We start from the raw sequence: 115,436 nt of genomic DNA on the forward strand, positions 1-115,436 counted from the left end.
ATTATTATACCTATTATAACTTCTATAATTATAGATATGATATCAATCAAAATAGCGATATACTATTTATACTGTTATATTATACTATGTATTTTTTTAATATTAACTTTAAAAATAAACCGAAGTGTAGCGGGACTATACCTACATTACTTATAGTAAACATTGGGTGTCCCACTACATTTCCACCTGAACCTGAACCTGCTGGGCTGTCATGGTGCCATAGAACAATACTAGGGGTGACTGTGTATTGTAGGCAATGGCACCCCATACTATCACACCAGCTGTAGGAGCAATGTGTCACTGTACAGCAAAGGCAGGATTGAAGCGTTCACCACGGCCTCTCCACCGTTTGTCATCACTGCCGAGATTGAATCTGAATTCATCGCTAAAGATGACCTGGTTCCATTCTGCTTCAGTCCAGTTTCCTCGTGCTCGACACCACTCCAAACGGAGGCGTCGATGGGTGGGCATCAAGGGCAGCACACGTAATGGGCGCTACAGTACCAACTGTCCTTCAGCCAGGCGCCTTCGTATGGTTCGAGAAGACACAGGGGCCTCTAGTGAAAGTGCTACCTGTGCCTGGATGGCGGCTGATGAAGCAGTTGGCTGTATGCGTACATTTTTAATGATGTGGCGGTCTTCTCGATGACTAGTCTGTCAAGGGCGTCCTGAGCCTGGTCTTCGTGTACATGACATCTCTTGGGTCCACTGGTCCCAACACCTCCTCAGAACACAATCAGAGTGGTCTAATTGACGAGCTACTCGCCTAGCTGACTACCCAGCTTCCATCATCCTGACGATTCTCTCCCTCTCAAACTGTGACAACTGCTCATATTGTCTTCAAACACAGCGTAATGGCATGTCTACCTCAGTTCTTCCTTTGTAAATGATTCAGCACACTCAAACAAGCTTTGGTTACCTGTTTTATACTCCACAGAGTACGACATTCTACGCCCTTTACCGGCTATCCGTAATGCGCAATCACGCTGCATTTCTAATCATTTGCATATCTCCCCGACATGTACCTTCATTGCAAGTTTCGTTACAATCCCACAATTATTTCTTGGTGGGCTAATTTTTTGGTCCACGAGTGTATATTCTATAGTCCTAGATTTTTATGGAGGGGGGGGGGTCCCATTGTTTTACTTATTTATTTTTTGATTGGTGGTTCAGATATTGGACTTCCGAATCTCAGATTCTGTACTATATACAGAGTGCAGTCATCGATTTTGGTACAGAAGAAATGAAAAGCTGCATATGATATTTCTTCCTTTTCCCCTAAAGAAAACTTACTGCCTTGTATGACTGTTAAATTAATTCTACAAATTTTTTGATGCATTTCATTTTAAACTTATTTTGCTGAATTATTCTCTAACTTAATTAATGGATACCTCAACGCTGGTTGAAAATGACATCAAAAACTGAAAATTTTGAAAGTAAACATCCCAGTCAATTTTTGTTGTATGGAAGTCAAAATTCTTTCCTCTAATAGCAAGTATAAAATTTTCACAAATGTAAGTGTAGGAATTGGGAGAATGCATTAAAAGTTAGATTTGCTAAAGCATGAATACATTCGTCACATAAAACATATATGTAACTGGAAGTATATAACTGCGACCAACGATTACAAAAATAAAGGGTAAGGACTTTTAAGCTGGGTAATATATATGTTGGGTACTGCCGGCTGCAATAAAAAAAGGGAGATGCACAATAAGATGTTATAGCAGTCCCATGTAAAAAATTTTAATGTTCTGTAGCTAATTGTTTTTGAGTTATGCAACATATATACAGATGTCGTGATAAGAATCCATTTTACAATCGATTTTGAAAAGAAAAAAAAAAGCCCTTTATTCTGTCTGTACATACAGATGTCATGATTTAGAAACAATGAAAATAGATATTTCTGTTGAAATATGATACCCAAAATTTCTTGCAGTTACAATACTTCCTTTACATCTTACAAGGAAGTAAAAATTAGCTATAATTTCTCAGCTTTTACAAACAAATATATGGTTGTTTTATTGCAGTAATCATCCATTTAAACATTTTATTACATATCACAGTATATGAGTAACAAAGTAGTCTGAACTTAAATTATAACCAAGGATTTATGAATAATTACCAAATCAAATAATGGGTGATTTCCCCTTAAATGTTTTTGTTAATATAAGTGATAAACGACTGGCATTTATAACAATAAATTTTATTTACAAAATACAATATGTGGCATTTTCAAGTATTCACATATAATAGTTTACACATATAAGGACCTTCTAATTCATATCCAAGCTTTCTGTAGTAATTCCTTGTTCCGACACCTAAAAAGAAAGCAATTTTTAGCAGAGTGAAATTTTAAAATATTTTTTTTCCCAAAATGTATTAATTATTTGTATATCTATAAATGTTTAAATTAGCAAATTTAAATAAAACCCATGAGGCATGGATTAAAGTCTATTTTGTTAAAATAATAGTTTTATGCATTATAGAATATCAACATCATTTAGAAGGACAACACATTAATGTATGCAATTAATTAACATATTATATTTCCTGTTTAATGAGGCAGATTGTGATTAAATTTGAAATATCTTGTATAAGCAAAGATCTTATAATGGGCAACTTAACAATCGGGCTTCAGCCAAGGTGTTAAACAATTTTGATACTTAATAATAAAATAATTGCTGTAAATATCTGTAAGTATTTAAATCCTTTTTATTGCTTTTCTTTTTGTATTATTGTAACATTGTGTGTTGTTTTTGTTGCTGTTGCTTTAATGAATGAGTGACATTTATGTGGCATTTTAATGAATGAGTGACGCTATTAGATATAGAATCTGGAAGGAGTAAAACTACCAGACATTAAAAGATGAGGACTTAGTTGATTTTGAATGTAAAAATGACTATTCATCAGATTCTCATGAAGGTGAAAACAAGGAAATTTCAAAAGATGCATCAGGTAATATGGAAACTCATTGCTCCTGATGGCACAGAATGGAAAACATATAAAAAAAATTTTAATAAAATCCTGGAAAGTTTCCAAAACAAAATACTATACACCAAAATAGTGGACTAACAAATAATGCTAAAAGGTGCTTGTTTGGTTTCTTGAAAGTGTTGAATGCTTGGTTTTTATCTATAAATAGCACAATTTTGAACAACATAAAGAAATGCACCAAAGTACAGGCAAGGCACATCCTTGAGAATGACACTCGGTCTCTTTACTTTCCTTTATTGGAATACTACATGCTCATGATGTGAATGATGGGAAAGGAATAGAGCTTCATTCCTTGTGGTTTTAAACCTGGAACCTGAATTTTTGGCACAGGAACTATGAAAAGAAACATGTTTTTGTGAAATTCTGCAATTTTTATGATTTGACTTGAAATCTACATATTTGCAAACAGATAAATTTGGAATGATATCTGAAATTTGGGATTGCTTCATTGATAATTTTATTTCTTGCTTCAAACCAGAAGAAATATAACTATAGACAAACAACTGTTTCCAAGCAAAAGACGATGGCCTTTAACTCAATTTATACCATCAAAACATAATAACAAAAGTTTTTTGCTTGCTGGTGTAAAATCAAAATACCTTCTCAATGATGTCCCTTATCTAGGAAAAAATCTAGGAAAAAGAACAACCATACAAAAAGAGATTATCTGAATACAACATTATAAGGATGATGAAACCTTTGCTAAACAAAGGTCTAAATGACATAGTTTATATATATATATATATATATATTTCATCATTTCATTTAGCTGAAGATTTACAAAAGAAAGGAACAAGCTTGCTAGGAACTGTCAGCAGAGTGAGAAATTAAGAAATCGCTAATGCCATCAAAGAAATTTCTGCAATGAACAAAAGATTCGGGCAAGAAATGAAATTTCTAATAAACACCTTCATGCTTCAGCAACCCACAATCAGCTCTCATCATATGACAGAAAGTCATCATGGAATGTATATAAAACACAATTTTATATGATTTCAAGTCACTAGAATTTCATTATCCAAGTGCTGCCTCATTAGAAGGCCTCTTATCTTGGAGTTATTACTTACAGATTTCTGAAAACAGAATTTTTCATCACTTGTTTAAAGTTTTAGGCTATATAGTACAATGTGGATGGCTGAACTTAAATGAAATCAGATAAGACCTAATACTCGAGAAGGGACGGATTAGTCTAAGCGTGATTACCACATACAAAACATTTTAAAAATAAATCATGATGTGCTCACTCACAAATTAGACAAATTTAATAGATGTATATATTTAATTTATACCAGGCCCAGCTGCCAATAATTACAGATGCCCAATGTACTTTGAAATTAAGAACTGATTTTCTAAAAGTTATGGATTGCTTATGATAAAACATATACAGTCAAAAGTCTTTAATCTGGACTCGTCGGGATTTCGGCGATTCCGGATTATAGATCATCAGTTTAAATCTGGTAAGATGGCATGCAGAAATTATAAAATTAAAAATATGAAACCGTAATTTATAAAATAATGAGCAATTATGATCTAAAGGGTATCAAAATTTACAAAAAAAGAAGCTTAATATTTATTTGTTTACTTTATTAAACATTTCTTTCAACGCGCACATGAGTAAAGCATACCTTACGCATAGCCAAAATTAGAAAACTGCAACCAGAAAACTATTTGATTTGTATTCGTGATATTTATAATGAAGATTTATATTCAATAAATATAATATAATCATAGACATGATATAATATAATCATAGGCATGATATTTATAATCAAAGATGGAGTACATCCAGATTAAATACTACATTTAGTAAGGAATTATAAGCCGAATAAAATAAAATTATCTGCCCTGAAGATAACGATAATGCTGACAGATCAACTTCCAGTTCATTGCGCGCCGCGACGTCCCCCCCCCGGCAGAGCAGCGTGAAATTGATAAACAGATTTCGGAACGGTTAGATAAACAAAGGATATGCCTTTATCCATTTTTTGTAGCAATTCGTTTTTTGTTTGATGGACATCAAAACATACTTTCATTTTCTAGATCCTTTGGGAGCTCCAGCATCGGAAATTCTATTTGACATAATCAAAAGTTCAAGCTTACTTTTATAAAATTGCTCTTACAGTCTGCAAAAAATAATAAGCCGGATCCAATTCGAAGATTAAGGAACAACGCAACTGAAATAGATAATTAGATAATTTTAGCTTATACCGTCCGTTATACATTAAATGTGCACACGAAAACGTGTTCTGCGCTTGCGCAGACGCATATGCGCAGTCGTAAATGTCTTGCGCGCATGCGTAAAACGGCTATGTGCAAGCGTCAACGCGGCTCATGCGCAGAAAGATTTTAGCTTTGAGGTCCGGATTATGGGTGTCCGAATTAACGACTTTTGACTGTATATTTATTTAGGGAAGTCTAAAATATTTTATTTTAGTTGTATGGAAAGTTACACATTTAATTCCTGAATTATGTAGATTTGAACTATATTCAAATTTTTTGGAACATTTAGAATTTTACAATAAATGAGATATATTATCTTTGTCTAAGTATTAGAAAAATTTATTGCATCATCAGAGCATAAAATGTAGTCTGCTTTGGCATTACAAGAAATAAAAATATGTAATGATTTTAATGAGTCCAGTTAGTGCAATTTCATTTGGTTCAGCAAATAATACAGACAAATGCACTGGTGAGTGAAAGATAAAAATATTTTATCACTAACTTTGTTGCTTAAATTTGGAAAACAAATAGCTTAAGCTTTGCCAAATGACAGTACACTGCCATACTTGACAATCTGTGGCATTCAAAAATTATATTTTTTTTTTAAATCGGGAGAATTTTATCAGCCACGAAAAGGATTTTTTTATGATAAAAATATTGGTACGAATTTTATACATATATAAATAATTTTAGTGTTTTTTTCCCTAATAAAATAAAATGAAAATCTAAAGAAGTGATGCTTTGCCGGGAAAATTATACATGGGCAAGTCTATTTAACATTGAGTAATTGGCTATCTTGCTAAACTGGTGAGAATTCGCCAAAACTTGGAGACCATCAAACTTTGACTCTGGTTCCTGTATAACTGTAATGGATATTCCAATTGAATAACTATAATAGATGCTATATGTAGCATCTGACCCTCATATATATTTTATCAAGCCATCATCGGTGTTATACACATTCAATCTAGTATGAACCCATGCATGTGCAAAAATATGCTCTCTATCTTATGTAGAAAGAAAATATATTTTTTAATAATTAATTGACTTTGATAGTAACTAATTAATATATGAAAGTTCAGTTACTTATTCTTCAATGCAAATAGTACAAAACATGAATATGTAAAAAACAGTTTTATTATTTGTACCATTTAATAGTAAAATATTTTAATCAGTTTTTGTACATATACTAAAACATGTGGCAGATTTTGATTTCATTTTCTAATTTTATTCATAGAAATTTTCACGTAAGCTTGCTATTGCCAATAAAAGTTTTTCTAGTGTGTAATTACTAATACTCAATATAAATTTACTCCTTGTTGTAATTGAGTATTAGTAACACTGGAAAACCTCTCATACTCTATATTGTTATGGGAAATCGACCAGCATTATTCTAAACAGTTCACTTGAAAATTCTTTCAGCACCTTTCAATTTTCCAATTAAACTCCACTAGGTATCAACCTTGCTGGTTCCATGATTTTATCCAAGTTTTTAAATTGTAAACTGCAAAATTATGACTGCAATTTATCAGTTGCAACATCAATATGATCATCTTTCAAAACTAAATGATGTAAAATCACTTCATTGTTGATTGGAAATTTATGTAATATGTAATCATACATATGGCAGAAGTAGCTTCTAAGTAAGTAGTTATATTGTCTTCCTGTTAAGATCTGAAGATAGAAACACAAATATTTCTCTTCACAAGATAAACTTGCAATAATTGGAAAATGTTTCCCTTGTAGGGCATTTTAAAAAATTTTTTTAAATTTAACTGTGTTTACGCTTATATTTTGTAGTATTATTTTGAGAACTGACAATTAAATCGCTCATAGGTGCAGGAATTACTTTATTTTTCCACACATATTTTTAACAGTGGATCTGCATTTACTTTAGGTATTTTATAACTTTTATCTTAACTCTAGAATGGGTTTCACTGGTCAAGGATTCTAGCTAAACATTTCTCTTAAGATAACAAGTGTGTATACCTGTTTCAATTTTTTTTTTTTTTTTTTTTTTTATTTCAGCATAATTCTTTTCAAAATAATAGTGAATATCAATGATGTGTTCATCAATACTCACTGGTAAAGAAGCTGCTCATTTTCAATTGCTAAATTAAAAAAGTGACAGATATATCTCATAATTTGCAAATCTGAATTTTCTTTTTTTAAGATGCCTGCGACATCAGTCTTCAAGCCTATCATTACTGGTGCATTGTCAGTACCCAAATACTAAGCAATTATCCAGAGGAATTTAATTTTTTTTTTTTAAAGTTTCAAGCATTTCAAGCAAATGCTGTATTAAAGCCTGTCAATTCTTCTAAAGTAGAGACAGAAAGTAAACTACACTTAATTTCTGAAGATTCTGGATTAAAAATGAAACAACTGGATAAGGTTTTGCATCAGTCTATACATAGAAAGGCTGTTTTGATGCAATCAATAATTGAAGATTTATTTTTCATATGCATTTCTTTAATAATTGCAGCTGTTTTTGTACTTCAGTATTTTTTAATGATTTCGCTATCCTCTGCATTTATAGTCCCTTGTTTTCATGGAAAAATGTAACATTTCATCCCTCAATACAACTCGTGTTGTTTGTTGTGTATACACATGTTAAGAACATGACCCTTATACCGTGCAAGATAAAAAATGCCATGACATGGTCTGGAAATGATACAAAAAGTCAAGTAATCTCTGTATGAATTTTGAAGGGTACATCAGTATTTTACCTTTCTTGCAGACTAACTGAGACAAAGGTTTGCAGTTTCTTAAATTATTTTGTAACAGCATTCATGTGAAACTTACAGCACTCAGTGGCGAGACGAATGAATGTAGGTCTTGTTTTGTGCTCATTGGTTAATATATATTAGATGACCTGCAGCAGCACGTGAGACTTATTGGAGAAGTGGAACATGATGTTTTTGGACACACATACACACACAAGGCAGAAGCACATCACAATATCTAGAGAACAACCAAGTGCTTGCAGATGCCAAAAATCACTTTTGGGGTTGCAAATAGCAAAGTATTAAGCTAACTTACATAAAAGCCATGAGAAATATAAGAATAAGAGAAAATGGGATAAAATATGTTGTAAATCAACTTAGCAATGCTCTATTGATTTTAAATTCTGAGTTTGTTAATAAAAAATTCATTAAATTGAAACAATGAAAAAAAATCTGAAAGACTTCACATTTCAGATCAGAATCTAAAAGATCTATATTATGGCAAAGGGGCTTTTTTCCCCCATTTACACACACATACATGTTTTGAGAGCATTTGGGCTAAAATATTTAAAAACAGTATATCTTTTGAATTTCCAATAGACAGTCGTACACATTACAGATAAAAATGTCCTCCCCCCCCAAGGATTACGTTTTTCAAAATTTGATGGCTCTAGATACCATATGAACCATGTTCTTTTAAAGCAATACATGCAAGAAACTCAGTGGCGAGGCGAATGAATGTAGGTCTTGTTTTGTGCTCATTGGTTAATATATATCAGATGACCTACATTCGTGTAGATTCATTATTATTTAATTTCTTTAAATATAATACAAGGCATTAATATTTGGTGACAAGAATTTTAAAAGTGATACAACGCTTTTAATGCAAAATGTTGTTTTGAGTCTTAATACCCCTTCTGGACTAGCACCCTTTTGGGCTAAAAATATGAATTAAATGAAAATCAAATTCAAAATTCAGGTTTCAGTCCACACATGTTTGGGTACAAGACTGTGCATTCAAAATTTGGTGGCTCTAGCCACAGTTGTTTTTCTACAATGTGAGGAACATTCACATAAATATACAGGTTTTTTACTCAGAGATTTCACATGTTGCCTCTCATGGTGAGATAAACCAGAGAAATTATGCAGATCCTTTATAATGTTAAATGTAAACAAAATAACAATAAACCAGAGAATTTGTAGTACCTACCATGCTACTGAAACAATTTTGAAGCCATACAGCAGAAGCGTAGCTAGGTTTTTCAACGCCCGGGGACAAGTGAAGATTTTGCACCCCCTCCTGTGTGCCAAGAATGTGAATGTGAAGTTTAGAACGGAAAACATTTCATTCTAAAATTTGGTGCCCTCTCAATGCTGCGCCTGCCCCACCCTAGCTACGCCACTGCCATACACCAATTCATATGAGTTTGCAAATACTATTATTTGTGAAAACAATACTGATTTATTTTCTATCATTTTTTATGAATGAACATAATATAAATTAATTAAGCTTACCAGATATGACGGCTATTTTATATGAACCATGTTCTTCTAAAGCAATTTTTTCAGCTTCTTCCATCAAAAGAGTTCCAAACCCCTTTATAGATATAAAACAACACAATTAGAAATTACACAAAAAGCTGTAGCTTTTTCCTAAGTAATGATAAATGCAGTAACATATAAAATATTTTAATAATACATAACTTAGTTATATAGGGATTAAAATATGAAAAATTCAAATTCTGCTAACATATTTAAAATTGCAAGAAAATATTTAGTTCATAAAAAATACAGCTATGAAAATTTTAATAATCAAAATTTGGTGCTTTCTGATTTATGAAAAAATTTTCTTCATCTTAATCTCAAAGTGCCCCTAGTACTTCATACCTGGATTTATGTACTTTTAATAGATTGTTTTAATTTCTTAGACATATCTTACGATGCATGTATATATTCATTTTTGCAGATATTACAAAAATATTCCATATATATGGCCTTGCCGGTCAGAGGGTTTACTTTAAAAATAAAAACGCAGAACTGCAGAATTCCTGGCATAACAACACAACCTGGCACAGCTCTCCATGTGCACAGTAATCAGTTTTCACTTCAAAAAACTACACAGGATTGCATAAATTTGGCTGAAGCTATTATACTGCTCATCAAAATTTAAGGAAAATAACAGAAATAAAATGTAACTGATATTTAATGAAAAATTATTAATAGAAATTTGTACAAAAGAATTAGTTAACATAAATTACAATGTTTGGCTGTTGAATATTTGCAAAATATTGAAATTAAACCCAACTTTATGGAAACTGGAAGATTATGTCAATCATTCTTATTTAATCTACTATTAAGTCAACTATTCTATTTCTTACTATTTAAAACTAAGTCAACTCTTGTGGAGAAAATTTTTCTTATGGTGCATGGTCATCTCACACATCTTGATTTCATAGACTTTACCAAAGCATTGATCATGTCCAGCGGAACTGCACACCACTCTTCTAAAAGTGCACTTTTTAGCTCCTGGGGGATCAGGGGATGAATTTGGTACACTAAGGCATCCCATATATGCTCAATCTGAATTATGTCGGGCAAGTAAGGTGAACAAACCATTCGAGTGATATCTTCTGTTTGCAAGTATCATGACACCACATATCCTGGATGAGGCCGAGCATTGTCATCCATTAGCAAAAACTCTGAGCCAAAAAAAAAAAAAAAAAAAAAAAACCCCTAAACAATCTAACTTGGGGTTCCAATACCTCATCCACATATCTCTGAGCAGTTAGCATACCTCCTTAAAAGATACTGAAAGATATGATTCTTCCCCAAACCATAAAGCTGTGGTTGTGGAAACTTGATATTTCACGGGCAAAGGAAGGCAAGTTGTGTGTTTCTTCCTACTCTCCAGATCAGAACGTGTCTAGAATCACTATTCAGACTATACTTAGACCCGTCAGTAAATAATCCTCGGGCCCAGTCTTCTTGGCTCCATTGAATGTGATGATGGCACCAGCTTAAATGGCTTTCCCTGGAAACTGGAATGAGTGGAATGCAGACCATTGGTTTTTCTCGCATACAGTCCAACCACATTAAGCAGAAGTAGAAGGGCTACAACTGAATACTGATCACTCTCAGAACACACATTCATTTTAAACAACACCACAGACCAGAATTCCAACATGTGTCTATTGAACACCACATTGTCAGTAACCGAATTTGCATATTTCCAGCCCTAACGTATGTGTGAAAGTGCAATTTTGTGTTCAATTGTATTTAATTAACATAAATAATTACAGTATTGGGCATTGGTTTCAACATTAACTTAATGAGTATGTTTTTTCCCAGTATCCTCTAATTTTGATGACCAGTGTATTATAATTTCCAAAGAACAGTAGATACACTACTTTCAAGCCATGCAGTTACTGTAACCATATAACCTGAAGATAAACAAAAGCTAACCAAATGCACCATATGTCATTTATTTACTTTAACAATAATGATAAAAATAATAATCTATAAAAAAGTACTTCATAATACATATATAAAAAAAATCTTAATAACTGGGAGGGTGATATCCATGCATTGCAAAAATCATTGTTCTCTACTATTTGACAAAATGCTATATTTCTCATGAAATGTGACTCTTTCTTTTTCATTAGCTGACAAACTTCACGCTACCATTACAATTCCTTAAAAGAAAAAAACAAGCATACACTAATTAAAACAACCACAAATATGACCGTCGAATTTCAAAACTGCAATTATGTGCTGTAATATACACATAACCATACCTGGGTTGCCACATAAATACATTTTTCTAGCATTCTAGATTACCTTGTTTGGCAAAGTAACAATGCTTGGTGATGCTTCTCAGGATTCAGCAGATAATCAAAGTACTCAAGTATTAAAAAGCAACAAGAATATTAAGAATGTTAAAATGGTATAATTTTTTTTATTATACAAATTTAAGAAAAAAAGCATTATTATTAAAGCAGGCAAATTTAACTATTGCTTCGCCTATTTAAATAACTATTTATGGAATTTAACTCTACTTCAAAACTGATCAGTTAACAATAAAGAATCCCTTCAAATCTTCAAAGGAAAAAATGTTGGAATAATGATTACATTTTGCCTGAAAGCTCATATGTCACAGATATGAAAGGAAGATATAATTCTTTTCTTTTTAAAACAAATTTGAATATTTCGAATTTAGAACAAGGTTTCAAAATTCTAAATTTGCATTTTAGACACTAGTTAAAAAATTTGAAATTTAGCATATGTTTATTATGCAAATAAATTAATAGAAAACAAGATTAAAATAAAATAAATTAGGATGAACATACCTGATGTTGAAATTTTGTGGGATCTCTTGCACTAACCGGCACAACACTGCCATAGCTAAATGAAGTTAAAGACAAATTGGCTACCAAAATTTAAATGCTATTATAAATAAAAATACAATCCAATTTAAATTTGCACACACACACCAAAAAAAAAAAAAGGAGAGGGAGAAAATTCTGTAGTTGGAAACTATGAATTGAAAGACATATAAAGAGATGGTTTTAAAGTATGTTCTGTTACTATGAGACTAGGCTCAACTCCACTGATTTAATTAGTATAAGTAGACATATGTTTTCTTATCATCAGTCAGAAAATACAGGATGTGTAAAAATAAACAGTGATATAATATTAAGTTTTATGGGACTGAGAAAACCTACCATAAAAACTTCTCAATTGTTGATAGTAACTTAATAAAAATGCAGGATACATGATATCCTTTTTTTTTTTTTTTTTTTTTTAATTGGGGGTGGGAGATGCACATAGAAATCATCTGAAGTTCAAAAGCTTGCTGTTACTTCCTTCAAGATCCACAGTACTTTAATAGCAGAATTAGTTTAGCAACCAAATTATGAAGGAAGAAATTTTGCACTATGTTTTTTTATAACCACCATATTTTACAGATATACTGTTTATAACTTCTATCTCATTTTAAAATAAATTATGTCAATATTCACAAGAAAGGAATATCCTTTTGGACGGTAGAAGATTTGAAAGCACTCAGAGAAATCTTCAAGAACAATACAAAAAATTATCGGTTTTATTTTGAATGTAACACTGCCAGCAGCTAGCTGTCTGTTAGCTTAGAAATGAATTATTTAAACAACATTGTACTTGGTTTTTCTCAATTTATTAAATAAAAAGAAATACAAGTGCAATCTAATTTTTTTTTTTTTTTTTTTTTTTTTTTTTTTTTTTTTTTTTTTTTTTTGTTTGTTTGTTTGTTTGTTTTTTGTCTTATCCTGCATTTTTAATTTCCCTTCACAAAAAAATATAAAGTTAGGTTGCTTGAATATGGCAAAGTGCATAAAAGGCTATCTGCCTAGGGAAGAGATGCATTTGTAGAGCATTCTCTAAGGGATAATGGCTTATATTCACATTACACACCAGGAAAAAAAAATACAGCCAGCCCACTCATTCACCTGGGTTTGAACCCAGATGAATTAGTAGGTTGTCACTCAAACAAGAGAATGAAATTCCCTGACTTTTGCAGGTGTGTTTTAAGAAAATTCCAGTCTATTCACGTAATGCACGTTGGCTGTGCAAAGAGGTAAATTAATTACGGTACCACTTGAAAACACAAAAATTTTTCAATTACACACGACATATATATAATATATAATCCCCAAAGCATTACTATTATAACTATAATAGGACTTGTTTTCTCCATTGAAGATTGAGATTCGAATCTGCCCAATCTGGATTAAAAAAAATATCTTTTTTGGCAGACATTTTGCAGCTAAACAAAAGAAAGATATCTATTTAATGATATTTTTAAATAAATTCAGGTATTTTATATTTATTTAGCAGCATACATGAGCAAAAAATAAGTGCATTTAATTTCGTGATGGTATGTCATCATACTGCTAGAATTACTTTCAGAATTATGCCAAAGAAAATTTCCTAAAATTTAAAAGTATTATTTACTAATAATAAATAAATTTAGAGAGAAGAAGAAACATTAAATGATAGGAATTACATTAAAAATAAAGATAAAAATTGAATTAGGATAATCGACGATATTTTGGCAAATACAGTAATGTTTAGCCTAGGTGACTGATTACATTTTTTTATTTTACTGCAAAATGACAAATAAGGTTTTTATTAAAACGAAAAAATGGTTTAAAAATTTTGCAGTAAAATCCTAGTATATGCTGTGGCCTTGGTACGATTTTGAAAATTGTTGGCAACACCAAAATGACCCATTTACTGCTCATCATCATGTCGTCAAATCCCGTGTGTACCGTATATGGTGGTTAAAAGAGAATACATGGAGGCTATTCTAACCTCCATAGTACCATATACTATGATTAAACTGATTTTGTTTTATACGAGAATACATATTTTTTTTTTTTTAGTTCAACATGTATTGCACGTGCACATGCGAGTCTCTTGATTCTTGAGGATACTGGAAACCAAAGTTGCTGGAAACTTGCTTTGCCTTTCTAAAAGACAATCTAATTAGAGCTGTGAAAATTGGCTCTATGTTAGCTGGCCAAATGGTGCTCATACGATACATAATTTGCCAAGAAAGCGATCGCTTCCAACGTCAGCGTAAAACTCGCTTTGGGGGGGATTGCCATATTAAACTCCCTGACTTTTCCAGATTATAACTAAAACATTTAAATTCCCTGACTTTTACCTGAATTTTTTGGTCACCTTTTTGAATTCCCTGACTTTTTCCAGGCTGAACTACCAGTATTCAGCAGCTAATCACTCTGCTACTGGTGGGGTGAAAATTAAGACTTTTTAAATAAAAACAATTGTATCATTTGATAGAAAATATTAATCTAAGATAATAAAACAAAAATATACAGAAAGTAGAAACTTATATAATCAGCAAATAACACATATCTAAGATATACATATATTTATTTATTAAATAAGTTTCTAAATGTAATTACATAAAAAAGATTCCTCCTTTCACATACAGATTATGTAAGAGATATAATACAGTAATGCAGAATTAATACATTACATTCATCAGAATGAATACGGAAATGAAGTGTAGATTAAATTTTATATTGTCTATCAGAGAATTAGCCACATTACTTAAAACTAAATCTAAAACAAATTTTAGTTTTCCTGATTTCTTTATTTATGGTTAAAAAAAATCATAATGTAGACCCATAACCATGCTGTCCCATAAACCAGAGGTCTGTGGATCATTAAAATGTTGATTCTTAAGCTGTAATCCATGGTCCAACGGTAGTCCATAAATAGTTTTTAAAATTAAAATTTCATTTTGAAAAATATAACAAAATTTACATTGGCATCTGAAATTCAAATAGCTAATCTAGAGGTTAGCAGAGGATATTTGCTTATTTACTTTTTCTAATTTACACAAGTACAATCTGTTTAAAATGCATTTTGATAATGATATAACTCTATGCTAGTTTGAAAATGCAATGAGTGAAGGTTTAACATGATCATAACCTATTAAGCTATATATGCATGTGAAAGAAAGGGAGCAATCTAGTGCTTGATTACAATTTAATATCTTACATTTGATCAAAATTTTATCCAAAAATTGTTGAAAATAAAAATTTAAATCCTGAGTTTGTACTAAATTTTTAAGCAATCAGTTAAAGGTAAAATTATCCAGTAGTTTAACCTCATGAAATATAATATCCATTAATACCATATTAAATATTTTTGGAGCACTGATTTATATTTTTAGTCAAATCTTGTACCTTCTGTTTGAATCTATACCTATTCATCCTATAAAAATGCTAGTTTAGAACTTAAAATATCAATAACTATTGTATTGAACTTAAAATATCAATAACTATAATACTTAATAAATAAAAACAATATGTAAATACAAGTAATTATTGCTTAAAAAAATATTTATGACTGTTACTACAAACAGTAAAAAAGATAGAGAAATATAAGGATACACATGAAGTTCTCTGACTATTGATACACCATCTTTTAACTCTGGACGAAATGTATCCTCAGAACATTTTCGCAATCTTAGCAGCCCCACAAGTATATCTTGTTCGGGATCTTCATACGACAAAAATGTTTCCCAACCACCATTAGCAACATAATCTCTTCGTATCAACTGAACCTGAAAAATGTAATTCATGGCAATAAGCATATTCACATATTTGTTATTTATAACAGGAAATAGATTAGTATTAACTTTGTAATTGAGCTTAAGATAATTGATGTGTGTCTTGTTTCTGGGAAAGAAAATATTTTTGTTTTGTAAATTTAAGTGTTTATATTATTATGTATTAAACAGATTATGTAAATCACAGATTATGCAAAATCATATAATGGCATAGAGGGAAAAAATAAACTTTTATATTAAATCAGGGTTCGTATGGTCCTTAAGTTTTTTGGAATCGAATTTTGGTCCTTAAAAGTCCTTAATTTTGGCCAAAATCGGCAGAAGGTCCTTAATTTTAACCATCAGAAATGTCTATCTGTTTTTATGACTGCCATTTTGAGTGTGAATTATCATTTTGGAGGAATATATTTGGCGATTCACTGACATATATGGTTATCTTTTGAATGGGTTCAGGGGTTATATAATTTGTTCCTATTTCTAATATAAATGGTGGGGTTCTGAAGTTTCTAAGCAAGCATAAGCAACATAAGCATTTTGAAATTCATTTTTACTAATGAAGAGCTCTTATACAACTTTTCACTATTATTAAATGGTTCTGAATTTGGCGACTTATTAACATTTTGGCGATTTTAAGATCAGTTTATATAGAAAGTTTTTAATTCCGAGATCTGGGAATTTTTTTACAGTTGTTTTTAAAACATTGTGATGTTCATAAATTTCATTAAAATAATGGTAATATATTGAAAGTATATTTAAAAAATAACATTAAAATAAAACATTTTTATTAAAATAAAACATTTTTTTTTTCCGCTGTCATATTATAAAGTTTAATTTTGCCATCTTATTATACAATATTTTGAGTCTGAAAACTAAACAAGGTATAATGTACATAAAATATATGTATAAAGCACAATTTATGGAACAGTTCTTAGCAAAAGCAAAATTAGCTCTGTAATTAATTAAAAATGTCTTCTTTTTAATTTTTTCATAGTAAGAGTTTTTCCCTTGTAATTGTATCAGAATTCTCAGAATATGCATCAATTTTCTCTATAAAATTATTTTTACACTTCTTCTCTCCCCTTTTTCCCCCCTCCAAAATATTTCTTACTTTTTGGAGAACGTCTGGAAGAGCAATGCAAAGATAATATTTGAATGCTTTACTTCTGATACTAGAATCTTTTTCTTAACATGTTTATCTTCCCTTTATTTTCCCTTACTTTTCACTAAACACAAGTGTGGAAAAGATCAAAAATGCTTATAATGGGCAGGCGTAATTTAATTTTTTTATTAATAAAAAATTGAAAACTTAGAATTTAAGGGATTCATCTAATATGTCTTAATGCATCAGACACCGAGTTGGCAGTAGGCAATTTCCCTCCTGATGCAATCAATTTCTGTGCATCCTTTCTGCTGCCTAGTGCTTTTCTAAATTCTGCTTCCAATGTCTCCTCTAAATTCTAAAAGTTTTGCCATTTCTATCTAGATTTTGTTACTCGGTGTGTCAATAAATTCTAAAAATTCTGCCACACCAGCTCTGTAACCGGCCCTTACCATATATATTTCATATTTCTACTAAATGTTCATATTATTAAAGAAATAAAATTTACAGGTTTTTCTACACATTCTAAATGCACTTTTTAAAATTTTTATTGTAGAATAACAGAAATCCTTAATTATATCCAAAAATTCTGAAATGAAAAGGAAACCTGTTGAAGAAAGAAACTCAATACTTGAAGAAAATTATTCTTCAAAGAATATGTACAGTTATTATGTAAATTACCCAGTTGTTTATGATTTCAAAGCCTTTACTGTAATTTCCCGTTTCTATTTCCTCGTATGATAGAGTTACAGAGCCAGCTTAAATTAAAATTAAATTGTATAATCATTGACCACTAGTCCACATTTTTAATTTGAATTTGACTATTCTTGTTTAATAACGTCACCATGATCTATAATTGATTTTGTTAGCATCAGAACATGCCTTTATATTCTGAGTTCATTTTAAATAAGAGGTTTATTTAAACCTTTGTTCAATATTATAGCAATAATTTGCTTCATGTCTGTCAGGGGGGTTGGAACTATTTAACTTTTACCAGATCAAGTAAACCCTCATAGGTACATTGTGGAGAGGTTGACAAGTTAGCAGATAACTGTATGCATTAGAAAAGATGTGTAAAGAGAAAGAAATTGATAAAAATTAGCCAAAATGTCTGGGAAGACTTCAAATTAAAACCATGCATAAATAAATATTTTGTGAGTGTTGTTGTTACAAGACATAAATGCTTTGTAGCTTTTAATGTGTAATTATCCTAATATTGCTTAAGGATCAATGTCATAATTTACATATATTTTAAACTGTGAAATTTTATTAGATTTTGATTTTAATATGGCATATTAAATGTCACCCAATGATGGGTGACATTTAATAGCTTCAAAATCAATAATATCTTAACACACTATATCAAACATCATTGATTTTTTGACAAATGACAACATGACAAATATTCACGAAAGCAAGACTGCAATCTGTGGTAATATACAGGGCCAGTAGCAGAGCATGTGTAACAGGTGCAGATGCTCCAGGCAGCAGAATTTGTAAAATTTAGGGAGTTACTGGGTGGCAGATTCCAGGAATTGAAGTGATTGCATCGGGCACTGAAAAGCACTGGTAATACATCATCTTCCCATGCCAGCATCAAAAGATGGAATATTTAAAGAAGGTTATTACTATCACTTGATGTTCACTGAATGTGGACACTGAAGCAGTATGTCAGGGTTGTGACATATGGGTACCAAGAATGCTGACATCAAATATGAAGAAAACATTGGGATGAATGTTTTTGAGAATGACTCACTATGATATATGTAGATGTTACAGGAGTGCCAAAACATGACTTCACTATAATCAAACATCTCCACAAGTTCAGAAATCTGTAAGGAAGATTTAAAGTTTTGACAAATCAACTACAGCAAAAGCTCATACTTCTCAGATTGTTATTCAACAATGTATATTTCAATTTCTTCTCCCATTCATTATATCACTAGACCTAGCTTCAAATAACTTCAGTTTGTTTAAAAAACTGAAGATTGGTTATGTTACAGTAATAATGATGATTTGAAGGATACCATAATGAATATAAAAAGCACTTTTTCTACTGGAAGCCAATGTGCAAAACAGATTGCACTTTAAAGTCAAGATGAACTATGCAAAAAATCTTAGAAAGTATTTCTAGATGTATCTCGTGTATTAAGTTTGTTGCATGCATTTAAAACTTATTGGGTATCTATTGTAACAGTAATTTTTTTTGTAACAATTTCTTGAAAAGCTTTACGAAGTAATAATTTATAGACAGTAAACAATGTTTTAAAAATATAATATCTTTTGTTACCTCATAAGGCCTAACTTTATTATGAATTTCTTGAATTCCAACTTCACGTGTTCTCACATCTCTACACTGAAGTCCAAGATCTTTCATTCTTGCTAATGCAAGTTCTCTTAAATTTCCATGCTCAACACCAGAACTAACAAGAGGCATTGGAATATCTCTAGAAATTAAAAAAATACATAAATAAAAACCATATTCTTAAACAGTACATATAAATATGAATATTTTGGGGCATTCTTTCAAAATGGAAAAACACAGCATATATGTTTATGTTGCAAACACCCGAGATTTTAAGCAATGGCAGGATGCTAAATTTTTATTATATAGTCTGAGAAATCAACCTTTCTAGCCTTGTGGGAAATGGTTCATGAAGCAATATCCTGTAGATCCTTCATACTGTACATCATACCAGTGCACGTATATATAAATGGCAATAACACTTTTGAAGACGTTACTAAGCAGAAACTTTATTTTTAATCTTAACAAGGAATTGCAAGGAATTTCAAAAAAATGTATTATTATGAATTGTTTGTTTAAACAAAATTTAAAACTATTTAAACAAATTCATTTCTTAAATTTCGTACATAATTTATTATTTTTATTTTCTTTTTTTTTTGGGGGGGGGGAGGTGCATTTTTTAAGATAAATTACACAGAATTTTGGATGCTTCAGTTTAATACTTCTTTACTCCTGTCATGCCTATTGAATGTATGAGAAAATCTAACCAGTATATAGTTTAAATATTTTTTTTTAAATATATTAAACACTAATGTAAATTTTCTGGATAGTTTTATCAATAATATAATAATAAAGATATAAAAATGTGAAACCTTTATCTTAATGATGATAAAATGATATTCATGGCGCTATTTTTAAAACATGCATACTCACAAAAAATGAAAATGATAACAAATCAATTAAAATTTTTTCAATTGTAAAATTAACAAGTTTAACATGTTGACTGCCGCAGGGGTTCACTGGTGGCCAGCACTTGAGTTGGCTACAGTACCGTAGGGTCTACCGGTGACTGGTGATGCAACCAATAGTAAAAATACATAATTGGAGTAATTCTAATTACTGCACTGAATAAGACTAAGAAATCAGAGTAGTCGATTAACAGCTGAAGCACTAATCAACTACTCTGAGTTTGAATCACAAAAATGGTATACAATGCCTTGGGGGTCACCAGTGACCCCACAACTAAAAATGCATTAAGCACGAATATATAACTCACCTTATCTTCTGTACATTTCAATATAATATACATTGCATAATAAAAATTTCATGTTGCCCGCCATGGGCAAACCATGTAAAAAATGTGCAGAGCAGTCAACGTGTTAATAGCAAATCTGCCAAAATTGCATGCAAAGTTTTATCAAATAGATAAAGCATATGGCAAAAATGATAATATAAGATAAAGTATATGTAAAATATCTCATAGATCTAACTGCAGTACAAAAAATTCTGTAATGTTTTAAAATGTTGAACTGTCAAAAATACAAAATAAGCAAAAAATGAATTATAATTTTCATTTGTGTCAAATGGCTTTTACTAATTAAATAAATTTTGTTATATTTCAACAAAGAATTAAAAATTGGAATTTAAAAACATTTACAGTGAAACCTGTTTATGAATTTACACAAAATACGAGGGTTGGAACTTTAATAGTGGCAACACAGCTGAAAAAAATGCTACGCAACAAAACCAAAGAATATCGCGCATAGCACACGTGAACTACATACCTACCTTACCTCTCAGCAAAAAGACTCATCCTGCCTATGTCACGAGCATGCGGAGTGACGCGAAGAACGGATCCTTGTATTAGCTCGCAGTCTAAAGTAAGTGTTGTCAGGATGTTTTCAAAACAAGAACAACAATGTTGGATAAAAATTGAATGTGCCAGAGGTCGTACAGCACGATAGTGTCATCAAGGGCTTCAAGACGCTTGCGAGAAATCTGCATTGCCTTACAGAACCGTAGCAAGATGGGTGAAAGCATTCAATGAAGGACGCCAAAACGTGGCAGACATGCTGCGGCCAGGTCATCCGAGTGTCAGCGATGCAGACATGCAAACTGTTGCCGCACTAATGGACAGTGATCACCGCCAAATGATTCGTCAGCTGGCCAGACAAACAGGATTAGCGCATAAGAATGTACTGCACATTCTGAAGGAACGCCTGTCCATGAGAAAAATTGCTTCACAATGAGTTCCACATCAATTGACGGAAATGCAGAAATGGTTATGATACAATGCTTTTCGAACCCACCTGGAGCGCTATGAGCGTGAAGGAGATGCTTTTTTATGCCATATCATTACGCTGGATGAGACTTGGGCCTGATCGTACCAGCCAGAACTGAAACGCCAATCAAACGAATGGCGTCATCACGGGTTACTACAACGTTCGAAATTTAGTCAGAACCCCAGCAATGTTACAGTTATGGTGATTCACGTGTACGACTGTGATGGTGTCATCCTAACGCATACTGTTCCCCCACAGCAGACCATCACTGCGCAGTATTACTGCTCATTTTTGGAGCACAATCTCCGTCCGACCAGCTTTGAGAAAAAAACGGCGACACTTTCTGCAGAATGCTCCTCTCATTTTGCATGACAGTGCTCGGCCGCATGCTGCGCAAGTTGTGACTGATTTGTTCAAGCGATGGGGCTGGGAAGTGCTTTACCATCCACCATACTCCCCAGATCTAAACCCTTGTGACTATGACTTAATTCCTAAGATGAAGGAACCACTTCGTGGCACTCGCTTCCAAACTGTTCCTGAGATTCTTGCGGCAGTAGACTGGTCCATTCAAACTATCAACAAAACAGGTGCTACTACAGGTATTCTGTGACTTCCACATCGTTGGAAACGGGTTGTATGCAATGCTGGCAACTATATTGAAGGACTGTAAAACATGATAACATGAATCACTTTTGTATTCCTTGTAAATAAATAGTGCCACTATTAAAGTTCCAACCCTCGTATTTGGGAACAAAACCTACTTTTCCCATAGGAATTAATGTAAAATAGATTAATCCCTTCTTAGACCACAAATAATTGTTGATTTAATATTTATAATGGTACTTTGTGCACAAGAAAATCAATGGAAATCATTATATTTGAGAAAAGAAAAGAAGGGGAATAAATGTAAGTACAATATTAAACAGACGATGGATCTATTCAAATACTATAATAAATCTAAAATGATGTAAAAAAGAAATTAAACAAATAAAAAAAAGGAACAGTTTTCCACAGATGATTCAGCGCTGCTTACCTAAAGTGCATTCACTACTAATTAATTCAGCTATCACTTCTTGGCAAGGCAAAAATACATAAAAATCCAAAATATTTTCATTAAAAATTGAAAGGTGTAGAAAAACATAAAACACCAAGTACAGTTAAAACCATTAAGGAAACAATTTTTACAATTAAAATTACAGTTCCTACACAAAAACAAGCAATTTGGCCAGTGGGCAAAATGACAGAATGTTCGGTGCACAAAACTGAAATTTTACTTTTGGTCTCACTCGGCAAAAAGACACTGAAAGCGTAGAAACTACCGTAATTTCTTGTGGATGCTATGCTGAGTCAACGTATGGGATAATAATTATAGAATGAACTAAGCATAATTTAATTCGCAATGATAAAAGAAGATGTTACTTTGTTGTTGTGAAGCTTAGTTTCTTTAGATTGACAACAAATCCACTATTCTGCTAAGTTTCAAATGTAAACAAATTAGGCTTAGCCCCACTTAAACAACTTTTAAATTGTTGATAATTCTAGAAATATTGCATGCAGATTTACTAAAGGCATAAAAACCTTAACTGGAAGATAAGAACATCATAATTCAATCATTTTTAAAGCAAAAAAATGCACAATTTACAAACATATAAGAATAAAGAAACAGCTCACCGAACTGAGTAACACAGCGGATATATATACATATATTTATATACCAAAACGGGAGATGCTTATTTACATGTTATAGCAATCCTATATACAAAATTTCAACATTCTGAGGCTACTGGTTTTTGAGTTATGCGAGGTACGTATGTACAAACGCCACAACAAAACCTCTTCAGAATTGATTTTAAAACAGTTTTATAATTTTTGGGCAAAGAAAGAGTTCTTTACTTTGTCCTTACATACAGATGTCACTCAAAAACATTGTTAAATTGCATTCGATAGTGGTCAAAATAGATATTTTTGTTGAAATATGATACCTGAAATTTTTTGCAATTACAATACTACAAGGAAGTAAAAAAAGCTGATGTGTACAGCACATAACTTCCTTATACAGAACATTAAATTATACGCATTTTTTCCTGCATTTCATTTAAATGTATTTCCTCGAATTTCATTAGAGACATATTTCTCATTAAATTAATTCAGTTCTCACTCGTGACAAGACAAAAATACATAAAAACTCAAAATATTTCAATTAAAAATTAAAAGATATAGAAAAATCATAAAACAACAACTACAGTTAAAACAATCTTTTTTTTTTTTTTTTTTTTTTTTAAATTAAAATTAGTCTATGCAAAAACAAGAAATTCGACCAGCAGCGAAGAAGGTAATTTTTCAGCGCACAAAACTAAAAGTTTCCTTTTGGCCCCACTCAGAAAAAAAAAGGCACTGAAGGTGCAGAAAGACTTAATTCACTATTATGCTAAGTTTCAAATGTAAACAAATATGGCTGCTATAGTAAAAAAAATTAGGCTTAGTCGCATGTAAACAATTTTTAAATTGTTGATAATTCTACAGTTGTTGCATGCAGAATAACTAATGGCATAAAAACCTTAACTGGAAGATACGAATAACATAATTCAATCATTTTTAAAGCAAAAAATGCACAATTTACTGACATATCAGAATAAAACAACTGAGCTCACTGAGTCGAGTAACAAAGTGGGTATATATATCACAGCTACATGTTATAGTAGTCCTATAGACAAAATATTCACGTATGTCAAAATACATACATATGTATGTATCTCGCATCGCATACATATATATGCACGTACAGACAGCATAAAAAAACCTCATTTGAATCCATTTTAAATCAGTTTTATAATTCATTTTGGGAAAAGAGTCCTTTATTCTTTCCTTATTACAGATGTCATGCAAAAACATCGTTAAATTGCATTCGATAATGGTCAAAATGGATATTTTCATTGAAATATGGTACCCGGAATTTTTCGTGATTACAATACTTCCTTTACATCATACAAGGAAGTAAAAAAGGAAGAAGACTAGTTCTTAATTTAAATATTAAAGAAAAACTATACACATTAATACTTATTCCACACACTTTATTAAAAGTATAAAAATAAACATGCTCAAAAATATTTGGCACCTCTATTTTAAAAGAAAAAAATCTTACCATTTTAAAAGCATGAATGTCAACAAAAAAATGAACGCTGAGAAAAATCATTCAGATTTCATTTGTAAAAATTACTACTTTAGCATCAAACCTGGCTATGTTTCATTTTTCTTCAATCATCACTTCTTCACTTGCAGTTTTCAGAAGAAAGAAATAATATAATTTGATATTCCATTATACTATGATACTAACAAATGGCTTGCCATTTAAACACTTATCTCTTGAAATGCCCTCGAACATAAAAAAAACTAAATAACTTTTGATTTACTGGTGGTGTTACTGTATGACTTGCCCTATATATTTAGTTAAAAAGGCTGCAACTGGTAACCAAAAAAATAACCTTTCTTGATGACTCTTCCTTCACCATCAAAAGTGATTCTGGACACTAGCTAGTGTGGACAGAGAGAGAAAAACTTGTTACCATCACCAAAATGTTCACAAAATTGGTCACTGTTGAAACTCATGTTCATATCTTTGAAGGAAGTACAGTGAATCACAATGGTATTGCACTGAAATTCTCCTAGGTCAGGTTTTTTGTTTTTTTTTTTTTTTTTTTTTCAATTACCCGGACTTTTATAGATGACAATGCCTGCTCTCTGCTCTTTAGCAATTGTCAAGCAGCAAACTAAGCCATGGCAGTCTATCAAGGTTTTTAAGTTTATTTTTATGAAACTACTTGAAAAATGAAAGACAAATGTATTACATAACATATTTATTTCATTCTGCAATAATGCTCAATTTTATTTATATCATCATATAACAATAAACTAAACTAAAAAAACATAACCTTAATATAAAGAATATTAGGAAATGAAACATAAAATCTTTGTACAAAAAATTAATTAACTGTCGTAAAGCTTAAAAAATGTACATAACATATATATTTTGTAAATATAATGCTGATTTTTGTTGTTTGACTTCTGAATTAGTATTTATTCGGCGTGTTATTGTGTCTTAATATTTATTTCATTCTGCAATAATGCTCAATTTTATTTATATCATCATATAACAATAAGCTAAACTAAAAAAAATAACCTTAATATAAAGAATATTAGGAAATGAAACATAAAATCTTTGTACAAAAATTTAATTAACTGTCGTAAAGCTTAAAAAATGTACATAACATATTTATTTCATTCTGCAATAATGCTCAACTTTATTTATATCATCATATAATAATAAACTAAACTAAAAAAAATATAACCTTAATTATAAAGAATGTTAGGAAATGAAACACAAAATCTTTGTACAAAAATTTAATTGTCATAAAGCTTAATTTTTTTTTTTAAAGAATATCCTTTTAAGTATCAATAATTTTGAATTTTGATATGTTAATTTAGTAAATCCTTATTTTGATAAGTTATCAAATCTTCCCATTGGTTTCTACATAGTAAGAAATAATAATAATTATGGGATGCAGTACACAAAAAAGTTTAAAAATATGTATGGCTTAACTTTTGACTTAGTATACAATGAAAAAAATAAAAATAAGAGCATATATTAAGTATCTATCATATCTTGTACCAATCAAAATAATTAAGGATACAAAAGTGTTATTCCTGTAGACTAGCACAAATTACACAGTTATACTGTACACTGAGCTCTTGATAAGAAAAATAAATACTAAATTTAAATTTTTGCATTAAATGTAATGATTAAAAAATATTATTTACTTATTAACATAAAATATCAGCTAAAAGCAAACTATTTAAAAGTGATAAGTTGCAGTGTCATGTATAGAGCATAATATTAAAGTTTGACGCACGATTTCTAATGCTATTAAAATTAAAAAAAGAAAACTGTACTTTTCTGTTGATATGGTGCCACATGAATTCTAACTTGATGGCGGCAATCCTAATTACATACAAAACTTCAAAATGAAAATGAAAAAATAACAATTTTATATACAGAAGGTGTCCATACATTTTTGTAATGATTTTGATTTTTCTCCATGATATTATATATTAATTTCAAAATACAAACATGACTGGCATCCAATTGGAATAAGGTTTAATTATTGCCTGCAGCATTAAAAATATTTTCTTTGTAATGTTGCTGAAAAATAAACAATGGATCTAAGGCTATATTTTTGTGCTCTCTGAAGAGAAATGCTCTTATTCGATTATTTTTAAAAATGTGAAAAGCATGGTTTTAATATTTCTGCACGTAAAATAAGTGACATAATTAATATAAGAGGAAAGAAATGTCAAAGTTTACATTTGACTGGGAAAAAGGCAAAAAATGCATACCCAAAGTACAGCTCTTATTAAATCTAAAGTCACATCTCATGTTTTAAAGGAAAATCCAGCCCCCCCAAAGAGCTATTGCAAAATCTTTAAATATCTCTGTAAGAACTGTAAACAAAATTTTAAAATCTGATTTAAGTTAATAAAAAAAAAATGATGTTCATAACCTAATGCCAAAACATGTTTCTCAGCGCAAGACTATGTACAGATTGCTGTATGAAAATTATTTGGCACGTGAAAAATGGAAATTATAGTAACAACTGATGAGGCTTGGATATATTTACCTGATTGCAATAGAAAAAGATCGATTTACTACCAAAAAAGAGGAGAAAAAGACTTAATACATTGGTTCAGAAAAAAACACAAGAAAAGTTTTTCTAATGGAACAAGGAAAGTTCTTCTATTACTAGATTCTCTTATATTGGAAAACTAATAAGGAAAGTAGAATGTCAAAATTAATTTGGATTACTATCAGAAATATGTTTTAATGCTTTTTTTAAAGAAGAAATCCGTCTCTTTATCCAAACAATCTTCACTCTGTTAAGTTCCATCAGGATAAGGCTCCAAGCCATTCCTTTATTACTGTATTTTTTGAAAAAATGAGAAATGAAACTGGAATTGAAGCTATTCCCTTTAAATGCATCCCACTGAAGTCCCCTGATGATTACTGTGCATATGGACTTTTAAAACAAGCTCTTTATAAGTAGCATCCCCAAACATTGGATGAACTCTGCAAGATTGTGAAGGAGAGTGGAATAAAATCAAACTTGATATTTTAAGAAAAGGACTTTTATCTTGGAAATCAGGACATAAAATGATAGTTCAACAAAAGGGCTATAAGATGGCCATATTGAAAAATAAAATTCTAAGATTTGTTTATATATAAATCTTTGCAAAGTCGTTACAAAAATGTGTGAACACCATCGCTGTATAATGTATACAGTTCTTAATATGTGCAATGCCAAGGCTGTGCAATGAAGCAGAAGTTGTGGAATTCTCTAAGCAGAATCAGTTTGCTGTGTACATGGGAAGAACAAAACTGTTCTCACCATGTACACAATGATCGATTTTCACTAGAAGTCTCAAATAATTGCATAAATTTGGCATCACCTACTTTAAACATTATGCACAGCTCTTCATGATGTAATATAACAACATTTGGCAACAAGTGGCCTGTTAATAGAAAAGTAGCTAATAACTGTCACAATTGTTTTTCATTCAAGATACATAATATATTTCAACTAAATAAACTAACTAACCTTTGAACTCTGTATACTCTAGTCCATGGAGGTACAAGTGACAATATTTTTGCAATCAAATCAATCAAAACACTGGGAGGATAACTTTTGTAGCGGCCTGTTTTCCACAGTTCATAAAGTCCAGTTCCTCTAATCACTAGTGTGGGGTATATTTTTAAACCATCACTGCGAAATGCAGGATCTTCAAAAAATTGCTAAAATGCAAGAAATATTTTAATAACAAAAACTACTGAATTTTACATTAAAATTTAGCATATTTGAATTATAGTACAAATTTAAAAAAAAAACATCACTCTTGATCATTATTTTAACTGAATAAAGCATTTTGAATTAAAGGATTCTTAGAAAAAGATGCACAAATGAGATTGACTATTACAATTATACAACTGTAACTGCTGACTTTTCAAGTTGGAATGTTCCTCTTGCTCTATTAAAATCCAGATTTATCAATGTAATTTCAGATTACATCATATTTTGGCTATGCTTTGTTAGCATTGTTAAGTTAGTTCCTCAAAACCAGAAACGTCTGTATAAATCCCAGAGTATTATTATAGCACATTTCTTGATAATTATGACAGAAATTTCCATATGGTTAAACTTGTTTTTTCAAAAAAGTAATTTAACTTTCTGAAGCCGGTTGGTACAGCAGTTGTACCAGGAAAATGACCTTCCTTAACAATGGCTCTGGTACAACTGTTATACCACCCATTCCCTCCCTATTTTAGAGAATCGCCTATCTGTAGATCTCAGGGTGGTCCATTGTCGCTGCTCAGAATAGCCGCTGGCTACGCATTATTTTCCTCTTCTTATCAGTTTGGCTACATTTTGGCAAAAACCGCAGGTTACGTCTCACGCCAATATACTTGAAAATCAAACAGAGGCCATCTCTAATTTTTTTACTACTGACTTGATTCTATGATTAAAACATCAGCGATTTTGCACGCTGTTTAAGCTTACCAGATTTAATGCTTTTTAATCATAGCAAATAAGAATATATTAATTTTTTAGATTTAATGCCCTTCTAGAAAATAGCTAAAACTGCTTTTATTGTTAACTTCCTTTTTATACTTATGACTAATAAGATTTTATTTTGACATTTTTTTGGGAGTGTATAAAAACCTTAAGAACTGTTAACTCTTTCAAAGTGCTTCTATTATACAGGCAATTTTGTCTGATTTATCAGGAGATAAATAAGAGACAATTGAATGCATAATAGTTTTTGTGATTTTCATTTCATTCAATGATGAAATCAATCTTATTCAATGATTCATTCAATCTTATTCATTGAATAAGATTGAATGAATGATTGATTTCATTCAATCTTATACAATGATTTCATTCAATGATTGCTTTCAATGATTTCATTGATTGTAAATTAAATAAAATCAATTTATCTTTAAACCCTCTTTTAGGATGAGATCTGCCAAAAAGTGTTTAAATATAAGTAAAGCTCACGTTACTTCTAAATTGAATCAAAACATCAGTTGCATTGTATAAAATTTCGGCCAGTTTTATTTGCTGAAATTCTGATACTCCTCAAGAGATAAAAATTCAGATTTAATTCAGACAAGTTAATAACAAAAAATCTTTAAAAAAGCTTGTTATTTTGTCTGTAATAAGGTGTATGTCAACTTACTATTAAATGTATGAGAATTAGGATTGGATTACAGAAAAGCACGCGAACGCTATCTGGTTAAAGGGATGGATGCTTTCGTGTAAAACTTTTTTAAGAGAAAATTGCTCGCATTTACGTTCCTGGTGGAAAATTCTACATGCAATCAACCCGTTCTTCGGGTTTGATTGGATTAATTTTGTTCGCTTACTGAATTACATCAAAGCACACGACAATTACCTGTATAAGGGAAGGGATGCCTTCGCGGAGGACTTTCTAAGGGAAGCTGGCTTGCATTTATGTTACACAATAACCATGAATCCAACCCTTAAGCCTGGATTCAAACCCGAGCGAGCTACAAGTGTTCAGCCACCTTTACTGCTCTACTGAAGGGCCCGTAAAAAAAACTGATATAAAGAAAAAGTATTGAATAACCGGTTTAATTTACTAACCTATATTTCTCAATCGACAGTACATAAATTATGCATATGAAGGGGTTATTTGTGAATAAATAAACTGTATTGCACTTTTCTCCACTATTTTATATTACGATGGAATTATTACATTTCAAAGTTATTTCTCATGAATTAATTTTGCTCCATTCATGATTTTTTATATTTTCAAAGAGAAAATTTCACACTTTAAATAAAAAAATACACAAGAAGATACTTTATGCAAAATTTGGCGTAAACGGTTTTCTTAATTTTGCTTTGAAAATATTCCAGGGTAATCGTTTTCATTACTGGAAGAAATATGAAAAACAGATTTACTACATTTCAAGTGTCAACACCTAGTATGTCCTTATTCTTTTGAAAACGTGAAGGATTACTCTTTCTAAAATAAATTAGAAAATATATTATGTGCAAATAGAATATTCGTTGAAAATGAAATAGACTTCAACCTTTGGATATAATGATGGTTTTAGACTAAATTTCTACCTATGAAAAGAAATTGACGTATAATTAATCCTTCATGAACATTTAAAACTGTTCTGAAAAATACTTTTGATGATTGCATGTATAGGTCACAGATTTTTTTTCTCTGCTAACATAAATAAAAGCCAATTTTACAAAGAAAAATTCTCGTTAAAGATATACCTCCTTTGCCTGTGTTGTTTGATTTAGGATCGCAGCGAACATTTATTAGACAAGAGTTGAGTTGCAACAGCCTGATAGTCCAATGTAATATTTGTTAAAGTTAAATGATGAAACGCAACCAATGTATCTCTGATTTTCTTTTTTATATTATAATAACAAAATTATCAAAAAAAAAACAGATTGAAATCTCTGTTATTGTTATGTAAAGCTTTATTATTGCTGTAAGTTCATCTCAAAATCTAATTGTATTGAATCTCATTCTAATCATCTAATGGTAATAAATATTATTATTATTATTTCATTAAATTAGTTATTACCATTATTTTGTTAATGAAAATATGTTATTAAAAATCACGTTCCAGCCTGCAGACTTACAAAGCTAGTTCGTATTTATTATATTTTGTAAAATTTTGTTCTCGTTTTCTAATTTCTAATACGAAAATACAAAATATAAATGAAGAGTGAAAACAAAGTTAAAAAATTCACAAATTATTTACGAGATTGATCAGAAATATTGAGTGAAATATAAGCATTGCATACATTTTGTTCTAAATAAATAGTGCACTGGATGTGCATCAGTACTGCATATTTATTTATGCACTATTTATTTAGAACTTCATTTAAATGAAAGCAAAATAATCATTGAAAAAAACCCAAATCTAGCAACCCATCTACTATCGGACAGCGTCCGACAAACATGTAAATTTTACTGCATCTATGGAGGGGACCTAACGACTTTTCTCATTAGGAAATTCTCAAACAGGGGGCAAAACTGTTTTGGATCGTGCTGGTCTGAAGGCTATATTATGAGAATTTTGGTCCAGTTTTAGAAGGTTAAAAGAGTAAATTAAAGCTTTATTGAATTTACATATGCATGACACATGAATCCTACTTTTAATCTGTGTAAAATAATCAGTGATATTTTATCTAGTCAAAATGCTTAATTAAACCATATTTTACTAAAATATGTTTACTAAATGGCACAGGAATTGAGTGAATGAAGCACCTTTTATCTGCAAACCTTACAGTCATTAGACTACATTATATATCTCTATAAGTTATGCTCCCACTCGCCAACTAGATTTGCCCAGCTCAGTACCAATTTCACATATCTCATGTTTTCATACCTCTTCCTTTGTATCTCCACATACAACTTTTGAATGCTACTGCGAAAAAGAAGTTGTTTCTCGAAAAACTATTTGCCTACAAGAGAGAAGCTGATATATGTATGACTCATAAATAATGTTATATAAATAAAATATTTTATTGTATGTTAAAGGACTTATAAAAGACGAATGCATAAATTATGATTTGCTGTACAAAACTGTAATAATTTTGTAAGCTATGTAACAATATGAAACAACAAAAAAGAAACCATAAAGATTTCACATACCTATATCGGGACTTTGTCCTGGGATGAAATTGCAATATTAATCCAACATAATTACAGAAATTACCAATGTGTTCATGAATTAATGAGATACATTACAAGGAGAAATAACTATTAATAATATGTATCTTCTAACTTTAAACAGGAATGATCTGTTTTAAAGATGAATAAGAAAAACTCAAGCATTTCAACAAAACAGAGAAAAGATTGGCATGGAGTTTGATTTAATATTTAAAATGTTTAATAGTTAATTATTCAATTCAATGAGGAAAAAAAACACCAATATGATACTGAGGGCATTAAAAATTACACATGAGTAGCTAAAATTACACATGAAACACAGAAGTGCCCACCAGAGCATGACTCCAGTACTCAATTTTTTAGATATATCTTAACTGTAGCTGGAGCGCATCAGAACCCTTAAATGACAGGACTCCAACACTTCTTTTATGAAGTAAACTACAATTTTAACAAAAAATTCTTTGGATTTTGAAAAATTTATTTTAACAATAACCTTGAAAATCATTTCTAACTACTAAATGCATGCCTGTTTGTTTCTGGGAAAGTTGAGATGACAGAAAAACCCGCACCCACAAGTCCAGGAAGTGCAATGAATTTATGAGGTTGGGCAAATTTTTTGCTCCCTATCAGTATGGTCATGGTCAGAAAATAATGGACTTTTCTCTCAGTTTTCTCACCTACACATATCTGTTAAAATATCCTGTAGCTAAACTCTTTCACCCAAAAATTCCTTTCCCCATCTCCAGGAATTCATTGCCAGGTCTCCCATCAACCCCCACCCTCAAGATTTTTTTTTGTCCCAAATATCCCATTTTCCAAATCACTTCAAACTGCCCCCTAATGAAAGTGTCATTCCCAATAGCACCTGCTTCCGACTTAATTCAGAAGATTGCTCTGTATTTTTCTACATGTTAAGATGCTCTGTCCTTGAATTTTTCTTACTTCTTTCCAGAAAATATTATAACAGTACTTAAATATTATAACAGTATAAATAACAGTACTTCACATCATATTATTACATATTTATAGGATTATTACTGAACTCAATAACATGTGCGATATTCTAAAATTTTAAGTTATTTAATAGCTACCTACCACCTATTTAAAGCATTTTTAAGATTTTACAAAATAAATTATACAAAATACTTATGCAACACTTGTTTAAGTCCTTTTATTATTAACAATTAATGCAATATATTACAGTACAATATCCGAAATCTGGACTCGTCGGGACTTTGCCGATTCGGCATTTGGGATTTTTCTGAATGTTAGATCCTTAGTTTAAATCTAGTAAGATGGCAGGTAGAAATTATAAATTTAAAAATATGAAATTGTGATTTATGAAATAATGAAGTATTTATGATCAAAATTTACAAAAAAAAAAAAAAAAAAAAAAAAAAAAAAAAGCTTAATATTTATTTGTTTATCTTATTAAACATTTCTTCCAATGTAAGTTGTTTAAGTTGCTTTGTTTTTTGTGCTATACTTTCTCTTTAATTCTGTAGACAGACATAGTCTCTTGTTCAGTTACATTGTTGAAGTCTTGCAACTGCTGTGTCAAGAATTCTAACTAATTTGTCAATCGAAATTTTTTTGTTCTCAGTAACTTCTCTGTCACTTTCTTCACTATCGGTAGGGGTATTTTCTGAATCTAGAGCCATACTACAGATTTCGCCATTCATTAATTGATTGATGATTGAGAATCATTGTCATCACAATGAAAAACTTCTTTTATATCATCTTCATTTACTGTAAAGGCCGTTATTTTCGCGAGGCTTTTCGCGAGCCTGTCGTAATCACGAAAATTTATGTCTTGCGAAATACTTTTTTTTTTTTTCCCCACCTCAAATAATAATACAAATTCAGAAATTTTTCACTTACCTAAAATTTAATGATTTATTGCACAGTTACAAGCTTTTTCTTGACAACTTTCTTATAACTATTTTTTGAATAATACACAACTATATTTCTCAAATATAAAACAATAAAATTAAAAGAAGGCAGCTCATTCACTTAGAATACTATTTATACCAGCTTCTTTGAAGCCATTCAAAATTATCTCATGTTTAGCTTCAATACTGTTAAACATGCGCACAAGCCAAGAAACATGAATCAGTTTTAGTCATGATATTCACAAGTCCACAGATTCTTTTTCCTCTAGCAATTGAAGCTCATTAGAATACCACTCAATAAACTCAGCAAACACTTGAACTCACCATTTACAGTTAAGTCCAAAGGTTGGAGCTCTCCTGTGCAGGAAGCAGGCACCAAAAGACTAGAATAATATTCCTCTTCTCTAGTTCAGTCAGAAAAAGACGATATTGGTGTGCCTTAAAAACATCGAACAATGCTACACCAGGTTGTTCTGGAACTAGGCCGAGAAGCTCTCTCTGCTTGTCGTAATAAGGTACAAGAATATTCTCGATGTATCGAAACATTGTGTCAGTATTACTCCAGTGTGAATCGGTGCACCACACGTCCCAGTCTGCGGGAAATGTAAACTCTGGATGACAATTTGTTGTTTTTCCAGTGAACAACAATTGTGATGGAAGTAGGTTTCCAGCGAGGGAACATGCTAACAAAACATTCATCTCTCTTTTATCTTCCATGCCAGTTACAAACACTTGTTTTGAACTGCATTCTTCCAATGTGTAATTAGATGTAGGCACAAACTTTGCGTTTGTCTGATCAAAGTTAACGAACATCTCAGGGGGAACAACATTTTTGTCAATCAATGTACGAACACGCTTCACGAATTCGTCTCAAATAGCTGGGAAGTCTGGGGATTTGGGAATTTTTCAACTTTCTCAACTTTACTTAGGTAGACTAGAAAAGAAACATGTTAATGTGACAATCAAAATCGTAAAAACAACCTTGTATTTAGCATAGGTATGATGAAACACTCAATCGATTTCGAGGGCAGCTAAAGGTCCCTCCTCATCAAAAGAAAGAAATACCTAAAAAGAAGAAAATAAAGGAGGGGTCACAAAAACACATGGTCCTTATCAGCACTGCACATGGTTATAACTAGATTTTTAATCAGAGTTGCACTGGCCGCCTACTTTTACAGAGCCAGGCTATCTGATCGAGCATGAAAAATTAGTGAAGTTAAAATAGGGAGCGAGGGGCAAATGCACCTTACGCTCAAAATCTGAACTTCAAATAATGGAAAGCAACCACTGAACAGATTTTTATACCCTCTGGTAGTACCAAACGCGAGGAGGTAACGCCATCTATCGGCAAAAATAACTGAATTAAGATAGTAAAATTTTAAAGGCATTAGGAAGGACTGGATTGGACTTCAAATCATTAACTAAACCTGCTAAATCTTTGTGAATGTGAAAAGCCTCAAGAAAATCCAATTCACCTATGGAAGAAGCCTTTTGGATAATTTTTGCAGATCCAAAATCAAAATTATGGTTAAAAGTCCAACTATGATATACTATTGAAGACTTGTTAATTTCACCTTTTCTGACATAACGTTCATGTTCCTTGATATGAAACTTCAACGCTCTTTTCGTTTGGCCGATATATCTTAAACCACATTGACACAATATACTATAAATTCCCCAAGAATTAAAGACAGAAACGCAATCTTTTAGAATCGAAGGGGGAATTTTATTAATAGGGGAGAAACCGACTTGAAAATTGAATTTCTGGAGAATTCGTGCAATTTTATAGCTAACAGAAGGATAAAATAGAAGCACGACAAGGTCATTAATATTATTTCTAACAGTGGAAGGTCTTCTTTGATGGGAATCTGAAAATTTTTTAACGGCTTTATCAATAATCACGGGAGAAAATCCACGGTCAATCGCAACTGATCTCAAATAATTAAGTTTAATGGTAAGCAAAGATTCATAGGAACAAACTTTAGAACTAAAAAAAAAAAATTTTCAGATTCCCATCAAAGAAGACCTTCCACTGTTAGAAATAATATTAATGACGTTGTCGTGCTTCCATTTTATCCTTCTGTTAGCTATAAAATTGCACGGATTCTCCAGAAATTCAATTTTCAAGTCGGTTTCTCCCCTATTAATAAAATTCACCCTTCGATTCTAAAAGATTGCATTTCTGTCTTTAATTCTTGGGGAATTTGAAGTACAAAGGTTAGATATACACAATAGTATATCGTGTCAGTGTGGTTTAAGTTATATCGGCCAAACGAAAAGAGCATTGAAGTTTCGTATCAAGGAACATGAATCTTATGTCAGAAAAGGCAAAATTAACAAGTCTTCAATAGCTTATCATAGTTGGACTTTTAACCATAATTTTGATTTTGGATCTGCAAAATTATCCAAAAGACTTCTTCCATAGGTGAATTGGATTTTCTTGAGGCTTTTCACATTCACAAAGATTTAGCAGGTTTAGTTAATGATTTGAAGTCCAATCCAGTCCTTCCTAATGCCTTTAACATTCTACTATCTTAATTCAGTTATTTATGCCGACAGATGGCGTTACCTCCTCACGTTTGGTACTACCAGAGGGTATAAAAATCCGTTCAGTGGTTGTTTTCCATTATTTGAAGTTCAGATTTTGAGCATAAGGTGCATTTGCCCCTCGCTCCCTATTTTAACTTCGCTAATTTTTCATGCTCGATCAGATAGCCTGGCTCTGTAAAAGTAGGCGGCCAGTGCAACTCTGATTAAAAATCTAGTTATAACCATGTGCAGTGCTGATAAGGACCACGTGTTTCTGTGACTCCTTCTCCTTTATTTTCTTCTTTCTAGGTATTTCTTTCTCCTGATGAGGAGGGACCTTTAGCTGCCCTCGAAATCGATTGTTTCATTATACCTACGTTAAATACAAGGTTGTTTTTATGATTTTGATTTACTTAGGTACTTTTGAAATTTTTCAACTTTCGGTTCTGTTCATATAAAATTCACGAAATTTTCAACTTGCAAAATCACCAATAATATTCATTCTCATCGAAATTTTTTCATTTTCAATAACCTCTCTGTCACTTTTTTCACTATGGAAGCGATACATCGAAACATGCTTTCGCTTTGTAGATCCTTTGGCAGCTCCAGAATCGGAAACTCTTTTTGACATAATCGAAAGTTCAAGCTTACTTTTTATAAAATTGCTCTAACAGTCTGCAAAAAAATAATAAGCCAGATCCAATTAAAAGATTAAGGAACAATGCAATCTGCAACATTAACTGAAAAAGATAATTAGATAATTTTAGCCTAGCTTATAGCGTCCGCTATATATTAAACGTGTATCCGTAAACGTATCGTGCGCAGAAAGTTTGTAGCTTTGAGGTCCGGATTATAGATCATTCCGGATAATGGACATCCGCATTTCAGACTTTGTACTGTAAAATGATGAATACTTTTAAATTTCAAAGATGTAACTTTCTGTTGATACAGAAATTCACACAGATTCTGCAATTTAAGCAATATTCTTAAAGACAACACTTTCAACTTGTGTATCTTATGAAATATTCTACAATACAGCTGAATAGTTTTGCAGTTCAGTTCTGGATAATTCCCGATACTGCTTAATAGTTTCACTTTTAAGGCAATATATTGCTACAGTAGTGTTCATCACATGACTTGCGAATTATGATTTTAATTTATTATATAACCATGTATTTATTATATTGGTTTTGATATTAGCACAAAGGGAAAATATTTTTACATGAGCTATGAAGAACACTGCGGCAATGTGCTCATGATCGACCATATTCTAGATATTACTTAACATAGTCTGAACAGACAAAGCTTTATTACATTTTTTTCAGGAATAAAGAAATAATACTATAATAATTTAGAAGATGAATGTGAATCTGATTTAGAATTTTAATTAAAGTATCAAATTTTTGATTGGGCTGTCTACCTTTGAGGAAAATTGGGTTTTGATTAATTGCAGGGAACATAAAAAGTGTGTGCCTATCAGAAGAGTTCTTTACGTAGGGAGTAAACTCTTTACTGGAAACTGCCTCATCTTCATGCAATGCATATGGAAAATCGCAAATGGTGAATCTTTTACTTAAGAAGTTATGTTGCATGAAAATATGCAAATTTTTCTGTGACTCAATAATTCAAAATTAAGAGTTTTAATCGAGATCAAGTATATTATAGTATTTGCTTTGTAAAAATTTTCCAGTGAGTTACTAAATTGGAGTATTAAAAAAATTTTAACCTGCATTCACCCTTTCCAGCATGCTACTTTTTAAAATTTGAATTTCGACCAAAAAAAAAAAAAAAAAAAAGGTAGGAAGTCTAATCAGGCCTAGAGAAATATACAGGTAAAATTTTGTGAAGATAGTACTTATCGTTTTAATTCTGTAAGTGTTGGGCCCACTAAATAAATAGAGCTTTGAATAGAGTGCTGAAACGAGCATTGCTGGGAAGCGCGTAAAAGAGTAAGAGATTTTGCCTACGATTAAAAATCAATAGATTCTGAATACCGTAGCACAGGATTTCTTAAACTTTTTTCTGTCATGACCCCTTTTTATCACTGAGATTCTTTTGCGACCCCAAGGACCCCATAATATTTACAAAAATTTTGTGGGATCCCCATAAGCATCGAGCAAATCCGACACATGCGTATGTGAAACTGTCAATTTTTTCACTTGTACTGAAATATACTATTGAAGCTTTAGGTCATTAACTTTAATTTATAATTTTAAGACATAGAACAACCTGAAAATTTTAAATAAGTAACAGAGGAAATGACAGCGTCAGATGCAAAGCAAGTAAAATGAACGTTTCTGTTATAAAAAGAATGTGTCGAAACATTTTTCCTTTTTCTTTGTCTGTATTGTCTTATCTTTATCTATTTTCAGATGCATTGTGTACAAATATTTGGTAATTGTAAAATTTTTATAATAATTTAAAGAAATATCAAAACTGCTAAATTTTTTGGCTGCCCCCTGCTGCAGGTTCAGCGACCAACCTGGGAGTCGCAACCCACAGTTTAAGAAACGCTACTGTAGCAAATTTAGCATTACCCAAAGTGTGCCACGGGGAGGCCTGCTACTCACATACCCCTAAAAAAGCTCTCCTTGGTTATATGATGATTACATGCACATAAATGGAAAAAAAGTTTTCATGGTGATAATTTTCGAAAAAAGTGACAAAACCTTTCAAAAGCACAACCCAATATTGCATGTTTTGCTTATGTACCGGAATCCATATTAGATTCACTATCTGAAAGCAATTTGTGTAGTACTTTGAGTGATTTAGAAATGGTCAGCCCTCTTCGATCCATTTGGAAAATAATTAAAAATCTGAATAAAATAAACTAATATTATATCTACAATTAGAAGTTATAAGTTGATATATAAGTATACTTATAAGTATATGTAAAATAAAAAAAAAAATACGATGGCTTTGCTCTTTGCGAACCAGCAACCTTTAATTACTTTTCTACAATTCAGGATTGTCCCCTAACCCAGTACCTGCTAGAACATTCGCGCCTATTACATAACCTCCTCATATAAATGCTGCGTCATAAGTTTTTCTACATTTTTCTAGAAGCTACTCTGTTACATAACCTTTTATATAAATGCTGCGTCATAAGTTCTCCTACACAGATGCCTTCTCGCCTTCGTCCTGCTAACGCTTCCGCTATGCTCCTCTTTATTTGTTAGAACGTTATGATGTATTAAAGTTTAAAGTCAGTCGTATCTAATAGTTCAATTACTGAATAAGTTATTTGATTAACTTCATCTGGAAAAAGTCATCTGCTATAAATTAAAATAAAGATATGCTTGCTGTTAAAAGTGAAAAGTCCTGAGTCGTCATTTTTCTCCGTGTTTCAATCACCCCAGCTTCGTTAACCATCTGCCAGAACGTGTAATGGAATAGCCTCACCATTCGCCCACGATGTGTTGGAATAACTGAAAATATTACAGATTTTAATTAGCAGGCAGGATTTATCCTCTACGTGGGAAAAAAGCTCCTGGATTTATTTATAACGCGCTTCTAAATTCAACAGTGGGTCAAGGACAGTGTGTGATCGTCTGATGCTTGTGCTTCTTTTCCGGCGATTCTTAAGTACTTTCCCTCGTCTCCAAAGTTATGCGTTTTATCAAGTACTTCTAAAGTTATTGATTTTAGTGTTCAAATTGATGTGTATGCGAACTCTTAAATTCAAGATTTTGTGATTGGAATGTTAACACGCTCAAAAACGGCAAAAATGTCAACTGATAAGAAAGAATCCGTAGCTATTGTGGATACAATGAAATTCCAATTCCCTATTTTTGATGGCACAAGTACAAATTTTCCAATAGACAAATATCTTCTATTGTTTGAAGAGAAATGTGCCGCAAAGAACATTCCAGAAAAGGTAAAGAAATTTGTTTTCTCAGAATGTATTAGAGGAGAGGCTTTAGCCCTCTATTTACGTGATTGTTTAGATAAAGACTGGGACAACATAAAGGCTATTTTCGAGACATACTTCACAACATCGGAATCTGTTACTTTTAGTGATTTTGTGTCTTTAAAATACGAGAAATTTAATAATATTGATGTTTATTTTCATAATAAGTTGAAATTAGGAGCCAGCTTGAAACTAACTGATTCCACAATGGTGGAAGCAGTTACGGAAGGACTTCCTGAGTCTCAAAGAATGCTGTTAACAGTGCAAAACATAGACACACCGAAAGACTGGATTACTCTTGCTAGGAAACTGTTTCCAGTTCAGATGCCGTTGGATGGTCTAGGAAATAATAATTATCAATTTGTTTCTCCAAGGCAAACTGTTCCGAGGTGCTATTATCCCAAACCAGTGCAAGCCACTCCTTATCAAAGTTTTCGTAGTGTGAGACCTTTTAATTATCAACAAGTGCAATACCGACCTCTACAGTATGCGTATCGGCCAATTCGATATCCACAATTACCTGCTATTAATTATAACACGGTTCCTAAAAGAGAAGTTAAAAAATTATATTACTTTAAAGTGAATGTCCAAATTGGACAGGAAAAAATTCCCAGTATTATTGATACGGGATCGCAAATTAACGTTTTACCGTTAAAATATTTTAACAAAATTGGTGATAAATTTAGAGAAATTTCATTGAATTCTCATGATAAAATATTTTCAATATCTAGTCAAGTTCATATAGAGAAAATAATCAAAGTAAAGTGTAAAGTAGGTAAAATAGAAAATAATGTGATATTTTATGTAGTAGATTCAAATTTGAATTATTTATTGCTTTCATCACCATGTGTTTCATTATTTAAATTACAATTGAATTTTCATAATTATGAAGTGTATCAGCTTGGAAAACAGGTAAGTAAAAATGTTAAAGTAGACAAGTTTTTCCAAAATAATTATGTATGTAAAAATGATATCAGTGCTGAACAATCTAGTAAATATTTTGATAATAGCGAAAATTTTGTATGTAAAAATGATCTTAGTTCTAAAAATTGTGGTAATTATTTTGAAAATAGTAAAATTTCTGATAGTAAATTACAGAAATTGTTGAATGATTATAACCATATATTTGCAAAAAGTAAATATGATGTTGGTTGTATAAGGGTTGAACCTCCCAGAGTTATATTAACTTCTGAATTACCAATAGCCTATAGACCATATAGAGCATCTCCTAAAGGTAATAGTGAAATTAAAAAACAAATACAGTCAAAAGTCGTTAATCCGGACTCGTCGGGACTTCGGCGATTCCGGATTATCGATTTTTCCGGATTATAGATCATCAGTTTAAATCTGGTAAGATGGCATGCAGAAATTATAAAATTAAAAATATGAAATCGTAATTTATGAAATAACGAAAAATTATGATCTTAAAGGGTATCAAAATTTACAAAAAAAAAGCTTAATATTTATTTATTTACTTTATTAAACATTTCTTTCAATGCAAGTTGTTTAAGTTGCTTCGTTTTATGTGATAATACTTTCTCTTTAATTCTATAAACAGGCATAATTTCTTGTTCAGTTACAAAGTTCCGCTGTTTAAGTTCCGTTAATTGCTGTGCTGAGAATACCGACTAACTTGTCAATCGAAATTTTTTCGTTTTCACTAACTTCTCTGTCACATTCTTCATGTCTTTATCCATTCTTTGCAGCAATTCCACTTTTTGTTTGTTGAACATCGAAACATACTTTCGTTTTGTAGATCCTTTGGAAGTTCCAGCATCGGAAATTCTATTTGACATAATCGAAAGTTCAAGTTTACTTTTATAAAATTGCTCTTACAGTCTGCAAAAAATAATAAGCGGGATCCAATTCGAAGATTAAGGAATAACGCAATCATTAACATTAACTGAAATAGATAATTAGATAATTTTAGCTTACACCGTCCGTTATACATTAAACGCACAGGCAAAAACGTATTCTGCACTTGCGCACACGCATATGCGCAGTAATGAAGATCTTACGCGCACGCGTAAAATGCTTGTGCGCATGTCCCAACGCGGCGCATGCGCAGAAAGTTTTTAGCTTTGAGGTCCGGATTATAGATCATTCCGGATTATGGGTGTCCGAATTAACGACTTTTGACTGTAGATGAATTGTTAAAAGCTGGAATTATTAAACCTTCTTATAGTCCTTATGCTGCTCCTGTAACTTTAGCTTATAAGCGAGACGAGCAGTCCAGAAGCAGATTGTGTATTGATTTCAGGAAGCTTAACCAAATTACTAAAACTGATTCTGAACCTATTCCTAGAATTGATGCTGTATTAGATCAATTAACAAATGCAAAAATCTTTTCTACATTGGATTTGGCATCAGGCTATTGGCATATAAAATTAAATGAAAAGGATACTGAAAAATTGGCATTCACTACAAATTTTGGACTGTATGACCCTTATTATACATTATTATCATAATGTATGAGTTTACTAGATTACCTTTTGGTTGGAAAAATTCCCCAGCTGTTTTCCAACGAGCTCTTAGACAAATTTTAAACAAATATCAGATTCAATTTGCTTTAAATTATTTTGATGATATTATAGTATTCTCTCCAAATTTTGATGAACATTTAAATCATCTTAAAATAATATTTGATATATGTGAGAAAGAGAATATAAAATTAAAACAATCTAAATGTAATTTTGCTAAAGAAAAAATAAATTTTCTAGGATATGAAATTCAAGCAGGTAAATACCAGCCCAGTAATGCAAATATAGAGGTTATTAAGAAATTGCAACCCCCTAAAAATATCAAAGAATTACAAAGATTTTTAGGAAGTATTAATGTTTATCATAAATTTATTCAAAATTATGCTAAAATTAGAGCCCCATTAACAAATTTATTTAAGAAAGATACTCCTTATAATTGGACTGATGAATGTCAAAAAGCTTTTCAAAAATTAAAAGATGCATTGATTTCTAGACCTATTTTAACTTTGTTTAATCCTAAATATCCCTGTCATGTATTTGTTGATGCGTCCAAAGAAGCTGTTGGTGCTGTTTTAAAACAAGAACATCCTGATGGTAGTTTACATCCAATTGCTTTTCATTCTAGAAAATTAAGATCTTATGATCAAAATTATGCCATTACTGAGCTGGAATGTTTATCTATTATTGATGCAATTGATAAATTTTATTATTATTTACATGGTAACCATTTTACTGTACATACTGATCATGCTGCTTTAGTTTGGCTTAAAAATATAAAACACCCTACTGGTCGTCTATTTAGATGGTCTTTAAAATTATCTATGTATGATTTTGATATAAAATATAAAAAAGGATCTACTAATGTTGAAGCTGACATGCTCTCTAGAAATCCTATGTGTCAACATTTAAGATTGCAAGTTAATTTATTATCATTAGAAGAAATAAAAGAATATCAAAATTTAGATAATGTTTGTAATACTAAATATAGGAAAATGAATGATGTCTTAACTATTAAAAAACAGGGATTGTACAAAATTGTGATACCCATGTCTCTACGTACGAAATTACTTGAAAAGGCCCATATACAATTTGGTCATATTGGTGTATCATGTATGCTAAATTTGTTATCTCCACAATATTATTGGCCAGGAATTGTTCAAGATGTTAGAAATTATTGTAAACATTGTGAAGTATGTCAGTTTAATAAGAAAAGTAAACAAAAGAAATTTGGTTTAATGCAAAATTTACCATCAGTTAGTGAACCTTTTGAAATATTATCTATTGATACTGTAGGTGGTTTAAATTATTATAATTCTACCAAAAAGTATATTCACATAATTATTGATCAAGCAACTAGATATATCTGGACTTTTGCTTCCAAAAGTGTAACTACAGATACTTATATAAATTGCTTAAAACAAATTTTCCAAATTCAGGTCCCTAAAAAGATTTTAAGTGATAGGAATGCTGCTTTTACATCTTCAAAATTTAAGCACTTTTTAAGGAATCATAATGTAAAACAATTGCTAACTACTGCAAATAGACCCCAAACTAATGGTAAAATTGAACGTGTTAATCAAACTATTATAACTAGATTAAAATGCAAACTAAATTCTTATCATGGTAATATAGCATGGACAAAATTATTACCCCAAGTAACTGAAGAGTATAACAATACCCCTCATTCTGTAACAAAATTCCCTCCATCATATTTAATGTATGGAAAATTACCTTATGATTCCTTAATTCAAAATCAAGAATTGTATCCGTCAATAGAAGAAGCCAGAAAAATAGCTCAAAAGAGATCTGATGATTATCATAATGTAAATAAAGAAAGATATGATATTCATTTTAAACCTAGTAATTTTAAAATTGGTGATTTAGTAATGTATGAAGAATTTCAATACCCTAATACACGTAAATTATCTCCTCCATTCTCAGGACCTTATAAAATTTTAAAACAATATTCTGAAGTTACTTATGAAATAGATAAACCTAATCCTTTAACTAAAAAGAAATCAGAAATTGTTCATTCAACTAGATTAAGACCTTTTAATCCAGCAAGTGAGTTTAAGTTAACTGTCCGAAATAGTAGAATTCCTATCTCTGTTCAAAATTAAAATTAATTTTTTAAAAATTCTCTTTTAAACATTTTCCTGATTATGACCTTTAATACCTGATTTAGACTTAAACCCTAACTATGACAAATTATTCTCCCGATCTTGACCTTTTATATCTTTCACATAATTTGAATTATTTTGTAGCAAAAATTTTCTTCTTATTGTAGGATAATATTTGTTTCTAATTTACAAAATTATAAAAAAGACTTTAACTTGATTATACAAGTTATCCGTCTTATAATTTTGATTTTATATGATCTTTTATTTTTCTAACACCACTTTGAGGTAATGTACAATGCCAAAAACCAGTTACCTTCTATTAGGCAACGGAGGTTTTTCGATATTTGCACCTAGCACCCCCCAACCATCAGCAAGTAATCACGCTGATCTGTTGGCGAGGACATGCCATAGTTTTAAAGTCAAAGTGTTCATGTTCTAGTGTATAATTGTATTATTTATATTGAATTGTTTTTTAATAAGTATAATATTTTGTATTGAAGTGTAAAACATGTCAATCTTTACGATGAGAGGAAAAAATGCATCATATTTGTGAACTATCAACATGCATCATATTTGTGGACTATCTGGCATTTAGAGATTTTACCAGATATTTTCATTCTATTCAAACTCTTTTTATGAAAAGGACTTTCAAAAAAAAAAAAAAAAAAACACACAAAATGGACATTTTTAACAAAACTGAGGACTTTTGTAATTATAACTTATTTATTTATCAGTATTCCATATTTATTATGTTATAAACTTAAAATTAGTCATATATTGTATATTTATTTATAACTCATTGTTTTAATGTTCAAAATTTCATATGCTATAAAGTCAAAATTTTATATGAGAAAGTCATGAACTATGATAGGCCATAGTTAAAGCTTGTACGCTATGTTCTGGATGTTTTCATGTCTTTTCTCATACTTTTGCTTCACTCCTGTATTAATGCTTTTCTCACCCCGGCCTCTCATTTTGACGGGGGGGGGGGGAGATGTAAAATAAAAAAAAAATACGATGGCTTTGCTCTTTGCAAACCAGCAACCTTTAATTACTTTTCTGCAATTCAGGATCGTCCCCTAACCCAGTACCTGCTAGAACATTCGCGCCTATTACATAACCTCCTCATATAAATGCTGCGTCATAAGTTTTTCTACATTTTTCTAGAAGCTACTCTGTTACGTAACCTTTTATATAAATGCTGCGTCATAAGTTCTCCTACATAGATGCCTTCTCGCCTTCGTCCTGCTAACGCTTCCGCTATGCTCCGCTTTATTTGTTAGAACGTTATGATGTATTAAAGTTTAAAGTCAGTCGTATCTAATAGTTCAATTACTGAATAAGTTATTTGATTAACTCCATCTGGAAAAAGTCATCTGCTATAAATTAAAATAAAGATATGCTTGCTGTTAAAAGTGAAAAGTCCTGAGTCGTCATTTTTCTCCGTGTTTCAATCACCCCAGCTTCGTTAACCATCTTCCAGAACGTGTAATGGAATAGCCTCACCATTCGCCCACGATGTGTTGGAATAACTGAAAATATTACATATATATTAGTTGATAACCAAGCCTTCCCTCTTATAAAACAAAAAAAAAGAGAGAGAGAGAAAAGAAAGAAAGAGAAAAACAGGAAATGAAACACAGATGTAGACCAACCTTTATATTGTCAATGAACTGACCACAGAGCTGCAGAGAAACAAAGATACAGTTGTTGCTCTAGTTCTAGTCTCGCAATGAGCCCACTCTGGGCACACCTGATGTTCGTCGTCCGATTTTAGGCAATATTTCAAGGTAAAAATTTTAAATTAATGTACAATAAGGAGATTAGCGTACAGCCAAGAAAATAACATAGAAATTTCTTTTCAAACAATTCCTTTTATGCCCTAATAAAAATCTGGAAGATTTCTTTGAAAAATGAGGGATCTTTAAAAAGTAACATGGCTAAAATATATGGACTGGTTTGTGTTGTGCTGCCATCTAGTATAAATAAAGAAGATTCAGAGTAACCTATCGAGCTTGGGTATATGATAGAATAGCTTTATAGCAACCTATAAAGCCTTTTCCATTCAGTTTTTCTGTGCGTACAGAAAAAAGAAAAAAAAAAAAATTGTGCCCCAAAGGGTTAACCAAATAACTCATTTCTCCCTTACCTCAATAAGCATCTAAAATAACTATTTCTGAAATATTACTTTGTACTAAATGTATTTGATATTAAAAAGAGAGAAGATGCGAATGGAAAGTAAATAATGCCTTATTATTGTATAAAAATTAGCATTGTTTGTTGTACATGGATGTTTAATTTATGAAAATAATGACATTAGCACTTACTTAACAATAATAATTAGAAGATACTTTCTTATCAAGGATTATGATCTAAATGGTGTACAATGTGTAAATATATCAATATTTAAATTAAGATTAAAAAATACACTGAAAAAAAGAAGCCAAAGAAAACATTTCAATGATCATGAATCGAAATTCACTTTAACCGTTTGCCTGATTATCCCGAGTTATCTCAGGTTCGTATATATTGCAGTTAATTATTATCCTGTGAAAACTTGGGTGAAGCAGAATTTGTTAGTACAATTTATTTTATCACGGTTATCATATCCTGGTTATTATTCTGGAGGAAATAAAAGAAATATTCAGCTTTGATTGGCAGTTTGCCAAATTTTGTTGGTTGCACAGTTCTTTTGGAGGGACTGGTCATGTGTTTCCCTATTGTATAGTATACATCGGCTTGTGGATTTGTAATGTATAAAGAAGGATACATGCATTGAAAAAAGTAAAGTAATGGCAATGATGCAAGAGAGCGAAAGCAATGATTTTTCAGATAGTGATTATGAAGAGGTGGAAAAAAAAATTTTTTTTTTAAATCAAATCCAACGAGACAGTGTACTCTGTGATCCTGTGAAAGAGATTCCAGCGGTAAGCCCGTAAGAAAAGAGACCAGATACCAATGTAGAATGTCAGGTATCACTTTGTGTTGTCCCTTATTTCAAAAACTATCAAAAAAGACTAATATTTGACTTTTTTTTCATTTGCCCAAGGTAACTCGGGATAATAAACTAATATTAAAACTAAATGCTTTTACACCTTCAAAAAATTAAAAATTCAACTTAAAACTTACATATTTTGATTTGTTTCGTTTTGTTGTATTTAATAATAAAATAAAAAAATGTGATGATTTTTTGCAATTTTTTTCAAAAAAAATTTGTAAGGAAAGCGGTTAAAAAATAATTTATTAATAATTGTAGCTATAAATCAGTGATGTGAAATAAAGGTAGCAATTAGATTAAAGATATAAGGAATGAAAAGGTAAACAGAAACACAGAAAAACTTCCACCTCTTCCCCCATCTGACACGTGGGGCTGAGATTAGGACAGTGGGGTAAAGACATTCATTCGAGGGTGATAAAGGGAAAGGAAAATTGGGCAAAATGTCATTCTGAACGAAAAAGCTACATAACCAAATTTCCTTCCATACTCTGATACTGTTTTAAGCATTGTCTCTATTTTCATTAGTGGTGTTTTAATTGTTTATGCAGTTCAGTATTGTTTTACTGTTTCAAACATTGTCTGTATTTTTATTAGCGGTGTTTTAATTGTTTTACCTTTTTTTCACTGGTGTGCTATAAAAATCATGGTCTTTGCTTCTATCATCCTTTGAAACAACACATTATCTGTTCATTCAGGGCCTAAATTTGGCTAATGCTCGGCTGAGCTACATCCTAGTTCTTATTAAATTATAATTCCAGTAACAGCCCCAAATAACACAAAGCACGGGATTTTATTTTACTATAGAACTATTCATCATAAATTTAATAATTAATTAAATTTTTATGTCTTTACATTTTTATTAATTTTAATCAGTTTATAATTTAATAGCTAATTATTTTAATTATTAATTAAATTCAAAGAATTAATTCTTTTATCATCATAATAGTTATTTTATTAGTCCAAAGGGACTTTGTCCCTGGGGACTATTGTTTTCATTTTGCGATTTTGCGTCGAATCACCCTGAACGTCTGTTTCACTTTTCAAACTTTTGCCACCAAATATTATCGCCCTGTATTATATTTGAAAAAATTAATTAATGAAGAATCTGCATAAATGTATGTATGTTTATCGCATTGTGATAAAACAACAGTACCTAGAGCCCCCCAATCTTGAATGACATAATCCTACTGCGAATATAGGCATCTGAAATTTGGAATTTATTTTATTATAGATTTCATATTGTGTAAAACTTTAACAAATTTTTGAATAACAAACTAAAGGATTTAGCAATGCCAACATTGTACAGAAAAAACATATTTATCTCCAGCACGTGAAACTGTGTATCGGAAATTCTAAAAATATGCTAAATTTAAAATTATTTGGCAATATTGCTCTTGAACTGAATTTTATGGTTTAAATGCAAACAGCATGATATTTAATAAATAAAGGTAACACGCAAAATGTTAAAAAAACATCCCTTTGGACGTAATTCAAAATTTGAGACCTTTCCAGATTTTCTTTCTTTCTTTCTTTTTTTTTTTTTTTTTTTTAATTTTTTCCCTTCTTTTTTGATGACCTTTCCCAGAAATTCTAGTCATAGAAATTGAACTCTAAAACACAGTGATCAATTTCAAAACAATTAATATATCTCACTTTATTACTCTGAATGATACACAGATTTGAATAACATATATAACTTTTGACTCTGCTACTGTCTTATTACAGTAATACCCATACTAAATTTCTTCTCATATGGACTGAGGATTAATAACTTTCAATAAATGTCAAGAGATTTAATCAGGCTATTTAAAAAATTAATTAAATGTTCCCCTTGTCTTGAATTTGAAATAAAAAATAAATCACCAGTAAGCGGTACATGAATATTTAACTCAGGGTATAACTGATGAATTTTTGAATTGATTCAAAGTACATGAGTGATAATAGAGACCAATCTTGTGATATCTGAAAAATTTTATACTGCTTTTTAGGTTTAGGGATTAGGATTATTCAATTATGGCAAAGCACATGAGAGCTATCTGCCTAAAGGGAGGGATGCCTCCATGGAGGACTTTCTAAGGAACCTGGCTCGTATACACGTTACACAGGGGGAAAACCACAAAAACGCCCCTGCAGCCAGCCCATTTGCGGGATTAGAACCTCGGACCAAACTACCAGTGTTCAGCGTTTTTACTGCTCGGCCGCTGGTGGGCTCTTTTTAGGTGTAAGTGCATTACATAGCTGAAAGCCACCAGAACTTTCTTAAATCAAAGTGAACCTTCTCACATTGATGGACATATTTGGTCAGCGCCATAAAAGAGAAGAAAGCCATGTACTAACGTTATGGATATGACTTAATTATTACAGTCACTGGCTGAAAACCTACATAATCTTATTCCGGAGTATAAATGTGTACTGATTTACACTAAGCAACATTACAATGAAGTAGAAATGTCATAAAAGCACTGAACCAACATGTACATGGATGCAAAAAAATTGAACAAAATCATAAAAATGACTATTCTTATTAATGCCTACAGAAGCTCTTTATTGGGATAATTAAATATTTCCATGATGTTTCTCCTTCCCGTTAAACTTACAAGCCAGAGAAACTGGTCAATTAGGGCTGCTAAATTCTAAAGCATGCTGTCAAATGAAATTAACAAACATGTTTAGAAAATATTGCAATTTGTGTTTTAACTGGAGCCGAACCTACTGATAAGTCTATCTCCATGAAAGTTATTGTACTTGGTTTGCATAATCATACTACTACTTAGAAGCTACTAATCATGCCTGTTAAAGTATCATGTCATTTAGAGAACTGAAATACACTTTGCATTAGGCTTCATTAAAAGATTAAATCAGGCTAAAGGAACAAATTTTAAATGGTCCTCCTGTCTTGAATTTGCAATAAACAAATAAATCATTAGTAAGCTGTACAAACAATATTAACTCAGAGTATTAACTCAGTACAATATTAGCTCAGAGTATAACTGGAGAATTTTTGAATTGATTCAAAGTATGTGTGTGATATTAGAGGCCAATCACAAGTTTCGAACGAGTTATGTGTCAACATACAATGATCCACTATGCCAGATGTATTTGGACCAGCTAAATGACTGAAGAATGATATTTATAGAAGTATGTAGTAGTAAAATATGCAGGTAATTATTTAACACTTGGAATAGTTTTCTCTGATCCTGATTCGGCTCCTTAGTCCCTATATCTTTGATGGCTTTAAGGGTACTTTATACAATAGCATGCTTTCTGTATTGTAACATCTGCTCAATATAGTTTTTCCACCATAATAAGGCATACAAATCAAAATCTTTAACTTCTGTTCAGTTAACTTCTATTCTAACCTGTAGTCTGAAGATAAGTAGCTGAAATAATTTAACTGGTCAGTGAAATATCTTTACCTAACTCCAATGAACATCTCTGAGCTAAGCAAAAGTATCAATTGTATATAACTCAAAATTACTACCGGTCAAATGCTTACTATGCTACAAGAGAAGTGAAAAAAATTCTAGCAGTAGTTTATCAGAACTTAATGATTTTTATTTATTTATTTATTCATTTATTTTGTGTATGTGTGTGTGATAACAACTACAACAAGATAGTAATAATATAACTGTATTGCTAGAAATCCCAATGAAAGGTACTTAAGGACTTCTGGCTATATGATGCATCATCATTTTTCATCTAACAACAACTCAAATAGACCTGACTGACCGGATTTTATTTAATCATAATAGCACATTTTGAATCAGTACTAACAGCAGATGGCAATTTAGATAGCTAATTCTTAAAGAAATAGTCAACAAAACACTTGATACAAAAATTAGGAACATAGTTTTACTTTTGAGCACTCTCAAATCTGTTGAAAATAATTCAAAGGAGGCTATAAGAGTTAGTCATAAAATCACTGAAATGCTGACTGACCACTCCTTTTTAAACTGTGAATCAAAAGCAGAAAGAAAAATAGAATTCAGAATACTATAGAGAAGATTCTAAATTCAGATATAAATATTTATCTCAGTTTCAATACTTTTTGATTATCTGTACCCTCACTGGAAAGTCACAAAAAAGTATTCATGAAGCAAAGCAATATGTCATCAAAATAGATATGCAGCAACCCACAATGCCACCAAGAAGTATTTGCGTGGAAATCCAGGTATGCACATAAAATATGCCTGTTTCAATCAATACAATGCATGGATCACAAGTTTGAGCAATGCTCTGATGCTTCTTAAGCACAAACATATTGCTGTGTACACAAGGTAAATAAAAGCACAAAAAAGTAGGACTTCTTGATAAAGTTATGTGTTTTACTACCTATGCTTCTTGCTTTTGTAATTTTATCGATTGATTGCTCTTGTAGGAATTCTTAGTGCACTGCCATTTAGAAAATGTCTATTGCCTTCTGAACATCATCTAGGTGAAAAATTAGTCACTAACATATTTGTGAAGACAAGCAGATGAGCGGTAAAAACCACTCTACATTGGTAGTTCGGCCCGAGGTTTGAACCCCGACAAAAGAGCTGGCTGCATGAGCATTTTTGTGGCTTTCTCCATATGTGATGTGGATACAAGCCAGTTCCCCTTAAAAAGTCCTCCATGGAGTATCCATTCTTTGTTGTATAGTTACTAGCAGCAGGGCACATAATAAATTCAAAAATTTAAAAACAAGTTTGTGAACATTCTCTAGAGCTGCCAAGTTCACACATTCTAGTGGTTGTGCAGATGTGCAGAAACTACTCTCAATTCTATAGTGCAATTTCAAATTTAAATACAATTAGTACGGTAATTTTTAGAACTCTGAAATAATATGAAGTTCACCAAATTTCTAAACAATATTTCTAATGTTAAGCCAGTTGTTAACATTATAAATTGCAACCCATGAAATTCTTCACTTGTGAAGCTTGCCAAATTTATACACAATATTAATAAGAAATCAGAATAATTCATTTATACTTACAATAAATTGTTCAATATCTCTTTCAAAATCAACATTAGGGAGATCAGGCATCATATGAACGACTACTTTAAAGCCACAATCTTTGGCTAATTGGAAGGTCTCACAAACTGCTTTTACAGTATGACCCCTAGAAAACATTTCACTTTAGTCTAGCGAATTGAAAAATATAATCTAGAGCAATATTTAAATATTTAAAATCCAGAAAAATAATTATATTAAAATTATCAATGATTGCTGTACAAAGTGCTGATTTCTTACATTGTAATTTTTATTTTAGCATGAATACCTCCATACTTTAAAACTTCAGTTTTTGTTGTACCCATACCCCCACCAAAAAAAAAAATAATAATACTACAATCATTACATGCATATAGATCCATTTCTATTTCCTTTACTTAACCTGTTCAGTACAGGCGTGTGATATGTGCAACAGCAGCGAACATTACCTCACGGCCCGAATGTGTCATATTTGAATCACCATTTAATTCACTCTACCCCGGCTTGGTGTACCACATTTGACTTTTTAGATAGAACGTTTGATTAATATTTTTTGTTGGAATGAAAGTGAGATTTCTGGGTGAGTGCTGAGCAATGTAATGTCTCTTTAACTGCGTCATTTGATATAAACAAATGCACATGCTCTCGCTGCACTGAGGTACATTTTATTTTATTTTTGCGATATAGTGGGATAGACATTCTATAATTAAAGACTCTTTTTTATTACTCTTATATTTTTCATGCTTTGAGATGAATATTTTTAATTGTCAGTAAAACAAAATGTATCTTTTTTAACGGCAGACGAAAGCAGTATCTAAAGGTAGAATATACACAATCACTAATTCATGTGTCATTTTATATAAACAAATGAACATGTTCTCGATTCTCTGGAATACTTTTAATTTAATTTATTATTTTTTCTTATTTTTATTTTATTTTTTATCAGTTATTATAGTGGAGTAGATGTTCTATCATTAGAGACTTTTTTATTACTCTTTGAGTTTTCCGGCATTGAAACGAATATTTTGTATCGCTTAGCTGGCAAAAGTTTTTTTTTTTTTTTAAATGGCAAAACGAAAGAACTATCTGACCGTAGAAGATATACAAATGCTAAATGAGTCAAATTTGCTAAGTAAAATAGCAGCAGATATTATATTCCTGTGACTAATGCAATGTTGGACTTCGCATACACCCATGTTTCAAGGAATATCATACACTGTCTCATTTTGAAACATTGCTTACTTTTCGTTGTTTGCTCATTGAATTTTTATGAAAGACGGTTTTAATATTTTTTTAATTTTAATTGTGTGTTGTGTTAAATAAAATCTGCAATTGTTTGGATATTTTTCCATATATATTTATTTGTGGGATAAGGGCAAAATTATATTATTCTAGAATGAGTACTTTATAAAAATTTTAAGGAAAATATAATAATAAAGGCTTAAAATTAATTCTGACGACTACCTGAATGTTCTTCTCCTAATGTACCCAAAATTGGAAAAATTGGATGATAAATTTCTTTTATACGAATTTTTTTCCAAAGTTACGCTTAGCAGGGTAAATTGCCCGTCCTATAGGACGACACATCCGGTTAATGTGCCGTCCCAAGAGAACACTTCGGTAACGGAGGTGCCATCACGAACGGGTTAAAAAATATTACTCCAGCTAATACTTGTTTTACCTCATAGGCACAAATATTTTTAATATTCTACAATACATTAACCTTTTGAGACTTTTTTTTTTATCTGCTCGGCAAGAATTAACTACATTTAAACAGATTTATTAGTTAAATCTGCATAATTACTTAATCTATATTTTCATAAACTTTCATTCATTAAAATCATATTAAAGAAAGTAAGAAAACAAAATATTTTTAATTATAAGTTAATATATACCAACTGACAAAAGAATGTCATAAGGAAGGCCACGATTCTCAGGAGCTTAGCATTTAATATTCCAGAATTTTTATTTTAAGGTATTCTAAGATACAACTGATTTTCAGCAATAAAAAGATGGGGGGAAAAGGTGTGTCTTAGAATCAAAGAAAAGCAATATTATTATTATTAATTAAGCAAAACTTCATTACCTAGCTTAAGGCGAGATATTATTTTATTAGTTTTTGAAAAAACGTCAATATTATGAATAACTATCTAACAAAATTTAAGTATATATCAATAAATATTTTTAAAAACATACCAAAAAAGACAAGAATTAATGAATAAGACATGTTTTCAGACATGATTACCTATTTGTGTCTCGAGCTACATCTTCATAAACACTTTGGACTCCTATTTCCAGTCTTGTGCATCCATATTTCAGCATATCACTAATGAATAGTTTAATTTATATATGTAATAAATAGCAACATATCAACATAGTTAAATATATGTAATAAATAGCAAAAAATCAACAGATATAAAACAGACAGCAAAGAAATATAATAAAATATAAGTCATAATGCATGTAATCTTACAGTAAATTTTAAGTTTAGCAATATATGAGAGCCATACCAAAAGTAATGGAAAAATGGATCTAACTTTTTCATTAACTGATAATGATCATTCAAACTCCAAATATTATTAGATTGATTCTTCCTCTATAAAAGCATGCAACAAAAATTTACTTCATTACATGTAAATAATAAATATGAAGAACAAACTATGTGCCATCACTGACTTTACTGGCTGAAAAAAGATGTAGACTGCCAACATCCACAGAAGGCAAGAATATGTTAACAGAAATAATATCATTGATAACAGCAATGTGCACAGATAGCATTAAAAACAGGAAACTAGCACTGAAAACAAAGCACATACTGGCGGGTAGAAAAAAGGTGGCTATTTTCTCTGACCTACTGGAAGATATTAAGCAAATTAGGATGGTATCCAGAATCAAAGACTGATATACTTTTATGACTCAAATGAGAAAAATTGGTCCAAGAAATGACATTCTTGCATAAGTGAACAGGGCGGGATAGTGGTATCTCATTCATTATACACACCAGATCTTATGCCTTAAATTCCATTTCTTTAGTCAGTAAAGAACAATCTATGGGAACAATGATTTATTAACATAAATTATGTGACAATAAAGAAAAGGGGTAAAACAGTAAATGTTTGAAATTTTTACACAGAGAATTCAAAAGGTGGGTTTAACAATAGTGCAGATATGTTGCTTACTGTTAAAACTACATTGAATAATACCTTCATCCAAAGAAATAGTGATTGTAATGATATATAAAGTTTGATTTTTGCTAATATAAATTAAACCACGTTTTGTCTTACTTTCAGTAAGACTTTTGCATTACTGCAAGAAAAAATAAAATTATAATTTATATGATCCTCCCATACAGCATATGTATTATTACCATCAAGTATTAAATATTTGGAAGATAAACAAACCATAATAAATATACGACTATCCTTCTTCAGGAAGAGAGATGTCATCTTTGATTTTTTTTTTTTTTTTTTTTTTTTTTCCAAAATTGAAAGCAAATGATACATGTCTCTCTTTTTCAGAAACAAACGGATTTTTGGAGGAGGGGTACCTAAATCAGTTGTCTTTAGAATTTATTAAGGTTTATTTAAAATATGTCATAATCAAAGATTTTTCATCTTTCTCACCCCCTCAAATTATAACTTTTTTTTTACATGTATGTTTCTTTTTCATACAGCATAAAACATGGTGAAAGATCACAGATAAAATGTTATTTGGGAAATCATAATAATATAATGTTTCTATATAAATGAATCAATACTCAGACTGGAGAAAAGAAATTTTAATTTCTGAAATAAACTATAATACATTTTGATCTGACAGTCAATAAAAATTTTTGTAAAACTCACCTGAGATGTCTTTTTAAACAATAATCTGGTCGTGTTTCTATTGTTATTCCTATACATTTTGTTTTTGATCTCTCACTGTATTTAACTGCTTCTTCTACACATGTACTTGAATGCCCAGATAATGCATCATGCAGATTTCTAATAAAATAATCACGATAGTCCTCAGGAAGAGCCATAAAAGTTCCTCCCATTACAATAAACTCTACTTTATCAACATCATGACCTAGCTGCTTCAACTGAAACATTTTTATGTGATATGAGATAAATTCAGAAAAAAAGAAAAATTATATGCATATACATAATAAAAAATATTATTTCAGACAAATTTAGAAATGAAATTTCGAAAATATAAAATAATACTTCTAACAAATTTGCAAGTCATCTACTACAATATTATTTGAGGGGTGTGTAAGAATATTTCAGTCCAATAACTTGCTCTTCTGTAAAACTTTTTATATCAATTTTATGTTTTCATCAGCTTATAATACTTTTCATATTTAGCTAAATTTATTGACAGTATACACTACATTCTATATATTACTTTTGAAAAAGTAAGAAAGAATAGATTAAATACACTACACATGATAATCTTCTAGTAAATTCTATATATAATCCTTATAATCATTTCAATGGTACACATTTAAATTGTAGAGAACTTTTCTATGAAAACCACCTCCGATTCCACTCAAACTTGGACTTCTAAGAAAAGACTATTTTCAGTGAAAATGATTATCAATTGGCCATAATGGACATAGCCTATCTGGAACATTAGTATTTTTAAAAAATACTATTAAGTGTGGCATATTTTCAACAACATTTAAACATGTTTCTGAATTTAAGTACATTTAATGTTAAAGCTCATCATTTAATATTTCTTTGTTTGTGGCAAAATTCCTTTGTTTTGTGTTTTTCACCCAAGGGCAATCATTTAAAATTTATGAAATTTAAAATAAAAACCACATGTCAAACCATTAACTTTATAGCAAATATAACAACTAAATGAAATCATATCAAAAATAAAGATCATTAGTCTTGGCATCACTTGAACTGTAGTATAATATACACTACCAGCTATGCAGACAGGAAATGAAAAAAATTAATATAAATATTTCAGGTATGTGAAGGATTATTCAAAGAGAGCCTCATCATAAGTACTAAGTCAACATTAAGCAGTCTGACAAACTATACTATGTAGGGAAAGGGTCAATTATGCCACAGTCTTTCAAACTTTTTCCTACTAAGGTCCACTTTTACAAATTAGAATCTTCTACAGACCACCTTGCTCTTGTCTTTTCTAAAAGCAATTATTTTACCATATGCTACTACCAGTATACATAAATTTTTAAAATGCAATTAATTAACTATTGATGTGCTTAGAAATGCAATTAATTATTTATGCACTCAGAAACGCAATTACTTATTCAAGCACTCAGAAATACACAATGCTTTCAAAAATGATCATCTTTGAAAGAAAGCTTCAATTAGAATGTCCAATATATTTTTAAAATACCTACAGTACGTGATCTACAGCAGAAAATAAAGTATTATTATGCAAACATTCTGATGCCTTAAATATCACGGAAGGCTATTATGCAAAGTATGCAAACATATGTAGCTATATACGAGTATATTCACAGAAAGCTCATTTAAATGCATTTTACCTGTTCAAGTCTGTGTCTAGTTTGCAGAAAAGGATCATACCTTGCTCTAATAGCTCTCATAGATGTTGGCTGAGAAAAGAAATTTAAAAAAAAAAATAAGCTAAGTTATTTAACCAAAAGAACTGTGAAATAATACAACAAATTTAATTATTATATAATTATTTAACTATGTTATCACAAGATCTAACATGTAAAAGAATGCAGCTCCAAAAATAGATATTAAATAAATAAATAAAAAAATATAAGATATGTATTTTTAGTTAAGCATTCTGCAGCTGTTAACATGCAAGCTACTTATAGTATACATATATATATATATATATATATACATATACATGCGATATTTTAGCAGTCAGGTACATGAATTCCGGACATTGTTGTGGCTCAGTGTTAAGGCAGCATCCAAATGACAACCCAGAAGAATATCACTTTTTACTATTTCCATACCCTTATTTCAATTTTCACCGCAGATCATTTTTACTTTAGATGATATTCTCCAAATTACATATTCAATAGGAATTTAACTTAAGTAAGATTAAATTTAGACTTTCTGCGTCATAACTATTCTAACAAAAGAAAAATGGGTTAAGCAGCAGCAAAGTGTTGTAGCGCAAGAGGAGAGAAGCAATCTGATGTAAAATGGCGCAACTTCTTTATTTATAGAAGCAGTTACGTAATAGGCTGGAATGTTCTCGAAATTACTGAAAGTTAATTAACGGTTGCTTGTTCGCGTAGAGCAAAGCCGTCCTATTTTTCACATTTTACATATATATATATATATATATATATATGAATTTAAACAAATTTAAATTTTAAGAATTATATATATATATATATATAATAATTTATTTCCTAAACCGTATTGATTAATTGATTATATTATCTCCTAAGTTTAATTAAAGTAGAATTATTTTAAAAGTGTGCATCCATACTGGTAAGTTATATTTTGAAAGATGTTTTGAAGTAATTTGAAAGCAAAATGTTAATAATGTTTTAACGGGGACTGGAGTTAAATCATCACGAAGAATAATATTACAATTGTAAAAGTAAAAATTAAAACATGTAATTATTGTCATTGATCGGAAATTAGTTGACTTTTCAAGGGGAACAAACCAACTCCCGTTCAATGATCAATAATTGATCAATAATTGAATTTGGCCTGACTAGAATTGCCGGTTTGGCTTTAATTTATAACTCGAGTAAAGACGAAACACTTTCATATTTACGTATTTCTATCAATTATTGATCATTGAACGGGAGTTGGTTTGTTCCCCTTGAAAAGTCAACTAATTTCCGATCAATGACAATAATTACATGTTTTAATTTTTACTTTTACAATTGTAATATTATTCTTCGTGATGATTTAACTCCAGTCCCCGTTAAAACATTATTAACATTTTGCTTTCAAATTACTTCAAAACATCTTTCAAAATATAACTTACCAGTATGGATGCACACTTTTAAAATAATTCTACTTTAATTAAACTTAGGAGATAATATAATCAATTAATCAATACGGTTTAGGAAATAAATTATTATTAACTAACTTTGCAGCAATTGCGCAAGTAATAATAACTTGTATTCGCACTAAATGGATTTAAGTTCATACAACATTATATATATATATATATATATAATTGTTAAAATTTTAATTTGTTTAAATATTATAACAGTTATATATACAATTATATATATATATATATATATATAATTTTAACAATTATATATATATAATTTTAACAATTATATACATATATAAACAATTATATATATATATATATATATATATATATATAAAAGATTAAATTAGCAACCTAAATTTCCCTTCTGAATTCTAAAAATAGTAACCCCCTCTCTGCACTGCGTCATTTCAAGACTAATCTATGTGATATAATTCTTACGTAATTATGATGATGTAAATGAACTAAAGCTCAACCAGCCAATAGCAATTTTAGAGCAATATTAACTGTCCAATCAGAATGTATTGAGAACCAAAACTAACTCAGTCTGAATAAGATTTTCCTGAACATTATGCACTTGCTTTCCAAGCTTTGGCCTAGCTACATTGCTGTCTGTCTGCTGCTGCTTTCATACTACAAAGTTATCAAAAATGTAAGCTTTTTGGAACAGTCCCATTTAATGTGCCAACTTGTGTGTGTGTAGCTGCAATATGTTGTTGAAAATAAAACTGAAGATTTAATCTGCATTCACCTCCCATTTCCTAGTCATGGATCAACACTTCTACGCCATCCAAAATTCCTGCTCCTGAATATATTACAACTGAGTTGACAGGACACATGTCTTGTGCATTGGATTTCCAGTGGAAATGCCATCGCAATGTCTGCAATAACCAACCAACTCTTCAAACTTCCAAGTGTAACAGAAATTCATAATGGATATTGAGTACCTGCAAGTCCAAAAGTGTTAACGTCATTGAAAACAAAGTGTACAGCCATCTCTTAAATGTTTAGAAGACAAAAAAAGTGTTTTAAATTATCAAAGTGTGCCTGTTCTTCACAGAAGTGTTATCATCCAAATTGCGCTACAACTGTGAAAGCAAATTAGTTAATTAATGCCTTCATGTTATAAACATCAAGATATCTTCGACTCCGTCAATCTATGTGCTAAAGTTGTTTTAAATGTTTTAAGTCAAAATCCATTCTTCGAAATTTAATCTAGCATATATGGTGATTTAATAAGTGCAGCGATTATACGGTGATTGAACAGCAATATGAAAATGTGAAAAAAAAATTGAATAATAGATTTGCTGCGAGTGTATAAAAATGAAATCTAGTGCCAGCCTTTCAGAATTAATCCAGCATTTCTTTTCAGTAAAATGACGAATGTTTTCCAAGTGCTAACGTTTCAAATCATTCCAGTGCTTTCAAGATCATCGAGCTACGTATCTTAATATCGCTCTTAAGCGAATAAATTATGTTGTTCTTTCGCAGTTATAGGATTAACTTTACACTTGAAGTAGGTGCCAGAAAATTATTTTCACTTCTGTTTTTACGTAACTGAATCTACATTGGGAACTTATATTTTTTTCCTTAATAAATTGGATATTAAAAAATGTAACACTGTGATAGGAAAAAATATAATTTAATGATATTAGAAATCTGTATTCTAATAATTTAGAAAAGTAAATAAGTAGTTCTTAGATTTTTAGTTATTTTTAGGGAAGGCTATAAAGATAAATATTTGTATTTTTGAAATTTTGTTGAAAATTTTGAATACGAATTTTATAATTATTCTAAAAATGAAGTGTATATAAAAAATAAGTGAAATTATTACAGATATGTAATATGAAATTATGGTAAATGCATGTTAAAATTTATGGGTGATTGTATGTTAAGGGTGACTGTATGTTAAGCTTGTATGTTGAGGGTCTACTGGTTCCTAAAACAGAGGCCTGTAATTGCACCTGTAGAGTTGTTCCTTTTACCCTCTTCATGTAAGATTATGTTGGAAGCTCTCATTGAGTGTGTGTAATTTTTTAATGATATTATACTTTTTTTATCGTGGAATGTATTAATGCAGTTCGCAAAGGCCAGTTACCTTATGCAAGGAACAGATGCCTTTTCAAGTAACTGTCTGGGCACCCTGGGCCACCAGTGCAGAGAACACACTGGTTAGCTCAAGAGTACAGCCCTTTGGTGGATATATTTGTTTAGAAGTATTGCGAGGCCTTCCAGTTTGGTAAAATCAGGAACTGATGAAATGATAATAACGGTGAAACTATAATTTTTTAAACTGTTACTCCTATTGTATGGTGTTAAAATTAATTTATCACTATGGAAATTAGTATCATAAATAGATACGTATGTTACATTTAATTATAAGTAATGATTATGTAAAAGTTGATTTTCGGTGATAACAAGAACCTTCCCTGAAGAATTATGATTATGTGAACTCTCAAACAAAAAGACTTTTGGACTAAAATGCTGAAAAATTTAATGACTCTAAAAATTAAAAATTTATTTTAAAAAATTGATATTTATAAATTATACTTTACAGGATCAAAATTTTATGATTTACTTCCCCCCCCCATTTGCTAGTGCATTAATGCTTTTTCTTTAAAAAGGCTTCTCTGTCACTGCACTTTTTTCTTCTTCAAGGGGGGGTTATGAAAGAAAAAAATATGTAAAAGATTAAATTAGATGTGTAAATTAATTTCCCTTCCCTATTCTAAAAATAGTAACCCCTCTCTGCACTGCGTCATTTCGAAACTATTCTATGTCATGTGAATCTTACATAATTATGATGTTGTAAATGGAACTAAAACTCAACCAGCCAATAGTAATTTTAGAGCAATATTAAATGTGCAATCAGAATGTTTTGAAAACCAAAACTAACTCAATCTGACTTGAGATTTCATCCTGAACATTACGCACTTTCTTTCCACGCTTTGGCCTAGCTAGACTGCTGTCTGTCTGCTGCTGCTTTCCTTGCTACAAAGTTATCAAAAATGTAAGCCCTTTGGAACAGTCACATTTAATGTGCCGACTTGTGTGTAGCCGCAATATGTTGCTGAAAATAAAACTGAAGATTTAATCTGCATTCACCTCCCATTTTCCTAGTCATTATGGATCAACACTTCAATGCCATTCAAAATTCTTGCTCCTGAATATATTACATATATATATATATAGTTCTAAACTTCTTACTTTATGTCTTTATTGATAATTTTTCAGCAACTTAATGTGCAAAAATACTAGGCATGTTCATATTTTGTTTTGTATACATATATATATTTTAAACAAATACACATTTGCTTTTTAAAATCCTGGAGATTTTCATTTCTAAAAAGCTTTATGATGTATGTAAAGTGGTTAAAATATATTCAAATAATTTTCAGTTATCTTCTAAATTATCAAATCTATTACAACATGATCGAATAAATATTACAGATATTAACAGCATGATTTACTAATTAATGCTGATATTACAGAATATCTCAAAAATTATGGTCTCATTAGAATAACACAATGTCTTAAAAGAAACAAAACTTTTAACTTTATACTATGAATATTACCTCATAACCAGTGTATGATTGAGTTGAATATTCAAAATCAGAATCAGGTCCACCGGGGCAATATCTTGAAGAGATAAATAAAAAAATAAAATTTTTAACAAATAATTTTATAACTGAGTGATACTTTTTGAACACATAAAATATAAGATAGCATAAAATACAATAATGGAATGGATAAGTAAATATGAACATACACACAAACATTTCCAGTCATATTAATGTGTGGACAGCGATGTGGTTTGCACATGACAGCAACTACTGCAATCTAAATAAAAAATAAAGCAACATTTTCTTAGAAGTCTTCAATTTTGAATTTTGAAATATAAAAATCATACAGAAAATAAAATACATTACCCCACTAGCTGTTCGAATAGGTTTGGCTTTTAATTTTGGAAGAAGAGCCTAGGCCAAAAAGAAGAGAAAAGAAATCAATTAAAACATTAAACAAAAATAAATAAATAAATAAAAATTACTGATATCAGTAATGATTTTAGGTAGTTTAAAATAAAATGATGACAAGTATGCATGATTTAATTATCTATGAGTTTTTTTTTTTTTTTTTTTTTTTTTTTGGTCATTGCTTGACCACAGGAATGACTGGATCACTGGAATTTCAAAATAATTTATCAGAGTTTGCAATGGTTTTCTCTAATTTCAAGTAAAATCTTATCCAGCAAACATATCAATCTGATGATTCTCATATGCAAGGTTTGAAAAGCCTCCAAGAAGTCAAATTTGTAGCTATATAAAACTGTTAAAAATTTAATATTTTTTCTCAATTTTTAACAACACTTATTAATATTTTGTTATTATATATATTATTTAAAATAGACTTTAATACTAATACACACAATAGATAAATATCAATTTTAAATTTAATAATATGTTAAATTTGATGTCTGCTTCAAATTAATTTTGAATGAAAAGGTTAATGGTACTATTGCAACCACATTAGGATTTTTCTCTCTCAATTCACATGACGTATGTTTTTGAAACTGTACATTTGGCACAAAAGGGGGAAATGTCTGTGTTACAATGGTTCATGAGAATGGATTTAACTGCAAATAAGACTGAATGCATTATGTGCAATAATGAGATGTGTTTCGTAGCTAAGTGGTGTGCAGTGCCAAGTTTATCAATTCCCTGGTGTTTCAAAGTGAAAACAGATCGCTGTGACCATAGAGAGAAGGAAAATGCAAAAAACATTATGGAAGGCTTTCATGAAAAATGTGTTTTATTTATTTTTTTAATATACCATATAAAATTTATATTTTTAAATGATAAAGAAGCTTTTTTCTCTTTTTTTTTTAATATGTTGTTAATGTTTGCTAACTTATCATTTTTTTTTTTTTTTTAAGTGAGAGAAACTGCCTATTTGCACATAATGGGAAAAATAAATTTCAGGGTGCACCTTGGCAAAAATTGGCAATTTTTTTGATGCCATTCTTGCTAACGTGCAACGCCCTCTTACGTAAAATAGCATCCAAAGTATAATGTAATAAAGCATAATTAAAACAAAAAATATATAATCTCAATAAACTGCATTTTAAATCAAACAAGGAAATAACAAGAATGGAAATACATGTTATGTAATCTCTGCAATATAAAAAGGAAATACTGACTTACCTTATTTTAAAATTTCTGTTTCTTCGGTGAGACACACAAAATTCCTTAACAGCATCCAAAAACTATTTAAAATATCTAAACTAGAATCTGTATACTGCTATCAACATACAAATTCACAAAAGGAAAAAGGAAAAACATACTCCATACTGCCGGACTGTCGATGGCATTTCTTGTGAAAATCTACTTTATTACACCCCACATACCTTTCATAGTGTTGATATGAGCTCTGGTTTCCAAATCCTTAGCTCTCATTGTGTGTAATTTACCGAGGTGAACAAAGTCATTTAAATCTTCATTTACAAACCAGTCAATCAATGTTTTCTTTCCCATTTTTCTAAAGCACACAGCCACTTATGGTTTAATTGTACCACCAGCAGGCATTTCACGATATAAAGCAGAAAATAAGCAACGTACTTCCTAACCAATATCTGATGCATAATGCATAAATAAGCCCTGGGAAATATTTTCCCAACAGTTAAAAATCACTACAATCATACATTACAACCAATCACATCACAATAGGATTTCTATAACATTCAATGTAAAATACTCAGGTTACCGTAAATGAAACAACTTGGCAATAATCCATGGGGTACCCTAAAATATAAACTATCCCACATAATCAGTAAAATTGCCCATTTGCACCAAAATGGTTGTGCTTATATGTACATGCCAGATTAAGTACATTTGAAAGTGAAAAAATGTGCTTTTTCTTTTCAGGGATCTTGATGCAAATTCATTTTTAATCACAAAAATCTTTATCTTTTCGAATCCAAATATTTCTATAATTTCAAAGACATTTAGCACAGGTAATACGAGAGTATTTGCCTTCTGTAGCAACCTTGGTAACAGAGTTGATTTGCTAATTCAGAAGTCAAACAACAAAAATCAGCGTTATATTTACAAAATTTTCACAGGACTAGTTTCGATGGTTTTACCAAACCACCATCCTCAGCTGCAAAACCGCAAATGAACAAGATAGGAAATAATGATTAGATAAGATAAGAAAGCCTGGACAAGAATAAGCAAGTGGTGCCATCTGTTGGTGAAACCAGAACTAAAACATAATTTCTTTAAAGGCCGAAGGCAAATTTGGATTGGAATTAGGATCGTTAACTAGAACAGAAAGATTTTTATGAATGTGAAATGCCTCTAGAAAATCCAGTTCTCCAATGGAAGATGTCTTTCGAATAATTTTGGCAGCAGAAAAATTGAAAGTGTGGTTTTCGGACCAACAATGTTGAGCAACAGAAGACTTTGGTGCCATCTGTTGGTGAAACCAGAACTAAAACACAATTTCTTTAAAGGCCGAAGGCAAATTTGGATTGGAATTAGGATCGTTAACTAGAACAGAAAGATTTTTATGAATGTGAAATGCCTCTAGAAAATCCAGTTCTCCAATGGAAGATGTTTTTTGAATAATTTTGGCAGCAGAAAAATTGAAAGTGTGGTTTTCGGACCAACAATGTTGAGCAACAGAAGACTTCTGTGTTTCCTTTTTTCTAACACATGCCTCATGTTCCTTGACGCGAAATTTTAAGGCTCTATTAGTTTGGCCAATGTAAATTAAACCACACTGGCAAGGAATCCTATAAATACCCCAGGAATTCATATCCGGAATGGGGTCCTTGAGTATGGAACTCGGAATTTTATTGATGGGAGAATAAACAACCCGAAAGTTAAATTTCTGCAAAATATGTGCAACTTTATAGCTAATTGATGGAAAGAAGGGAATGACAACAGAATTTTTATAATCTCCTAAAACAAGAGTGTGCCTTTTAGTGTGTTGAGATGAGAATTTTTTAACTGCTTGATTAATAATGTTGGGTGAAAAGCCCCTGTCAATAGCTATTGCTTTTAAATAATTTAGTTCTTCATCAAGGGCTAGTTTGGAGGAGCAAACTTGAAGAGCACGGAAAACATAGGAATAAAATGAAGCTAACTTTTGTTTAGTTGGATGACATGATTTAAAGTGTGGTGGAAGGCAAACCGATGAAGGTTTACGGTAAACCGTAGTACTGAAGTTGGATGTGTTACGTGTGACCAGAATGTCGAGAAACGGAAGAGAATTGCAAGTCTCAAGTTCAAAAGTGAACTGAATAGCAGGATCAATAGAATTCATTGTTGAAAGAACTTTATTTAAATCATCTTTATTACCTTCAAACAGAGTAAAAGTATCGTCTACGTAGCGGAACCATGCCGGGAAGTTTAAAGTTTCAAACAATTTTGATTCATAATAATGCATGTAGATATCAGCCAGGATGGGACTGAGGGGGGTTCCCATGGCTAATCCCTCAGTTTGCTTGTAATATTTATTTTGGAAAACAAAATGTGTTTGTTTCAAACAGAGTTGAGTGAGAGAAATTAGCTCATCAATTTCGATGCAAGAGAAATGAAATTCGCAAAGTCTGGTTTCTAGACATCTTAATGCACCCTCCACTGGGACATTGGTGAATAATGATTTTACATCAAAAGAAACCATGAGTAAATTACTAGGAGAAATGTTTTTAACTTCTTTTACAAACTCTATTGAATTTTTTATGGTGTAAATGTTATTGTCTAATAGAGTTGAAAATCTAGAAACTAAATATTTAGCTAATGGATATGAGGCAGTACTTAAATTTGATACAATAGGGCGGAAAGGAATACCACTTTTATGAATTTTGGGAAGAGCATATAATCTGGCAGAGTTGATTTGGTTAATTTCTGAATTGGTGAGATACAAACAGTTATAGATCTGCACATATCAGAAACAAGTGCTTATTCACTGTAAAATATTTATTATACTCACTATTTTTAATCTTCCATGAATACAGAAAGAAGTTATAGTTATTTTCTGAGCAACTGCTGAACCGTGGTTACTATAAAGAGTCTGCGAAAAAATGAATTTTCCAGTATGCTCATATATGTTATTTTTCTCTAATAAATTGCCAATAAAATTGTATTAAATGAATTAATAAATAGAATTTTCTGGTATGTTTAGTAATTAATAGATATTTCCAGCATATACATTGCTATTTTAAATAAATTCCTTACATAATTGTATTAAATACTATAATTAATATATATACATTAACATGCCATCCTTTCCGTTCAGCTGGCAACGAGCGATCAAGCGGTGCAATGCTGCCGACTTAAATGACTCATAAATTATACAAAAAGGAAGGAGACGCACATAAAGTTCGAAGGTATTGTTCGAAATGTTATGATGACTATTAAAAACTATTTGGACACAAGATAGCCAAAAATGTTACCAAAAAAGTTGTTACGTATTGTAATATGTGTAAAACTAAGCCATATTTGTTTTTAGAATGTTTCAATAAATTTCATTAAAACTACATTTGATCATTTCATTGAGACTATATTTATTCTTTTATCTTTAATACTGTGGGTCCCACGGACCGACATCAGCCAAATGAAAATTCCAGTGCCTAGGGACCAGTGGCCACACAGAAAGTTCACTCACTGCCCGTTCCCAGAGACCGCCACCAGGCTCAACGTGTTAAATAAGGTGTGTTGATTTATGTTGTTATTTTAAATAAATTATTGAGAAAATGGTATTAAATACTATAATAAGTACAAATTTATATTAAATAACTTATGTCGTAGAGATGTTGAATGAACTGCCGATTTATTATTTACCATAGTCTATTTCGCTTTCATGGATGTTTATAACATCTGGAAACAAATCGCAATTTCTTAAGCCTGAATTCTGCCAGTACCATTTTCTCTCGCCAAGACCACTGCAGAAGACAAATACTGATATGATAATATCACAAAATACATTTACTACAATTTGCTTTGAAGAATAACAATTTTAAAATCAAAATAAAATACTGCCTTTTTAAGCAATAAATTGTATAATATGAAATAAGTGGTCATATAATACTTAAATGAAATAAAACATTATTCCACATTAAGGAAAAATAGAACATGTTTTTAGCATACCTTTTTATATTCATTGGGAACGGCAGCTATTATATCCACTAAGCGTGGCTGAGACTCCAGACCATATTTTGATGAAATTTTACATTTAACACTACAAGAAAAACAATTAATAAAGCATTTTTAAGCTTCTCAAAAGCAAATTTAAAAAACATGTAAACTAATTTATTGAAATAATTTAATGAGATGCAAATTATGTATTAAATAGACACAAATTCATTAAATCAAGATGCTTCAAAATAACTTAACTCTTTCAACATCTTAGTTTTAAATAACTGTTAATAAAAAATAAACCATAAAAAAAGTCACATCATTTCTACTTCCCCAAAAAAATCTGAAAGGTTTCAGATTTTAAATGAAGTCCAAAGGGGTGTTTTTTTAACATTTTGTGTGTTACCTTTCTATATTAAATATCATGTTTGCACTTAAACCATAGAATTCAGTTCAATAGCAACGTCTCAAAATAATTTTAAAATGAGCATATCTTTAGAAGTTCCGATACACAGTTCGGCGCGCTGGAGATAAAAAGGGTTTTTTTCCTCATAGAGTGTTGCCATTGCTCGCTTTCAAATGGTTGAGTTTGTTACTCAAAAATTCATTAAAGTTTTACAAAATATGAAATCAATAATAAAACAAATTCCAAATTTTAAATTTGGTCTTCCACATGCACATATACACAGAAGTATTACGTCATTCGAAATTCGATGGCTCTATGTACCGATGTTTTATCACAATGCGAGAACTATACATACATTTATGCAGATTTTTCATTATTTAATTTCTTCAAATATAACGCAGGACTCTAACATTTGGTGGCAATAGTTTGAAAAGTGAAACAAACATTTATAGTGATTCAACGCAAAATCGCAAGAAAACAATAGTCCTCAGGGACAAAGCCCCTTTGGACTAACAATAATATAAATTTTAAAATTACAACAAATCAAATGGTATTTTGGTATTATGCAACCACTTAAATGCAATTTCAAATCAGAGAAAGTTATTTATTTCATACCACATGTTACTAGGGACATAGTGTTGTAAAATGCCCAGCAGTGGTAAGATAGCTTCCCCACAATGCAGTTTTCGTAGATTTGATGTTCTTGAAGGCAGGTCAAAAGCCATATATATACCCTGCCTGTATGTGTAGTAGAGTAGTATCAAGAATATGCTGAGTTCAGTAGTAGTTTTGTGAGTTCAGAGATTAGCTCGAGAGCACGACCGAGTCCAGAACTGCACTTTAGTGCTTTGTTGTGAAGCTGTCTTCACCGTTATTGCCTGATAGCTGTGTTGCTGATTGTTTCAGCATGTTTGTCGCAGTTTCTTGACAACTGTAATGTGTCTTTGGAATTGTCCTGCGTAAAATTGATGAATAAATTGTGTTTTGATTCTTCATCAAGTGTTGTCATCAATCATTCCAAATCCACAAACTAATAGAACACAACAATTATTTAATTTTAGTATATTTATCCCCAACAATTTATACAACTACTTACAAATAGTATCTCCCGCATGTAATTATTTTAGTCTAACACAGTCTTACCAGCCATTTCTAACTTTTCCAAACAAAACTTAACACTTCTTAATTCTTTATTCCAGAAATATATAAATCTGACTACTGTAGTAAATGCGTTTTTAAACCAATTACCGCTTTGAATATCAACGTGTTCATTATACTTTTTTACTGCATTTCCAAAAAAAAAAAAAAATTGTTAACCTGAACATTCCCACCTTTGTGGCTAAATATTATATTCCTGCCAAAATTTCAGAGAATTTTCTTCGTTTGCAGGCAAATCCCACATGTGCATATTCAAAATTCAGCTGAAAAAAGACAAAAAATATCGCAATTTGCCTTTACAGCTTTCAACATGTAACAACATGTACGAAAATGGCGACATTGCTTGTTCAAACTTACAGTTATCAGTATGGTTACATGAAGAATTGTTATCTGCATGGTTGCCACAATTTGGCAAGTTCTACCAAGGTGGTTGCAATAATACACATAAATTTTCACTAGCATAAAATAAAGAATATTCAATATGAATTTTCTGATAATAGATTAAATTCCCTTCTTTGATTACCAATCAAATTATTAGATAATTTGCTTAGAGTATATTTAGATTAGATAAGGGTGCCCCTTTGGATTATCGTTAAGTTGTTGTTTCATTTATCACCAAATTGTTTCATTTATGGTAATCTGAGCAGTTGACTGTTATGGAAACCCTATTATGATGTAATTGGCTGTGTAATAGACATGAATTTGACTGATGGGAAAAGGTTTGTAAGGGCTTCTTTGTGTGTTGGATGTTGGTTAGGAAGTACGTTGCTTATTTTATGGTTTATCCACTAAAATGGCTGAATGTGGTAAGATTAATTTGAAGTTTCTGTATGATTTGGAAGAAAAGGGGAAAAAAAGCATTAATTCACTGTTGTGGAAATGAAGGTTTACTTAGTAGCCATTATAAGTGTCCTGTTTGTATGAAGGAAATGAGTATGGTCGAATGTTGGAAGATACCAGCACTTCGGAGGATATTTTTGACACTTATTTTTATGAATTTATGTGGTGACACCAGTATACAGATTCTAGTTCAGATAATTTTAGGAAGTTTTTGGATGCTGTTAAGAAATTTTGTTTGGCTGAAGACATGGAAATTTCTAAATAAGGTAAGTGGATATTTCCTTTGTGTACTGCTTAGATGCTATAAGGAATTGCTTTTTTTATGTTATTTTATTGTTTGATTTAAAATGTAGTTTATTGAGATTACATATTTTTTTGTTTGGTGGTATTGTAGAATTGGATACTTCTTTGACTTTTTAAGTGAAAATAGATCAATGTGTACATGGACAAAGTCAAGGGTCACAATGCTAAGTTTGTGCAATTCTCTGATGTTTTTTGAAGTGAAAATAGGTCGATGTGTACATGGATACTGAGTTTGTGCAATTCTTTGACTTGTTACTTCGGCTTTGTGTAGTGGTGATTTTTGGTGCAAAAATTGCCACCACACAAAGCCAAAATAACAAGTCAAAGAATTGCACAAACTTGGTGTCCATATACTGCCAAAAATCGCCAAGGGGCACCTGTAAATGTATTTTTATCAATAATATCTGCAAAAATGGCAATATCAGACTAGTTCAAAAAACAGTAAACTCTTGCTCAGCATGGATTTGCAAAATGCAGTTTCATATACATGAGTTATTTAACTGTTTTTATTTAATTTGTTCAACATTAGATTTTTCATTCATACATAGTTCAATGTTCATTCACAACGCTGAATGTTTAGTGGATCAGCTCTGGCCAGAAGTTATCAGCAACTGTAAAGAACTTTCATCGATTGAAAATAAAGCCAAAGAAATCATACAAATCACAAAAGCATTCAAAGAATTAATTAAGAAATTACAGTCGAGAAATGACAAATGAAGAACTGGATAATCTTATAATACCAGCCCAAAAAGTAGAAAGCAGTGATAATGAAGAAGAAACTGAATAATGAATAAGTGATAAAGAAAGCATTTCTGCTTTCTTCAGTGATAAAGAAAGCAAAAAGCAGAAGAAATGAAAAATAAAAGAAAGCAGTGATAATGAAGAAGAAAAAGTGCCTTTAATTTACAAGAAGTTAAGCAAATTGTTAAAAGAAGCAAAGGAAATATCTGTTCTTGCAACGGAGGTTGACCCAACTAAACAAAGAAGAGGATACTTGGAACTATACGCTCCTTACTTCAAAACTTCTAAAATGTTACATCAGTCATTGACCCAATCAAAAAATCCCCAGCTTTTTTTTAACAAAAATTGCATCATGTACTTATTAAGCAGTAACAAAAATCCTTTCAATTAGCATTTGTTTTGTACTTTCTTTTTAATTATAAAAACATTTAGGTTTGTTTAAATTATACATATTCTCTGAATTATAACTAATGCATGTTTTTTCATAGAAAGTTAACTTTTGTGGAATCCTGTTTTGCCATATGTTCAATATATCAATGCCGTGTGAGGTAATGAGGAAAGTGGCGGGAGATAGCTTTCAAAATAGCATCAAAAGGCATTTCCTGTTTTTTCCGCCAAATAAATTCAGCTAAATAGATATCCAAATGATGGCGGCTTGTCCCATGTTGTTGCATGTTCTTCCATTTTGTAGAACCCCACATCCTTTCTACATGTTGAGTATGAGTCTGCGTAGATGGGTCAACAAAACTGTATCAATGATTCACCTTAAAATATTAAAAACTGGCAGCAATGAACTCCTCTGTTTGATATCCAGGCCACGAATCTGATGTTATTGTTGAGCCTTCAGCAATATTATTTTGGATTTTGCGCATTAATGTTGTTGTCTTCCAGTCTGGAACTCTGACTAGAAATGTTTCTTTTGTCTCACGGCAAATTCCACCAAAGACCCACTGTTGTGGCAAGATACGACCTTGATTATTCTTTTCACACATAAAAAGGCTTTCGTCAATTATTCCAGGCCCACCAATTTTAATATTTCGATTATCCTCCAAATTCTTCACACACACTTCACGCATATAATTATTCCAATCAATAACAGTCTTATCGGATAAATCCAACTGATGCTTGCACCATTAAATGGACAACTGTTCGTATGCCCAAAAGTAAATACAGTCAAAAGTCGTTAATCCGGACTCGTCGGGACTTCGGCGATTCCGGATTATCGATTTTTCCGGATTATAGATCATCAGTTTAAATCTCGTAAGATGGCATGCAGAAATTCTAAAATTAAAAATATGAAACCTTAATTTATGAAATAAAGAACAATTATAATCTAAAGGGTATCAAAATTTACAAAAAAAAAAAGCTTAATATTTATTTGTTTACTTTATTAAACATTTCTTTCAATGTAAGTTGTTTTAAGTTGCTTCGTTTTATGTGATAATACTTTCTCTTTCATTCTATAAACAGACATAATTTCTTGTTCAGTTACAAAGTTCCGCTGTTCAAGTCCCGTTAATTGTTGTGCCGAGAATACCGACTAACTTGTCAATCGAAATTGTTTCGTTTTCACTAACCTCTCTGTCACATTCTTCATGTCTTTATCCATTTTTTGCAGCAATTCCACTTTTTGTTTGATGGACATCGAAACATACTTTCGTTTTGTACGACCCTTTGGGAGCTCCAGAATCAGAAATTCTATTTGACATAATCAAAAGTTCAAGTTTACTTGAATGATGGTAATGACTAAAATTGCTCTTACAGTCTGCAAAAAATAATAAGCCGGATCCAATTCGAAGATTAAGGAACAATGCAATCATCAACATTAACTGAAATAGATAATTAGATAATTTTAGATTATACCGTCCGTTATACATAAAACGCGCACGCGAAAACGTATTCTGCGCTTGCGCACACGCATATGCGCAGTGGTAAATGGTCTTACGCGCACGCGTAAACGCCTATGCGCCTGTGTCAACATGGCGCATGCGCAGAAAGTTTTTAGCTTTGATGTCCGGATTATAGATCATTCCGGATTATGGGTGTCCGAATTAACGACTTTTGACTGTATATCTTAAAGCTTTCAAAAATTCAATATGACTGTTTTCAAACAACGTACCAGTTCGGACACCAAACTTTTGTTGACAATTTTTGACATTGCATCTCCAATAAAATCCTGAATTATAAAGCTTCATATCATGGTCATTTTTACAAATGCGTTCTTTGGTTAAAATTTCAGCTTCTCTGAAAAATTCTATCACTTCTTCATTTGAAGGAAGTTGGAAAATGTTGATATCCATTGGGAAAAAAATAATCACAAAAAGTTTCATGTGTTTAACCTAAACATAATAATCCACAGAAATTTAGCAAAAAAAGGTGTGATAATAACAAGTGTGGGATAATACTCTTTATTTTAGCACCTTCTATAACCTATGTTAGGGTTAACCAGTATAACCCACAAGGGTCGCCAGTTTTGGCGAGATATCTAGGTAGTCGTCATAGTACATAAGTACCAGATAAATTTTTGTAAATGTGAAAAAAATCCAATTCATCAAGTGAAGAAAATTTATAGATAATTTTAACAGAACCAAAGTCAAAATTGAAGTTATGTGCCCAGATAAAAATAGCTAGTGAAACTGTATTCAATTTGCCTTTCCAAATATAAAATTCTCATTCTTTGACATGAAATTTGAAATGATTGAAAAAGAAATAAAATCCATCTAGAATCTTTTAAGATTTGAAAAATGAATTTTACTGAGAGACAAGAAAATAACTAAAAACTTGTACTTGTGAATAAAACGAGTTATTCTGTAACTGTTAGAAGGTTGAAATGGTATCATGACAAGGTTCTTAGGATTATTTCTAAGCTACAGAATATCTTATATGATAGCAAAAGGAGACTTTTTGAAAGGCTTGAGCCATAACTATGGGAGAAAAACCTCTAAAAATTATAACAAATTTCATACTCAAAATTGACAGAATTTTATTCAGCTATATCCTACTTAAAGCAGCTTTCATGTATAATTTAAAAATTTTTTGCTAGAGTGTTTTTCTTCTAATTTGACTATTGGAACAACTTTATTTTTCAAAATGCATAAAAAGAAGTATCATAAAAATTAAGTGAAATGTTAAACTTCTAAATGTTAACCTGCATTAAGTGAAATGTTAACCTTCTAAAACCGGGCCGAAATTCTCATAATACAGCCTTCAGACTGGCACGATCCAAAACACTTTTGCCCCCTCTCTGACATTTTCCTAATGAGAAAAGTCGTTAGTCGTCTCTATGGATGCAGTAAAATTTACATATTTGTCAGACGCTGTTCCATAGTAGATGGGTTGCTAGATTTGCGATTTTTTTCAATGATTATTTTGCTTTCATTTAAATGAAGTTCTAAAGTGCACTAAAGTTCAAATAGTGCACTGGATATGCATCCAATACACTATTTAGAACAAAATGTATGCAATGTTTATATTTCATTTACTATTTCTGATCAATCTCAGAAATAATTTGTGAATTTTATAACTTTATTTTCTCACTTCATTTATATTCGCATATTTTCATATTAGAAATTAGAAAACGAAAACAAAATTTTACAATGAACTAGCTTTGTAAGCCTGCAGGCTGGAACGCGATTTTTAATAACATATTTTCATTAAAAAAATAATGGTAATGACTAATTTAATGAAATAATAATAATAATATTTATTACCATTAGATGATTAGAATGAGATTCAATACAATTAGATTTTGAGATGAACTTACAGCAATAATAAAGCTTTACATAACAATAACAGAGATTTCAATCTGTTTTTTTTCGATAATTTTGTTATTATAATATAAAAAAGAAAATTCGAGATACATTATTTGCATTTCATCATTTAACTTTAACAAATATTACATTGGACTATCAGGCAAAGGAGGTATATCTTTAATGAGAATTTTTCTTTGTAAAATTGGCTTTTGTTTATGTTAGCAGAGAAAAAAAAAAAAAAAAAAAAAATCTGTGACCTATACATGCAATCATCAAAAGTATTTTTCAGAACAGTTTTAAATGTTCATGAAGGATTAATTATACGTAAAAGAATAAGGACATACTGGGTGTTGACACTTGCAATGTAGTAAATCTGTTTTTCATATTTCTTCCAGTAATGAAAACGATTACCCTGGAATATTTTCAAAGCAAAATTAAGAAAACCGTTTACGCCAAATTTTGCATAAAGTATCTTCTTGTGTATTTTTTTATTTAAAGTGTGAAATTTTCTCTTTGAAAATATAAAAAATCATGAACGGAGCAAAATTAATTCATGAGAAATAACTTTGAAATGTAATAATTCCATCGTAATTTGAAATAGTGGAGAAAAGTGCAATACAGTTTATTTATTCACAAATAATCCCTTCATATGCATAATTTATGTACTGTTGATTGAGAAATATAGGTTAGTAAATTAAACCGGTTATTCAATACTTTTTCTTTATCAGTTTTTTTTACGGGCCCTTCAGTAGAGTGGTAAAGGTGGCTGAACACTTGTAGCTCGCTTGGGTTTGAATCCAGGCTAAAGGGTCTACAGGTTGGAATGTGATTTTTAATAACACATTTTCATTAACAAAATAATGGTAATGACTAATTTAATGAAATAATAATGTTAAATTCATTAATAATATTTATTACTATTAGATGATTAGAATGAGATTCGATACAATTAGATTTTGGGATGAACTTAACAGCAATAATAAAGCTTTACATAACAATAACAGAGCTTTAAATCTGCTTTTTTCGATAATTTTGTTATTATAATAATATAAAAAAGAAAATCAGAGATACATTGGTTGCGTTTCATCATTTAACTTTAACAAATATTACATTGGACTATCAGGCAAAGGAGGTATATCTTTAATGAGAATTTTTCTTTGTAAAATTGGCTTTTCTTTATGTTAGCAGAGAAAAAAAAAAAAAAAAAAAAATCTGTAACCTATACATGCAATCATCAAAAGTATTTTTCAGAACAGTTTTAAATGTTCATGAAGGATTAATTATACGTCAATTTCTTTTCATAGGTAGAAATTTCGTCTAAAACCATCGTTATATCCAAAGGTTGCAGTCTATTTCATTTTCAACGAATATTCTATTTGCACATAATATATTTTCTAATTTATTTTAGAAAGAGTAATCTTTCACGTTTTCAAAAGAATAAGGACATACTGGGTGTTGACACTTGCAATGTAGTAAATCTGTTTTTCATATTTCTTCCAGTAATGAAAACAAAAAAAAAATCTGTGACCTATACACGCAATCATCAAAAGTATTTTTCAGTTCAGTTTTAAATGCTTATGAAGAATTATATGTCAATATGCTCTCATATGCAGAAACATCGTCTAAAACCATTGTTATATCCAAAGGTTGAAGTCTATATCATTTTCAACGATTATTCTATTTGCACATAATATATTTTTGGTACTATTCCGTTTTGAGGACCATAAAAAAATTGCAGCGAAAATGTATGTGCAAAAGTGCCAAATCTAGCAAACGTGCCCATTTAACAGTAGGCCAAATCTAGCGTACTTGCTGATTTCAAATTGCGTTAAATTTAGGTAGTTCTATATTTCTTAAGATGCCATTGAAATACTAGTTTAATTTTTAAATCCTTTTTTGATATCCTATGGATTTAACTTTGAAATGCAATAATTCCCTCGTAATAAGAAATAATGGAATACAGCTTATTTATTCACAAATAATCCCCTCATATGCCTAATTTATGTAATGTCGATTGAGAAATATAGGTTAGTAAATTAAACCAGTTATTTCAATACTTTTTCTTCAGCAATTTTTTTACAAGCCCTTCAGTAGAGCGGTAAAGGTGGCTGAACACTTGTAGCTCGCTCAAGTTTAAATCCTGGCTAAAGGGTTGGATTCATGGGTTTTGTGTAATGTAAATACAAGCCAGCTTCCCTTAGAAAGTCCTCTGCGAAAGCATCCCTCCCTTTACACAGGTAAATGTTGTGTGCTTTGATGTAATTCAATAAGCAAACAAAATTAATCCAATCAAACCTGGAGAATGGGTTGATTGCATGTGGAGTTTTCCATCAGGAATGTAAATGCAAACAATTTTCTCTTAAAAAGGTTTACATGAAAGCAGATAGCATTCGTGTGCTTTTCCGTAATTCAATCCTAATTCTCATACATTTAATAGTAAGTTGACATACACCTTAGTACAAACTAACATTCCTTTTTTAAAGATAAATTTTTTATTAACTTGTCTGAACTCCCTTTACCTCTTGAAGAGTATAAGAATTTCAGCAAATAAAACTGGCCGAAATTTTATGCAAAGTAACTGATGTTTTGATTCAATTTAGGAAAAGTTACGTGAGCTTTAATGATATTTAAATACTTTTTGGCATCCTTTAAAATGGTTTTATTTAATTTACAATGAATGAAAATCATTCAAAGCAATCAGTGAAATCAATCTTTGAATGAATGAAAATCACAAAAGCTATTATGCATGCAGTTGTCTCTTATTTATCTCCTGATAAATCAGACAAAATTGCCTGCATAATAGAAGCACTTTGAAAGAGTTAACAGTTCTTAAGGGTTTTATGCACTCCAAAAGAAAAAGGGTCAAAATAACATCTTATTATTCATAAGTATAAAAAGGAAGTAAACAATAAAAGCGGTTTTACCTATTTTCTAGAAGAACATTAAATGTAAAATATTAATCTAATCTTATTTGCTATGATTAAAAAGTATTAAATCTGGTAAGCTTAAATAGCGTGCAAAATCGCTGATGTTTTCAATCATAGCAAAAGTTAGCACTAAAATTATGAAACTGTGCTCTAACGTTTGAGAAAGAGATGCCTTCTATTTAATTTTCAAGTATATTGGCACAAGACGAAACCTGTGGTTTTTGCCAAAATGTAGCCAAACTTATAAGAAGAGGGAAACAATGCGTAGCCAGCGGCTATTCTGAGCAGTGACATTGGACCACCCAGAGATCTGTAGATATATCTGTTTGAGTAGTTTGACCACCCAGAGATCAGTAGCTATATCTATTTGAGAATCGCCTATCTACCTCAAATAGGGAGGGGATGGCTGGTACGACAGTTGTACAACAGCCGGCATTAAAGAAAGTCATTTTCTCAGTACAACTGCTGTACCGCCGCCTTTAGAAAGTTAAAGAAAGTCCATAAGAGCAACAGTTCATATGTGATATATCATATATGCTATACCCTCTTTACTCAAAAATTCCTTCTTACATTTCAGGGCTAATGTTTACTGTACGGGACCCTGGTTTGATTTTTAGTTGCTGTGTTTGTTTGCACGTGCATGGTATGGTCTTGGATTTTAAACTTGCTATTATTCTGTTATGGGTACTATCATTTGAGTATGTGAATTGGGTAAGAAGATGAATGTTGATTAAGCAGATGAGCCGATACGATGAAAAATTTAATTGAATTGCTTACCTGGAGGATGGAGGAGATGGTGGTGAGAAGCCTAATGTATATACGTGAAAAAAGGTATGTTAAAAAATTGACGTTTCATTTATTTATTCGTCTCTGTGCATTAATTTTTGTTAAAAGATTTGTTGTTTAATGTTTTTATGTTAGGAAATATGTATTTTTGGTTATTTATTCCTCTCTGTGTATTTTTGGTTATTTGTTCATCTGCGAATATTTTCTAGTTACCATGATAGTTTTAACTTTGTTTTAGCTTCCTAATTTTGCGAAGAATAGATTGATGTGAAATGGACAAAGTTAAGGCAGTACACAATGCCTAGTTTGTACAATTCTCCAACGTTTTTAAGTGAAAATAGTTTGATGTGTACATGGACAAAGTTAAAGCAGTGTGCAATGCCTAGTTTGTGAAATTCTCTGATTTTTTTTAAAGTGAAAATAGGTCGATGTGTACATAATCACCAAGTTTGTGCAAGTCTTTGACTTCTTATTTTAGTTTTGTGTAGTGGCCATCTTGAAATTCTGCCAATCCTTCCTGGTGCCGATCTTGCCATAAAAAAAAAAAAAAAAAAAAAAAAAGATTCGCCAAATGGTACTGTAGAGTAAATTACAGTTGGCACCCAGTTTAGGATAAATTTTATGAAATACATATGGACATGAATATTTATTTTATCTAGCAATATATGTCACTAGTGTGGGGAAGGGGAAAATCTACGTTTTTCTTTTTTCAGAATTTCCTTAAAATAACAGTACTGTCAACTATGGTTCAAGGTCACTGTTGACCCCACCAGTACCAAAATAGTTTGTAGCACTGAATGCTGGTAGTTTATCCTGGGTCTGACCCCAGGCTATGGCTGATTCTGGCTGCATGATTGTTTTTTATTATCCCCTTTTCTCCATGCATAAAGTAAAGTCCTCCACAGAGGTTTCTAGGCAGATAGCTCTTGTGAGCTTTACCATACTTCAACTATAACCATAACAATTGACATTATACATTTACATTGTTACTCAAGGCTGGAGTCACCATATAAAGAAACTAATCCTTTTGAGATGGTAGTGGTAGAGAAAGAGAAAGAGACAATTAAACAACACCTCAGGTATTCATCTCGCAGAATTCCGTCTAGGACAGAAACTTAGCAGTTAGGAAGGCCTGGTGATACTTAATATACTCACTTGGATGCACAGGTGCCAGCCTTGCTTCAACTTATACTTGTTAAATAATGACATTGTGGCAACCTTTTTGTTTGGGGGGCAGATAACTTGAATTAATGGGATTGTGGAATATTTCTCTCTTGGTCACATGTTCTCTGTTTCCAAATGCTGTTCGTTATTTTTTAAATGGCTAATTTTCGAATGAGTTGGAGACACAAATGAAAATGATGAACAGTAAAATGCTGAGTTTAGCAATAATGGGTGGAGTATAATGCTCTGATTTCATAAGTGAAAATAAATTACTGTATGAACAGGTAGAACACATCACAAAAGAACTTTCCAAAAAAGGGAGCTTTTTATTTTTTTAATGTACCATATAATACAAATTTGATAATTCAAATTTACATTTTAAATTTTAAAGTGTATTTTCTTTTTATAAGCTGATAATAACTGCCAACTTACAATTAAATAAAAGTCACTAAAACTGCCAACTTATGCCACTAAGTAATTTTTACTTAGCCTCTATTCTTTAAAATACCACCTTTTTATGAGCAAAAAGAATTTAATGAATTTTTTTATAGGGATACAAGGGCTGAAAAATGAAAGCAGTAAGATTTTGACTGATATTATAAATAATAAGATACTTTCCAATTATCTGCAGTCACACTTAAAAGCCACAAAAAGATACTGATAAGGCAATGCATCATGCAGCCAAAAAGTAATTATGTGGCAATCCAATTATGTGCACAGCACCCTAAAAGGCGGCTCATCACTACTTTGGACATTTTCACTACTGTGTCTGCAAATTATGCTCCCATATGAGAATTTCAGTGTTTTAGCATAGGGTGGATTGAATAGCACAGTTTTCATTGCCTTTGGTAAAATCTCCGATTTAATGCTGCTCACTTAAAAATATCAGGCACACTTTTTTTTTTTTTTTTTTCTCATTTTAGGATTTTTCAGCAAAGCCTGTGCATAACATTAAGTTTGCATAATTCTCTGATTTTAAAGAACAAAAAGAATCTAAAATGTTATATGCCTAATGTGATAAAAGAAGTATGTAAAAAAATAAGTGGCATTGGAAGCATTACTGAGTTAGACATATGCATACCAAAACGTTTCTCTCCAAAGTTGCTGATTAGCTTGTGATTTTTTCGGTGGGTAACAGTAGATAATCAGAAAATGCCAATAATAACAAAATCTTTTAATCAGTCATTATTACTGATGCCAAGCTCGGCGGCAGGAAGGCACAATTTCAAGATGGCCACTACACAAAACCAAAATAAGAAGTCAAAGAATTGCACAAACTTTGTGTCCATGTACACATCGATCTGTTTTCACTTAGAAAACATCCTAGAATTGCACAAACTAGGCATTGTGCACTGCCTTAAATTTGTCCATATACACATCAAGCTATTTTCATTTAAAAAAATCAGGAAGCTAAAACAAACTTAAAACTATCATGGTAACCAGAAGTGAGGTTTCATCGCCAAAATTTTTTTAAAAATTGTTGCTAATCGAAGAGACACCCAATTCTACGCTAGAGCCGAACTCGAACTCAGACATGAGGGTTGATCTTTGGATTATGGTAACTTGGCGATTTTTTGGCGACCAACTCTGTTACAGCAACCCTCTATTTTTTTTTCACCGACATTTTCTCTTCACGAAGTAAAGACATGTTTCTTTTCTTTTTATTTACTGAACACTTTTTCCAACAATCTACTAGCCGAATTACACTTATGCTAAAAATTTTATGTAACAAAACTGCTTAATCATTACAAATATTAACTGCAAAATTGGGAAAAAGTGCACAATCGCAAACTCCTTGCGTGTTTTTCAGAATAGCACATACACATAAACCATGTACACGTCGACTTATTTTTACTTAAAAAAACATCCCAGAATTGCACAAAAACAGCATTGCACACACTCTTCACTATATCCATGTACACTGCTTTTTTCTCATAAATTAGAAAAATTTCACGAAAATTTTCTGAATCTTTAAATCCGGTAAAAAGAACGGTTGATCTTTACAATATGGTAACTGGTAGTTTGGCGACATTTTGGAGGCGATAAAGGTTACTACCTGGGACTTTGGTAATAATGTGAGCAGTACTCAGTTCCGATTACGCATTATTTTGCGTGAGGGAAATGAGAGATTATGGGATATGTCATGTGATATTAATGGACGAATTACGGTTCTTTAATCGGAAAAGGGGGGAAATCGGGAAAAAATGTGGAAATTTTGTATTTAGCTTTATTCTGTGTTGTGTGAAACAGTGTTGTGTAATTTTTGGATCCCATGGCCCTAACTAAAGTGATTCGAAATGGGTATTTAGGCATTGTGATAAAGAGAAGTTTGCTTTTTATTTAGCGAAGGAAGTATGGAAGAAAAATTCGCAGAAAAAATCTTTCAATAATTTTATTGAATGAATTAGAAAAGTGTATCCGCCACGTAATCAAGAAGAAGATTAGGTAAGTTAGTATTTTTAATTATTTGAGGATATTATTTTTATGCATTGTTCTAAATGTAAGGTGGAAAGGAATTTGGTATTATTGGGAAAATTGTTATTAGCAATGATTTAGTTTAAAGTAATTCGGATTGTAAGGTAATTTTTATTAATTTAATGTATGTGCTCATTTATATTTTAAGTAGTGTTTTTGAATTTAATTATATTTTAATGAAATGATAGTTATTTTGTGAATTTTATGTTTGTAGGAATTTGGTATACGTTTAAGTTGAAATAAACGTGCATGGAAATAATTTAAATATTTGATACTAAGTATTTGTAATGCTTGCGGTATGAATTCGTTGGTGACGTGTATAATGTAATAGATGATTTAGAGGTAAAAGTTTTTGGATATTTTATTTATTTTATATGTGGAAATGTTCATTACTTTTTCGCGATCAGGTAATTTCATATATGTTCTTTTTACCGGGTTTAAAGATTCAGAAAATTGTCATGTATTTTCGTGAAATTTTTCTAATTTATGAGAAAAAAGCAGTGTACATGGATATAGTGAAGAGTGTGCGCAATGCCATTTTTGTGCAATTCTGGGATGTTTTTTTAAGTAAAAATAAGTCGGCGTGTACATGGTTTATGTGTATGTGTTATTTTGAAAAACGCGTAAGGTGTATGGTATTGTGCACTTTTTCCCAATTTTGCAGTGAATATTTGTCATGATTAAGCAGTTTTGTTTGATAAAATTTCTAGCATAAGTGTAATTCGGCTAGTAGATTGTTGGAAGAAGTGTTCAGTAGATAAGAAGGAAAGAAACATGTCTTTACTTCGTGAAGACAAAATGGCGGCGGGGAAAAAGGTAGAGGGTTGCTGTAGGAGAGTTGGTTGCCAAATTTTCGCGAAAAAATCGCCAAGTTACCATAATGTAAAGATCATCCAAAAGAACATATATGAAATTACCTGATCATGAAAAAGTATATACCCTTTCCAAAGATGAACATTTCCACGTATAAAATAAATAAAATATCCAAAAACATTTACCTCTAAATTATCTATTATATTATAAACGTCACCAACAAATTCATACCGCAAACATTACAAATGGTTACAAATACTTAGTGTCAAATATTTAAATTATTTCCATGCACGTTTACTTCCACTCAAACGTATACCAAATTCCTACAAAATTATAATTTACAAAATAACTATCATTTAATTAAAATATAATTAAATTCAAAAACACTACTTAAAATACAAATAAGCACATACATCAAATTAATAAAAATTAGCTTACAATCCTAATTACTTTAAACTAAATCATTGCTAATAACAATTTTCCAATAATACCATATTACTTTATTTACTCCTTACATTTAGAACAATGCATAAAAATAACATCCTCAAATAATTAAAAATACTAACTTACCTAATCTTCTTCAGAATCTTGATTACGTGGCGCATACACTTTTCTTATTTCCTCCACTAAAAAAGCAATCGTATGTGCGCCTGTTTCAGGATCTTTAAAATCATACTTATAGTTCACAGCAAGATGTTGAAAACCTTCATCCTCCAAACAGACTTAATAAAACTTAATAAGCAATCTTTATTTCTACCTCGCACAACCTTAAAAAAAAAACACTTATTACTACCCCTTTCAATCCCACTAAATACCCATTTCGAATTCATTTTAGATAGGGCCATGGGATCCAAAAATTAACCAACACTGTTTCACACAACACAGAATAAAGCTAAATACAAAATTTCCAGATTTCCCCCCTTTTCCGATTAAAGAACTGTAATTCGTCCATTAATGTCACATGACATATCTCATGATCTCTCATTTCCCTCACACAAAATAATGCGTAATCGGAAATGAGTACTTCTCACATTATTACCAAAGTCCTAGGTAGTAACCTTTATCGCCTCCAAAATGTCGCCAAACTACCAGTTACCATATTCCAAAGATCAGCCGACATGAGCTGACGAAAATCAGTTTGTGGGGGGAAAAGTGACCTCACCAGAAAAACTGCACTTTTAAAAGATTTCACTAAAAAAGTGCACTGGTAACTAACTCTGCTTTTTTTTAATATATATATATTTAGCATAGATCAATAATTTTAGTTTGAAGACGAAGATATTATATTCTATACCCTAAAAAGAAAAAACAGACGAATTTTTGAAAATAACTCATAAGCTAAGAAACGAATCGAAGAAGTAATATATTTTCGTTATATTGATATAATAAACATAAAAACATACCTATTCAAGTTAACTTTGGTATTTGATTTGTGAGCTTCGATGAGTATTTTTACAATTTCAGCAACTGTCATTACCATCAATTCGTCTTTGGAAGCATCACAATCTACAGCAAATTAAAAGAGAAAAATTTCATACCATTGAAAATCAAGATTAATAATAACAAACAAAACTAATAACAGGAAAAAAATTAATGTACACACCTTCTAATTTCTTTCTTCCCATATTTTATGCGTATATTTACGAATAAAATTTCAACACACACACATGAAACGTGTTTTTGTTTTCGTGTGCACTCTAAATTTTCGTCTTTTAGCAGAGGGAATGGAGAATCACGATGTTACAAATCGAGCGGGTATGCCAAGATTATGGTTCTTCCAATAACAACGGTACCAATTAATGGAAAAAATTGCAAAATATCAAATTGTTTTCTATATATAAATAAATTTCATCTTTAAATCAACATTTGTTTTGAATTTTCTTAAACTATAATCTTCTTCAATGCAAATTTTCAGAGCAGTTGCCTTTGTTTTTATTGTACTAAACTGTAACTGTGCGAAATTGGACTGACACCATAGAAAAGCCTTTTCTGTTAATTATATGTGAGATTTAATTGTTATCAAAATATATATATTCTGATTGAAAGCTTATGTTCATTTTGGAAAGCTTTCGGATTGATTTCTTTCTTCTGGAGCTCTGAAATTTTATCACTGCTATATTGAATAACATTTAAGCTTTTGCGAAGTTTCTGATACCTTAAAATGTATTGCTTGCAGTGGCTAATTCCAGTTCTGTTAATACCTAAGCCAGTGAATCCAGCCCTCCTGCAGAATCATATGATGTTTATGGTATTATATTTGACTGGTTTCTTTCTGGAACGGAAGCCCTGTACTATCTGCAGTATAGTCTTCCTTGTTGCCTTATTTCTTGTTTGCTACAGTGGAATGGGAAGCTGCATGTTTTCGACATTTTCAAATTGTAATTCTGTGACTTGTGATATATCAACGTAATCCAGGATAGCTCTAATAAAAATGCGACTCATTCTTTTTTCGTGGTATGCCAAATTGCCATAAATGGAATGGCTTCCTCTTTTAAAGTATATCGTGGGAAATTATAAGCCAAACAGAAGTAAAGCATGGACCATTAAAATGTTTTATGAAAATATGGATGTTAACTTGTGATAAATGTTTTAGAAAATACTTCAGAATGTGAATGTCAAAAGTAGGTGAAATTGCTGTGGTTAAAAGGAAACATTTCGCTTTGATATATATTAACGATATTATGTATCTTAGCTGGTATCTAATATTATTTGATACGCGGATTAAAAAAATAAATAAATAAATAAGCTTATTTTGAAGGCAGACTTTAAAAATTGTTCAGTATACATTTTATTGAATAAATATAGGGCTTTTTGTTCATTTTAATTACATTATTTTACTAAAAATTGGAGATTAAAATACTTATCTATCTGTATATATATTAATGTCTGTTTGATTTCAGTAATATATTGTTTAGGGGTTTGAAAGCATTAATGCTTTGTTTGGTTATGTAGCTGTAACAAATTAAAATACTTGGTGAAACTAAATATATGATAACATCTTGTAGCTAATAATATCCAGTAATTAAAATGTTACTAGGCATAAAACTTGGATGTTGTTGCATTAGTTATTTTTCCCCTTTTACACATATATCAATATTTTGAATTTGGTTAAAATTTATGTTCATAAGAGCAGATGCTCTGTCTCTGATTGTAAAACTATCATATTGTATAATTTGTGGATCAATTTTCTGAAGTGAGCTTAATTTATGTAAAGTGTATGGCAAATTTAAAAAGAAAATTCACCTATACAGATTTACTGTTGTAAATATATAAAAATTAACAATGAAAGCATATCGTAAAATACATTTCATTTTTTAATTTTTAGAATAATCTTGATAATTGAAATACTGCTTTCGTGTCATGCAACAGAGAAGGAGTTTTGTGTAATCCATAAATGAAACTTTTATTAAAATATTAGTTTGTTGACCAGAAAATTTTTTTGTATATATATAATGTCAGATTATGGTAAGTTATGTGTAATTGTGTAGGAAACGACTAAGTGTATAACTTTGAGTACATATGTAAATATCAGCTGTCACTATAGTTAAATTTTAAGTTAGTTATTTTGGTACTTTCTTATTGAAATGGCCATTGCATTAGCCGTTGATGAAATTTGTCCATTACAGCTTGTTTGCCACTTATGGTGACTGCTTTCGTTGGTTACTTTAATAAAGAAGTATTATATCTGTCATTTAATAGATAAAATGAGCATATGAGGATGCTTTTTAATCTGTCAGCTATTTGTAATGTAAATATAAAAAGTTTATCATTGATGATGCAATTGAATTTTCTCCAGAGACAGTAAGATATATTTTGCATGCATTCAGTTTATTGTGATCAAATTAAGTTTCTAGCTATCATACTGATTTTTATAAAGGTGTATTAGTTCCATTACTATTTAGAGTGCAGTATAATAGTTTCCTAAGTTGTATATGGATAAGCATAAGTTTTTCAAGAAAGATTTTTAATTTAGAAATTTTGCGGTAAATTCCCAATTTTATGGCCTTTATTTATTTCAAACATTGTTTTTTTTTTTTTTTTTTTTTGTGTGTGTGTGTGTGTGTGTGTGTGTGTTCTTTTTATTTCAATACTTTCTATGATTTTTTATCTTATAAAATTGAAGATGGCAATAACAAATTAAAATACCTGGTAATAAATATTTATAAGAGGCTTTTTTCAATTTTTCTGTGTTGAAGTATATACATAAATATGGATGTAATTTGTTTTGTTTTCCTGAAGAATTAATGGATGTAATATAATTACAATTTATCTACTAGCTGACTTTTCATATTGGCATTAATGAACTTTATAGCATAATCAAATTTTTTGTGTACTTCACTTTTAATCTTGTAATAAGAATTCTGATTTATTTAAAAAATTTTTATGGTGTCTTCTTTTCATAATTTTATATTGCCCTTTACTAATATGTTGTATTTCATTACAAATAATACATCAGTGGCTGTAATTTCATTAATAGTTTGCTAATTTCACAGATCCTTAAATGTAAGAGATGAAAAGACTAATTTTTATAATGGGAATATAATTTAATGAATCTACGAAAAGAAAACCTTATGAATGTCATAACCTTGCTTTAGCTTTGGAAGTGTGGTGCCTGATGTGATGTAGAAGTTAAGCTTAAAGGAAAATTTTGGCACCTGATGTTAATTTGAATTACTTTTTGCATCATCGTGCTGTACCTGAACTTAAAAATGTAGTTGATATTTAATAAAATAGCATGTCCTGTTATTTGAATATTTCTTAAATCGTAAATAAATAAAAATCTTATTTTTAAGCGTCTCCAGAAATTACATTAACTGATTTTGCAAAACTGTATTGATAATATATGGTAGAAATTATAAGAAAAAATCTAAAATAAATATGTTATTAAAAACACATGAGCACAGAATTTTATTACTATTCAAATGGGGTAGAGTAGAATTTAAGGTACCCCTTGTATTATGGCGAAGCTGTTGTTTGATTTATCGCCAAGTTGTTGTTTCATTTATGGTAGCCTGACTAGTTGAATGTTATGGAAACTTTACTGTGACGTAATCGGGTGCATGATTCTGGGAAATTTTCAATCATGGAATGTTTTGTAAGCATTTTTGTGGTGCGTGTTAAAACCGTTTGGATGGGTTTGTAGGAAGAAAGGTTCAGATGGTCACTATGTGAAGCGTTCGATCAGAAAGAGTACCTGGTTTGAAAAAAGTCATTTGAGTATGATTGATATTTTGATTTTTACGTGGCTGTGGTGTACGAAGCGAGCTCGAAAATCATGGTAAGTGAATATTTGCTTTTGGTAGTGCTTAAATGTATAACATGTTTTTCCTTTTTATGTTATTTTATTGTTTGGTTTAAAATGTATTTTATTGAGATTATGTATGTTTTGTTTGCCTATATTGTAGGCTTTGATGCTCCTTTGACTTTTTAAGTGAAAATATATCGATGTGTACATGGACAAAGTAAAGGGAGTGCGCAATGCAAGTTTGTGCAATTATGGGATTTTTTTTAAGTGAAAATAGGTCGAGGTGTACGTGGATAAAGTTAAAAGTGTGTGCAATGCCATTTTTTTGCAATTTGGGGATTTTTTTTTAAGTGAAAATAAGTCGATGTGCACATGGATACCGAGTTTGTGCAATTGTTTGAACTTGTTATTTTGGCTTTGTGCCAAAAATCACCTTTTCGCAAGCCAAAATAACGAGTCAAAGAATTGCACAAAATCGGTATCCATGTACCGCCAAAAATCGCCAAAGGGTACCCTAAACTATACTTTTACCTTCAAATGTATTACTTCTAAATTATTGCAATACTTTCGATGTCCTGATAGCTGAGTGGATAAGAGACTTTACTTCATACTCGCGAATCGTCAGTTCGAGCCTTGAACCAGTTCTACAGTTTTTTCAAGATTTTCTCAACTTATGATTTTATCTTATGAATTGTATCATATGTATTTTATATTTTCCTGATTACTGATAATAGCTTCAATTGGAATTCATCACTGTTCCATAGATAGCAACACCTATGCCTGAAGTTAGAGGTAAATGTATAGTTTAGGGTACCCTTGGTGATTTTTGGCGGTACATGGATACCGATTTTGTGCAGTTCTTTGACTCGTTATTTTGGCTTGCGAAGCTGTGATTTTTGCCCCAAAATTCACCGCTACACAAAGCCAAAATAACAAGACAAACAGTTGCACAAACTCGGTATCCATGTACACATCGACTTATTTTCACTTAACCCCCCCCCCCCCCGAATTGCACAAAAATGGCATAGCGCACTCCTTTGACTTTATCCATGACACGTCGACCTATTTTCACTTTAAAAAAAATCCTTGAATTGCACAAAAATGGCATTGTGCTCTCTTTTAACTTTATCCATGTACACGTCCACCTATTTTCACTTAAAAAAAAAAATCCCAGAATTGCACAAACTTGCATTGCGCACTCCCTTTACTTTGTCCATGTAAACATCGATATATTTTCACTTAAAAAGTCAAAGGAGCACCCAATTTTACAATATAGGCAAACAAAAAATACATAATCTCAATAAACTGCATTTTAAACCAAACAATAAAATAACATAAAGGAAAAACATGTTATACATTTAAGCACTACCAAAAGCAAATATTCACTTACCGTGATTTTCGAGTTCACTTCGTACACCCAGAGCCATGTAAAAATCAAAATATCAATCATACTCAAATGACTTTTTTCAAAGCAGGTACTCTTTCTGATCGAACGCTTCACATAGTGACCATCTGAACCTTTCTTCCTACAAACCCATTCAAATCCATCTAATAGGTTTTTACGTTCGACTTAGACGCATATCTTTTCTACATACAGGACACTTATAATGGCTACTAAGTAAATTTTCATTTACACACCAGTCAATTAAAGTCTCTTTTCTCCTTTCTGTCCAAATCGCACAAAAACTTCAAATTAATCTTACTACATTCGGCCATTCTACCGTCTAAAGAATCAAACCAACGCACACTACAAAAATGCTTGCAAAACATCCCACGATTCAAAATTTCCCAGAATCGTGCACCCGATTACGTCACAATAGGGTTTCCATAACATTCAACTACTCAGGCTACCATAAATGAATCAACAACTTGGCGATAAATCAAACAACAATTTCGCCATAGTGCAAGGGGTACCTTAAAGTCTACTCTACCCAAGTTAGAAATTTTTCGCTGCTTTACTAAGTTTTGTTGCATCGTATAATTGTTCTACCCACTTTTTAAAACATTTTTTACATGTGGCCCACCAGCTTTCGAGTGGTAAAATCGTTGAACACTGGTAGTTCAGTCCGAGGTTCGAATCCCGCGAATGGGCTAGCTGCATGGGTATTTTCGTGGTTTTCCCCATGTGTAACGTGTATACGAGCGAGTTACCCTTAGAAAGTCCTTCACAAAGGCATCCCTCCCCTTAGGCAGATAGCTATCGAGGCTTTACCGTAATTAAATAACATTTTTTACATGTGAGAGTACTTTACTTTCTCCTATTCCATAAAAGTTATCAAGGCAAATTTTATTTTCTAGTAAATACTTCTACAAGTAAATGCTAGTTGCTGAAACATATAGAGGAAAAAAGTTTATCTTCCGTGTATTGCAAATGGGAATTACAGTATAATCCTGGATAACTGGGTTGTGGATTAACTCAGCCTTGTCTAGATAATAGTTAAGATTTTTTATTGCAGAATAATGGAAAAATTCTTACAAACCATCATAATAGAGCACAATTTCTGCAGAAAATAAATTTAAAAAAAAAAATGCATGGGGAAATAGCTCATGTCATGATATTTAGAAGTCATTTTTATTTAGAACGGTATGCAATTGGATTGAATTAAGGTGATTATGCAATGATTCCATCTAAGGATTGGTAGCTAACTGGTTTACATTTTAGTTAGGTTGCACATTAGAATCTGCACATCTGCATAGAAAATTAAAAATACATTTATTATAAATCTACAAGAAGCTCTATTAACAAGAAAATAATGGCAATTGAAAATTAATATTGAATGCATAGGAAAGGTAAATATTGTTCCCATTATCAGAGGATCTTGCTAACAGCAAAAGTCTGTAGTCAAGTCTTGAGCATTCTGGTGTCCTGCTTTATCTGAAATGGTTTGCAGACTGAACTAGTCATGCCTTTTTAATTGTTCAGTTGTATTTTACGTCCTTGGATTCATTGTATTTGAAAGTGATATCAGAAGTGCTAGAGTCGTTGGTTCTTATGATCCTCTGCATTCAAGAGACCTTGATGTCAGAGTGCAGATCGTTAAAATCTTAACACTGGTCATAAAGTTACGACTGGTAATGTTGAGTGAACTGAACATTACTGAACAAGTTATTACTGCTGCAATGTCAGACATGTTGTCTCATACCTCATGGGAGTTCAAAGGGGCAATTTTCCCGGAAGGACCACTAATTTCATTTTGATATTTTGTGTTCTTTCATTTTTCAAATTGTTTCCACCAAATGTTATCGCCTTGTATTTAAAGAAATTAAATAATGAAAAATCTGCATAAATGTATGTATGTTTCTTGCATCGTGATAAAACAATGGTACCTATAGCCATCAAATTTTGAATTTTGTAACCCCCTTGTGAATATGGGCATCTGGAAGCTCAAATTTGGAATTTGTTTTATTATCGATTTCGTACAATTTTCGATTTTGTAAAACTTTTAATGAATTTTCGATTAACAAACTCGAGGATTGCAAAGCAAACAATGGCAACATTGTACAGAAAAAACATTTTTATCTCCAGCGTGCGAGACTGTGTTTCGGAAATTCTAAAAATATGCTCATTTTTAAAATTATTTTGCAATTTTGTTTGTGTGTGTGTAGTCTGGTGCAGTATATAATCTGAAATGTATAAGTATTGTTAAATCCTCCACTAATAATGCATAATGTGAATAAGCATCAGATCCTCTTAAAAAATCCTCTCCTTTGCAATTAGAGTTCAAATACTTTTATCTAAATAATCAGTATGTTGTAATTATCCACACTCCTACCAAAATATCACAAACTCATTGCTAACTAATTTTTCACCAAAATAATGTACAAAAGGGATGACTATTTTTAAAATAGTAGTGTACTAACAATAATTCCGCACAGAAGGCAGTCCATGAATAAAATTGTAAAGGGCGAGAAACAGTAATAAAAGTTACCTTTTTAGGTAATCTTTTTTTTTTTTTTTTTTTTTTTTTTGAACAGTTGTACTTTCTATGTACACGGTGATCTGCTTTGGCTTCAAAAATAATCAGAGAATTACTCAAACATTGCACTCCATACCAGCTAGAACAAGTATGTGTTATGCGCCTACCTGCTTTCTTCTTTACACTGTTGTTCTCTCCAAGTACACAGCAATCTGTTTTTATTTTAAAACGGAGAACTGCACAAACTCGAGTTTTGCACACTAAAAAGATAGATGTGTGCATACCTTGATTGCTACTTAAATACATTTTGGTGAAATTGGGAGTTGCCTCATGAATACTTTTTCCCAATTTTTCAATGGGAGTGGATAATAAAGTATCAGATAATCCATTCTGTTAAAAATAAATTAAATACACAACCATTACTCTTCTTTTCCCCATATATTGCTATAGCAATACAAGAGTAATATAAACGAAAACATTGCTCTTTTTGTTCTGAAATGGGGTCTTCTGGTTTCGAATGCTGATTTAATTTACACAACTAAATAAAATTGGTTATCCAAGGCAAACTGTTTAAAAATGCAGGTAAATTATTAATGCTATTTTTCTGTTAGTTATAATGCTATTAATCTTTCCTGATTATTTTCAACTACTATTCATTTAACTGTGGGTGTCATTCCTGGCTCACACTAATTTTTGCTTAATTCAGAGTCTACTGTAATTTTTGTGTCATTTGCGTCATTAATTTTGTGTTAATTTGCATTTTGACATTTTTTACTTTCTCTCTCTCTCTTTTTTTTTTTTTTTTTTTTTTTTTTTTTTTTGAGAAATTTGTTCTTAATCCTGTATGAGATCTTTAAGTTTTCTTTAGCCCAAAGAACCAGTTTTCCCAGAACAGCTATCAATTTTGTTTTGGCATTTTGCATTGGTTCACTATAAACGGTATTTCAATTTTCAAATTGTTACCACCAAATATTAGAGCTCTGCATTATATTTAAAGAAATTAAGTAATGAAGAATTTGCATGAATCTATGTACGTTTCTTGTACTGTGAAAAAACAATGGTACCTAGAGACATCAGATTTTTGAATAACATAGTCCTCCACTTGAATATGGGCACCTGGAAGCCCAAATTTGGAATTTGTTTATCTATTTCATGTTTTGTAAAACTTTTGACATAATTTTGATTAGCAAACTCAATAATTTCAAAATGAGCAATGGCAACACTGTGCAGGGAAAAGTGCATTTCTATCTCCAGCTCCTGAGACTGTATCGGAAGTTCTAAAGATATGCTCTTTTTAAATTATTTTGTGATATTGCTGCTGAATTACATATTATAGTTTAAATGCGAAAAATCTGATATTTAATAAATAAAGGTAACACACAAAACGTTCAAAAAAGTGCCTCTTCAGGGCATAATATGAAATCTGAAAGCTGTCAGATTTTTTTTAATAACTATTATATCTAAATCTATTATCAGTTTCTTACTAAGCACTAAACTTTTGACTTTTTTAATGATACATTTTCCTCAAAGATTTATTTGTGGACTAATTCTGTCTTTATGCTCTGTCTCAATTATTAATAAAGAATTTGTTATATGTACGTATGTTTGTCTTTCTTTGCATTGTAGAAAAATGAGGGAGCCACAAATTTTGCATGCATGGGCATCTCCAAGTATGTAAATTTTGAATTTGTTTTTTATTTATTTTATGTTCAATGCAAACTTAATGAAATTTTGATTTACAGACTCGGTGATTTAAAAGCAATGTGTAGCCACTTGGCAAACGTAACGATTTAACAAAGCAGACTCTTCAAAACATAATAAGGCATTTATTATTTAATCGGAAAACTCATTGATTTAAAAGAATTGTGTTGCTACTCAACAAACCATAAGACTGTCTCTTTCAAATTTAGTCAACATACTTATCGACTTTAAAGAAATCTGTTGCCTCCGCCCAAAATAAAATATTTTTATCTTCTACATACCAGTGTGTTGCTATTTGGCAAAGCATTAGATATTTTTCTTTCAAATCTGTTAAGCTGCGTTTACACTGGTCCGTTGAGGCGAGCAGCGTCAAAGTGGGAAAACATGCTTTCTGCGTACGTGAGTTCACACCAGCGCGGCAATTTTCGCTTAAAAGTTGTCATATGCTCGCACTAGATGGCGCTTCATATCGGAAATGGGGGAAAAACTTGAAATTTTTGTGTGGTATTTTTACTTTTTACGATTACACTTTTTAATTAAAATGGGTTTAATTTCTGCTCGATTAAAACTTATTTTACTTCTTGCTTTGTGTAAGAGAAGCAGAAGGTAGTGGTTTATATTAATATGTGAGAGATGACTGCAGCAAGGAGATGCAAATAATTTAACTGAAGAAATAAGCTTAAACGAAACTAAATTTCTTTTAATTACTTTCGCATGACACCTCATCAATTCAATGAATTTCTAGCGCTCACTAAACTATTTATTCAAAAGCAGAACACTAATTTTTGTCAGAATATCGCAGAAAAGAATCGCTTGGTCGATAGGAAAAGGATAGCCCAGAAAAGAATCGTAATACATATCAAACGCTGTATATATCTAATTTAATTTATTTATGAATTTTGTTGAATGATAATTAAAAACCTTAACTGCATGATTCTATTTTGGAGAATAAATTTTTCATGAGGTAGAATGCCATAAATATTTTTGCATGATCTGTGAAGTACCCTTAAATGCTTCCTTAAGTAAACTTCCCTTAATTGGTTTAAATAATGCAATAAAAAAGTATATTCTGTTTAAATGTATGTCGGATTTACAGCATTACTAAGTTAAATATCACACTTAAAAAAAGCAATTATTTTTAAGTTAAAAAACAACAGCAATTTTTTTTTAAAATATTTTAGTTTCTGCCTTATGTACATATTTTTTACCTTAAATGTAACAGTAATTCAATGAGTCATTCATATATTAATGAACAGCCACTATCTAAAGGTATATTTTATTACTTTTATCTAAACCTCATTGAAGTAACTGCATTTTATATAATACTTCTTTTTGTGCGTTAAAAATTGAATTCCACAATTAGCAAATTTGCTAACGCTCATGCAAAAGTTCTTTAAATTAACGAAAAATTATCATCAAGATTAAACCTGTCGAAAAGTAGTCATGCGTGTTAAGAAAAACAGGAAGCCATTAAAATGCCTAGAAGTATTCCATAAAATCAGCTACATACTAGCGAGCTCTTTTTCTGTATAATTAACAGTTTTCTTAATTTTTTTAAATAAATGGTTTACTTGTTTTAAATTCAGAACGCACTAAATTTTTTAATTACCGTAATTTCCGGAAGAAAGGCCGCATCAGCGTAAACGCCGCACTCGAGAAAAATGGCGGGAAAAAAATTAAAATTACACAGAAACGCCGCAATAGATTAAATTGCGCGTGACATCGTCGTGGGCCGTATAGATGCAAAAACTCAACCTAAGTCCTGATATATGACATACCAGTTAAGAAAAATGCATGAAATGAAACCATAACTCAAAAATAAATTAAAGGTAAGAAATGTATAGCTTCTGTGCCGTTTAGAGACATTTTCAAAAATTTTCCATTCCCTTCTTACTTAAAAACTATTCAACAAGTACTTGTACCCAAACTGATGGGATCTGTATTTGGCAGAATGCCAAGAAAAATACATTCATGCTGAAGGAAAAATACGTCAGAGTTCGTTATTGCGAGGCAGGTGGAGTCGTGTCCGCCTTTGAAAAAAATTGCAGAAAAGGCAGGGGTGGGGAGAGGATGGGTTCTAGAAGATTCATCCAATGGCAGAGGAGAGAGACTATTCTAACTGATGAGAATGTTGATTTGAAAGGGGGAAGAATGTTATTGTTCTGAGATCTCGTTTAGGGTGAATAAGGCATGTAGGTCCGTTCAAGGGAAAGAATGTAAACAAAATAACATTCGCAAAAAGCAACTGAGTGGTCTTTTGTATGGGAACAGCATCAGTCTATGCACAATGACAAGGCCATCCAAACTATGTACAATGACCATCATAAGAAATATTTTATTTTTAGTGCACCTAAACGCCGCACCCGCTGAAAATTTAAGTTTTAAACACGTAAACGCCGCGGCGTTTCTTCCGGAAATTACGGTAGGTGAAACAGCAACTTTATACCAGTAGCGCCTTTGCTAGTCTCGTGTTAGCCGAATGTCAAAAGAAGGAAAATGCACACAATGCCGAGCGAAAATTAGGTTTATATAAATGAAATGAGAAATCAATACAAGAGTTGTTGTGTCCTCTCCTCATCCCCCCCCCAAAAAAATGTCGCGGTAGATTAAAAAAAAATTGATGTATTCGTACCATCATCAAAGGTAGGGAAAAGCAAGGCCCGAACCCGCAACACAAGTAAAAGCTGAACTTTCTACTGAGAAAGTTACTTTCTTCTGCGCTAAGGTATCTTGCAGGTAGGCGTGGTTTTCATACTTCACCCTTCAGGAAACTGAGGAAGCATTTGGGCTACTCTGAAATTAGCGTTTTTTTTTTTTTTTTTTTTTTAATGCCAACACTACTCCTGGTGACGCTTGAATACAAAATCTCTTTAACTCAAGAAGCCAATGTTTTATCCACTAGGCATCAAAATCTGGTATTTCGAAATCGATCACTATTTTCTCGCATCAATCTATTGCTTTAGATTATTTTATAAGGATCATTTATCGTTGATTATTGAAGTTGCGTCGTATAATATTTTGAAGTTTCTATATCGTAGAAACATTTATTTTTAAATTATTTATTGCAGTCATATTAGTTACATAAAAAAGCGAAATTTTCGGTTATTTAATTCAAACATTACTTTCCATTCAAAACTGCTTCATTATTTTTAATTGATGCAAGTATAATTTTGGCCTGTTCTGTTTTACTTAAATCAAGTGCACAGCTGTAAACGTTGGAATAATATTTTGTTTTCGAAATGACAAAAATTGATAACGTATTACATAAACTGAAATTTATAAATTTCGTCTTGGATGTATACGAAAATAATGAGCACAATAGTATGTGCCTATCTGAGTTTTCATAATCAGAACTAACAAATAATTCATAATTTATCAAATACTGCAAACATTTCAAAGAGTTTTAAGGCATTCCCATTATCATTTATTTATCTGATTGTAACAAAAGTTTTCCGCCAAACAACGTTCTTAATGAAGTTTAGAAAAAACGTGAAAGCAGTACCTTTAATAAGGGTAGTAATTATAACCCAAATCTATGATTTTCTGCCAACGTTTTGGTTAATTTTTCAAAGCCTTCGGTCCAGTTTTCGGTCGCGCGTCCCCAAAACAGATCAAACTCACTTCACATGTCCTGTGCAGGATGAAAGATATCCCCAGTAAGATGCAGCTGCAGGTGTGCAAAAAAGGTAGAAGACTGAAGGTGCGATGTCGGGGCTATGTGGTGGGTGTGGGAAAAGCTCCCATTCGAGTACTTGCAGAGACCAGCCGGTGAATGCAGACACATGTGGTCTTGCATCATGATAAAACATTATCTTTTTGCGCTGGAACTCAGTTCGACGTTTTTCTTTGATAGCAGCATCTCGCTGTACACCTTGTCGAAGATTTTACCTTTTTCCAGATACTTTTTGTGGATAATACCACGGCAATCCCACCAGATACAAAGCATGATCTTATTGTTAGTCTAATTGCGCTTTGCGAGCTCACCGGGCCAGACCAACCCCCTTTTCAGCCTGTGTTGTTGAAGTAAATCCACTTTTTATCACAAGTAAAGATCCGGTTCAGGATTTTGTCCTTGCATTGATATTCGATCAGGTTAGTGCAGGCCCGAACACGTCTATCCTTATCTGCTTGAATCAGCTCATGCAGCACTCAGTGATTGAACTTGTCAAGTTTATGCGATGCATAGCGCGACTAATGGATATAGCACTAACGTCTTATTCTTTAGCGAGCTCCCGAATGGTTGCATACTAACTTGTTCTATAAGCTCTCGCAGGCAGGCCTCATCAGCATCAGTAGACCGGCCAGAGCACTCTGCTTCTTGAATGTCTTTGTTTCTGAACTTTCCGTCCCGAACCTTCACAGTGTCATATGATACAACGTTAGTATCTAAAGAGGTACACATGTTTTGGTGACATTCTGTAGCTGACTTTTTGCAACAGAACTGGAAAGTTCCATTTCAGACACCTTGTACTTAATGATAACGATTTTTTTTTTTTTTTTTTTTTTTTTTCAAATTTCACAACCCAGTGCTCTAAAACAAGTCTCTTTCTGTCAAATGCCAAAAATCGTTCGTCAAAATGTGATTAACCCGTTCAGGACAGCGACGCAACGATTCCACTCCTACCAGCCCAGCGTCCCGTATACGCGATTCTGCTCTTAACAGCCCAGGGCCGCGTATACGTAACATTAAAACGGAACGATTTATCTGAATTTTTAAAAGCCAGTAGATGGAGCTAGTAAGTAATAACTGTTTTCACATGGGCTGATTCATACGGCATTTGACCTTCATGTACTGGCATTAGTTTTTGTTTCTGGAAAGCAAAAGAGTATACAATTACGAGATATCTCTTTATTAAATGTGCGTGCCCCTGTATTTAATTTTTCCGGCTTAACTTTCTCTTCAAATAAGACTCGTGCTGCATTGCACGGGGATATAAAACAATTTTAATCATAATTCTTCTAAAAAGTAGCAAATTGAATACAAAATCCGTAACAATATTGCTTAAACTTTTATAATGCAATTTTGAATTGAATAAAATCTGAAATTAATTCTGATAGATAAATTAACCAATAACACAGCAATTAATCATTAATTCAAAATTATTTTATTAAATCTGTAATAAATGTATTGAGATATTAGTTAAAGTATAACATTTAAGTTATTGATAGGCAAGCGAAAACTTCATAAACTTTTTCTAGGTTATCAGGATAATAAGTATATATACTGGAATTCAGCTAGTTAGCATTTTCCAGGTTCCTAAATTTATTTTTTAATGGAAACCGTAACGTATTGCAAGAAAACCTGCACTTTCATTTTGCACTGAAACTATTTGTAAGATTTTCTTATGAATCTATAATTGTAGTCGATAATGAATTTTTCACCCTTTTTAGGTTTGTGAAGGCTGTCCAAAATATTTATCAGGTAAATCTTCAACTTCTAGAGAAAGTGTCGATGATAGGAGAGTTAGAATTGATCGAAACAGTTTACATTTCCCACTTCATTCAAGTCTAACCAATAAGGAAATTTATGAAAAGAAAAAAATATTTTTACTTGTTTTCTGAGATTTTGTCGTGCATAAAATCTGAGAAAGTTCTTGATGCTTGAATTGTTATTTTCAAAGAAAATGACGCTCGTTTTGTTTTTATTGATACTCAATCTGTACCGATAATTGAAGCTTCAGTAGTAGTGACAAAAAATTTGCTGTGTAATGTTTTTATTGGTAAGTCATAATTAAAAGTTATAGAAGGAAGTGGCTCCTAAAATAATAAATAATACAAAATATATAAAGTAAATAAAATCAGAAAGTTTCATATTTTATATTACATCCAAAGGGACTTTTTAACATTTGTGTGTCACCTTTATTTATTAAATATAACGTTCTTCGCACTTAAATTACATAAAATTCAACAGCAATATCACAAAATATTTAAAAATAGCATATCTTTAGAATTTCCGATAGACAGTCTTGCGAGCTGGATATGAAAGTGCTTTCTTTCGTACAGTGTTGCCATTGATCGCTTTGAAATCGCTCAGTTTGTTACTCAGAAATTCATTAAACTTTTACAAAATATGAAATAGATAATAAAAAATTCAAAATTCGGGCTTCCAGGTTCCCATGTTCGGGTGGAGGATTACGTTATTCAGAAGTTGATGGGTCTAGGTACCGCCGTTTTTTCACAACGCGAGAAACATATACGTATATTCATGCAGATTTCTTCGTTATTTAATTTCTTTAAATATAACAGGGCGATAATATTTGGTGGCAATAATTTAAAAAGTTATTCGCCGTTTATAGTAAAACACCACAAAATGGCGTTTTGGGACTAACAGTCCTTCTGGGCTACCACCCCTTTGGGCTAACAATTGGTCTTTTAGAAATTTTAGATTTTGTGTTGAATATTTCTAAACTACAGAATGAAAATTTACTTTTCTTTGTTATAAAAACAGCTATTTCTCTATTGAAAACTGTTGAGAATGGTGATAGTGATGAACAGAAAATTAAGGAATTCATCATACCACAACTGTCAAATCCTGTTCGTAAAAACTAACGTTATTCATCACGTATGTATGTTTATTTCGTTATTTAATATTCCATTTCTCCCTACGCATATTAATCTTTTCGAAGTTCATGTAATATCATTATGCCACACCCAAGAACAATTTGTAGAATATGTTCTGGATTTAATACTAACCCCATTAAAGAGCAATCTGAAGAAAATTACGTATCGTGCATTAAACCAAAAGTAACTAGCTTGAATTCAGAAAACCTTATAGATATTTTAATGTTGGGTTAAATGCACATAAAACCATACATAAATTATAAAAGAGGAAATGTTTTGGCTTGGCATGTAACAGTGGTAGTGGTGGAAATGCAGCATGTGTATTTATGGTAAATGTTTATTATCATCATTTAAAGAAGTTGTATATATACTGCCCATTATAGAATCCAGGTTGAAGACCTTTTCTCACCTTTAATGAAAAGAATACTTAGTTTACATAGTTTAGGGTTTAAAGTCGGGTGTATTGTCAATGATAATAATGCTGCAAACAAGTCAATGTCCTCTTTCTTTCCCCTTCCCCGTCCCAGTTAAGTATAGTTTTTCAACACCCATGCAATAAAGGTGATCCTTTGCTTTTTATGATTGATTCTGTTCAAATATTAGAAATAACTGGTTGAATAAAAAATGTGAACAAGAGTTTTATTATCCTGATTTTGATGGTTTTGAGAAACTACCATTATCCATTTCCTCAATTAAATCACTAAAACAGCCTTATGACATTGAGTCAAATTCTGTAGTAAAATATGCATGTGGATCGTCTTTAAAACCTCAACTTATAAAACTTGGAGAGACAGAATGTCAAACTTATTAATAGCATCTTTGATAATTATGCCATTGTTGCCCTTTCTACAATGGGTAAAGAGAACGATGTTTTAAATTATGCCAGTACTGCCGGTTTCATTGAAACTGATTTATATCTGGTGGAATATAGTCAATGTTAAAATACCTTTGAAAGATCAGAGGTTAAATAACCCATTGCGAATGACAATATTGCGTAACAATTCTTTGAATGAAAAGTTTTTAGAAAGATTTCTCTTATGATTAGATCTTTGGGAAGCTAACGCTTCTACAACAGGAACTTTTACTAAAGAAATGCGTTTAGTTGTTTCTGTCACAACAAATGATTTTTAGAATTATCTACGTATTGTTTTCATAAGTTAGGATTTAAGTATTTCCATACAGGAAAGATACAAACAGATGCGTTAGAAAAGCCGTTTAGTAAATACGGAAGTTTACTTGTTTTCAGTACCCAATATTAATACGACAAATTTTTGAAAGTGAATCAAAATTAAGAATGCAGAATTTTCAATCTTTGTCTTTGAGATCAGTAGCATATGATGGCATTTTAATTTATTATATTGGAGAGGATTATATTACAGATGATACCCCTATAAGGTATTTCTCCCACTTCCATTGCGTGCCTTCGTGGTGTAACGGTAGCACGCTGGGCCGGTATTCCAGAGGTCCGTGGTTCGATTCCCGGCGAAGGCGTTGCTAATTATTCATCTCTCTGGCTTCCAAAAATTCCTAATGACTCTACAGTGGCGGCCGAACTAAAAGGGTTGTGGATGATGATTCTCCGCACCCAGGATTTGGCGACTAGGTCCTCTAAATCCCTAGTCGCCCTTTAAAAAGGGGAGTATATAAGGTATTTCTCCCAGTTCCATAGCGTGCCTTCGTGGTGTAACGGTAGCACGCTGGGCCGGTATTCCAGAGGTCCGTGGTTCGATTCCCGGCGAAGGCGGTTGCATATTTTTCATCTTTTCTGCTTCCAATTAACCTAATGACTCTACACCTCAAATGTTTTAGACCTATGCTCAGAGTTTAATATTCATATTTGTGGAAATGATTTTCAAAATGTGTTACCAGTCTTAACTTATATACCTAGTTATTGTTTCATATATGACTTTAAAAGCATTCAAACGTAATTCCTGCTCTAAATTTATTGTCTTTGACAAAAAAAAAAAAAAAAAAAAATTAAGTTCAAATTATATCATTATACGAAATTTAGATAGGAATGAGTTACTGTTACCCTCTACAGAGATTGTAAATGCAGTAATTTAAAGTTACGACGTAATACAAAAATTATTCAGCGAAGAAAATGGAAAAAAATTCTTTGAACCAAAATAATCGAAGAAATACCGTTATAGAATTAAGGTTTTCTTATTGATGAATACGATTTTTTCTTAGTAGATGAAACTTGTGATAATCTAGCCATCCGAATAACTAATATTAAACTAGTTGTCCTATTAGCACTTTATTAAGCCTAATTTTGGAAACAACTACCCATTGCTTTTTAAACAATGTTTGCTCTAAAAATGTGATCACATACCTTAAATAAAGAAGTGAAAACTGCAGATGGTAAGTTTTAATCGCAATTAAAATCCCACGCAAGCCCATTTACTTTCCAATAAAAAAGTATACTTACTAAGTAATATACATGATAATGACACCTTTTAAAATGAACATATGTTACTAATAATATTTGTTATAAATTGATTTGCTGAATATTAATGTGTGTGATTACTCTTTGATGAAAAAGGAGCTAATCATTATTACTCAGCCCCAAGATTTCATAAATTTCTTCCCATGTAAAAATTACTGTTCATTTTGCTGAAAGTTTGCATCATTTTATATAAATAATAATTAAAAGAAATTGTGTGCTTTATATTTAAAATATTTAAGTATCAAGAAGTTATGAATATTATATATTTTATGAACAATTTTTTTTTTTTTTTTTTTTTTTTTTTTTTTTCTATTACGTCTGCATATAAAGTGTGAGGAATAATGACTGTACAAAATTGCATAATGTAGGGTATATATATATTAAGTCTAATTAATATTCGTAAAATGTTGAAAAACTGCAGTGTATTAAATAAAAGTGTATGTATTCGTTTTACATTTTTTAATATTGTTGCGAAATGTCCAACTGCGGTAAGATAGTGTTACTTTTTTTCTTTTATGACACCAGTTATTGCGTTATTTTCTTCTTTCACGTTCATACGGGGTTTGTGTGGATCTGGAGTTAATAACGACGACACTTGATGCAGCGTCGAAACACGCTTTATTTAGACAATATTAATCAGGATAGCTCCAATAACACGTCGAAGAACTACAATAAACAGGCTGGAACAATCAGCGGCACAACCTTCAGGCTATCACAGTGAAGACAGCTTTCAGAAGCTTTACACTCCTGACACCAATTGTTACGTTTTTTTTTTTTTTTTTTTTTTTTTTTTTTTTCTGACACCAGTTGTTACGTTATTTTCTTCTTTCACGTTCGTACGGGGTTTGAGTGGAGTTGGAGTGAATAACGACGACACTTGATGCAACATCGAAACACACTTTATTTAAACAATATTACAAGCCAAGCTTGTACAAGCTTGCCAAGCCATTACAAGCCAAGCTTTCAGAAGCTTTACAAGCCACTTCGTTTATTTCTTCATCTTTACAAACAATATTATCGCTGTCTTCCAGTTCAAGTTTGGATAGCTGAGGATGACAAGCGTCTTTCCTGTCTTTTTCTTCATCTTTTCGTTCTCTTTCTTTAATCTCGTTAGACGTTTCATCCATCATTTCTTGATCTTTCTCAGAAAGTTCATTAGCTACTTCTTTCATTTCTTCATCCTTTGTTTCTTCAGACGCCACATCTATCATTTCCATATCGCCTTTTATAGCTCCAGTTCCTTCTGTAAGCTCCACTTTCACCTGTTGGAGTTGCTCTCGCACCTTTTCTTGCCCGACATTTATTTCTCCTCGTCGGGCTGTCTTCTCTTTCTGTCTGGCTTTGATCTCAGCTATCATCTCTTTATATCCAGCCTTTATCTCATCATATCCGGCTTTTATCTCAGCCGTTATCTCTTCATATCCGGCTTTTAAATTTTTCAGTTCGGCTTTCATCTCAGCCAAGAAGTCCATCAAAGTCTTCGTTTCCTGCGCCATGGCTTTCTTCTGCAGACGGGTCACTGGCATTCACTCGCAAACCCCACTCCTGACAACAGTTGTTACGTTTTTTTTTTCTGACACCAGTTGTTACGTATTTTCTTCTTTCACGTTCGTACGGGGTTCGCGTGGATTTGGAGTGAATAACGACGACACTCGATGCAGCATCGAAACACACTTTATTTAGACAATATTAATCAGGACAGCTCCAATAACACGTTTACACAGTCGTCGAAGAACTACAATAAACAGGCTGGAACAATCAGCGACACAGCCTTCAGGCTATAACAGGGAAGACAGCTTCACTGCAAAGAGTGCACTAGAGTGCAGCTCCCGACTCTGCTTGGTCGTTCTTGGAAATCCACGTACCTTGGAGAATCTCCACGCTACAACTCGCGATGCACTCGACGACACACAGAGTACAGCTCCGGACTCTTCGGTTCAGTCGTTCCCAGAGCTCAGCACACTCTCTTAACGATGCACTAACCGCGATACACGAAGAGACTCGATGCACTCTGCACTCGCTGCCCGGCTGTCAACTCGATCAACTCCGTACTCGAGACACACTATCTCGCACCCTAGAAGTGGCACTCCTTCGCACTAACTGCGGACCAGCAGGGTTTATATAGCTATCGGTTTGTGTTCGAGAACATTCTGAGCTAAACCGGTAAAAATTCGTTCCAGAAGGTTCTCCATCCGTCCATGGCATTGTCGCCAAATGGGCGATTTCTCGCCAAATGTGGCAATCATGCATCTCTTTGCCATTTTATGGCAATCCTAAACCTGCTTTGCGTTGAAGCTACCTTACCGCGCCTGGACATTTCGTAACAACAGGTTAGCGGTGTAGGGTTGCCAGAAAAATGTAGGGAAAGGCGGGGTTGCTAGCTTTGGCGGGAAATAGCACATATGGTGACAAAATTGATGCTATGCCATACACAAAGCTGGAACATTCTAAAACGCATTGTTAGCCGTGTTTCTCCGGAATGTTCTCGAAGGTATAGATTAAAGCTATATATACCCTGCTTGTACGCGAGGAAAGTAGTACCTTATTCTGTAGTGTAAAAACTAGTAGTGTGTTTTGATTTATATGTTAGGTTGAGAGCAATCGACCGACTCGGAAGCTGTACTTTAGTGCTTTGTGTCGTGAAGCTGTCTTCACCGTTATAGCCTGAGGGCTGCGTTGTTGATTGTTTCAGCGTGTTTGTCGTAGCTTTTCGAGGACCTGTAAACGTATCTTTGGAACTCTCGTTTGGAACTGTGTAATACTAACGAAAAAATTGTGTTTTGATTCTTCATCAAGTGTTATCCTCAATTATCCCAACTTTTCGAACCCGTAAATCGCAACTATATCAAACTATGCAGATTCTAAATTTTACAAATTAAAGCCGTTTTACGCGATTCCAAAGCACTTAAAAAGTAATAAAAGTTTTGAAAGTAATTTTGTAGTAAATCCTTTTAGTGTATGATTGGATTTTTTTGCTTGACCTAATTATGAACTAATCTTGAGTTTGATATTCAAAATCAAAACTGTGTTAATAATACACTCCTGCTAAAAAAATAAGCAACAAAGACAGAACACGGAATAAAACAAGCTATATAATTGATATGAGTGAAATTGATCGAAGAAGTTGGTAGGTCATTGCTAGACTACATAGTAAACAGTAAAGCAAGGACATACAAAAAGTCTGTATTACTACCATCACATCGCGAAAGACCAAATGGATCGGAAGATTGTGCAATAAAAACATGACGCTAATAACGGGTATGATACCCTCTAGCTGAAATACATGGTTGACAAGGGCAATGCAAGCTGTCAATAGTGTCGTTGATCGCTTGTTGTAGCAGTAGCACCCATTCCTATAGTAATGCATGTCGCAGCTCGTGTGTGTGGGGGGGGAGTGCCTAGCGGCACACTGCAACCTAATATCCGTCATCCCAATATGTCGCACACGTGCTCCATAGCATTAGTTCTCAACGGGGGCGGTACCGACCTCCCGGAGGGCAGTGAGAGGATGCTGAGGGACGGTGAACTTGTTTCGGGCGGTAGGCATGTAATGGGCTATAGGGGGCGATGAGCATGCATGTTTTAGCATTCGAACTTAATTTTAAAGCTCTCAAAAAGATTATTAAATCGATTATCCGGTCTACACCACTTGTACCAGCAATAAAACGAACTTAGGCGACTGTTCAGGCGAATTTACTGATCAGGCGAATTTATATTGTATGTAGGATGAAGAACTCGACAGCTATATATACCCTGCGATCACAACCAGCACAGAGTATGTGTCAGCTATTTCCGCGTACCATTCATCGCAGCGCATATCATGAGCGTCCTTTCAGTGTGAATGCTGCATTTGATCCGTGTTTCTTATGTTGCTTTTCGTTCACTTCATTTCTGTCCCCCACCCAGTTTCGATTTACTTTCATTGTTTATTTGGCCAGTTTCGAATACTTTACTATGCGTAAAATACGTAAAAACAGCGTTTTTCAAGATGGCTGACGATTGTAAAAATCTCGCCAACAATTACGCCAAAGTAAATCGCCAAAAATCCGTGCAACCGTCTACCAAAGTAGCATCGTTGTTTGTGCTTATTAATCGTTATTCATGGTAATAATGACAGAATTAAGTGAAACTGATTTTAAAAGATTAATCGGACGAACGAAATATACTCTAACGCGGCTTCACAGTAGTTTCAGTAATGAGTTAAGTTTAACGGAATTAAAAGCGCGATTAGAAAGAATTGAACAAATATTTAAATAATTTGATCAATATGATGCCGCTTTACCAGAAGAAGCTTCTAAAATTGCTGAATTCGAAGCTAAATATTTTGAAACCAAAGTAATGTATCAATCCGCCATTGAATCGTCAACGGCCAGAAATGGGGTAAAGTGCAAAATCGCCCACTTATTTGTTTTGTACTTTTTACAAGAGTAAGAAGAATTGGATTTTTATCAATTTTCTTTGACATTCTAAGTGAAAATAGGTCGATATGTACATGGATAAAGTCAAAGGAGTGCGCAATGCCATTTTTTGTGCAATTCTGGGATTTTTTTTTTTAAAGTGAAAATAGGTCGATGTGCACATGGATACCGAGTATGTGCAATTCTTAAAAACGCGCCAAGCAGTGGGTGATTCTGTACTTTTACCCAGAAATGTTTTGATTTCAAATCCCACTGCAGTTGAGGCTAGCTTTAAACTTCCTCGTTTAAACACTCCGAGTTTCAATGGTAAATATACTGATTGGCTTAATTTTAAAGATCTGTACAGTTCATACCAATCAGTCATTAGCGAAAATTCAGAAATTCCAATATTTGGTAGGACTTGAGGCTTGGGATAAACTGATGAATCGTTATGATAGAAAAAATCAAATTGTCATGTCGCTTGTCAGAACATTTTCTTGAGCAACCCAACATTACTAGCGCTGATTCTGTTAATCTAAGAAAACTATCTGATACATTTGATGAAGTTATCCGTGCATTGAAATCTCTTGGCGAAAAAACTTCTTCTAGAGATGTTTGGCTCATTTATTTTTTGTTAGAAAAGGTTGATCCGGAAACGCGCCATTTATGGTCACCAAAAAAAAAAAAAAAAAAAAAAAAAAAAAAGGTGAAGAAGAATTTCCCACCTTAGCATGTTTTTTGGAATTCTTAAACTCAAGATGTGTTTCACTCGAAATGTTAAATAATCATATTACTGAAAAGCGAGTATTGCATATAAATCAGTGCTCTGTTTCTAAGATTGTTTCACATAATAATAAACATTCCTTTCTAAAATGTCAGCACTGCAATGGTTCTCATACTTTATCAAAGTGTTATAAATTTAAAGGTGCAGATGACAGTGGAAGTGAAGCTTCTTTCATCAGTGAATCATTTATTCGACTATTTAATATACGAAGGCAAAATGCCCGTATTTGCGTAAAGGGACTTCTGAAGCAGCTTTGACTCGTGGTTATGTAAATCTAAAATTGTTTCCGAAATCTGAGTTGAAAAAAAAATGGTGTTTTGATGCAAACATATATTCTTAAAAAGTTAACTTCGCATTTGCCTTCAGTAAAGATTGACAGCAAAGATCTTGGTTATTTGAATTAAATTAATCTTGCAGATCCAAATTTCAGTACGCCGAAGCAAATAGACATGATAAGTGGAGCTGAATATTTCTTTTCTTTGCTTCAGCCAGGGCAGATTGTTCGCTATAAAAATGTAATTGCGCAAAATACTATTTTTGGTTGTGTTGTATTAGGCAGAATTAAAACAGAAATACTCCGCATCCCATTAGTGTTAATCGCATTAGTTTACATATTGAGGATAACGTCGATGCAACACTTAAGCGTTTTGGGGAGTTGGAAGAATTGACATTCCAAAATCAGAAATCAACAGTTGAAGAAGAGTTTTGTGAGAAGCATTTTAAAGAAAACTATCGAGTAAACGAAAATGGCAGATTTGTTGTCCGACGGTCCATTTTCAGTAAAGCTGAAGAGTTAGACGACTGCCAACATTTGGCTATCCCCCCCCTCGTCTTCTATCCATGGAAAGAAAATTTGATTTAGATAAAGAACTTGGTAGGCAATACAAGGAGCTCATTCAAGAATACGAAACATTAAATCATATAGTTCCAGTTGTTTAGACTGAAGAAAATAAGCAAGTATATTATCTACCGCATCATGCTGTTCTTAAACCGAGTAGCTCTACTACTAAACTTCGTGTAGTATTTAACGGATCATGTAAGCCTAAAAATTCAGTTTCTTTGAACTCTGTTTTAGGGGTAGGTGCAACACTACAACGAGATATATTTTAAATGTTGCTCAACTTTCATATACATAAAATAACTTTCTCTGCTAACATAGAAAAAATGTACCGCCAGATTTTAGTAGATAATGAGGATCAACATTAACAAAGAATTGTTTGGAGAAAATCTGTTAATTCAAAAATGTAGACATATAAATTACGTACAGTTACTTATGGCACTGCATCTGCACCATTTTTAGCGACACGCTGTTTGTAGCAAATTGATTTGGACGCAGAACAGGATGATTCTCATGTATCTTCCGTTCTTAAAAACGATTTCTATGTAGATGATTGTTTATCTGGATCAAACAGTTTACAGAAAGCAGTTGACCTATGTTCTAAGCTTTCACAGCTATTAGAGTAACGTGGAAATGGAGATCAAACTGCTGTAAGCTTCTCGAAAATTTATCTATTGATAATCATGAAGAAGGTGACCTGGAAGTTTACTCAGACGAAAGTGCCAAAACTTTAGGGCTGTTTTGGAACTCTACGGAAGATGTATTTTTATTTAACATTTCTATGGATTTCGGGACTGAAATTACTAAAAGAAGGTTCATTTCTGAATCTTTTAAAATTTTTGATCCTCTTGGCTTGCAATCGCCGTATACAGTCAATTTAAAAATGTTTTATCAGCAGTTGTGGTTTTTAAAATTTGACTGGGATGCTCCACTGCCTAAAGAATGGGAAGAGAAGTTGCAGAGACTTTAAGAAGATCTTAAGTTTCTCAGAAATGTTAAAATTTCGAGATGGCTTCAAACTATGTCTAACCACATCTATCTGCATAGTTTTTGTGACGCATCAGAATCTGCTTACGCTGCTGTCATCTGTTTTGTTCAACCAACATCTCATAACAGAAATGAAGTCAATTTGATGGTTGCTAAAACCAAAGTTGCTCCCATTAAACAAGTGTCCATACTTAGACGGTAACTCCTAGGTGCATTGCTCCTTGCCAGATTAATCAAAGCTGTCCGTAAAGCCTTCTCCAGCACTGAAATTTCCTTTCACGCTTGGACTGACTCTAAGGTTATTCTCTGTTGGTTAGCAGCTCATCCTCGAAAATGGAAGCCTTTTGTGGCAAACAGTATTTCAGAAATATTAGATGCTATTCCCTATTAACAGTAGAGCTATATTTCGTAGAATCCTGCCGATCTTCCTTCTAGAGTAATCGATCCTAAACTTCTACCGAACATATCCCTATGTTAGCATGGGCCATCATTCTTAGCGTTCGACAGTTCAAAGTGGCCTCTACAAGATTCTGTTAGTAATGAGACCAATAGTGATGCAACTGTCTTAGCTGAAAAAAAGGAAAATATCAATTTTTTGTACAACAGCTTATTTGACTAATGACACTCTGGATAATTTATTTCAGAACTGTTCTTTTTTATCTAAAATAGTTTATGTAATTTCTTTTTGCTTAAGATTTAGTTCTAGGTGCAAAGAATGGGTCTTTGGTTCTGAAGATAATAGATTAAAAAATCCTGCAGTAGTACCTTCATCTAATGAAAGGCAAGAAGCTATGAAGTTGATCGTTAAATGGATCCAGTCTGTGCACTTCCATAAAGATATAAGAGATCTCAAAAATAATTCATCTTTAAGTCCTAAAAGTACTTTAAGCTCACTTTTTCCGTTTCTAGATGATTATAGTGTTTTACGGGTGGGATGTTAGCTGCAAAATTCTGACTTAGCATTCAATGCTAAGCATCCCATAATTATTCCAGGTCAACGCAGGATTGCATTGTTACTTGTTAAACAATGTGATGTAACTTATATGCATGCAGGGCCCAGTTTACTAGCTAGCATTTTAAAGCAAAACTATTGGATTGTAAATGGTAAGAAACTTATTCAGTCTTTTATCCATAAATGTATTGTTTGTCACAGATATAATTTATCATCTAATAATCAATTAATGGGAAACTTACCAAAACAAAGAGTAACACTTGAGAGACCATTTTTAGCACAGGTATTGATTATGTCGGTCCTGTAATTTTGAAATGTTACAAAGGTCGTTGCTTTAAGACCACTAGAGGTTATATAGCTTTGTTTGTATGTGTAGCTACCAAAGCTTAACATATTGAGGTAGTTAGCGACTTAAATGCAGATTCTTTCATTGCTACTCTTAGGAGATTTGTATCAAGGCGTGGTACAACTCGATACTTATTTTCAGATAATGGTACGAACTTTATTGGGGCATTGGAAAATTGTCCGAATTGCACACTCTGCTACTTTCACTTAACAGCAATGAATTGATTTTAAATCATTTGGCTCAAAATACTATGGAGTGGAAAATGATTCCACCTGCTTCTCCCCACTTTGGAGGTTTGTGGGAGTTAGGGGTCAAGTCCATAAAATTTCATTTGAAAAGAATATAGGACAGACAAAGTTAACATTTGAGGAATTAACTTCTTTACTAACTCAAATTGAAGTTGTGTTAAATTTACGCCCCTTATTTAAAACTAATCACAATGATGTAGCTAATTTAGATGCTTTGACTCCATCACATTTTTTAACTGGAGATGTTATTACTAGCATCCCAGAACAGGATTTTTCTAATATTCCCAAACCCACTTTATAAAACGATGGGAATTATTACAGAAAATGAAACAAGGCTTTCGGAAGAGATATTATAAGGAGTGTTTAAATTCCTTACAACAAAGATACAAATGGAAGGAACAACTTCCAAGTTTGTCTGTGATATTGTATTTATTAAGGACAACATGCCTCCTGGTATTTGGTCTTTAGGTCACATTGTTGAAATCCATCCTGTAAAGGATGGCAATGTTAGAGTTGTTACAGTAAGAACTGTTAATGGTTATTTTAAAAGACCTGTACTAAAACTTTTACCATTGTCATTGCATCGGGAATGATCCATTGTTAATGCAATGGCAAGGGTGGGAGTTAATGTTTGGACGTATATTTAATATTTGCATTTATTTTTTTCTTTAGCCTTTTTCTCACTATTTAATTTTATGTTATGATTTACAATAATCTTGTTACTGGCAACATGCTTTATTTTACTATTGAGTTTGTGTGAATGGCAACAGTTGTTTATGTTTCAGTAGAATAACGTTCTTAGCTGCACTGTGCTGCAGGCAATTTTTCTCTTAAATATTTCATGTTTTAGAATATCAATAAAGTTTTTATACAAAGCTGATCCTTTTTAGTTCAAGGCAACTAAAGAGCGTTTAAGAATTTTTTGTATTAGTCATTTCAATTTTAACCAAAGGAATGTCCACCTTCCACAGCAAGACTATCGAGTTTAAACAAACAAATTTGGTGTGTACGTCAACTGAAAAAAAAATACTTAAAATTTTTGCCCTTCATAATTCAAGAACCCCTCTCCCCATACCCTAAATTACAGGATTTTCATATAGAGAGAGGGCTTTGAAAAATTTTTCGCTCCTCGGGTGGGTGAAAGCAGCTTCCAAAAAGGATGAGAATCACTGCTCTATAGGATTCAGGTCGGATGATATAGCAGGCCACGGTATATGTGGAATGGTTTCTCTCTCCAGATAAATCCGTACCACTCCGAGTTCTATGCGGACGGATGTTATGGTCCATAAATATCGCTTCGGTATCCATTGCAGTGATAAAAGGACGCACGAGAGCGTGTAGAATTTCGTCGCGATATCGGACGGCTGTGATGAGGCCACCAAGAATCACGCAGAGGTCAATGAGGTCATTCGTTGCTATCCCAACTCATACAAGTAAGCCTCCTCCTCTGTAACGGTCTCTTTCGACGATGTCTGATGCCCGATGGTGTGTCTCCGGCTCTCGCCATATCATTGCCATTCGGAATCGATCTGATTCATACGTAAAGAGTACGTGGCCCCACTGCTCTGGCGAACTGCGATGTTCATGGGCCCCATTCAACTGTGCTTTGACATGCGATGGGGACAAAGGAATACAAACCACAAATCGCCAGGCGTACAGTTCACATTCCTGCAGTCGATGTTACACAGTTTGGCGGGATATGGTCGCCCTTCAACAGCAGCAAGGAAACGTCCTGCACAGCCCTGTTAAATGATCCGTCGATCACTAGCAGCACGTGACTCAGGTGCTGTTAGTGATCTACGGCGTCTTGCAGATAGTAACAGGAAACCATCGTCTGCCTTTATGGTAATCCTCCGGCGTCCAGACCCACGTCTTCTACAGGAGTTTTGATCCCTTTGGTAATGATTCCACAGCCTATTTATGACACTATGATGCACATTCAGTTCTCTCGCAACAGAGGATTGTTTTACAGCAACTTGTAACATCCTGATAGCCATCTAACCAATTCCATCGTCCAATAGTGTATTAAAAAACCAGCTAGAATCCCACTTGTAAACAAACTGGAAATAATCAACTTCGAAGTCCGGTAGTACGCAAAGCCACGTATTCAGGTGTCGTTCTGGATAACAAATTTACATGATGCGACAATATTAAAAATGTAAGAAGCAAAGC

General features: G+C 31.8%; 2 protein-coding genes across 2 annotated transcripts; one reads left to right on the forward strand and one right to left on the reverse strand.

Annotated features, from left to right (window-relative positions):
• Positions 1–2,182: 2,182 nt before the first annotated feature.
• On the reverse strand, positions 2,183–86,596 carry Elp3 (elongator complex protein 3). Its single transcript, XM_085824906.1, has 16 exons — positions 86,446–86,596; positions 86,246–86,348; positions 69,490–69,580; positions 64,270–64,317; positions 64,110–64,180; positions 63,916–63,979; positions 58,881–58,949; positions 57,220–57,455; positions 55,620–55,700; positions 53,378–53,504; positions 28,354–28,547; positions 19,470–19,626; positions 15,902–16,074; positions 12,287–12,341; positions 9,456–9,537; positions 2,183–2,318 (listed from the first exon to the last, which is right to left on the reverse strand). The coding sequence occupies exons 1-16, from the start codon at positions 86,465–86,467 to the stop codon at positions 2,233–2,235; spliced, it is 1,659 nt and encodes a 552-aa protein (XP_085681032.1). The 5' UTR covers positions 86,468–86,596; the 3' UTR covers positions 2,183–2,232.
• Positions 86,597–86,778: 182 nt separating this feature from the next.
• Positions 86,779–89,639, forward strand: bc10 (BLCAP apoptosis inducing factor bc10). Its single transcript, XM_085824908.1, has one exon. The coding sequence runs from the start codon at positions 87,004–87,006 to the stop codon at positions 87,250–87,252; it is 249 nt and encodes an 82-aa protein (XP_085681034.1). The 5' UTR covers positions 86,779–87,003; the 3' UTR covers positions 87,253–89,639.
• Positions 89,640–115,436: the final 25,797 nt, after the last annotated feature.

The sequence above is a fragment of the Stegodyphus dumicola genome, chromosome 10 (assembly GCF_044657685.1).
Source record: "Stegodyphus dumicola isolate Sdum_Otavi_A_Nest chromosome 10, ASM4465768v1".
Taxonomy (NCBI): domain Eukaryota; kingdom Metazoa; phylum Arthropoda; class Arachnida; order Araneae; family Eresidae; genus Stegodyphus; species Stegodyphus dumicola.

Bases quoted from the DNA above. Each gene is read 5' to 3' on its own strand.
- bc10 (XM_085824908.1), top strand. From the start codon at position 87,004: ATGTATTGCTTGCAGTGGCTAATTCCAGTTCTGTTAATACCTAAGCCA.
- Elp3 (XM_085824906.1), bottom strand. From the start codon at position 86,467: ATGGGAAGAAAGAAATTAGAAG. The intron at 64,318-69,489 runs GTATGCTAAAAA...TTTTTGGCCTAG, and splicing joins TTCCCAATGAATATAAAAAG to GCTCTTCTTCCAAAATTAAA. The intron at 19,627-28,353 runs GTTAGTTAGTTT...TTTAATTTCTAG, and splicing joins AGAGTATACAGAGTTCAAAG to AGATATTCCAATGCCTCTTG.